Here is a 144179-nt window from a genome sequence, read left to right as displayed (position 1 = left end):
AATGGGAGGATCTGTCTGAACTTGTTGGCGCCACCCTGTCGCTCTCCAGAGAAGGATCGAGCATGTTGAGGAGTGAGGACTTTCCTGCTGATATGTCCGCGCCTGATTTATTAAACATGAATGTGACTGGTGTTGAGCAAAAGGACGCTCCACCGGCCTACTCTCCGGGACCGGAGAGACCCGCCTGCCCGCCACCGAGGACGCAACCGGAGACCTATTATGGCTCCTGGAGAGACTTCTTCCAGCCCTCGTTCAAGTGGTCAGCTCTAATGGCAGAGATCCGGGAGGCCGCAATAAAGAAAACGACTAAAACCAAAATTTACTACGAGGAACTGGCAAAGACCGTTCACGAGTGCCACACCGACACACAACCCCGCCTGGAAAGGAGAACGGGGTTGGTTGTGGCCTTTGACAAGGACCGAGGCTTCGGTTTTATAAAAGACTACCTGACTGGACGAGACTTATATGTCAACAGGAGGTCCGTCAAGCGGAGCTACCTCCCAGAACGTCTACATAACCTCCGCGAGGGAGAGGAGGTTGAATTTACCCCTGCTGAGGGCCTGCGAGGCCCCTACGCCACTGCCGTGTCCCGTCCTAAGAAGAAGACAGAGGACTGGGACCTTGATGAGGACCACCCTGGCTGCGAGCAAGAACCTATGTGCTCTCCAGAACCGGCCCATCATGCTTTCCAAGAAAGGGGCTCCTTCATTGGCCCGAACGTATTTTGGCAGCCGACAGTGGTAGAGAAGAGGGTTAGCCCATGGCCCTCACCTGAGTTGCCTCGCAGGGAGAAAACCGTACGTGAGCTTCAGGATGCAGAGAGATTCAGAGCTGCCCTGGAGAATATCCGCAGAGGGAGGAAAGCGGACGCCTCACCTGAGCCTGCAGCGGATGCGCAGGACGAACCACCCACCTTCCAAGTGCCGACGGCGACAGCGGAGACCAGCGATCCCGACTCCGAAAGCCTGGACGACCAGATCGTGCGGCTGGAGCTAAAGCTACGGGAGCTACGCCAGACTGCCTCCGCCAGGATCCGGACTCCACCTGGCCTACAAGAAAGAAGACGTAAGGACTCGGACGTCTCCGGGTCTAAGGTGAGAGTACCTGTCCCTGCCAGTCGTCCCTCCTTAGTACCGGCACCTGTGGTGGGATCCTCATACGCTGTGCACCGGCGCACAGAGCCAGTCGTTCCAGAACCCACCGGACCGCTTGCAGCAGCGGTACCCAGGCCAGTGCAGCAGCCTACGATTGTTATGCCTGCTCCGGTGAGGTCAGCGACTTTGATTACCCCTAGGCCTATGGGGCCTATACCTATTAGGGGTCCGTTTATGCTACAGTTGCCCCCCAATACTGTGTTGTGGGCACATCCATCTGTTGAATCTCAATACAGGCCCAATATACAAATGGAGCCAGGGAGCACCACTGAAATGCAAAGTGGATATGATATGCCCCTGTGAATTGGCCTGCTAGGCCCTTGATGTTTGCTTTATTTGCCAAGGGATCCTAAAGAAGAGTTAACCCTTCCAGGACAGGAGTCCTTCGTTGTTTTGGCCCTCTGTTGCTGCTGCCAGTTACCCACGGCTCAGTGGAGGCGGCAAGCCACTGAAGTACCACGTGCAGCAAGGCCATCTTGTTTACAGGACCTCCTGCCTGCTTTCTCAGAGTGAAAACCCAGTTGTGCCTGTTTTCATGTTGCACCTTTTAACCCTTTCACCCCCTTTTCAGGTTGATTAAGGGTATTGCAGCACTTATTTCTATATGTATGCCATTTGATTAATGTGGACTATTTTATGTGCTGCTATTTTATTATGCAACTGGAATTTAAAGGAATTGGGCCCAGGGATAGACTCAAATGCACATGAGCCTCTGAGATTTTGCTACTATTTTAAAGTATTGTGCCCAGAGATGGACTCCACCTCGTGCGAGCCTCTGTGATTCTTGCTATACTTTCTAAGGTCCTATATCTTTACTTAGCTGTGGATTAAACAAAAAGAAAAGAACCTGGGTACGGACTCATTTTATATGCTTTGAGCCTCCAAGAATTGTTATTTAATGTTTTGCATTTTCCATGGACTACAACTGTTCTATCATGGACAATTTGCACTTAAGAGTATTATTATGGACTATCCTGGTATTTATTGTTACGCTGTGCCAGGTCAACGCCCCTGTTCCTATTGTTTTATCCTGAGAGAAGAGAACGACGCCCCTTGTCACCATTACTTGCTCCTGATCCAGTGGAACTGCCTGAAGTATGCATATAATGTATATTTAGCAAATGTAGATGTGTTTTCCTGCTTTGCTTTATCTTCCCTATTACAGGTGCAGTATCCAGCTGTGCAGGGACCCTCCATGTTGCGCCAAGGACGGGCAACGTTATAGCGTGGGGGTATGTAGTGTCCCACTAGGTATGGGTGGGCACTACACAAGGGTCAATTGGTGTGCGCGTTACTCCTACTCACAAGGAACAGGAATGTCATATTTAATTCTGCATTTAATGTATGTTTTAATGTGTTGTTATATGCAATGTACCCCTGTATGATGCAACAGCAGGCCTAGTTGGGTGTAGTTAGACATCCCAGACACTAGAGGGAGATAGGGAGCCCCTAGTATAAATGTCCAGGCCCACACAGGGAGAGTTAGTGCAGAGTCAGGAGTCTGAGAAGACAGAGGTTAAGAAGCCTGCTCCTGACATGCAGCTGGATAGCCCTGGCTGCTAGTGATGTCCAGGAGGCTGTTGAGAAGCTCCAGCCTGCCTGAGAACAAGAGAGCCTAAGTTAGCTCTGAAGAGATACCCCAGTTGCAGGATTCAACCTCCTGGGAGAAACCTACAGTTATCCACCTGATAGGAGGAGGCGACCCAGGGTAAGCAAAGTGACCCTGATGGGCAGAGGATCTTTAGAAAGCATAGCAAGGACTCTAATACCTGAGGAAGAAAGTAACCAAGGATTTAAGCCACCCTTTTAGGCATCCGGGCCTTGGGAGATATAAAGCCAGAGCAGGCGTTCTATAAAGGACAGTGTACATTGATTCTGGGAAAAGTACAACCTGCTGCTGAGTGCTTGTGGAATTTACCCTCAGCGTATCTTGCATGACTATTGCCTGCCATATTGTGAATAAGCCCCTTTTGTGGAACTGTAATATAAAGACTGTACTACACCTGCTGTACAAAGTTGGATTGTCCAGTAAAGTTTACGTTTGGTTCACTATATACTTGTGTACCTTCATCATTCCAACCACCAACCGGCGTGCCACCGTCCAAAGGCACTGGCGTCACGAATACCACAGGGACCTTGCCCCAGGCACACAAAATACCTGTAACATCCAGGGCACCTCAACTACCATCAGGCCTGGTCCCTCTCTACAGAGCGTGCCCCAGAGGAACTGTGTCTACCTCTCCTTCACTGCCACGCGCCTGCCCAGGGTTCTTCAAATATAGTGAGTACCCTCGATTGCCCATAACTGTGACCTCACTTCGTCATACCCTGCAGGTCTGGCGTGTTGCATACTCACCACGCTGAACCTTCTTATTCCAGTGCAGGCGCTCCTATCCCCCCAGTCGCTGCAGCCATGAGGGTCTGTATACTGTGCGTGACTGCAGCAACCAGTCACTGGCCTCAGCAGCATACAGCACAGCAGCTGGCTGCAGTGTTCACATGCGGTATGCAGACACCTGGGGAGGTGGATCCGCAAAGTCACTTGTCTGGAAGAGCAGATCTAGAGCAGCGCAGGTAAGTGGCACTGGCGCAGCAGAGTAGGACAGGTGGAACAGTGTTGGTGAGCCAGTGTTGCAGAATTGGAAAGCCAATGCAGCAGAGATGAATACCCAGTGTAGTAGAACGGCAAAGTGGTGTTGCAGAGCTGTAGGCCTGATGAGTTGAAGAAGTAAAGTATGGCAATGCTGATGTAGCCGAGTTCAGAAGACTGGTCTAGGAGAGTTGATGCAAAGGAGCCAAGGAGACTAGTATCACAGAGCTGATGTAGCAGAGTTCTGGAGACAGGTTTAGCAGAGCTGATAGAGCAGAGTTATGGAGACCAGTATAGCAGAGCTGATGTCATGGTGTTCTAGAGGCTTGAGTAGCAGAACTGATATACCAAAGTTCTGGAGGCCAGTATAGTAGGGTATGATGCAGCAAAATACTGGAGACCATTATACTGGGACACCGATAACCAAACTGAATAATTAGGTTGGGTCCCACAACCTGAGCTGGTTTCAAATAAATCGGCTATTATTAATGCTGTCCTGGGTGTACATAATCGCTTCTTCAATCCGATGTGGTCCAGGTTCTGATTTCAGAAGAAAATGCTAATGGTGGGGCAACAGGCACAATCTGTGGGGGCACAGGCCAGTGGAATACATGTGAGCACAGCACAAGGCGCACAATACAAGGAGGTACAGCACTATGACCCTGAACCCACCAGAGGATACTCTGGTGGTCTTAGCACTGACACAGTAGGCCCCAAAAGTCCAGCAGAAGACAGCCTCAGGAATTACGGATCACCTGTTCAAGTCAGACAAAGCAGGGAAAGAAAGAAGCAACAATATGGAGGCGAGTTGTAGTAGGATGAAGACTTGACCCGGTGGGGCACCATGATGTTATAGTGAATTGGTCCATATATTATTTTTTTGTTAAATAGTTCACAATAAAAAATACATATTTGATATTGCTGCAATCATAATGATTCATAGAATAAATTTAAAGGGGTATTCGGATATAGGACATCTATGGCACAGTGGCGTACATAGAGAAGTAAAGGCCCCATAGCAAGGATCAAACCAGGCCCCCCACACAGGACAGAAGGGTTTCTGCCTAAACCCCTTTCAATGACCCGTGGGCCAATTTTTCCCTGCCTCATTTGCTAAAAGTTGTTCCTTTAGACGGTAGAGTCCTGACCAAGTTTTCACCTCCAGTAGAAAAGGAGATAATCCAAACTAAGACACTGGGTCTGCCTCACCACCCCTGTGTGGAAACTTTGGGGGGCAGAGGAGGACATGGGGCAGTGTGAGGGCAAATGACTTCAGGGGGGCAGATTATTACATGGGGCAAATTACTTTACGGGGGGCCAGAAGGGTGCAAATTACTTCATGGGGGCAGTGTGGGGGCAAATTATTTCATGGGGCAGTGTGGGGGAAATGACTATATGGGGCAGTGTGGGGGAAATTACTATATGGGGCAGTGTGGGGGAAATGACTATATGGGGCAGTGTGGGGGAAATGACTATATGGGGCAGTGTGGGGGAAATTACTATATGGGGCAGTGTGGGGGAAATTACTATATGGGGCAGTGTGGGGGAAAAAAAACGAATTACTATGGGGCAGTGTGGGGGAAATTACTATGGGAGCAGTGTGGGGAAAATAACCGTATGGGGCAGTGTGGGGAAATGACATATGGGGCAGTGTGGGGGAAATGACTATATGGGGCAGTGTGGGGAAATACTATGGGGCAGTGTGGGGAAATTACTATATGGGGGCAGTGTGGGGTAAATTACTATATGGGGCAGTGTGGGGGAAATTACTATATGGGGCAGTGTGGGGGAAAATTACCTATATGGGGCAGTGTGGGGGAAATTACTATGGGAGCAGTGTGGGGAAAATAACCGTATGGGGCAGTGTGGGGGAAATTACTATATGGGGCAGTGTGGGGGAAATTACTATATGGGGCAGTGTGGGGGAAATTACTATATGGGGCAGGTTGTGGAGGGAAATTACTATATGGGGCAGTGTGGGGGGAAATGACTATATGGGGCAGTGTGGGGAAAATAACCGTATGGGGCAGTGTGGGGGAAATTACTATATGGGGCAGTGTGGGGGAAATTACTATATGGGGCAGTGTGGGGGAAATGACTATATGGGGCAGTGTGGGGGAAATAACCGTAGGGGTGCAGTGTGGGGGAAATTACTTATATGGGGCAGTGTGGGGGAAATTACTATATGGGCAGTGTGGGGAAATTACTATATGGGGCAGTGTGTGGGAAATTACTATATGGGGCAGTGTGGGGGAAATTACTATATGGGGCAGTGTGGGGGAAATTACTATATGGGGCAGTGTGGGGGAAATTACTATATGGGGCAGTGTGGGGGAAATTACTATATGGGGCAGTGTGGGGGAAATTACTATGGGGCAGTGTGGGGGAAATTACTATATGGGGCAGTGTGGGGGAAATTACTATATGGGGCAGTGTGGGGGAAAATTACTATATGGGGCAGTGTGGGGGAAATTACTATATGGGGCAGTGTGGGGGAAATTACTATATGGGGCAGTGTGGGGGAAATTACTATATGGGGCAGTGTGGGGGAAATTACTATATGGGGCAGTGTGGGGGAAAATTACTATATGGGGCAGTGTGGGGGAAATTACTATATGGGGCAGTGTGGGGAAATTACTATATGGGGCAGTGTGGGGGAAATTACTAGTATGGGGCAGTGTGGGGGAAATTACTATATGGGGGCAGTGTGGGGGAAATTACTATATGGGGCAGTGTGGGGGAAATTACTATATGGGGCAGTGTGGGGAAATTACTATATGGGGCAGTGTGGGGGAAATTACTATATGGGGCAGTGTGGGGGAAATTACTATATGGGGCAGTGTGGGGGAAATTACTATATGGGGCAGTGTGGGGAAATTACTATATGGGGCAGTGTGGGGAAATTACTATATGGGGCAGTGTGGGGGAAATTACTATATGGGGCAGTGTGGGGGAAATTACTATATGGGGCAGTGTGGGGGAAATTACTATATGGGGCAGTGTGGGGGAAATTACTATATGGGGCAGTGTGGGGGAAATTACTATATGGGGCAGTGTGGGGGAAATTACTATATGGGGCAGTGTGGGGGAAATTACTATATGGGGCAGTGTGGGGGAAATTACTATATGGGGCAGTGTGGGGGAAATTACTATATGGGGCAGTGTGGGGGAAATTACTATATGGGGCAGTGTGGGGGAAATTACTATATGGGGCAGTGTGGGGGAAATTACTATATGGCGCAGTGTGGGGGAAATTACTATATGGGGCAGTGTGGGGGAAATTACTATATGGGGCAGTTTGGGGGAAATTACTGTATGGGCAGTTGTGGGGAAATTACTGTATGGGGCAGTGTGGGGGAAATTATTATATGGGGGCAGTGTGGGGGAAATTACTATATGGGACCAGTGTGGGGGAAATTACTATATGGGGGCAGTGTGGAGGAAATTACTGTATGGGGCAGTGTGGGGGAAATTACTGTATGGGGCAGTGTGGGGGAAATTACTGTATGGGGCAGTGTGGGGGAAATTACTGTATGGGGCAGTGTGGGGGAAATTACTGTATGGGGCAGTGTGGGGGAAATTACTGTATGGGGCAGTGTGGGGGAAATTACTATATGGGGCAGTGTGGGGGAAATTACTGTATGGGGCAGTGTGGGGGAAATTATTATATGGGGGCAGTGTGGGGGAAATTATATGGGGCAGTGTGGGGGAAATTACTATATAGGGCAGTGTGGGGGAAATTACTGTATAGGGGCAGTGTGGGGGAAATTACTATATGGGGCAGTGTAGGAGAAACTACTATATGGGAGCAGTGTGGGGGGCGTAGCTATTAGAGGACATTTTTGGGGGGACACTATACAGGCATTATTACCTGGAGCACAATATTTCCTGGAGCACAATATAAGATGTTATTATTACTGGGGACACTCTAGGGGACATTATAATTGCTGTAGATACTATAGGGACCTTTGGGATAATTGATTAAACTGGTGTTAAGTAGAACTGGCTTAGTTACCCATAGAAACAGATTCCACCTTTCATTTTTGACAGCTCCTTTGGAAAATAAAAGGTGGAACCTCATTGGTTGCTATAGACAAATAAGCCAGTTCTACTTTACACCAGTTTGATAAATGAACCCAATTATGAGAAATCTAACGTGTCTGTGTAACAAACTCTGTAGAGACGAGATGTGGCTGAAAAAATTTGTCATGGTGTTCTGGGTCAAACGGAGGAGAAGAGGAAAGATAAGATCTACATGACAGGAGATGTCACTGGATGTGAGAGGTATGAGGTGCTGTATTCTCCTATATGTAGAGCGGGCTCACTACTGTGACCTGCGTCTCATCTTCTCCTCCAAGTCTTTTTTATTATCATAATCATATGTATTTTAAATTTGGCAACTAAAATTGTATTTGTTGATGTCACCTGCTGTCCTATGTAACAGCCCAGATAACAGTGACAACTTTCTGTGTGCAGATAATGTAGTAGATGTTCCCTGCAGTCCTATGTAACAACCGACATAACACAATTCACTGTTATGTGGGGTGTTACATAGGACTGCAGGTAACATCTATGACATCTGTACTCAGAGAGTTATGAGATGGTGGGGGTCCGACTCCTGGCACCCCCGCCAATCAGCCTCTTTGCTCAGCGCTGTCCATTTGACAGCACTGTGCTTGGTATTGCAGCTCAGCCCGAATCACGTGGCCACGTGAACGATGAATGTGATGTCATATGGCCTAGGAAGAGACTGTGGAGCTCACAAAGCACAGCAGCCTCTTCAAACAGAAAAAAAAATTAAACTAAAATGGAGGGAAGGGCCCGAGTTGGGTAGGGAGCCCCAAGCCTATCATGCACTTAATCCGCCCCTGGCTCTGAAGCAATAAATAGGGGGAATAATTGAGGGATTTGAAAGAAAGATTGAGCCCAGACCTTGTATGTAGTTGAACAGCAGCTTTACTTTGCATAAACGTTCTCCAAAACAGATTTCAGGCTTTGTCTTGGTCCCAGCAGGCTTTAGCATTAAAACTGGCAGGCAAACTCGACTTTGCTACATCTGTTTCTCTCTAGCTCTGCTATACTGACAGTCCTGTATGACTTTGCTTCTTCTTGTATGCTGCACTTCTCTTTGTATGGTCTGTCTCTACCTGTAGATTAGGCCAGGGTACTTTCCTCCTGGCTCTAATGCTGAGGGTGCTCTGGCTGGCTTGGGCACGTCCAGCAGGGGATAAGCTAGACTAACTTGAACTTCTGCCCCACCCTTTCTGCAGGAATTAGGACTCGCCCGCTTCTCCACAGGGGGGGGGGGGGGGGGGGGGGTTTAGAATGGAATGGTAAGTTCCATTTTATCTAATGACATGTGAACATAACAGTTGCAAACAAAATAACAAAATAGGAATGCACATTGTGGAGGACCTAGAAAGACATACATAAGATGACATTATATTAGCCCATTAGAGATAGTAGCAGGGTGCAGTAGTGGTAACACCACTCTAGGATGTTACACAACCATCTCCACCTCGTTCCTTTCATCATCACCTTTTTCACTACATCAAACCCAAGGGAGTGATGGCCTGAGGTAGGACACTGTGACACTTCAACATCTCATCAGGGCCACTACCACTCCCATCATCTGCACCGGCTTCCACAGGGAGCTTGCTGCAGAAGTGGCCGTGCATGTAGTTCTCTTGCAGCGACTTTTTTTTTTTTTTTACTGAAAACAGGTTTTTACTGACCAAAAGTTCTTTCTTCTCTTGAGATTCAGTTCGCAGACAGATGTCCTGATATCTCCTTTAGAATTTTCTGATATTTTAATGTTCCATCAATGATGGCAGGCCGTACATGCCCAAATGGAGCAAAACAGGACCAAACCATCATACCTCCAACGCGTTTCATAGATGGGATGTGTTTTTTATGCTGGAATGCAGTGTTTTCCTTTCTATAAATCCAAAAGTTCTATTTTGGTCTTATCTCACCGGCAAGGCTGGTATTTTAGTGGCCCTGCCGGGAATTTCTTTCTATTGCCGGTATTTTCCTACAATGACTGCTGCTAATGAGCGCGTCCATTGGTGCAGGCTTTACCTCCCCTTCCTTGTGTTAATAAAAAATAAATAAATACCTGCTCCATTTGCTCAGGACAGGACCTGTGAGACACCATCACGCTGGAGCGCAGGTCCTGTCCTGAGCTACCAGTCAGCAGTGAGCGCTCACCACAGCGCGAGCAAATGGAGGAGGTGAGTGTTTTTTTTTTTTTTTTTTGCAGAAGCAGAGAAGGGGCACTAGCACTAATGGGGTATTATTCTTCCTGGGGGACACCAATGGGGGCATTATTCTTTCTGGGGTGCACTAATGGGGTATTATTCTTCCTGGGGTGCACTAATGGGGGCATTATTCTTCCTGGGGTGCACTAATGGGGGCATTATTCTTCCTGGGTGGCATAAATGGGGGCATTATTCTTCCTGGGGGGCATAAATGGGGGCATTATTCTTTCTGGGGGGCATAAATGGGGGCATTATTCTTCCTGGGGGCACTAATGGGGGCATTATTCTTCCTGGGGGGCATAAATTGGGGCATTATTCTTCATGGGGAGCACTAATGGGGGCATTATTCTTCCTGGGGGGCATAAATTGGGGCATTCTTCCTGGTGGGCACATATAGGGGGGCATTATTCTTCATGAGGAGCACTAATGGGGGCATTATTCTTCATGGGGAGCACTAACGGGGGCATTATTCTTCCTGGGGGGGGCACTAATGGGGGCATTATTCTTCCTGGGGGGCCACTAATGGGGGCATTATTAAGTGTGAAGTTACCGCAATGTATTCCTTAAAGGGGAATGGGAGTATCTTACTCACCTCTGGGACCTGCACCTAAACCAAGAATGGAGCGGGGAAGGTGGCGGAGGGCGCACTGCGCATGCGCAGCTACCCTCCATTAATTTCTATGGGGTGTTCCCATTCACTTGTATGGCAAGAGCACTTGGTTTTGGCCGGACAGTGGGAAACCCGGGGTCCTCCAGCCACTACTCTCCCCGCTCTGTTCTCGGCATAGGGGCGGGTCCCAGAGGTGGGACCTGCACCTATCAGACAATGGGGGCATATCCTAGCGATATGCCCCCATTGTCTGTGATGGGAATACCCCTTTAAGCTGTAGCAGCAGACAATGGAATACAACTAGAACTCTGGATCTGATGTTGCTATGAACTGGAATTTTTCCTGTAACTCAATTCATCTCGCTATGGAGAGGTTCCACCTTAAACAGGTTCCAGGAACTCTGGGTGAGGGAATCAGGGCTACCAGCATGGTTCTGTGATCACTTGCAGGCCCACATCTCTTACACTGCCTGACTTCCCCGCTGTGGTGCTTTCATCCACAGCTCAACTCTGGGGCTTTCGTTGGGTCGCTGCACAGCAACTAGCTTTTTTGGTGGAGAATCTTACTTTGGGCACCCACCGGACGCCTCCCACTTGTGTCACGTCATTTGATCCCTGTTGTGCCCAACTGGTGAGCCGGAGCAGTACCCTTTCCCCACACTCTGCATGGGTTGACCAAACCACGCACCCTTATAACACATACATGTGAGGGTCCATTCACACGTCCGTACTTTGGGTCCGCATTCGTTCCGCAATTTACGGACCCATTCACTTTCAATAGGGCTGGAACGGATGCGAATCCGCATTTCCGGGATCCGCATCCGCATTTTCGGGATCTGCATCCATTTTTTCGAGATCCGTTTTTTCGAGATCCGCAATTCCGTTCCTGAAAAAATAGAACATGTCCTATTCTTGTCCGCAATTGCGGATCAGAAGAGGCATTTTCTATTATAATAGTGTCTGTGATGTGCGGTCCGCAAATTGCGGATCGCACATTGCAGGTGTCCGTGTTTTGCGGAAAACGCTTACGGACGTGTGAATGGACCCTAAGAATTACCTATGTAGATATACATATGCAGCACAACACTGCAATAAGAGAAATCATTGGCCTTGAGTCCTTGAGTCAGCTTGCTTTTCCCGGCGGTGGGAGTAGGAGGTTAGTTGCAGATCTGTGTTACTGTAAAGCTCTGTTATTTCTACGTACGCCCCCGACAGGCAGACTGTAAAAAATATCTCACTGCATAAAGTTCCAAGGTAACTTACATAGATGTCTTACTATGTCCAACCGTGGAAGTTTAATGGCATTCCTACAACTTTTGCACCAAAACAATCCCAACTACGTTACCGAATAAGGCCTCTTGCACACTACTGTATGTAATTTGCTGCATTTTGCGGTCCGCAAAAAAACAAATCCGCAAAAAAAATACATCCGTGTGCATTCAATTTTTTGCGGAAACTGAATATCTGGCCCCTAATAGAACAGTACTATCCTTGTCCGTTATGCGGACAATAATAGGACATGTACAATTTTTGTGGGGAACGAAACTACGGAAACGGAATGCACACGGAGTATATTCCTTCTTTTTTTTTTTCCGGAACGATTGAAATGATGGGTTCCGCATATGGACCGCAAACGGAAACCGCAAAAACGGAACGGAAACAAAATACGTTTGTGTGGCCTCATGCACACGACCGTTTTTTTTTTAAGGTCCGCAAAAACGTGGTCCGTAGGTCCGTGATCGTTTTTTCGTCCGTGGGTCTTCCTTGATTTTTGGAGGATCCACGGACATGAAAAATGAAAAAAAAAATCTAAGTCAAGTTTGCCATTGAAATGATAGGAAAAAAACGGACGCGGATGACAATCTTGTGTGCATCCGTGTTTTTTCACGGACCCATTGACTTGAATGGGTCCGTGAACCGTTGGCTGTGGAAAAAATAGGACAAGTCCTATTTTTTTCACGGCCAGGAAAAACGAATCACGGATGCGGCTGCCAAACGGTGCATTTTCCGATTTTTCCATGGACCCATTGAAAGTCAATGGGTCTGTGAAATAAAAACGGAAAACGGTACAACGGCCACGGATGCACACAACGGTCGTGTGCATGAGGCCTTATAAAGAGAGCAATTAAGGAGAGTTCATCATCTTGCCTATAGACTTCCCTGCATAAACATGGGGCGAGTGCAGCTATACACAAGCTGACATAGACCAGAGCCGTCATCTCGGTGTTTTAGACATATCTCAGGGGGAGACACGTTATTTAGGACATTAGCACAAACATCACAGGGCTTATGTTAGGACATTGCTAGGAGCCGGGGCGCTGCTTGCAACGCAGCACAGAATGTTACTGCAGAGGTTTTATGTCAAGTACAAGGGTCTTACGTTTCAGCCGTCATCTATCTACTTAGGCTAGTTTCACACTAGCGGCAAAGAACTCCGGTGGGTGAACAGCCTGTCGGATCCATGCTGCCGCTAGTGCACGTGTGCCCCCAGACTACCGCTCCGGCCCCATTGACTATAATGGGGACGGGACGGGCCCGGCCGGAGTCCTGGCGGCAGCGCGGCAACGCACGGCGAGAGGCGGCCGGACTAAAAGTACTACATATAGTACTTTTATTCTCGGCATGCGCTGCCGTGCTGCTGCCGGAACTCCGGCCCGCCCCTATTATAGTCAATGGGGCCAGGGCGGTAGTCCGGGGGCACACGTGCACTAGCGGCAGCATGGATCTGACAGGCTGTTCACCCACCGGAGTTCCTTGCTGCTAGTGTGAAAGGGGCCTAACCTGCAAGAACTGCACTGTACATAGCTGTCGGCTGACACCCATCTCTCCTGACTCCCTTACGCTGCATTCACAAAACCGTATTTTTGTTCCGCATCCGATCCAAGGACCCATTCCTCGTGTGCTGTTCACATCCACAAATAGAATATATCCTATTCTTTTCCGTTTTGCGGACAAGAATTGGCATTTCTTTAAAGGGTCCTGCAAAAAGTGCCAGTATCCGTATTTTGGGAATCCATGAAAAGGGTTGTAATAGGGGCAGACCTTCTAGAAATCTGGCCCGTGAATAGTATGCATAGCTGCCCACTCAAAGGGGTCTCATCTTAGCAAATTATATTTATTATGCAGAGAAAGTTAATACAAGGCAGTTACTAATATATTCTGATTGTCCATATTGCCTTTTTTGCTGGCTTGATTCATTTCCACTGCTCATTTCCAGGGGTTACGACTACCCAGCAATCCAGCAGTGGTGGCCGTGCTGTTACACTATAGGAAAAAGCACCGGCCTATGTGCCCTTCCAAGGTCCCCGGCCACCAGAGAGGCCGGCACTTTTTCCTATAGTGTGCAACAGGGGCGTTGCTAGGTTAAAATAATCGGGGCCTGGGCCCCTGATGTTTTGTCCCAGGCCCCGAATGTCCTGCCTGCCTGCTCGAGACAACTGTATTGCCATACACAGGACGGCAATACAATTGAATCTAATGCAGTGGAAGAGCTGAAGGACCTGTGGTGACATCACAGGTCATGTGACCAGTAAAACAGTCAGTGGTTGAGAAGGACCTGCGATGATGTCATCATGTAACTAGTGCAGGAGAGAACAGCAGTCAAGAAGGGAAGAAGCTGAGGCGATGTCTGCTACATCAGGGGAGGTAAGTGAAGGGAGAGGTAGAGCAATGCTGGTAGTTGTGGTTATTTAACTGGGACTGTATGTTAGGGCTGAAGGGAGGGAAGTTATTTACATGGAACTGCGTGTTGGAGGTGGCTGGGGAGGGGGTGATGTTATTTACATGGGACTGTATGTTGATGGTTGTTGTAGAAAAGAGTGATGTTATTTATATGGGACTGTATTTTGGAGGGGGCTGGGGAAGGGAGTGACGTTATTTACATGGGACTGAATGTTGTTGGGGCTGGGGCAGGCTGATGTTATTTACATGAGACTGTATGCTGAAGGCGGCAGTGGGAGGGAGTGATGTTATTTACATGGGGCTGTATGTCGGAGGGGCAGTGGGAGGGGGCTGCAGCAGGCTGATGTTATTTACATGGGACTGTATTTTGGAGGGGCTTGGGAAGGGGGTGATGTTATTTACATGGGACTGTATGTCAGAGGGGGCTGGCAGAGGCAGTGATGTTATTTATATGGGACTGTATGTTGGTGGTGGATGTGGGAGGGAGGGAGGGATGTTAATTACATGGGACTGAATGTTACAGGGGTCTGAGGGAGGGAGTGATGTTATTTACATGGGATTGAATGTTGATGGGGCGATGTTATTTACATTGGACTGTATATTGAAGGTGGCTGGTGGGGGGGAATTATGTTATTTACATGGGACTGAATGTTTAGGGGGTGAAGTTTATATGGGATTGCATGTTGGAGGCGGCTGGAGAGGTGATATTATTTACTTGGGACTGTATGTTGAAGGCGGCTGGGGAGGAGATGAAGGTATTTACATGGGACTGTATTTTGGAGGGGGCTGTAGATAGAGAGAGATGTTATTTACATGGGACTGTATGGTGGATGGAGAAATATAACTACAGGGGGCATTATAAATACTGGGGGCACTGTAGGGGTATTATAAATCCAGGGGACATAAGGCATTCTTATTACTACTGAGGGCTCTATAACAGGGACTTAAAGATCCGCCTTATTTCTACTAAGAGCACTATAAGGGGCCTTATTACTACTGAGGGGTCTGTAGAGAGCTTTATCACCACTGGAGGAACAATAGGGGGGCTTATTTCTACTGGGGGCTCTGTGAGGATATTAATACTGGAGGGGTCTTCTACTAATGGGGGCACTCTTGCGGAGAGTTATCACGGTTGAGGGCACTGTAGGGGCAGTATTACTAATGGGGGCATTCTAGAGGGAATTACTATTGGTAGGACTATGAGGAGCACTATTACTATGGGGGGCACTCATTTTTCTTCAGGATAATATTTGGGGGTATTGGGGAGCACAGCAAGCAGCAAGATAACACTGTTGGGGCTCCAGGTTAGGGAGATGATGATAGAAAAGTGAGGAAGCTAAGATGTCTGTGTGTCACACTCTGCAGAGACGACATGTATGGCGCTGGAGCGATGTGCGAACATGGCGCCCGCTCGCACGTGCAGCGGGCACCATGGCCGGCAAATCTCTGCTGTTTCAAACAGAGACCTGCGGCTAATTACCATGACTGTCAATAATGCCGATCGTGGTAATTAAATCACGGCAGATCACGGCAGATCTAAATGCGCAAAAACCCATGCCCTGTGTGGCCAATTGGTGCATCGGTAGTTGCGCTGAACACTTTCATACTGCAATTCTTATTTTGGCCACCAGATGGCAGGCCAGGATAGGAAATGAGCAATATTGAGCTTAAATGGCATTTAAAAAATCCCTGATAGAACAAAATACCAATTATAAAACATAATTTATAGGCTTATATATGAGCCATAAAATTATTACAAAAAAAGTTTAAAAATATATAAAAAATAAAAATATATAACAATTTTAATCACCCCTCTTTCTGTATAATTAAAAAATAAATACCTAAATAACAATAAATATAAACATCATGGGTATCACTGCGACCGTAAACACCCATACTATTAAAAATAATAATCCAACACGGCGATTGGCGTAACGGAAAAAAGGGTCAAAATGGCCGATTTGCCATTTTTTCATTATTTTTCTTACCCCAAAAAAGTAATAAAATATTATAAAAAAGTCACACACACTCCAAAATGGTATCAATAAAAACGACAGATTGTTCCTCAAAAAATAAGCCCATAAAAAGCTCAGTAGACATAAGTATAAAAAAGTTATGGGGGTCAGAATATGGTGATTTAAAAATAAAAAATGATCAAAGTTTAAATTTAATTTTACACTATTTAGACATAAAAAAGCTACACATATGGGGTATCGTTGTAATCGAACTGACCCAGAGAATGAAGGGCATGGGTCAGTTTTGCTGTAAACAAAACGCTGTTGGAACAAAACCTATAAAACGGTGGAGGAATTGCGTCTTTTTTCCAATTCCACCCCATTTGGAATTTTTTAACGCTTCCCACTACATTTTATGCCATAATTAATGGTGGCATTAGAAAGTACAACTTGTCCCGCAAAAAATAAGCCCTCATACAGCTATGTGACCGGAAATGTAAAAAAGTTATGGCTCAAGGAAAATAGGGAATAAAAATGAAAAGGCAAAAACAAGAAAACCTCTGGTAGCCTAAGGGTTAAGGGCTCATGCACACGACCGTATCTGTTTTGCCATCCACATACTGCGGTTCCCGTCCGTGAGCGTTCCATTTTTCTACTAGAACTGCTTATTCTTGTCTGCAAAACGGGCAAGAACAGGACATGTTCTATATTTTGAGGAACGGCCACGCTGATGCAGACAGCATAAATGGCCAACCTACGGTAGGGAGCATGAGGCCGACTGGACCATGTTTAATATAAACACCTCCCATCCCCAACACTTACTTTTGAAAGTCCTGCTGTTCCAGCACCACAGTTGGCGGGCTTCCCACCGGTTGCCGCTAGATCAGAAGATATGACGTTTTGTATCAGCTCACATGACCACTGCCGGCCAATCAATCACCTCTGCAGTGACGGCTGAGCCTGGCAGCGGTCACGGGAGCTGATACAGAACATCATCACTTTGGGTCCAGTGAGGTCAGGAGCCATGATGCTGGACTGGCGGGGCTGTGAAAAGAGGAGTGCGGTTTTTTAAACACTGTCCAGCCGCCTGTTGCAGATCACTTATACAGCAAGTTCCTGTGCTGTGACGAGCACTGATGGAAAAGGGGCTGTTCAGCAGCTGCAGTGTGTATCAGACAGTACTGTGCAGGTGCAGAACATCACATTTACCTCCGCAGCCCAAAAAAAAGATTTTGAAGGAAAGCACATGGGTCTGTAGCACTCCGATTCCACATGTTGCTAGGAGGACATTTGTGTCTGATGCAAGGTTACAGCAACATCTGGGAGCGGTAGTTATGGGGTCACCTTACTGGCCCATAGACTATAATGGGCGTGACGGATCCATGAACATTGACAAAATAGAGCATGCATCTGTGCTAAACAACCTGACCCACGGACCATGGTAAAAACACTGATGTGTGAGTACACACACTAAAATGAATGGGTACGTGTGCTATCCGTGTAACACCCCAGACTTGTGTTACTACACGCCTCTACCCCGCTACTATCTTCTAAGAGCTTTTATACTGTCATCTGATTTGATTTTGCTTCTGTTCCCCAGAAATGTGCATAAAAACTATGTTTAATGTAAGTGTTCATGTAATTTTCCTGGTATACCAGCAGGTGGCAGCATCATTGGTTGAGATAGTTTTAATGTTATGGCAGTTCAGAGTGTAACAATTTGGTTCTATTCTGCCCCCCTGCTGAAGAGAGGTGGGCTATTCCCTCTTCCTGCAGCAAAGGAGGGAAAAAACTGTTAGATCCAGATTTAGTTACCCCCTGCATAGGGAAGACAGCAAGGACCAAGTCTCGGCTGAGACTTGGTCATATTCCCAGTCTGAGCACCTTCAGCCTCAGCTGGATGAAGAAGCAGAAACTGGAGACAACCTCCAGAGTTCCAGCAAGAAAGCATCCCCTGAGAATCCATCTGTGAGTTAAGTCCAGAGACCTAGGAAAAATTAAAAAATTTCTATTTCTCTGCTTTTTAAAACAGAAAGTGATACCTCAAAAAATATTTATTACTTAACATCCCCCATATGTCTACTTTATGTTGGCATCATATTGTAAATGTCATTTTATTTTTTTAGGACGTTAGAAGGCTTAGAATTTTAGAAGCAATTCTTGAAATTTTTAAGAATTTCCAAAACCCCTTTTTTAAGGACCAGTTCAGGTCGGAAGTCACTTTGTGGGGCTTACATAGTGGAGACCCCCCATAAATGACCCCATTGTAGAAACTACACCCCTCAAGCTACTTAAAACAGATTTTACAAACTTTGTTAACCCTTTAGGTGTTCCACAAGAATTAAAGGAAAATGAAGATGAAGTTTCAAAATTTCACTTTTTTGGCAGATTTTCCACTTAAATCCATTTTATTCTTTAATACATCGAGGGTTAACAGCCAAACAAAACTCAATTATTACCCTGATTCTGCAGTTTACAGAAACACCCCACATGTGGTCGTAAACTGATGGAAAGGCACACGACAGGGCGCAGAAGAAAAGGAGCGCCATATGGTTTTTGGAAGACAGATTTTACTGGACTGGTTTTTAGATGCCATGTCTGATTTTAAGCCCCCCTGATGCACCCCGACAGTAGAAACTCCCAAAAAGTGACATCATTTTGGAAACTACAGGATATGTTGCCAGTTTTATTGGTACTATTTTGGAGTACATATGATTTTTAATTGCTCTATATTACGTTTTTTTGTGAGGCAAGGTAACAAAAAAAGGCTGTTTTGGCACCGTTTTTATTTTTTACTTTTTACAACATTCATCTGACAGGGTAGATCATGTGCTATTTTTATAGAGCAGGTTGTTAATGATATCAACTATGTCTACTTTCTTTGTTTATTTGTTTCAGTTTACATAATAAAGCATTTTTGTAAAAAAAATTATGTTTTTGTGTCTCCATTTTCTGAACGCCTTATTTATTTATTTTTTCTGCCTTGTGCAGGGGCTCAATTTTTGCAGGAAGTATTGACGTTTTTATTGGTACCATTTTTGGGTACATATGATTTTTTGATCATTCATTATTACACTTTATGGGGCAAGGTGACCAAAGAAATTGTAATTTTGGCACAGTTTTTATTTATTTATTTTTACAGCGTTCACCTGAGGGGTTAGGTCATGTGACATTTTTATAGAGCAGGTTTTTACGGACGCGGTGATACCTAATATGTCTAATATTTTTTTCCTTATTTCACTTTAGCACAATTATAGCAGTTTTGAAGCAAAATTTTTTTTATTTTAGTGTCTCCATTGTCTATGAGTGATAGCTTTTTTATTTTTTGAACGATTTTCTTAGTTAGGGTCTCATCTTTTGTGGGATGAGGTGACGTTTTGATTGGTACTATCTTAGGGGGCATACACCTTTTTGATCGCTTGGTGTTGCAATTTTTGTGATGTAAGGTGACAAAAATGGCTTTTTTTTTGCAGTTTTTATTTTTTACGGTGTTCACCTGAAAGGTTAGGTCATGTGATATTTTTGTAGAGCTGGTTGGTACGGATGCAACGATAGCTAATATGTATATTTTTTTTATTTATTTCGCTTTAACACAATCATAGCTTATTTGAAACAAAAAAAATTAATGATGTTTTAGTGTCTCCATGTTCTGAGAGCTATAGTTTTTTTTATTTTTTAATAAATTTTCTTATATAGGGGCTCATTTTTTGTTGGATGAGGTGACGGTTTTATTGGTACCATTTTGTGGGACATACGCCTTTTTGATCGCTTGGTGTTGTACTTTTTGTGATGTGAGGTGACAAAAATGGCTTTTTTTTACACAGTTTTAATTAAAAAAAAATGTTATGGTGTTTATCGGACGGGGTGGATCATGTGATATATATATATAGAGCCGGTCGTTCCAAACGTGGCGATACCTAATATGTGTATTTTTTTCTTTTTGTTTTCAAATTTTTATTATAAAATCTGTGGAAATGGATGTTTTTTTCTTTTTTTACTTGAAACTTAATATATTTTTATTAAAAACACATTTTTTTTATTTTTATTTTTTATTTCTGACTTTAACTTTTGGGGGTCTGATCCCCTCTGCAATGCATTGCAATACATCTGTATTGTAATGCATTGCCTGTTAGTGTAGGACACTGAGTAATACACTAACAGGTTGCCTAGGAGACGGGCCTGAGGCTGGATCTCCTGGGCACCCGTAGAAGGCAGGTCCTGATGCCGTGCAAGGCATTGGGCAGCCTCTGCACGGCATCCGGCTGCCTTCTTACCCATCGGGTCCCCACCACAGCAGCTCCCTCACCTGCAGCAAAGAAGGGGTTAATGCGCCGGTATCAGTGTTTTCACCGACGCATACAGCAGAGGTCCGGCTAATGGAAACAGCCGTTCCCCTGCAGCTGATCGGGCGGGTGAAGCTCCGGCACCCGCCCGATCAGCGGGCTGTAATAGTACGGCGCTGGGCGGCAAGTCACGTCCCGCTGCGCTGTACTATTACGGTGCTGGTTGGGAAGGGGTTAAAGGGGTTCTCCAGGCTTTTAATATAGATGACCTATCAGATCGGTGGGGGTCCGGCACCCTGCCGATCAACTGTATGCTTGCCATAGACATTGCAGCAGAGAGCAGGAAGAGAGAAGGCACACGAGTACCCTTCGTACAATTGATCGGCCGAGTGTCGGACCCCGCCGATCTGATACAGTTGCAAGAAAAAGTATGTGAACCCTTTGGAATGATATGTATTTCTGCACAAATTGGTCATAAAATGTGATCTGATCTTCATCTAATTCACAACAATAGACAATCACAGTCTGCTTAAACTAATAACACACAAATAATTAAATGTTACCATGTTTTTATTGAACACACAATGTAAACATTCACAGTGCAGGTGGAAAAAGTATGTGAACCTCTAGACTAATGACATCTCCAAGAGCTAATTGGAGTGAGGTGTCAGCCAACTGGAGTCCAATCAATGAGATGAGATTGGAGGTGTTGGTTACAGCTGCCCTGCCCTATAAAAAACACACACCAGTTCTGGGTTTGCTTTTCACAAGAAGCATTGCCTGATGTGAATGATGCCTTGCACAAAAGAGCTCTCAGAAGACCTACGATTAAGAATTGTTGACTTGCATAAAGCTGGAAAGGGTTATAAAAGTATCTCCAAAAGCCTTGCTGTTCATCAGTCCACGGTAAGACAAATTGTCTATAAATGGAGAAAGTTCAGCACTGCTGCTACTCTCCCTAGGAGTGGCCGTCCTGTAACGATGACTGCAAGAGCACAGTGCAGACTGCTCAATGAGGTGAAGAAGAATCCTAGAGTGTCAGCTAAAGACTTACAAAAGTCTCTGGCATATGCTAACATCCCTGTTAGTGAATCTACAATACGTAAAACACTAAACAAGAATGGATTTCATGGGAGGATACCACAGAGGAAGCCACCGCTGTCCCAAAAAAAACATTACTGCACGTTTACAGTTTGCACAAGAGCACCTGGATGTTCCACAGCAGTACTGGCAAAATATTCTGTGGACTGATGAAACCAAAAGTTGAGTTTGGAAGAAACACACAACACTATGTGTGGAGAAAAAGAGGCACAGCACACCAACATCAAAACCTCATCCCAACTGTGAAGTATGGTGGTGGGGGCATCATGGTTTGGGGCTGCTTTGCTGCGTCAGGGCCTGGACGGATTGCTATCCTCAAAGGAAAAATGAATTCCCAAGTTTATCAAGACATTTTGCAGTAGAACTTAAGGCCATCTGTCCACCAGCTGAAGCTCAACAGAAGATGGTTGCTGCGACAGGACAACAACCCTAAAGCATAGAAGTAAGGCTAGTTTCACACTAGCGTTCGTCGGTCCGCTCGTGAGCTCCGTTTGAAGGGGCTCACGAGCGGACCCGAACGCCGCCGTCCAGCCCTGATGCAGTCTGAATGGAGCGGATCCGCTCAGACTGCATCAGTCTGGCGGCGTTCAGCCTCCACTCCGCTCGCCTCCGCACGGACAGGCAGACAGCTGAACGCTGCTTGCAGCGTTCAGCTGTCCGCCTGGCCGTGCAGAGGCGTGCGGATCCGTCCAGACTTACAATGTAAGTCAATGGGAACGGATCCGCTTGAAGAGGTCACCATATGGCTCAATCTTCAAGCGGATCCGTCCCCCATTGACTTTACATTGAAAGTCTGAACGGATCCGCTCAGGCTACTTGCGCACTTAGAAAATTTTCTAAGTTATTAATGCAGACGGATCGGTACTGAACGGAGCCTCCGTCTGCATTAATATGATCGGATCCGTTCAGAACGGATCCGATCAAGCGCTAGTGTGAAAGTAGCCTAAATCAACAACAGAATGGCTTAAACAGAAGAAAATACACCTTCTGGAGTGGCCCAGTCAGAGTCCTGACCTCAACCCGATTGAGATGCTGTGGCAGGACCTCAAGAAAGCGATTCACACCAGACATCCCAAGAATATTGCTGCACTGAAACAGTTCTATAAAGAGGAATGGTCAAGAATTACTCCTGACCGTTGTGCACGTCTGATCTGCAACTACAGGAAACGTTTGGTTGAAGTTATTGCTGCCAAAGGAGGTTCAACCAGTTATTAAATCCAAGGGTTCACATACTTTTTCCACCTGCACTGTGAATGTTTACATTGTGTGTTCAATAAAAACATGGTCACATTTAATTCTTTGTGTGTTATTAGTTTAAGCAGACTGTGATTGTCTATTGTTGTGACTAAGGGTACTTTCACACTTGCGTTTTTCTTTTCCGGCATAGAGTTCCGTCCCAGGGGCTCTATACCGGAAAATAACTGATCAGGCATATCCCCATGCATTCTGAATAGAGTAATCCGTTCAGGATGCATCAGGATGTCTTCAGTTCAGTCGTTTTGACTGATCAGGCAAAAGATAAAACTGCAGCATGCTACGGTTTTATCTCCGGCGAAAAATACTGAAGACATGCCTGAATGCCGGATCCGGCATTTTTTCCCATAGGGATGTATTAGTGCCGGATCTGGCATTCAAAATACCAGAATGCCGGATCCGTCCTTCCGGCCTGCGCATGAGAAGCGGAGAGACGGATCCGTCCTTCCGGCCTGCGCATGAGAAGCGGAGAGACGGATCCGTCCTTGCAATGCATTTGTGAGACGGATCCGTATCTGGATCCGTCTCACAAATGCTTTCAGTCAGTGGCAGATCGGCGCATCCGGCGGGCAGTTCCGACGACGGAACTGCCCGCCGGATAACACTGCTGCAAGTCTGAAAGTAGCCTTATTAGATGAAGATCAGATCACATTTTATGACCAATTTGTGCAGAAATCCATATCATTCCAGAGGGTTCACATACTTTTTCTTGCAACTGTATATCCTGAGAATAGGTCATCAATATTAAAAGCCCGGAGAATCCCTTTAAAGGGGTTGTCTAAACTGAGACATTGGTGGCATATTCTAGCACCTCTGGGACCCCCGAACCGAGCAGAAAGCAGCCACACATGCACAGCCGCCCTCCATTCATTTCTATGGTACTGCCGACAATAGCCGAGCAAACACTAACTATATGAAGGAGGCCTTAGAGGGGTTGTCCAGATTTTTGTACTTTCTTTTTTTACTTTCACTAGCAACCTTTTGAACCTCTTGAAAAAAACATTTACCTGCTCCCACCACTCTGTACAGTGGTCTTCCAATCTCCAATTCGTAAGCGTCTGGATAGATGGGGTAGATTGCGCTGCTGCAGCCAACAACTGGCCTCAGCAGTTACGTGTCCCCAACTGGCAGACATCACTGATGAGACCAGTCATTGGCTGCAGTGGCGTACGTGAGCCGGTCCGTACAGAAGTTTACAGATCAGGGATCCGAAGACCACTGAATGGAGTGGCGGGCGACAGGTGAGGATCATTTTTTCAACAAGTACAAAAAGCTGGACGAGCCCTTTAACCCCTCAAGGACCGGGACCTATTTTCAATTTTGCTCTTTTATTTTTCCTCCCCACATTCTAAGAGACATAACTTTTTTATTTTTCACTTCACATAGCCATATGGGGGCTTATTTTTTGCAGGACAAGTTGTATGTTTTAATGACACCATATAATTTACCATGTCTCGTATTGGAAAACAAGAAAAAAATATTTTGCGCTGTGAAATGAAATTGAATTCCGCTAAGGTTTTTTTAGCTTTTGATATCACAGCATTTACTAAAAATGACATGAAGTCCTTGTTCTGTGGGAAATCTGTCTGGGAAACATTCCCAGTTTAACTCCCATTTAAAAGGGTTGTCCAGGTGTTTAATATTGATGCTCTGTCCTCAGGACTGATGGGGGTCTAACTCTCGGCACCCCCCGCTGATCAGCTGTTTGAGGAGGCCGCGGCGCTCCAGTGCGCACCAAGCACAGCGCCGTCCATTTTATATTGGCTGTGCTTGGTTTGCAGCCCAGGCCCATTCACTTGAATGAACTTTGGCTAAGTGACCGATGAACATGGCGTCACAGGAGCGCCATGGTATCTTCAAACAGTTGCTAGTCAGGGGGTCCTGGGATCAGACTTCCAGCGACCTGAGGACGGATTGCGTCCTGGCGGCGGCCCTGTTATTCCTCTTGGACGCGCCGGCGTGTCATCTCGCGAGAGGCGAGATTTCCTGTGAACGCGCGCACACAGGAGCGCACGTTCACAGGATCCGGAGGTAAACGAATGCATCTACAGCCTGCCAGCGGCGATCATGTAGATGCGATCAGCAATTGCGGACATGTTCTATAGGCTCTACAAAAAACGCAGTGTTCGCCCGATCAGGACTGATCTTGTGCGCACACTTGCGTTCAGTCCGCCCCACCGCAGTGGCAGAATTTTTTTTTTCTGATCACTGCAAAAACACCGTAAAATCGCAGCGGCGCTATAAAGATCACTTTTGAGGGGCATGGTGAGTTCATAGAAGATTTTTTTTTTTTCGGCACAAGTTAGCGGAATTATATTTTTATTTTTTTCTTACAAAGTCTCATATTCCACTTACTTGTGACAAAAAATAAAATCTCACATGAACTCACCATACCCCTCACGGAATCCAAATGCGTAAAATTTTTTAGACATTTATATTCCAGACTTCTTCTCACGCTTTAGGGCCCTAAAATGCCAGGGCAGTATAAATACCCCACATGTGACCCCATTTTGGAAAGAAGACACCCCAAGGTATTCCGTGAGGGGCATGGCGAGTTCCTAGAATATATTTTTTTTTTGGCACAAGTTAGCGGAAAATGTTTTTTTTTTTCTCTTATTTTCCGCTAACTTGTGCCAAAAAATAAATAAAAAAAATTCGAGGAACTCGCCATGCCCCATTACGGAATACCTTGGGGTGTCTTCTTTCCAAAATAGGGTCACTTGTGGGGTATTTATACTGCCCTGGCATTTTAGGGGCCCTAAAGCGTGACAAAAAGTCTGGAATCCAAATGCCTAAAAATGCCCTCCTAAAAGGTCCTCATTGGAATTTGGGCCCCTTTGTCTCAAGTTAGCGGAAAGGGAGATTTTGTGAGAAAAAACAAAAAATAATCAATTTCCGCTAACTTGTGCCAAAATTTATTTTTTTCTATGAACTCGGCATGCCTTTCATTGAATCCATTGGGGTGTCTTCTTTCCAAAATGGGGTCACATGTGGGGTATTTATACTGCCCTGGCTTTTTAGGGGCCCTAAAGCATTAGAAGAAGTCTGGGATCCAAATGTTTAAAAATGCCCTCCTAAAAGGAATTTGGGCACCTTTGCACATCTAGGCTGCAAAAAAGTGTCACACATGTGGTATCGCCGTACTCAGGAGAAGTTGGGGAATGTGTTTTGGGGTTTCATTTTACATATACCCATGCTGGGTGAGAAAAATATCTTGGTCAAATGCCAACTTTGTATAAAAAAAAAAGGGAAAAGTTGACTTTTGCTGAGATATTTATCTCACCCAGCCTGGGTATATGTAAAATGACACCCCAAAACACATTCCCCAACTTCTCCTGAGTACGGCGATACCAGATGTGTGACACTTTATTGCAGCCTAGGTGAGCAAAGGGGCCCACATTCCAAAGAGCACCTTTTGGATTTCACAGGTCATTTTTTACAGATTTTGATTTCAAACTACTTCTCACGCATCTGGGCCCCTAAAATGCCAGGGCAGTATAACTACCCCAGAAGTGACCCCATTTTGGAAAGAAGACACCCCAAGGTATTCCGTGAGGGGCATGGCGAGTTCCTAGAATATATAATTTTTTTTGGCACAAGTTAGCAGAAAAAGGTTTTTTTTTTTTTCTCTTACTTATTTTCCGCTAACTTGTGCCAAAAAAATAAATAAAAAAAATTCGACGAACTCGCCATGCCCCTCACGGAATACCTTGGGGTGTCTTCTTTCCAAAATAGCGTCACTTGTGGGGTATTTATACTGCCCTGGCATTTTAGGGGCCCTAAAGCGTGACAAAGAGTCTGGAATCCAAATGCCTAAAAGGTCTTCATTGGAATTTGGGCACCTTTGCCCACCTAGGCTGCAAAAAAGTGTCACACATGTGGCATTGCCGTACTCAGGAGAAGTAGGGCAATGTGTTTTGGGGTGTCTTTTAACATATACCCATGCTGGGTGAGAGAAATATCTCTCTAAAAGACAACTTTTACAATTTTTTAATACAAAGTTGTTATTTGACAGAGATATTTCTCTCACCCAGCATGGGTATATGTAAAAAGACACCCCAAAACACATTGCCCTACTTCTCCTGAGTACGGCGATACCACATGTGTGACACTTTTTTGCAGCCAAGATGCGCAAAGGGGCCCAAATTCCAATGAGTACTTTCAGGATTTCACAGGTCATTTTTACGCATTTGGATTCCAAACTACTTCTCACGCTTTAGGGCCTCTAAAATGCCAGGGCAGTATAAATACCCCACAAGTGACCCATTTTGAAAAGAAGACACCCCAAGGTATTCTGTGAGAGGCATGGCGAGTTCATATAAAATTTTATTTTTTGTCACAAGTTAGTGGAATATAAGACTTTGTAAGAAAAAAATAAAATAAAATCATTTTCCGCTAACTTGTGACAAAAACTAAAAACTTCCATGAACTCACTATGCCCATCAGCGAATACCTTAGGGTGTCTACTTTCCGAAATGGGGTGATTTGTGGGGTGTTTCTACTGTTTGGGCATTGTAGAACCTCAGGAAACATGACAGGTGCTCAGAAAGTCAAAGTGCGTAAATTCACTTTTTTGTACCATAGTTTGTAAACGCTATAACTTTTACCCAAACCAATAAATATACACTTATTGCATTTTTTTTTATCAAAGACATGTAGAACAATAAATGTAGAGAAAAATTTATATAGAAATGTAGTTTTAATTGAAAAATTTTACAACCGAAAGTGAAACATTTTGTTAAGTTTTGATTAATAACAAAAAAAGTAAAAATGTCAGCAGCAATGAAATACCACCAAATGAAAGCTCTATTAGTGAGAAGAAAAGGAGGTAAAATTCATTTGGGTGGTAAGTTATATGACCGAGCAATAAACGGTGAAAGTAGTGCAGTGCAGAAGTGTAAAAAGTGGCCTGGTCATTAAGGGGGTTTAAGCTAGCGGGGCTGAAGTGGTTAAACACCCGCAAAACCCCTTCAATTGTTATACAGTAAACAAAATCGCCATGCTAATTCTTGCAGCGGTTACGGCGCGGAGGTTGCCCTATGTGGGCGCTTACGGATTAGCCCCATTGAATTGGGCTAAAACTGGGGGCTGATATGGCGTGCACGTGTATCTGCAAGAAAAATTTGAGGGTCCTCCAAGGATTCCAGGAATTTTTTCCGCTGTGTGAACACACCCCTATCTAGCACAGGGTAACTATTGAGGCCACAACTTATTTGGGGTCCAGGAGGTAGAAGCCTGAGCACCGAGAACTTCCCGCTCTGCACTTGTGGAGAAGCCGGTCACTTTCCCTGTATCGTGGGCGAGGAGCGCCCTCTGGTGGCCGCCTGACGCAGCACCCCCGGAACCTTGTACACCCAGCCGATGTTTTCGGGAGGGAGGTTTTAGCCTACGCACCGGTGCACATGTGTGCTTGTTACTGTCACTGAATGGTTGTGACTAAATACTATACTCCGTAAGGACCTGGTCCTTACCAGTGATAGTAAATAGCCGACTCAGTGTGAGCTGGCTATTTCCTATCACCGGGAAGGACCTTTTTGCCCCCTAGTGGTCAGGTCCTGAACTGAAATAGTATTTAGCCAGTTCATAGTGAGATGGCTAAATACTATACTCCATAAGGACCTGGTCCTCACCAGTGATAGGAAATAGCCAGCTCCCACTGAGTCGGCTATTTACTATCACTGGTAAGGACCAGGTTTTCCCCCTAGTGGTCAGGTCCTGAACTGAAATAGTATTTAGCCAGTTCACAGTGAGTTGGCTAAATACTATACTTCGTAAGGACCTGGTCCCTGATCTGGTTATTGAACTGTGTTAGGATTTCGTTGATTTTTTTATGACTTGGTGAAATCCCCTTGTCTATTATGACCTGGCCATTAACTATGTCCAGTAACACATCTTCTACATGGATACAGTGTTATAGTATACAATGAAGTTATATAGGTGACTATAGTAGAATGAGCCTCTTTTATGTTTATTTTTATATTTGAAAAATCTTTAAAATAACCAATGTGACTTTGGAGTACTTGAATTGGTAGAAATGTCCGGTCTTATGATATTCATGGTAAAGCGCTTTCCAGAAACATCTGCCCATGCGATCTCTGTTGGCTATTTCCTATCACAGTTAAGGACTAGGCCCTTAAGGAGTATAGTATTTAGCCAACTCTCTGTGAACCAGCTATATACTACTCTGTAAGGACCTGGTCCTCACCAGTGATAGTAAATAGCCGACTCAGTGTGAGCTGGCTATTTCCTATCATGGGTAAGGACCTTTTTGCCCCCTAGTGTTCAGGTCCTGAACTGAAATAGTATATAGCCAGTTCACAGTGAGTTGGCTAAATACTATACTCCATAAGGACCTGGTCCTCCCCAGTGATAGGAAATAGCCGACTGTAGAGGAGCTGTCTGTTTCCCATCATTTGTAGGGACCTCTTCTTCTGCTTTGTTAATCTGGTTATTGAACTCTGTGGATTTAGTTGTTTCTCAATGACTTGGCTAAATCCCCTTGTCTATTAGGACTTGGTCATTAACTATGACCAGTAACACATCTACATGGATACAGTGTTATAGTATACAAAAAAATTATATAGGTGACTATTGTAGAATAAGCCTCTTTTATGTTTATTTCTTATGTTTATTTCTATTTCTGAAAAATCTTTACAATAAAAAAACCCTCTCATGTGACTTCTGAGCACTTGTATCTTCAGAAATGTCGTTCCTGTGATATTCATGGTAAAACGCTTTGCAGAAACATCTGGTCATGTGATCTCTGTACTTTCCTTGTATGAATTATACTTACCTGCTCAGTGGCACCCGCGTCGCTGCGGATTTCTGTATGGCCACTGCTACATCTCCATGTCGTTCGGATCAAAAGATCCAGTGACGGGGGAGCAGCCAATAGCAGGCCGCAACGGTGACCAGACCCAAGGGGGCTCGTTCCAGTCGTGGCCTGCTATTGCCTGCTCTCCCCGTTGCCAGATATTTTGATTCGAGTGACGGGGAGATGCAGAGGCAGCCATGCAGGGATCGGGAGCGACGCGGGTGCCCTGAGCACGTATAATCCATACAAGGGGCCCGAGATATTTTCGATATCAGATAACCCCTTTAACATTATTTGTTTAAAAAACAAATTAGAAATGTCCTATATTCTCAAAAGGACCTTTTCCATCTATGTTGTACTAGGGTGGAATCATACTGCTGAGGTCCTTTTCAAGGATAGGATTTAGCCGACTCGCATTGAAGTGACTATTTCCCGTACCCCAAAAGGACCTTTTCCATCTATGTTGTACTAGGGAGGAATCATACTGCTGAGGTCCTTTTCAAGGATAGGATTTAGGCTGAGTTCACACGAGCGTGACAGATTAGGTCCGGATGCGTTCAGGGTGCGTTCAGTTAAACTCGCACCATTTTGCAAGCAAGTTCAGTCAGTTTTGGCTGCAATTGCGTTTAGTTGTTCAGTTTTTTCCGCGCGGGTGCAATGCGTTTTGATGCGTTTTTCACGCGCGATAAAAAACTGAAGGTTTACAAACAACATCTCCTAGCAACCATCAGTGAAAAACGCATCGCACCCGCACTTGCTTGCAGATGCAATGCGTTATTAACGCAGCCCCATTCACTTCTATGGAGCCAGGGCTGCGTGAAAAACGCAGAATATAGAACAAGCTGCGATTTTAAAGCATTGCAGAAGTGATGCATGAAAAAAAACGCTCATGTGCACAGCCCCATTGAAATGAATTGGTCAGGATTCAGTGCAGGTGCAATGCGTTCACCTACTGCATTGCACCCGCGCGGAAATCTCGCCCATGTGAACGCAGCCTTAGCCGACTCGCATTGAAGTGACTATTTCCCGTACCCCAAAAGGACCTTTTCCCCTCTATTATGGAGGAATCATACTGCCGAGGTCCTTTTCAGGGATGGGATCCATCAAAGCAAAATGGGCGCGCCGAACGGTAAGGAGACGGAGCCTCTAGGTGCTGCAGCAACGCCCCAATAGCACCTAGAGGCTCATTTGCATATTTTTAAAGTTAGTTTTTTGGGCAAACGGCAGAATGTAGGCAGATAAAAGTTACACAGTTATGTACTGCCGACATTAGCATATCGCTGATGTCAGCCAGCTACATAACAAATTTTGTGATGATGGAAACCCTTTAACAAGGCTTCATCTTCCTCACTAAAGGGAAATCTACGCCGTATTGTTTGGGAATAAATAATTTCCTATCTGGCGTCTTCCATTCCCTTTTTATCATATCATGCATATTTTTAAGGACTGGGAAGACTCGTTTTTTCTTATGTTCAAGCCCACTAAACATTTTGTCCTGGACGGACCTATGGACTTTCTCGTCTGAGAGGTCAATGGTCACCCTAATGGCTTTAATCAATTCTCTCAATTAAAATCTGTATCAGATCCAGAGGAATCAACAGAGTCCAAACTTCCTTGGTCTGAATCTGAGGAGCTAGAATACCACATTTTTTGTTCCCTACGTTTAGAGGTAGACGGACCCGGGCTGTTTGGATAAAGCTGAGCGAATCTCCTCTCTAATTACGTCCCTTAATTCTTCCCTGATATATGGAACCAAATCTTTGGCCATATTTGCAGTACATGTTTCTGGTAATTTTACCAAACACACTACACATTTCCTAATTTTAGGGGTGGATTTTGTTTTCTGCACACCATCCTTATCACTCTGCACGCATATAGGAGAAGGTTGACAGAAACACAAGAGGTTAGCATAAGTATACAGCCTCCCCCAAGTGAAAGTAACCCACCGCAGCAGGACTCATGGCGGACTCCATCTGGCCTGATCCCAATTCCAACAAACTGTCAGACCTCTGCCATGTTTGCCCCCCTTTTTATTTCTCCTCACCTGCAGACCTCAGATCAGAGGGCGACTTCCGCCTTGATCTACGTTAGTCACAGAACCAGAAGTACCGCTGGAACGCATGCGACTTCCTGTGACGTCATAGTCATGCACCGAAGATTCGGGATGCCATGAGGAGCGCTGAAAAGACAGGAGGAACTAAGTGTCTGGTTGGCACATGGACCTCCACCCCGGCGCGCAGAGGAGGTAAGGTGCAGGATCCCTTACGTACAGACTTCCAGCACCCCAAAGCCCAACTAGGGAACAGGTGCTGCCTGCATCCCTCATGTGCCTAGGCATAATGACAGTAAAATCGCCACCTCTACCTTCCGGCACAAAAGTGGACCCACAGCAAGTGCCGTGAGGAATAACCCGTCTAGCACCTGGAGGGACAGGAAGACCGTGAGGAGCCGGAGGAGGGTCATTTATTCTTCCTGTCCCTACCTGGTTGGAGGCGGGTCATCTCTCATGGTATGCCGTCATGAAGGATGAAAGGGGAAATAGAACATGTCCTATTCTTGTCTGCAATTGCAGACAAGATTAGTCATTTTCTATTATAGTATGGGCGATGTACAGTCCGCAGATTGCGGAACGCACATTGCTGTGTCCTGCGGATCCGTAAACCACTTACGAACATGTGAATGGACCCTTAGCCGACTCACACTGAAGTGACTATTTCCCATAGCCCAAAAGGACCTTTTCCCTTTATTATGGAGGATTCATACTGCTGAGGTCCTTTTCAGGGATAGGATTTAGCGACCCTGCCTGGCATACTGTGCAGGAGCGACAGTGTAAACGTCTCCTGTGTCTCTCCCAGTATTGATTTTGGTGGAATTTGGTTATTGATTTGTGTCTGCTGTTTCCATGTGTTTTTGTCTGTCCTGGCTCATTTGGTTTCCACTTTGTTTTGGCTGATCTGTCACTAGTCCGTTATTTTGACCCCACTGTACCTTCCCCATATAGGGGAATTAAGGAGTGACTGTGGACTAGGAGAGATCGTGCAAACAGTTAGGAACATTGTTAGGGTAGGTGAGCATCAGAATTGTCCTTTCTGTGACACATGATTGAAGCGTTGTACAATGCAGTGAGTCCCCATTCTAGCAGTAGATGGTGCTCCCTAGTAGCAAAGGTCACCAAGGCTGTGTAATGTGTGTGTCTGCTACATCATACATAGGCCCTGATTTATCAGAACTTCACTCCAGAATTCTGGCATCAAAAAGTGCAAAATATGGCTTTTGTAACTTTTTTTTTGCTATTAATTGCGCCAAATTTAGCATTTTTACACAACTCATGCCAGTTTTGCAATATGGATGGAAAAGTGGGTGTGGTTAGCTATGTTAATGATTATTACTCCAGATTTATCATTGAGATTTTTTAAAAGTCGCACTCTCAATCCAGGAGGGAAAAATAGGAAAAACGGGAGGAGCTTCTCTAGAAGAAGTGTTGGGTGTAAGAACGAGCCACGTTTATCAGACCGCCTGTGACGTGTGATGAATGCGGAATAAAGTTCTCCAACCCAGACTCAAGCAAAACGGACTTCAAATACTCTCCTCATGATCAAATCCCCCAGAGTGTGCCATCGGAGACACATGCAAACAGTTTACCAAAGTATATAGTTATTTAAAAAAAAGACAATTATTTGAAATGTTTACATATTTTATTCATCTAAAAACATTATTTAACCACAAATTATGGTTATCCCTATAAAAAAAAATATGCAGGATTAAAAATGGTAAACTAAACAGCATTGTAGGGCACGTGACACTCTTTCAAACAGGCCTTTTTTTTTTTATCTGGTGAGATGCTCCCATATTGAGACACATGTCGCCCGTTCCATGCACTGGGGACCGGAATAACCAATGTAATCTCGCCCATGTCAGCGATTTGTAATCTTCTACAGAGGAGTTGCAATATTCTAACACTTCTGGTCCCCCATGTACCCCCAGACTACACCCACACTGTTACCAGCACCCCACTGGTCCCCCAAGACTACATCCACACTGTTACCAGCACCCCACTGGTCCCCCATGTACCCCCAGACTACACCCACACTGTTACCAGCACCCCACTGGTCCCCCATGTACCCCCAGACTACACCCACACTGTTACCAGCACCCCACTGGTCCCCCATGTACCCCCAGACTACACCCACACTGTTACCAGCAGCCCACTGGTCCCCCATGTACCCCCACACTGTTACAAGCACCCCACAAGCTTTACATATACCTTTTGTAAGGGACAAAAAAATAAATAAATAAAAAATCTCAAGCATGCCACCATCCTCTGTGTCCCTCCAGCACACCGTGCCAGTGCTAAACCATGTTACCCCAGTGCACCCACAGAATCCTAACCAGTAGTACACCATTATAAACATGCCTAAACTGTACTCCCCAAATCCTGACCTAGCCCACCTCTAACCCAGTTAAAGGGGTCCTCTCACTTCTGCACATAGCAATCATCATGTAGATCAGGCCTGCTCAACCTGAGGCCTACATCCTACAGCTTTCAGCCTACAGAAGGGCATGGTGGGAGTTGTAGTTTTACAACAGCTAAAGGGCCGCAGATTGAGCATCCCTGATGTAGATAAAGTTAATACAAGCCACCTTCTAATGTGCTATGATTCTCCACATTGCCTCCATTGCTGGCTAGATTCATTTTTCAGCGGAACAGAAATAAATAGCGGTGGTGTGTACAAGGGCCTAAGAGGTGAGCGTGCAGGAAACCGCTACTGGTCTAAATAACATGAGGTAATGATAGCTGTGGCGAAACCAACCTCGCCACTGGATTTTGGAGAGGACTGTTTAAAAGCCTCTTGCCTCAGGATTATGGCCCATAGTAACTGTAAAGGAGAAGACAGACCGGCCGCACAGCTTAAATCTGTCTGTAGAATTGTATTTTATGTTATTATGCGTTCGGTTAAATTGTATGTTATGTGAGGGCACCCAGATAGCTAATATCATTGTATTTGTGTATTCTGAGTGCCATTCACCTAATGATATGCACTCAGACTTGAGCTATCTGGGGATATGTTAAATGTCTGTGTTTGCTGTGGGGGTGTGCCATTGTGTGTTTGGGTGGTGATTCCTGTCCTGTTGTCTCCACATGTGTATTGGTGATCTCCCCTTTGTCCTGAGAGATAATTGGATTGTGTTCGGTCGTCTCCGGGACAGAGGGGAGGAAACCATGATGCATTGTGGGGATATGTTGTATCTGTCCTGTATCTGCAAAAACTGTAATAAAAACCAGGCTGGGTGTGCCAGCACTTCAGAGCACTGCTTGACCCTGATCACGGAGCCTTGTCTCGTTATTGGGGGGATTCCCTGTATGCTGTTGGAGACTGATTGCCAGGAGTGTAAGCCGACTGAATGCTTTTCCTGTTCATCTTTCGGCAGCTATTTGCGAGGTTCCAGTTTGGAGTGCTATTTTGTATCCAGTTCGGGAGGTTGGTGTTCTGCAGTAGCTGTGCCTGTCTCTCGGAAAGGGGCATATCGCCTAAACGGATTTTAACCCCTTGTCTGCTGAAACTGTGCCGTTACATTGGTGGCAAGCAGCGGGATCGTTCCTACAGCCAGAAGGACAGCTACAGGAGACACCATTTCTGTGGATTCTACAATTTAAGGGCAACGCATGTCTCAGTACAGTGACCCTAAAAGCACCAGGATGGAACCAGCAGTGGAGTACAGATACTCTGTGGAGGAATTTGACCGTATGATGTGGTTGCGGCTGAACTTCTTCGGACCCAATCCAGGTGAGAAATACGTGAAGTTCGTGAGGAATCTAGTGTCTACGACCCTACTATACCGGGCAGAAGGTGACGGTCAGCTGCCACGTTGGGTGGACCTCCATCGGAAGTTACGGTTGCGGGACAGTGGGAGCCCAGTCTCCATTCCCCAGCGGCAGTGTGAAGTGCAGGGAGGGGAGAGCAGCGGCCTCCCTCCCCAGCGGCAGGCTGAGTTACAGGGGGCAGAGGTAGTTGTTCCTGCCCCCCAGCAGCAGAGTGATATGCCGGGAAGGCAGTGTGAAGTGCAGGGAGAGGAGAGCAGCGGCCTCCCTCCCCAGCGGCAGGCTGAGTTACAGGGGGCAGAGGTAGTTGTTCCTGCCCCCCAGCAGCAGAGTGATATGCCGGGAAGGCAGTGTGAAGTGCAGGGAGGGGAGAGCAGCGGCCTCCCTCCCCAGCGGCAGGCTGAGTTACAGGGGGCAGAGGTAGTTGTTCCTGCCCCCCAGCAGCAGAGTGATATGCCGGGAAGGCAGTGTGAAATGCAGGGAGAGGAGAGCAGCGGCCTCCCTCCCCAGCGGCAGGCTGAGTTACAGGGGGCAGAGGTAGTTGTTCCTGCCCCCCAGCAGCAGAGTGATATGCCGGGAAGGCAGTGTGAAGTGCAGGGAGGGGAGAGCAGCGGCCTCCCTCCCCAGCGGCAGGCTGAGTTACAGGGGGCAGAGGTAGTTGTTCCTGCCCCCCAGCAGCAGAGTGATATGCCGGGAAGGCAGTGTGAAGTGCAGGGAGGGGAGAGCAGCGGCCTCCCTCCCCAGCGGCAGGCTGAGTTACAGGGGGCAGAGGTAGTTGTTCCTGCCCCCCAGCAGCAGAGTGATGTGCCGGGAAGGCAGTGTGAAATGCAGGGAGAGGAGAGCAACGGCCTCCCTCCCCAGCGGCAGGCTGAGTTACAGGGGGCAGAGGTAGTTGTTCCTGCCCCCCAGCAGCAGCATGATTTTTTGGGAATTGGGAGCCGAGTCTCCATTCCCCAGCGGCAGGCGGAGTTACAGGGGGCAGAGACAGTCGGTCCTGTCCCCCAGCGGCAGAGTGTCCTACAGGGAATAGAGAGCCCAGTCTCCTTTCCCCAGCAGCAGGACACTGTATTGGGAGCGGAGGCGGTCGGTCACTCTCCCCAGCGGCTGGAAGTATGTATGGGAGAGGAGCTCGCTACCCCCTCTCCCCAGCGGCAGCTTAACGCACCAGGGGGAGACAGTAAGCCCCACAACAGTGCAGATGGGACCGTGGTCTCTGCACTTACAGCACAGGGGGTAGAGACAGTCGGTCTCCCCCTCCAACAACCAGGCTTCTTCCGTGGTAGCGCTGGCACCAGGGCTGAGTACCGATGATCCCTGCCCACAAAGCAACCTCCACTCCAAACCAGGGAGCAACACAGAGACCGGGAGTACCAGCTTCCAACATAACTTTGGTAGATTCACTGGACAGAGACATGCTACGAAATTCAGCAGGTCCAGTATTTTGTTGTGGGTGGCCTGCCAGACTAACTCAGGTACCGACCGGCGTGAGGTCAGGTATCTGGTTAGTCTTCCCTGGGGGGGGGGGAGATGTGTGGCGAAACCAACCTCGCCACTGGGTTTTGGAGAGGACTGTTTAAAAGCCTCTTGCCTCAGGATTATGGCCCATAGTAACTGTAAAGGAGAAGACAGACCGGCCGCACAGCTTAAATCTGTCTGTAGAATTGTATTTTATGTTATTATGCAGTTCGGTTAAATTGTATGTTATGTGAGGGCACCCAGATAGCTAATATCATTGTATTTGTGTATTCTGAGTGCCATTCACCTAATGATATGCACTCAGACTTGAGCTATCTGGGGATATGTTAAATGTCTGTGTTTGCTGTGGGGGTGTGCCATTGTGTGTTTGGGTGGTGATTCCTGTCCTGTTGTCTCCACATGTGTATTGGTGATCTCCCCTTTGTCCTGAGAGATAATTGGATTGTGTTCGGTCGTCTCCGGGACAGAGGGGAGGAAACCATGATGCATTGTGGGGATATGTTGTATCTGTCCTGTATCTGCAAAAACTGTAATAAAAACCAGGCTGGGTGTGCCAGCACTTCAGATCACTGCTTGACCCTCAACACGGAGCCTTGTCTCGTTATTGGGGGATTCCCTGTATGCTGTTGGAGACTGATTGCCAGGAGTGTAAGCTGACGGATACGCTTTTCCTGTTCGTCTGACTGACAGCTACTTGTGAGGTTCCAGTTTGGAGTGCTATTTTGTATCCAGTTCGGGAGGTTGGTGTTCTGCAGTAGCTGTGCCTGTCTCTCGGAAAGGGGCATATCGCCTGAACGGATCTTAACCCCTTGTCCGCTGAAACGGTGCCGTTACAATAGCGAAGTGAGAAAGTCCGGTCCAATATGGCGGATGCTCCCTGTACTTTACCACTTGGCTTTAATAGCCTGCATTCGCTACATGCATCTCACACACACACATCAGCGTGTGTGTGGTGCGTGTGGTATTAGAAGCGTAGGGGGCAGTGTGAGCTGCGTGTGGTATTAGAAGCGTAGGGGGCAGTGTGAGCTGCGTGTGGTATTAGAAGCGTGTGGGGCAGTGTGAGGTGTGTGGTATTAGAAGCGTGTGGGGCAGTGTGAGCTGCATGTGGTATTAGAAGCGTGTGGGGCAGTGTGAGGTGTGTGGTATTAGAAGCGTGTGGGGCAGTGTGAGGTGCGTGTGGTAATAGAAGCGTGTGGGGCAGTGTGAGCTGCGTGTGGTAATAGAAGCGTGTGGGGCAGTGTGAGCTGCGTGTGGTATTAGAAGCGTGTGGGGCAGTGTGAGGTGTGTGGTATTAGAAGCGTGTGGGGCAGTGTGAGGTGCGTGTGGTAATAGAAGCGTGTGGGGCAGTGTGAGGTGCGTGTGGTATTAGAAGCGTGTGGGGCAGTGTGAGCTGCGTGTGGTATTAGAAGCATGTGGGGCAGTGTGAGCTGCGTGTGGGGCAGTGTGAGCTGCGTGTGGGGCAGTGTGAGCTGCGTGTGGGGCAGTGTGAGCTGCGTGTGGGGCAGTGTGAGCTGCGTGTGGTAATAGAAGCGTAGGGGGCAGTGTGAGCTGCGTGTGGGGCAGTGTGAGCTGCGTGTGGGGCAGTGTGAGCTGCGTGTGGTAATAGAAGCGTGTGGGGCAGTGTGAGCTGCGTGTGGGGCAGTGTGAGCTGCGTGTGGGGCAGTGTGAGCTGCGTGTGGGGCAGTGTGAGCTGCGTGTGGGGCAGTGTGAGCTGCGTGTGGGGCAGTGTGAGCTGCGTGTGGGGCAGTGTGAGCTGCGTGTGGTAATAGAAGCGTAGGGGGCAGTGTGAGCTGCGTGTGGTATTAGAAGCGTGTGGGGCAGTGTGAGGTGCGTGTGGTAATAGAAGCGTGTGGGGCAGTGTGAGCTGCGTGTGGTAATAGAAGCGTGTGGTAGGTGGGGGGGGGGGGGTCTGCCCCCTACTGCCTGGCAGCATCTGATCTCTTACATGGGGCTATGATATGCACAATTAACCCCTCAGGTGTGGCACCTGAGGGGTTAATTGTGCTGATCACAGCCCCCTGTAAGAGGTCGGGTGCTGCCAGGCAGCAGGGGGCAGTCATGTACACAGTCCTTAGTATATTCTAACTTGAAGCATCCCCATCACCATGGGAACACCTCTGTGTTAGAATATACTGTCGGATCTGAGTTATCAAGATCTAACTCAAATCCGATGTTATATTCTAACATAGAGGCGTTCCCATGGTGACGGGGACGCTTCAAGTTAAAATATACCTTGTCTTTACAGTGAAAGTCAATGGGGGACGGATCCGTTTGCAAATGCACCATATTGTGTCAACGTCAAACGGATCTGTCCCCATTGACTTGCATCGCAAGTCAGGACAGATCCGTTTGGGTCCGCACGGCCAGGCGGACACAAAAAACGACTTTTTCCTTCATGTCCGTGGATCCTCCAAAAATCAAGGAAGACCCACGGAAGAAAAAATGGACACGAATCACGGACCAACGGAACCCGTTTTTGCGGACCACAAAAAAAAAAACGGTCGTGTGCATGAGGCCTAATACCGCCGGTAATTACCCGATGAGCAAGCAAAAGGCAGATTGTGCTAATTACAGTCTGCCGCTGGCAAATAACTGTACAGCATGGAGACAAGCGATGGTATAACGATGGCTGCATGTAATAGCGGCGTCCTCCTCAGCAGCCGAGTCCTTCCTTAGCGCCTGGAAAATCTGCCTCTGTAATACAGACTTTACACACACTACCAACAACATACAATCCCACACACTGCTGTCCCCCTTCACATACAACCAGATACCCCCTCCCTCAGCATCCACGCAGCTGCCCCCCCATACAGATATACCCCCCCTCAGCATCAACGCAGCTGCCCCCCCATACAGATATACCCCCCCCTCAGCATCAACGCAGCTGCCCCCCCCATACAAGATACCCCCTCCCTCAGCATCCACGCAGCTGCCCCCCCATACAAGATACCCCCTCCCTCAGCATCCACGCAGCTGCCCCCCCATACAAGATACCCTCTCCCTCAGCATCCACGCAGCTGCCCCCCATACAAGATACCCCCTCCCTCAGCATCAACGCAGCTGCCCCCCATACAGATATACCCCCCCTCAGCATCAACGCAGCTGCCCCCCCATACAGATATACCCCCCTCAGCATCAACGCAGCTGCCCCCCATACAGATATACCCCCCCCTCAACGCAGCTGCCCCCCCATACAAGATATACCCCCCCTCAACGCAGCTGCCCCCCAATACAAGATATACCCCCCCTCAACGCAGTTGTCCCCCCATACAGATATACCCCCCCTCAGCATCAACGCAGCTGCCCCCCCCCCATACAGATATACCCCCCCCCAGCATCAACGCAGCTGCCCCCCCATACAAGATATACCCCCCTCAACGCAGCTGCCCCCCAATACAAGATATACCCCCCCTCAACGCAGTTGTCCCCCATACAGATATACCCCCCCTCAGCATCAACGCAGCTGCCCCCCCCATACAGATATACCCCCCCCCCCAGCATCAACGCAGCTGTCCCCCCATACAAGATATACCCCCCTCCATACAATCCCTCACTGCACATCACCAACAGTTTCAATACAAAATCAGTTACTCCATCAGTAGGCTCCGCGGACTTCTACATCGCTGCAGGCGTTTTTTAGTTCACTTTCACTCCCCGCACTGCTGACCCGAGCGAGCTCCATGATGCATGTAAAAAAGAGCGCGGCTCTCCTATTTCCGATCCACGTGATCTAGGAGAGCCACGTGATGTTATGACGTCAGAAGGTCCTTCCCGAATATAGTATTTAGCCATTACCGTCACTGAATGTCACAGAAACAGTAGAAGCCGGTGCGGGATGTGGTGCGGAGCGGTGATGGCGGGCAGCTGGGCTCTGCGGGGCAGGAGTAAGTGACGGGCGGCCGGGGGTGCTAGGAAATGGCAGCTGTAACTAGCGGCGCTCCTATTGTGAGACTACAAGTCCCAGCATGCCCTGCTACTTCTTCATACTCTTCCATTAACCTTGGTGGTGTATAGAGTAGCATACGTCAGTGTGTGATTAGGGGGCTCTGACTCCTGGAGGTGGTGGCACCATTCAGCCCCTGATCGCAGACAGACGTGGACTTGGACAGTTCCCTTTAACGACCCCACACGAGACTGTTCCCCTGATGTCCCCCATAGATGCCGTAATAGTAGTGATCATGGCGTCTACGCTGTATGATAAGGAAAGGAGGCGCCCCCGTCTGCCCATCGGAGACCATGGTGGGGTGCCAACATAGCTGAGACCCCCAGGAATGCCAGGGAGGAGATGTCCCCGCTCCTGACATGTCAGTTTTAGGGTACTTTCACACTTGCGGCAGAGGATTCCGGCAGTCCTGACGCAAACGGATGGCATTTGTCAGACGCATCCAGATGCGGATCCGTCTGACAAATGCATTGAAATACCGGATCCGTCTCTCCGGTGTCATCTGGAAAAACTGATCCGGTATTTATTTATTTATTTTTTGCATTTTTAAAGTTCTGCGCATGTGCAGACCGCAAAACCGGATCCGTTTTTCCGGGAACACTTGGGGCCGGATCCGGCATTAAGGCATTTCAATGGAAAATAATGCCGGATCCGGCATTCCGACAAGTGTTCCGGAATTTTGGATGGAGAAAATACTGCAGCATGCTGCGGTATTTTCTTCGTCCAAAAACCGTACAGTAACTGAACTGAAGACATTCTGAACGGATTGCTCTCTATTCAGAATGCATTAGGATATTTTCTGATATTGAGCCTCTAGGACGAATCTCGATACCAGAAAAGAATCACGATAGTGTGAAAGTACCCTTAGTAACGACTTGCATTCCCCATGTAATGGTACAGAAGGGTGTTACCAGTTGGGGGTGTCCCTGCACAGTCTGCCACTGACAGCACTGATTGGGCAGAATCAGACACCGCCTACTGGTAACACCCAGCAGTACCTTTACTGCAGACTGCTGGCAATTTCTTTGTAAACTTCTAACAGGAATAATAGAGGAACGGCACAACATAGGGACATAAGAAGAGATGCTCCCGAATTGTCATTACATGGGGGATGCATGTGGTTACTAAAACAGACATGTCAGGAGAGGGGGCGGGTATTCTCTATCTGGAAGATAGGGGCAGTTATTAGATTGGTGGGGGTCCTACTGCTGGACCCCCGCCAATCATGAGAATGGGGATTCCTTACCTCTAGAACAGTACGGAGTGGCAGGTCCGGCGTTTGCACTGCTGCTCCATTCGTCTCCGGAAATCCCACAGTAATGAATGGCGCAGCAGTGCGAATACCGGACCTGGCTGAAATCTGTATTGAACGTCTCTAGTTGGACCAGAGAGACATTGCTCTGGTAGTCAGTGGCCGGGGGAGGGGTTGTGGGTATGAGGACCCTCTAGTACCCGCTCTGTAATGAGTGGACTCTAGAGGTGTCCAATACTGATTTTGGCGCAGTGGCTGGCTCAGTCCACTTTAGTGCCCGCGGCGTCTGTGTCTCCAGTCTATACCACCCGCAGACAGGAGGACATCAGAAAACCAGTGATAGGTTCTCTAGCATTAGGACACGGGGCCACGTGACTTTATTATCCGTGATATCGACATGCTTCCACTGCGACGCAAAAGTCACAAAAAAATACGACTTGCATAGATTTCTTGTGGCTGTCGCGTCGCATTGTGATGTCATTGACTATCACCCCTTTTCTCCAACAAGAAGTCGCATATCGCCACGTAGCTGTAGCCTTTTATGACTTATGTCGCCATGTAGCTGGACCCTTACAGTATCAGGCAAGTGGATGACACGTGATGTGCCCATGGAAAGAGCTGCGGTGCGGAATTATCTATCCCTCCGTGTCAGTTTGGCCACTGAATTTTTGTGGATTTGTTGCAGATTTTCCCCATTGACTTCAGTGGAGAATGAAAAGCCGCAATAAAAGCTGCCAGTCCCTGCGGCTGCGGATCTGGATGATGTGGTTTTCAAAGCCATTGATTTTCAGCACCATCACTTTGGTTGTGTCTTATGAATTTTCTTTAAAATTGTTTGAAGATCCAACCAGACTGAACTTACCTTAAAGGGTTTGTCTCACTTCAGCAAATGGCATTTATCATGTAGAGAAAGTTAATACAAGGCACTTACTAATGTATTGTGATTGTCCATATTGCTTCCTTTGCTGGCTGGGTTAATTTTTCCATTACATTATACACTGCTCGTTTCCATGGTTATGACCACCCTTCAATCCAGGGTGCAGGGCATTGCGATGGTGAGGTCACGGTTATGGGCAATCGAGGGTTACTCACTTTTTGGAGGAGAACCCTGGGCAGGCATGCGGCAGTGAAGGAGAGACTGACACAAGTTCCTCTGGGGCACACTCTGTATGTAGGGACCAGACCTGATGGTGGATGAGGTGCCCTGGATGTTGCAGGTGTTTTGAGTGCCTGAGGCAAGGTCCCTTTAAGGATCATGACGCCAGTGCCTGTAACGGTGGCACACCGGTTTATAGCAGTAGTAATAGAGTACACAGATGGTATGGTGAACCAAACGTTGCTTTCACTTGGAAAACAGTCCAAGCTTTGTACAGACAGTTGATTATGCAGTCCCTTGAACCATATAATTCACAAGCAGGTTTATCTCAATACTGGCAGGTAATAATCATGCAAGATACTTGGAGGGTAAACAGTTAATGCTTCGCAGTACTATGCTGCACTATCCCCACAGCTATGCTGGCTGGCTGGATCCCAAGGCCCGGATGCCTAAATCCTGGCTTTAATCCTTGGTAATAAATCTTCCTCCCGTATTGACCCTTGCTTTATATTAAAGTACCTCTGCCCATCATCTGAGCTGGTAGTATTGTTCCTGTTGTGAGGGAAGCTGCAGGTTTCTCCCAGGAGGTTCATTCCTACTACTGGGGTTACTTCTTCTGCGGTTGATGGATGAATGGTCTCCAGGCAGGCTGTACTCCTTCACTAGCCTCCTGGTGGCAACTAGAAGCCCGGACTATCCAGCTGCATGTCAGGAGGAGGCCCTCAGCATATCTCTGGCTGGTGCCTTCTCACCTCTGTCTCCACAGACTCCTGACTAAGACCTAACCCCTCCCTGTCTGGGCCTGGACATTTATACTAGGGGCTCCCTATCTCCCTCTAGTGTCTGGGATGTCTAACTACACCCTGCTGAGCATATAACAGGGGAAACAACACATGTGAAAACACATTAAATGCATATAGGAATATAACATCACTGTCCCTTGCGAGCAGGAGTAACACGTGACCCAATTGACCCTTGTGTAGTGCCCAGCCCTACCTAGTGGGACACTACAGCTGTGCTCGCCCACTGTAGGAAAAAGTGCTTGTTTCCAAGAGATACGGCCACCGCTGCAGCACAGATACGAGGTGGCCAGGACGGGAGATGCTGAGCATGCACGGCTATATGCAGTCTCGGTCACCAGAGGGGCCAGCACTTCTTCCTATAGTGTGCATGCACGACCACTGATGCTGGATTGCAGGGTGGTCATAACCATGGAAACAAGCAGTGTATAATGTGATGGAAAAATGAACCCAGACAGCAAAGGAGACAACATGGACAATCACAATACATTAGTAAGTGCCTTGTATTAACTTTCTCTACACGATAAATGCCATTTGCTGAAGAGAGACAAACCCTTTAAGGTAAGTTCGCTGTGGTTGGATCTTCAAACAATTTTAAAGAAAATTCATAAGACACAACCACTACCAAAGCGATGGTGCTGAAAATCAATGGCTTTGAAAACCACATCCAGATCCGTAGCCGCAGGGACTGGCAGCTTTTATTGTGGCTTTTCATTCCCCACTGAAGTCATTGGGGAAAATCTACACAGTGGATGAGCCTTCGTCTTCCGCCTCCCTCCGTCCGCAGCCTTCGTCTTCCGCCTCCCTCCGTCCGCAGCCTTCGTCTTCCGCCTCCCTCCGTCCGCAGCCTTCGTCTTCCGCCTCCCTCCGTCCGCAGCCTTCGGCTTCCGCCTCCCTCCGTCCCCAGCCTTCGGCTTCCGCCTCCCTCCGTCCCCAGCCTTCGGCTTCCGCCTCCCTCCGTCCCCAGCCTTCGGCTTCCGCCTCCCTTCGTCCCCAGCCTTCGGCTTCCGCCTCCCTTCGTCCCCAGCCTTCGGCTTCCGCCTCCCTTCGTCCCCAGCCTTCGGCTTCCGCCTCCCTCCGTCCCCAGCCTTCGGCTTCCGCCTCCCTCCGTCCCCAGCCTTCTTCTTCCGCCTCCCTCCGTCCCCAGCCTTCTTCTTCCGCCTCCCTCCGTCCCCAGGCTTCTGGCTCCCTCCGTCCGCAGCCTTCTTCTTCCGCCTCCCTCCGTCCCCAGCCTTCTTCTTCCGCCTCCCTCCGTCCCCAGCCTTCTTCTTCCGCCTCCCTCCGTCCCCAGCCTTCTTCTTCCGCCTCCCTCCGTCCGCAGCCTTCTTCTTCCGCCTCCCTCCGTCCCCAGCCTTCTTCTTCCGCCTCCCTCCGTCCGCAGCCTTCGTCTTCCGCCTCCCTCCGTCCGCAGCCTTCGTCTTCCGCCTCCCTCCGTCCGCAGCCTTCGTCTTCCGCCTCCCTCCGTCCGCAGCCTTCGTCTTCCGCCTCCCTCCGTCCCCAGCCTTCGTCTTCGGGCTCCCTCCGTCCCCAGCCTTCGTCTTCGGGCTCCCTCCGTCCCCAGCCTTCGTCTTTGGGCTCCCTCCGTCCCCAGCCTTCGTCTTCGGGCTCCCTCCGTCCCCAGCCTTCGTCTTCGGGCTCCCTCCGTCCCCAGCCTTCGTCTTCGGGCTCCCTCCGTCCCCAGCCTTCGTCTTCGGGCTCCCTCCGTCCCCAGCCTTCGTCTTCGGGCTCCCTCCGTCCCCAGCCTTCGTCTTCGGGCTCCCTCCGTCCCCAGCCTTCGTCTTCGGGCTCCCTCCGTCCCCAGCCTTCGTCTTCGGGCTCCCTCCGTCCCCAGCCTTCGTCTTCGGGCTCCCTCCGTCCCCAGCCTTCGTCTTCGGGCTCCCTCCGTCCCCAGCCTTCGTCTTCGGGCTCCCTCCGTCCCCAGCCTTCGTCTTCGGGCTCCCTCCGTCCCCAGCCTTCGTCTTCGGGCTCCCTCCGTCCCCAGCCTTCGTCTTCGGGCTCCCTCCGTCCCCAGCCTTCGTCTTCGGGCTCCCTCCGTCCCCAGCCTTCGTCTTCGGGCTCCCTCCGTCCCCAGCCTTTGTCTTCGGGCTCCCTCCGTCCCCAGCCTTCGGCCCCCGCCTTCTTCTTCGGGCTGCCTCCGTCCCCAGCCTTCGGCCCCAGCCTTCTTCTTCGGGCTCCCTCCGTCCCCAGCCTTCGGCCCCAGCCTTCTTCTTCGGGCTCCCTCCGTCCCCAGCCTTCGGCCCCAGCCTTCTTCTTCGGGCTCCCTCCGTCCCCAGCCTTCGGCCCCAGCCTTCTTCTTCGGGCTCCCTCCGTCCCCAGCCTTCTTCTTCGGGCTTCCGGCTCCCTCAATAAAATTTGATAGAATAAAAAGCCACCCTCCAAAATAAATGAATAAATCAAATTAAAAAAGTATAAAAAATATTTTAGAAAATGGTACCACTGTAATCGTAACAACCTGTTGAAAAAATACCACATCATAAAAAAAGAGCAGACATATTGGGCCAGTTACATATTTCTGCTGGGGTTGTTGCTTAGCAGTGTGCTGGTGACTACTCTGTCCTGGGCTTCCCGTCCGTCACACTGACGTGCTGGTGGCTCCCCTTCTGGTTTGTTTTTTTGCATTTTAATGTGTGTCCGTGTCTCCTTTCTCTTTCCTCTAGGATTTTACTCTGTGGCCACAGCCAGTAAACTGTCTGCAGCTGAAGTCTCTCGGCGGCGGTCGGAGCTGTATGACAAGGAGAAGGAGAGGCAGTTATCGCTGTTCCTGCGCACCGAGAAGATCGAGGTGAAACACGTGGGGAAGACGGATCCGGGCGCCGTGTTTGTGATGAACAAAGGGCTGTCCACACCGTTCAACTGCGCCATGCGTAAGTCCCCCCGTCTGTTCTCTTACTGTCAGGTTCCCCCACGTTATTTTACAGAAGAAGGCAAAAAAAACTTATGAGGAGGTCACCAGTTGCTTCATTTTAGGTGGAACCTTTCTTCCTGTCTCCAGACATGGCATCGGAATAGATCTCTGGGTCGGAGACCTATCTCCATCCTAAAAAAATCTAGTCCATCTTTCAAGAAATACATCCAGGCCCCTCTTGAATTCCTTTATTGTACTCACCATCACCACCTCCTCAGGCAGAGAGTTCCGTAGTCTCACTGCTCTTACCGTAAAGAATCCTCTTCTATGTTTGTGTACAAACCTTTTTCCTCCAGACGCAGAGAAAGTCCCCTCGTCACAGTCCTGGGGATAAATAGATGATGGGAGAGATCTCTGTACTGACCCCTGATATATTTATACATAGTTATTAGGTATCACCTTTTGTACTACAGTCTACACTTGTCCTAAGAAATACTGGAGGGCATGAGCGGAGAGTCAGAGGCCCACAGCAGTGCAAACTTCTCCATGACTAGCAGAGCTGCTGCCCCCTCATTCTTAGGATAGGAGGGGGTTCCAGCAGCCGTATCACCCATTAGAAGAACGAGGGCATCTCTTAGCCCTCACTCAGATGCAGGAAAACCTTTTGGATTACTGTGGGGTCTGGTTTGTGTAGAGGTAAAATGATATTCTCCTCCTGTCCAAGCATCTAGTCCACTTTGATGCACCTTCCATTTTTATTTCCCTCGGCAGCAGCTGCCTGGCATTGATTGTCCCAAGTTCCTAACTTTGCGGTTTTACTTTAAAGGGACGATTTCATGCTTCAGTTTTCCGCCATGGGTTTCGCTCTTTGCAATGCGAATAGTTGATTCATACATTGCCAGGAGCGATAACTGAGGAATGGCACAACAGCGGTCAAAAGAGCCGCCAGGTTCTTGCTAATGTCAGCCTTGCTGCTGAGTTTTGTGTAAATGCTTTATGGGAGATTTATTGTCCCTTTCAAAGATCTGATCTGGAGGGGTCCGACCACTGGGACCCCTGCTGATCATGAGAATGGCTCATGTTCGTCCGTTTGAATGGATTGGGGGACACGCATGTGCTCGGCTACTTTATTTAACCCTATGGTGCTGTCAGAAATAGCCGAGCACGTGTACCTGGCTATGTCTGACAGTCCTATAGAGCTGAATCCAGCAGCGGACACCCATGAGTGAGACCACCAACGGCTTTGCACACCTTGACAGACAGCAAGTCTATAGGCGGAGGGTGCGGGCTCTGTAACCCGGGGGACATATTCCTGCAGTGGCCGGGATTGAAGATAACTCTGTTCATGGCGGTTTAACCCCTCGGATGCCATGATGCTCAGTAGTGACCGCTGCATCTGTACGGTTAGACAGAAGCAGGGAACACCCCCTCTCCCCCTCTTGCAGTGTGTAATTGAATGGCAGTAAAATGACACTGCACGGCAATACAGAACTATGGCGGTATGCTGTGCAAGCAATCACAGGTTCACCCTTTAGGCTACTTTCCCTTTCCGCGATTGAGATCCGTCATATGATCTCGATAGCTGGGGAAAACGCTTCCGTTTTGTCCCCATTCATTATCAATGGGGACAGAACTGAATTAAACGAAACGTAGTGCACCAGAATGCGTTCCGTTTTGTTTGGTTGTGTCCCATAGCAAGCAGCGTTTTTCTGTCCGTGATGTGGTGCGGAGCAAGGCGGGTCCGTCATGACTCACAGTGTAAGTCGATTCGGACGGATCCGTTTTCTCTGACACAATCTAATAATAATACAAACGGATCCGTTCATAACGGATGCAGACGGTTGTATTATCATGATGGAAGCGTTTTTGCGGATCCAGCAAAAACACCGGAAAGTAGCCTAAGTCCATAAGAGGGCAAATATAGAAAAAACTCAAAGTTAAATTTTTTATGTTTTTAAATATAAACAAACATCAAAATGTAAGGGTCACTGACTTTTCAAAAAAACTTGTGATATTAGTCACTTAGAATAAAATAGAAATATCAGTGACTCATATGCCCCCTATGGTTTATAACTTTGGTATCTCCATAACTGTACTGACCTGCAGAATGAGGTTATTATGTAATATCATATACCGAATGCTGTAAAAATGACACCAAAAAACAGTGGCGGACTTTCATTTTTTTTTTTTCCAACCCCCAAATCATTTTTATTTTTATTTTTTTACAGTTCTGTAGTACATGATCGAGAACATTTGATTGTGGTGCCAAAATACATGAAAATGTCATTGACAACGTTTGCTTGCTTCTGAAGGGGTTCATGAAAAAAATCTATGGTTTTGTATCTACACATTTTTCTATAATAGGCAGTAAGAGTAATAGTACCCAAGGCTGCCACTAGAGGGAGCCCTCCTACCACGGTTCGTGCATGTGCGCACATCTGCAGCAGGTTCTAGGAAATTAACTTGTTCCTTCCCCAACCTCGGGTTATTCATGGTTTCCAGATTTCATGCACAACGCACACACGTTCTGCATGCAGGGTTTATGGGGGTCGTCCTGTCAAAGTAATGAGGAGAGAACTTCTAGACTGGACCGGGGTGAGTCAATGGATGTCATACATACTACGAGAGGAACCGAGATAAAAATGTCTCCTGTTAGCTGAGTGGGGTACGGGGAGAGTGGTCTCCAAATCAATCAAAGGGGTCTCCTCCTTCTACATACAAGGTAAAAATTATCAAAGCATTTGATACTGTACCACCTAAAAGGTTAGTATATAAACTGAGAATGTGGGTAAAGGGCTAGTTCACACGATGTTCCGTGCCCGTGCTGTGAACTGCAAATTGCGGTCCGCAATGCACGGGCATCTTCCGTGGGGCAGGTGCATGGAGATCGCAGACCCATTCACTTGAATGGGTCCGCTATCCCTCCGTTCCGCAAAAAGAGCATGTTCTATCTTTTTGCGGTGTGGAGGCACGGAACGGAACCCCAGAAAGCACTCTGTAGTGTTCCGTTCCATGCGTCCGTTCCGCATCTCTGGATTTGCGGACCCATTGAAAAGAATGGGTCCGCATCCGTAATGCGGAATGACAATAGAGCGGTGCCCGTGTATTGTGGATCCGCAAAACGGGAACGGGACACCAACAGTCGTGTCGAGCCCTAAGTAACTGGCTCAGTGATAGAAAACAGAGGGTGGTTATTAACGGTACACACTCAGATTGGGTCACTGTCACTAGTGGGGTACCTCAGGGGTCAGTATTGGGCCCTATTCTCTTCAATATATTAATGATCTTGTAGAAGGCTTGCATAGTATAATATAAATTTTTGCAGATGACACTAAACTGTGTAAAGTAATTAACACGGAAGAGGACAGTAAACTGTGTGTGTATATATACAGTACAGACCAAAAGTTTGGACACACCTTCTCATTCAAAGAGTTTTCTTTATTTTCATGACTATGAAAATTGTAGATTCACACTGAAGGCATCAAAACTATGAATTAACACGTGGAATTATATACATAACAAAAAAGTGTGAAACAACTGAAAATATGTCATATTCTAGGTTTTTCAAAGTGGCCACCTTTTGCTTTGATTACTGCTTTGCACACTCTTGGCATTCTCTTAATGAGCTTCAAGAGGTAGTCACCTGAAATGGTCTTCCAACAGTCTTGAAGGAGTTCCCAGAGATGCTTAGCACTTGTTGGCCCTTTTGCCTTCACTCTGCGGTCCAGCTCACCCCAAACCATCTCGATTAGGTTCAGGTCCGGTGACTGTGGAGGCCAGGTCATCTGGCACAGCACCCCATCACTCTCCTTCATGGTCAAATAGCCCTTACACAGCCTGGAGGTGTTTTTGGGGTCATTGTCCTGTTGAAAAATAAAAGATGGTCCAACTAAACGCAAACCGGATGGAATAGCATGCCGCTGCAAGATGCTGTGGTAGCCATGCTGGTTCAGTATGCCTTCAATTTTGAATAAATCCCCAACAGTGTCACCAGCAAAGCACCCCCACACCATCACACCTCCTCTCCATGCTTCACGGTGGGAACCAGGCATGTAGAGTCCATCCGTTCACCTTTTCTGCGTCGCACAAAGACACGGTGGTTGGAACCAAAGATCTCAAATTTGGACTCATCAGACCAAAGCACAGATTTCCACTGGTCTAATGTCCATTCCTTGTGTTCTTTAGCCCAAACAAGTCTCTTCCGCTTGTTGCCTGTCCTTAGCAGTGGTTTCCTAGCAGATATTCTACCATGAAGGCCTGATTCACACAGTCTCCTCTTAACAGTTGTTCTAGAGATGTGTCTGCTGCTAGAACTCTGTGTGACATTGACCTGGTCTCTAATCTGAGCTGCTGTTAACCTGCGATTTCTGAGGCTGGTGACTCGGATGAACTTATCCTCCGCAGCAGAGGTGACTCTTGGTCTTCCTTTCCTGGGGCGGTCCGCATGTGAGCCAGTTTCTTTGTAGCGCTTGATGGTTTTTGTGACTGCACTTGGGGACACTTTCAAAGTTTTCCCAATTTTTCGGACTGACTGACCTTCATTTCTTAAAGTAATGATGGCCACTCGTTTTTCTTTACTTAGCTGCTTTTTTCTTGCCATAATACAAATTCTAACAGTCTATTCAGTAGGACTATCAGCTGTGTATCCACCTGACTTCTCCACAACGCAACTGATGGTCCCAACTCCAATTATAAGGCAAGAAATCCCACTTATTAAACCTGACAGGGCACACCTGCGAAGTGAAAACCATTTCAGGTGACTACCTCTTGAAGCTCATCAAGAGAATGCCAAGAGTGTGCAAAGCAGTAATCAAAGCAAAAGGTGGCTACTTTGAAGAACCTAGAATATGACATATTTTCAGTTGTTTCACACTTTTTTGTTATGTATATAATTCCACATGTGTTAATTCAGAGTTTTGATGCCTTCAGTGTGAATCTACAAATTTCATAGTCCTGAAAATAAGGAAAACTCTTTGAATGAGAAGGTGTGTCAAACTTTTGGTCTGTACTGTATATATTTATATACTACAGAGGACAGTATACTGTGTGTGTGTGTGTATATATATATATATATATATATATATATATATACTACAGAGGACAGTATTAGAGATGAGCAAATTTCATATTTTGAAATTCGTTCAAGCTTGGTTTGGTGGTAAAAGCTGAATTGCGTTATGGATTCCGCTGCCACGGACCATAACGCAATTCTATGACGGAATGCTTAACGGAATGTCTTTAGAGGCATTCCGTTATTCATTAGGTCATAATAGAAGTCTATGGGCTGCAAAACGGATCCGTCCCGTTTCTGTTATGCAGGGGAGTCCTCTCCTGCATAACGGAGAGGGACACTGCAATACATTGTATACATCATAAATAGTGAAGCATATTTGATCCAGTGAAATATGACATTTACTTGCGTAGTATGGCTCCACCTGGTGGTCACAGTGTATAGCTATGTGTGCATTGACCTAAAGGCCCATTCAGATGGCCATAGTGTTTTGCGGTCCACAAAACAGGGATAGCAGCCTCTTGCGGACCACACATGGCCGGCTCTATGATAGAAATGACTATTCTTGTCCGTGATTGTGGACAAGAAAAGGACCATGCTCTATGTTTCTTGCAGGGCAGCGGAACGGAACTACGGATGCGGACAGCACACTTTTTTGCAGCCCCATTGAAATGAATGGGTCCGCACCCTTTCTGCAGAACGGATGTGGACCCACTCATCTGGTCGTCTGAATGAGCCCTAAGGCTGGGGTTACACCGCCATCTTGGGTGAAACCTATTGCAAGCGTTCTGTGTAGCTGTGTCACCATTGAACTGAATGGGGTCGCAGTACAATTTGCAAGTTACTACAACCCCAGAATTGCCCAAATTTTTTTTTTTTTTTAACACTACTGGATTTTTTATTTTTTTTGCAATTCTGGGCTAGTGGCAACTGGTTAGTTGTGCTGCGGGCCCATTCATTTCACTGGCTGCACAGCAATCTTTGGTGTGGCGTGGCCAAGATCCCACTATAGCGCCTGCTGAATGCTGCTGGTCAGCCATATTCTGCGACTCTCCCAACAGTCAGGTATTTCACAGCGATCCTCTGTTCACTGCAGCCAATAGAAACAGGAAGGAGAGACATTTTGGGACAGATACTTGTATTGTCTTCTCTGCAATGAGGCGAGGATCACTATGAGAGACCTGGCTGTGGGGAGAGACACTGAGCATGTCTGACCAGCAGCACATAGCTCCGCAATCGGGCCTGCACACTGCTATCCGCTCTGACCACCAGGTGGCGTCGTAATATTAAATCCTTTAGTGACCACCAATACCCCTTTTTACAGAGGTCACTAAGGGGCCTTAGGCTGGGCCAGTCTAAGCGCTGGACGGGTCTCCCGTGCAGAGGAGAATGGGCGCTCAGCTCTCACATTAGTCACGCCCCTGCTCTAATGCCCTGGACTGGCAGAAACGCCCATCTTTGCTGTTTAACCCTTTAGATGCCATGCTTAATAGCGACTGCAACATCGAAGTGGTATACAGAAGGAGCAGACTTCCTCTGTCCCCCATCGGCACAAATGACCTTGCGGGGTGTCGATGCCTATGCACGGCAGTCTGAAGCCTAATCAAGGCCTGCCATGTATCCTAGCAGGCTGCGCCTCTCTGACGACTGTCGGTAAAGCACAGACAGTGTAATTCCCTTGTACCCTTAGGCCCCTTTCACACGGGCGAGATTTCCGCGCGGGTGCAATGCGTGAGGTGAACGCATTGCACCCGCACTGAATCCGGACCCATTCATTTCTATAGGGCTGTGCACATGAGCGGTGATTTTCGCGCATCACTTGTGCTTTGCGTGAAAATCGCAGCATGCTCCTCTTTATGCATTTTTCACGTAACGCAGGCCCCATAGAAATGAATGGGGTTGCGTGAAAATCACAAGCATCCGCAAGCAAGTGCGGGTGCGGTGCGATTTTCACGCACAGTTGCTAGGAGACGATCGGGATGGGGACCCGATCATTATTATTTTCCCTTATAACATGTTTATAAGGGAAAATAATAGCATTCTGAATACAGAATGTATAGTACAATAGGGCTGGAGGGGTTAAAAAATAAATAAAAGATATTTTAACTCGCCTTAATCCACTTGTTCGTGCAGTCGGCATCTCTTCTGTCTTCTTTCTTCAGGACCTGGGTAAAGGACCTGTGGTGACGTCACTGCGCTCATCACATGGTCTACCACGGTGATGGATCATGTGAATGACCATGTGATGAGCGTAGTGACGTCATCAAAGGTCCTATTCCTCACAGATGAAGACAGAAGGAGATGCCGGCTGCGCGAACAATGGATTAAGGTGAGTTACATTTTTTTTTTATAGATTTTTTTTTATAGATTTTTTTTTTTACCTCTCCAGCGCTATTGTACTGTGCATTCTGTATTAAGAATGATATTTATTTTACATGGTTATAAGGGAAAATAATACAATCTACAAAACCTTGAACCCAAACCTGAACTTCTGTGTAGAAGTTCGGGTCTGGGTACCACATTCAGTTTTTTATCACATTGCATCTGCGCGATAAAAACTGAACAACGGAACGCAATCACAGTCAAAACTGACTGCAATTGGGTACCTACTCGTGCGGGACGCATCCGGACACGCTCGTGTGAAAGAGGCCTTAGGATACCGGAGGTTTTTCTTTTTGCGTTTTCATTTTTCTTTCTTATCTTCCTTGAGCCATAACTTTTTATTTTTCCGTTCACATAGCTGTATGAGGGCTTATTTTTTGCTGGAAAAGTGTTACTTTCCAATGCCACCATTTAATATGGCACATAATGTAGTGGGGATATAATTCCAAATGTGGTGGAATTGGAAAAAAAAATGCAATTCCTTCACTGTTTCATGATTTTTGTTTTCACGGCGTTCCGTATTGTGGCAAAACTGAGCTGTGCCTTTCATTCTCTGGGTCAGTACGATTACAAAGATACCACACATGTACAGGTTTTATATGTCTAAATAGTGTAAAAATAAATGTAAACTTTGAAAAAAAAAAATTTTTTTTTTTCATCACCATACTCTGACCCCCCCATAACTTTTCTTTATAGTTCTATCTATTGAGCTGTGGGGGCTCATTTTTTCCGTGACAATCCGTAGTTTTTATTGATATCATTTTGCAGTGTATGTGACCTTTTGATCACATTTTTTTTTTTTTGATAAGAGAAGCAATGAGAAATTGGCCATTTTGACCCTCTTTTTCCGTTACGCCTTTCGCTGTATTGGAAAAATATTTGTATATTTTATTATAAACCTAAAATCCAATGGCGCTAAGCTGCAGCCTAATTACCGCTGCGGCACCGCAACAGCGCCGCTACTGATGTAAGGTCCCGTGTGACACACTACCCCTAATAATGTACCGTTTTACAGAGGTTCCTGTGCAGTCACACAGCCTAGTGGATGACCCTGCTATACTCCGCTGTGGCTCCGGTGCCCATATCTGTCCTCTCCTTGGTGCCGGTACTTGTTTTCAGGGTAAGATGGGAGACGCTGTATGATTGTACAGAGGAGCGTGCCCCGGCCGGTGGCTCTGCTCCTTTCTTTACTCAAAAAACTCGCGCTCACATGGAGCGGTTGGTGACGTCACTTTCTGAGTTACGAGTGCCTAGGAATGTTAAAAAAATAAATAAAATAAAAATGAACTCGGAAAGTGACGTCACGAACCGCTCCATGTAAGCGGAGCCCCACCATGATTGCCCATTGCTCCAGCGCCGTACATGTAGAGGGGTTGTGCAGCCAGTAATATTGATGACCTATCCTCCGCCGATCAGTGCTACTTTCTCTTCAAGATTACGCTGCGTGTCGACTCGGAAGTCTCGGCAGCGCAGTGTAACTACAAGTGCTTGTTCCATTGACTTGAATGGAGTGAGTACTTGTAAGGGTACTTTCACACTAGTGTTTTTATTTTCTGGTATAGAGTTCCGTCCTAGGGGCTCAATACTGGAAAAGAACTGGTTAGTTTTACCCTAATGCATTCTGAATGGAGAGTATTCCGTTCAGGATGCATCAGTTCAGTCCCTCTTACGTTTGTTGACCAGAGAAAATACCGCAGCACGCTGCAGTTTTCTCTCCGGCAAAAAATCCTCAACACTTGCCGGAATGCCGGATCTGGCATTAATTTCCACATTGACGGATCCGTTCTTCCGGTTCGCGATGCGCAGACCTTTAAATCTGTGGAAAAAATAAATACCGGATCCGTTTTTCCGGATGACAACCAGAAAGACGGATCCAGTATTGCAATGTATTTGTCTGACGGATCCGTCTGACAAATGCGTCCGAATTGCTGGATCCGGAATTGCCGGAATCCTCTGCCGCAAGTGTGAAAGTACCCTAATTACACTTCACCGCTGCTGCAAGCTCGAGGAAATGCAGTACAATCTTGAAGAGGAGGTAGAGCTGTGCAGGCGCCTCCTCCTCTTCAAACAGCTGATTGGCCGGGGTACCGGGTGTCAAAAGATCGCCTATTGAAGTCCCCTTGTGGGAGTGTTAAATGATTTAAAACAAAAACAAAAAAACTCCAAAGTTTAAAAAAATTCACCATTAAAAAATTGCAAGAATAAAATCTTCTCTACATATTTGGTATCGCCTCATCCATAGAAACTTACACTGCGCAATTTTCATTACGGTAATTTATCCAATACGTTGAACGGCTTAAAAAAACTGAGTAACGTTATCATGTTATTTATGCTGGAAAATTAATGCCACAAAATTTATGACTTAAAAACTCAATGCCAGAATTTGCTGTTTTTTTTGTCATCCGCCCCCCCCCCTCCCCCCGAAATAATTAATAAAAGTTAACAAGTAAGTTAGGAGTACCTCATAAGGGGGCCATTTAAAAACGGCTACATCGACAGAAAAATAAAAACTTCTATGAACTCACTATGCCTATCAGCGAATACCTTAGGGTGTCTACTTTCCGAAATGGGGTCATTTGTGGGGTTTTTCTACTGTTTGGGCATTGTAGAACCTCAGGAAACATGACAGGTGCTCAGAAAGTCAGAGCTGCTTCAAAAAGCGGAAATTCACATTTTTGTACCATAGTGTGTAAATGCTATAACTTTTACCCAAACATTTTTTTTTTATCAAAGACATGTAGAACAATAAATTTAGCGAAAAATTTATATATGGATTTCGTTTTTTTTGCAAAATTTTACAACTGAAAGTGAAAAATTTCATTTTTTTGCAAAAAAATCGTTAAATTTCGATTAATAACAAAAAAAGTAAAAATGTCAGCAGCAATGAAATACCACCAAATAAAGCTCTATTAGTGAGAAGAAAAGGAGGTAAAATTCATTTGGGTGGTAAGTTGCATGAGCAATAAACGGTGAAAGTAGTGTAGTGCAGAAGTGTAAAAAGTGGCCTGGTCATTAAGGGGGTTTTAGCTAGGGGGGCTGAGGTGGTTAAGGCCCAATATAGATTGGATTGTTTGTAACGGCATGTAAATGACAAAAACGCTTCATTTTTATGACCTATAGGAATCCTGGTGACGGGTTCCCTTTAAAGGCGTTGTCCTGTAAACATTTTTTTTTTAATTAAATTGTCAGAATAGCTTAAAGGGAACCTGTCACCCAAAAATCGCCTATTAAGCTGTTTACAGTACCTTATAGTGCTGTATAGTCGTTTCCTGATGCACTTTTTGTTAGTTTTGCAGCATGTATGCTCAGTCAGAAATCGATGTTATATTCAGCTGCTGCCCCGTGCTTCAAGTCAGGCTTGAAGTCACGGGGGCAGCGGCCTCGGCGTCTTACATGGCCCTCTCCCCGCCCCCTGCCTCTGTGACTGACAGCCGAAATCCGATTCCGGGACCGCGCTCAACGGCCGCATGCGCAGTAAAGGGCGGCAGGAGCGCGGTCCCGGCTGCCGCGCGTACTACGCGCCGTCTTACTTTCGCCGCACTGCGCATGCGCCCGACATCCAGTATCAAACGCGCCCGCGCCCGGCATCTGGGCGCGGGCGCGTTTGATACAGGATGTCGGGCGCATGCGCAGTGCGGCGAAAGTAAGACGGCGCGTAGTACGCGCGGCAGCCGGGACCGCGCTCCTGCCGCCCTTTACTGCGCATGCGGCCGTTGAGCGCGGTCCCGGAATCGGATTTCGGCTGTCAGTCACAGAGGCAGGGGGCGGGGAGAGGGCCATGTAAGACGCCGAGGCCGCTGCCCCCGTGACTTCAAGCCTGACTTGAAGCACGGGGCAGCAGCTGAATATAACATCGATTTCTGACTGAGCATACATGCTGCAAAACTAACAAAAAGTGCATCAGGAAACGACTATACAGCACTATAAGGTACTGTAAACAGCTTAATAGGCGATTTTTGGGTGACAGGTTCCCTTTAAAAAAAAAAAAATCACAAAGGTAGTTTACTCACTGTGCTGATCTCCCGGCCCGGGATCACTGCAGGGCGCCACCTTCTCCTGCCTTTCGACATGAAGCAGGAAGTGACCGTTGAGCTAAGCGCTGGGGGCAGGTAGTGACTGGATGAGCGGTTGTTTCCTTTGTGTCGGCAGTGACCAGATTTTTATTTATTTTTCTAGAGCTAATCTGACCCTTTAAAAAAACAAAAAAAACTTACTGTCCAGACAACCCCTTTAATTCTGAGTTTGACAGGAGCAGTATACGGTGTACATCTGACTTCAGTGGGCTTGTCCTAGGGGCAGGCGCAGGCTGACAGTATTTTATGATTTAGGTCTTACTGTATATCGCTTGTCCTCATCTCACTTTATCATTTTTTTTGTTTCTGTTGCAACTTTTCATATTTTGGATTTTAAAGGGGTTGTCCATGTTTGCTAACCACCTCTCCCCCTCTGGGCAAACCTGCGAAGGGAAGCATACTTTCTGCCCTATGCTGGCTCCTGCCCTGCCGCTGCTCCACCTGGGTCCCTGGATGTAAACTCCCAGTAGTTTGACGCTGCTGCAGCCAATCGCTGGCCGCTGCAGCAACCTGCTCTCCTTGAATCTTTTTTAGATGAGAACGATCAGCTGGTTTACCTACAGTGTCCGCATCCTTACAGCCCTGATTTGGGAGTATGGGGGCGCCTTACAGCAACCCTTTGCTTTTATTCCCTCTGTGCCCAATACTGGTGGGCTCACACTATGAGACCGTCTTGTGGCAGAGAGATCCCTAATATTCTGCACTACAGGCTGCTCCTTCTACCAGCACTGAGCACATTAGCAGGACATTTTAGGAGAAAATAAAAAAAACACTGGTGGCACCGTAACAAAAAGTGGTGATATCTAGACACAAGAGCGTGTTATAAATATGAATCCATTTGCAAAAAAAAGTTTTTGTTTGACCCAACAGAGAAACGTTATGTCATTGAGACTCAATTGCCGTATTTTACCATATTATTCACTTTATAAAACACACATTTTCCCCCAGTGCGTCGTAAAGTGAACACATTATGGAAGCATTCACTAGTATGCAGTAGGTGTGTGGAGTGGTGAGCGAAGCGCTGCTAGTGCAGGCCTTACTGCTGCCTGGTCTTCTCCGGGCCCCCACTGCACTGTCCGGACTGCGTACACCGTCAGGATGTAGTGTGTGCACCATTACCTGACGCTGTGTGATGCCAGTACACGGTGCAGCGCAGGCCTTACTACTCCCTGGTCTTCTCCGGGCCCCCACTGCACTGTCCTGACTGTGTACACCGTCGGGATGTAGTGTGTGCACCATTACCTGACGCTGTGGGATGTCAGTACACGGTGCAGCGCAGGCCTTACTGCTCCCTGGTCTTCTCCGGGCCCCCACTGCACTGTCCGGACTGCGTACACCGTCAGGATGTAGTGTGTGCACCATTACCTGACGCTGTGTGATGTCAGTACACGGTGCAGCGCAGGCCTCACTGCTCCCTGGTCTTCTCGAAGGCCCACACTGCACTGTCCGGACTGCGTACACCGTCAGGATGTAGTGTGTGCACCATTACCTGACGCTGTGTGATGTCAGTACACGGCGCAGCGCAGGCCTTACTGCTCCCTGGTCTTCTCCGGGCCCACACTGCACTGTCCTGACTGCGTACACCGTCGGGATGTAGTGTGTGCACCATTACCTGACGCTGTGTGATGTCAGTACACGGTGCAGCGCAGGCCTTACTGCTCCCTGGTCTTCTCCGGGCCCCCACTGCACTGTCCTGACTGTGTACACCGTCGGGATGTAGTGTGTGCACCATTACCTGACGCTGTGGGATGTCAGTACACGGTGCAGCGCAGGCCTTACTGCTCCCTGGTCTTCTCCGGGCCCCCACTGCACTGTCCGGACTGCGTACACCGTCAGGATGTAGTGTGTGCACCATTACCTGACGCTGTGTGATGTCAGTACACGGTGCAGCGCAGGCCTTACTGCTCCCTGGTCTTCTCCGGGCCCCCACTGCACTGTCCTGACTGTGTACACCGTCGGGATGTAGTGTGTGCACCATTACCTGACGCTGTGGGATGTCAGTACACGGTGCAGCGCAGGCCTTACTGCTCCCTGGTCTTCTCCGGGCCCCCACTGCACTGTCCTGACTGTGTACACCGTCGGGATGTAGTGTGTGCACCATTACCTGACGCTGTGTGATGTCAGTACACGGTGCAGCGCAGGCCTTACTGCTCCCTGGTCTTCTCCGGGCCCCCACTGCACTGTCCTGACTGCGTACACCGTCGGGATGTAGTGTGTGCACCATTACTTGACGCTGTGTGATGTCAGTACACGGTGCAGCGCAGGCCTTACTGCTCCCTGGTCTTCTCCGGGCCCCCACTGCACTGTCCTGACTGCGTACACCGTCAGGATGTAGTGTGTGCACCATTACCTGACGCTGTGTGATGTCAGTACACGGTGCAGCGCAGGCCTTACTGCTCCCTGGTCTTCTCCGGGCCCCCACTGCACTGTCCTGACTGTGTACACCGTCGGGATGTAGTGTGTGCACCATTACCTGACGCTGTGGGATGTCAGTACACGGTGCAGCGCAGGCCTTACTGCTCCCTGGTCTTCTCCGGGCCCCCACTGCACTGTCCTGACTGTGTACACCGTCGGGATGTAGTGTGTGCACCATTACCTGACGCTGTGTGATGTCAGTACACGGTGCAGCGCAGGCCTTACTGCTCCCTGGTCTTCTCTGGGCCCCCACTGCACTGTCCTGACTGTGTACACCGTCGGGATGTAGTGTGTGCACCATTACCTGACGCTGTGGGATGTCAGTACACGGTGCAGCGCAGGCCTTACTGCTCCCTGGTCTTCTCCGGGCCCCCACTGCACTGTCCGGACTGCGTACACCGTCAGGATGTAGTGTGTGCACCATTACCTGACGCTGTGTGATGTCAGTACACGGTGCAGCGCAGGCCTTACTGCTCCCTGGTCTTCTCCGGGCCCCCACTGCACTGTCCTGACTGTGTACACCGTCAGGATGTAGTGTGTGCACCATTACCTGACGCTGTGTGATGTCAGTACACGGCGCAGCGCAAGCCTTACTGCTCCCTGGTCTTCTCCGGGCCCACACTGCACTGTCCTGACTGCGTACACCGTCTGGATGTAGTGTGTGCACCATTACCTGACGCTGTGTGATGTCAGTACACGGTGCAGCGCAGGCCTTACTGCTCCCTGGTCTTCTCCGGGCCCCCACTGCACTGTCCTGACTGTGTACACCGTCGGGATGTAGTGTGTGCACATTACCTGACGCTGTGGGATGTCAGTACACGGTGCAGCGCAGGCCTTACTGCTCCCTGGTCTTCGGGCCCACACTGCACTGTCCGGACTGCGTACACCGTCAGGATGTAGTGTGTGCACCATTACCTGACGCTGTGTGATGTCAGTACACGGTGCAGCGCAGGCCTTACTGCTCCCTGGTCTTCTCCGGGCCCCCACTGCACTGTCCTGACTGTGTACACCGTCAGGATGTAGTGTGTGCACCATTACCTGACGCTGTGTGATGTCAGTACACGGCGCAGCGCAAGCCTTACTGCTCCCTGGTCTTCTCCGGGCCCACACTGCACTGTCCTGACTGCGTACACCGTCTGGATGTAGTGTGTGCACCATTACCTGACGCTGTGTGATGTCAGTACACGGTGCAGCGCAGGCCTTACTGCTCCCTGGTCTTCTCCGGGCCCCCACTGCACTGTCCTGACTGTGTACACCGTCGGGATGTAGTGTGTGCACATTACCTGACGCTGTGGGATGTCAGTACACGGTGCAGCGCAGGCCTTACTGCTCCCTGGTCTTCGGGCCCACACTGCACTGTCCGGACTGCGTACACCGTCAGGCTGTAGTGTGTGCACCATTACCTGACGCTGTGTGATGTCAGTACACGGCGCAGCGCAGGCCTTACTGCTCCCTGGTCTTCTCCGGGCCCCCACTGCACTGTCCTGACTGCGTACACCGTCAGGATGTAGTGTGTGCACCATTACCTGACGCTGTATGATGTCGGTACACGGTGCAGCGCAGGCCTAACTGCTCCCTGGTCTTCTCCGGGCCCCCACTGCACTGTCCTGACTGCGTACACCGTCAGGATGTAGTGTGTGCACCATTACCTGACGCTGTGGGATGTCAGTACACGGCGCAGCGCAAGCCTTACTGCTCCCTGGTCTTCTCCGGGCCCCCACTGCACTGTCCTGACTGCGTACACCGTCAGGATGTAGTGTGTGCACCATTACCTGACGCTATGTAATGTCAGTACACGGTGCAGCGCAGGCCTTACTGCTCCCTGGTCTTCTCCGGGCCCCCACTGCACTGTCCTGACTGTGTACACCGTCGGGATGTAGTGTGTGCACATTACCTGACGCTGTGGGATGTCAGTACACGGTGCAGCGCAGGCCTTACTGCTCCCTGGTCTTCTCCGGGCCCCCACTGCACTGTCCTGACTGCGTACACCGTCAGGATGTAGTGTGTGCACCATTACCTGACGCTGTGTGATGTCAGTACACGGTGCAAGCGCAGGCCTTACTGCTCCCTGGTCTTCTCCGGGCCCCCACTGCACTGTCCTGACTGCGTACACCGTCAGGATGTAGTGTGTGCACCATTACCTGACGCTGTGTGATGTCAGTACACGGTGCAGCGCAGGCCTTACTGCTCCCTGGTCTTCTCCGGGCCCCCACTGCACTGTCCTGACTGCGTACACCGTCAGGATGTAGTGTGTGCACCATTACCTGACGCTGTGTGATGTCAGTACACTGTGCAGCGCAGGCCTTACTGCTCCCTGGTCTTCTCCGGGCCCCCACTGCACTGTCCTGACTGCGTACACCGTCGGGATGTAGTGTGTGCACCATTACCTGACGCTGTGTGATGTCAGTACACGGTGCAGCGCAGGCCTTACTGCTCCCTGGTCTTCTCCGGGCCCCCACTGCACTGTCCTGACTGCGTACACCGTCAGGATGTAGTGTGTGCACCATTACCTGACGCTGTGTGATGTCAGTACACGGTGCAGCGCAGGCCTTACTGCTCCCTGGTCTTCTCCGGGCCCCCACTGCACTGTCCTGACTGCGTACACCGTCGGGATGTAGTGTGTGCACCATTACCTGACGCTGTGTGATGTCAGTACACGGTGCAGCGCAGGCCTTACTGCTCCCTGGTCTTCTCCGGGCCCCCACTGCACTGTCCTGACTGCGTACACCGTCAGGATGTAGTGTGTGCACCATTACCTGACGCTGTGTGATGTCAGTACACGGTGCAGCGCAGGCCTTACTGCTCCCTGGTCTTCTCCGGGCCCCCACTGCACTGTCCTGACTGCGTACACCGTCAGGATGTAGTGTGTGCACCATTACCTGACGCTGTGTGATGTCAGTACACTGTGCAGCGCAGGCCTTACTGCTCCCTGGTCTTCTCCGGGCCCCCACTGCACTGTCCTGACTGCGTACACCGTCGGGATGTAGTGTGTGCACCATTACCTGACGCTGTGTGATGTCAGTACACTGTGCAGCGCAGGCCCGGAGAAGACCAGGGAGCGGTGAGTGCAGCGAGCTGCCCAGAGAGGTACGTTTTTATTTAGTTCTTTTTCGTCTGATGTGGGGGTCTGATCTGAGGTCTGATAAAAATTGGGGGTCTAATTTGAGGTCTAGGTGTGTCTTAAAGTGAAAAATACAGTAATAAGTTTTGTTTGTCATCCCGAGCTTTCTCCTTTCCAGCACGTCTCCTCTCCCCCTCTTCTGCAGCAGTGACCTAATGTTTCGACTGCAGCGGCAACGTGCTCGTATTCCTCACGTGACCACTGCTGCCAGTCACTGGCCTCAGCGGTATTTGAAATGAGACCACTAAGGCCAGTGACTGAATACAGCAGTCAAGTGTGCCATATGGGGACGTCACCGCAGCAGCCAGAACAACCACGGGGAGAACAGAGCGGTGGCGCTTTAACAGAGGGAGTTCGGGAGAGTAATTATAACTTTTTAAAAAAAAAATATTAATTTGGTGGTTGTCCTGTCATTTGTTTAAAAAAATCAATGAATGTAGTTTTTTATCAATATTTATATATTTGATATATCTGTATGGTCTTGCGCCTAATGGACCACGGTCACGTCTCTTTAGAAAGGTTGTTCTGTCCCCATGTGGGTCGGCCCTTCCATCAGTAGATTCAGCCTTTCATACATTGACCGTCCTTGAGTTCCTGTCAGTGATTGAGGAGATTTACGTGCGTTCTATAGTGTGGGTCAGCAGGGTTCACACAGACCTTCCATGATAGACCTCCAGCACAGGCTCCTGTCTATAGCACAATGGAGTTCACATCAGTCAGCGCAGAACCAAACTACGAAGTGACAGGCTCAGAAATGGTAAGGATGGAGAAGAAGACAAAAGCACGTTGCATTCTATGCTCCATTGTCATTGTAAATCCATTGTCCTAAAAGTATTGGAGTCAGACGCCTTCACGTTACCACTGTGTCTCCAAAGTGGCCGGAAGCAATTTGTGCAGAATTTTCCTGCCGCACTTCGTTCCCTGCCGCACTTCGTTCCCTGCCTGCTGCTCCAGAGACTAGGGGGGAATTTATCATTCCTCTTTTTGGTGTAGAAAAGTCACTAATCCGCCTTTTCTACTTGGCGAGTGCCAGCGGTGCCAAGGTCCCCGGTCATTCCATCATTATTTACAACAGACTGGCTAATGACTGTAATCTACGGCAGCTCCAAACTGCACTCACCCCAGAGGAGGCCTCCTCCGGCAATGCAGGCCCTATCAAGCCTGACATAGCACACGCCGGCCTTAGGCCCCTTTCACACGAGCGAGAATTCCGCACAGGTGCAATGCGTGAGTTGAACGCATTGCACCCGCACTGAATCCGGACCCGTTAATTTCTATGGGGCTGTGCACATGAGCGGTGATTTTCATGCATCACTTGTGCGTTGCGTGCATGCAGCATGTTCTATATTGTGTGTTTTTCATGCAACGCAGGCCCCATAGAAGTGAATGGGGCTGCGTGAAAATCGAAAGCAAGTGCGGATGCGGTGCGATTTTTCACGCATGGTTGCTAGGAGACGATCGGGATAGGGACCCGATCGTCATTATTTTCCCTTATAACATGGTTAAGTAAATTAGGGATGGAGGGGTAAAAAAAATAAAAAAAAAATTAAAAACTCACCTCATCCACTTGTTTGCGCTGCCCGGCTCGTCGTCTTTCTTCTTCTTTGAGAACCTGGGAGAAAAGGACCTTTGGTGACATCACTGCGCTCATTGCATGGTCCATCACCATGGTGATGGACCATGTGATGAGCGCAGTGACTTCACCAAAGGCCTTTTTCCTCCCAGGTTCTCAAAGAAGAAGAAAGACGACAAACCGGGCAGCGCAAACAAGTGGATGAGGTGAGTTTTAAATTTTTTTTTTTTTTTTTTACCCCTCCATCCCTAATTTACTTAGCATTCTGTATTAAGAATTCTATTATTTTCCCTTATAACCATGTTGAAAGGGAAAATATTACAATCTACAGAATACCTAACCCAAACCCGAACTTCAGTGAAGACGTCCAGGTTTGGGTCTGGGTACCACATTCAGTTTTTTCTCACGCACGGAAAAAACTGAAGAACGCATACAATACTCACCCCACTCGCAGGCAAAATTGCACGATTTTTCCACGACGCACCCGCATCCTATCCAGCCCTCACACGCGACGCCCATGTGAAAGAGGCCTTAATAAATCAGGGCCGTTGTGTGTTTTTAATTTTTTACATGGACTTGAACGATTCCCTAAACAGAAATACCTTTAATTTTGCAGTTAAAGGGGACCTCTCGCCTCTCCTTACATGTCTGTTTCAGTACATACCTGTATTCCTCACACTATAACAAGTCTGGGGCAATAGAATTGTACTTTGTGCCATTCCTCTGCTATTCCTCCAGAAATTTGAGTAAATTGACAGCTATGTTACCAGTTCGGGGTGTGTCCCTACACAGTCTGATGCCGTCCATTCAGTGATGCCAGTGGCAGACTGTGCAGGGACACACCCCTTGGACAAGGGGAATGGTAACGCCCAGTTGTCAGTTTATCCCTTTTTTGGAGGAATAATTCAGAAATGGTACAAGGACGCTGCAGAATCATTATTACATGGGGAATACAGGTATTTACTAAATCAGATCATGTCACGGCTCTTCTTAAAAGTGGTTGTTGACACGACATGTGACCACTGCAGCCAATCATAATCACTGCCCACAGTGATGACCCCAGTGGTATTGACACGTTGTCGTTAAAGCCAGTGACTGGATGCAGTGGTGACCTGTCGCTGGGGCAGGAAGAAAATAGATCATGGAGGAATGTCAGCATGGGCAATCACTTCCGCAGACAACCTGGGTTACGACCACCGTGCAGTGGTGGTCGTGCTTGCACACTATAGGAAAAAAGCGCCAGCCTCTCTGGTGGCCGGGTCTGCGGGAACGAATAGGCCGGCTCTTTTTTCTATAGTGTGCACGCACGACCACTACTGATGGATTGCAGGGGGGTCGTAACCATGGAAATGTGCAGTGCATAATGCGATGGAGAAATGAATCCAGCCAGAAAAGGAGGCAATATGGACAATCACAATACATTAGTAACTTTTTCTCTTTTTCGTGGAAAAAAACTGAACGCAATCGCAGACAAAGCAGACCGATCTTGCTTGCGAAATGGTGTGCGTTTCACTGAACGAATCCTGAGCCAATCCGTATCATTCGTGTGAGCGAGGCCGAAAAGGAAAATCTAGTAAGAAAAAAAAAAAACTAAAATCGTTCTTGACTAAATACGGAAGTGTAACCGCGTACAGCGATCTTGTCGAGCTGCGTACCGTGTTTAAAATTTTTTATTTTATTAAATTTTTTTCTTTATGCTCATTGCAAACGCCTACGCTATGGACATCACGCTGTACCTACCCGGGATTTCTAATTACCCTCTGCTATAATAACAACCCAGAGATTATATACTTTTTTTGGCCGATGTCTTTGACTGACTTTGGAGTAATAATTAAAAAAAGCTTTGAAAATCCCCTTTTATTGCGATACAATTGAATAATGCGGCCGCTCGGTCTGGGCTCCTCAGACGTAGAGGGAAAATGTAATATTGTTAGCCTGTTAATACCGCATCCAGTGACCTGTACTTACGCGGGAGCAGCCAAATCTATCAGAAATGGCTATCACCTCCTGTTAAATTTTCATAGTTCAGTTAACTGGCCTTTTGTTAATAATTCCAAATTAATTAGGTAGCAACAGTTAATTAAATGAACATTACCAGAAAAATGCAATTAAATTTCTAATTTAATTTTTCTTAGCGGTTATACCGGACCGGCCTTGCAGTTGAGTTTTCTTTCCCGCTAATTTTTATTTAATTTTTTTGTATTTTTTTTTGTATTTTATTTTTTTAATTGCAATCACTTCAGTCACTCGTGTTGGCTGAAATCATCTCGCCCTTGGGGAAATTCTGCGGAGAGGATTTTATGGAAAGGCGTTAATAAATGCTTTCACTTTGTAGGAAAGACTGTTACACACCAGCATTTACGACTCCTCTGTACAACCGTGATGGAGAAAACATTAAATCTCGGTAAATCAGAATATTGAACGTCCTTAGCGGAGTCTCCAGCACTAAATTATTAGGCGGTCGGCCTGCAAATCGCGGCGGTATTATTTTTGAGAAGTAACCAGTGTTTATGGGAGTGCACCCTTTCCATTCCCTTGGAAGCAATGATATCTCTGTGCCATTCAATACGTCTCCGGCCGTAAAGAGCATTTATCTCTATATTAGAAGAAAAACTGCGCACCGGGACGCATAAATCATTGCATTACTCTCCGCTGTTTCCTAATGGGGCTTTTCTGGCTTCATGTAAATAGAGATTAAAGGGAATTTCTAGTTTTTAACGCCATGTTATTTTTAGGTCTGACATTCAGGGCTGATTTATTTCTTAAAATACCTTTATAGCAGTCAGAGCTCCATTTTCTTATATAGAGATAAACATAGTATAAAATGAAGTAGTATTACAATATACATGAAATTAAAATATTGCTATGGCTTTTGGGTACATTATTTTCCTCTCTGGTAGCCCCCCCTGCTGTTAATTCTTCTGGTCCATCTTCTCCTGCTTTTTAGAGGTGGTCCCACATGCTCAGTAGCTTCTCTGCTCCCTCCATCCTCTCAGAGCTGAAGTAGTGATCAGAAGTGGCCCAAGAAGTATATGGCTCTGTCTCTCTCTAGACCAGTGGTCCTCAACCTTTTCACGACAGGTACCCCCTAGTGACAAAAAGTTTGCACAGAGTACCCCCAAGGAAGCGAACATTGGGAAATGTGAACAAAATATGGCTATTCTCATGCCGCTGTCATAGGCTCTGTTCTAAGCCGCCGAAAGTTCCTTCAGATTTGACAGAGAGAAGAGTTCAGCACGCGGCACTACATGACAGAAACCACATTAGGACCCATAAGGAATGACTATAACTTTTTAAATTATATTCTGCACGACCTAACATACAGGAGAATACAGCACTACATTCCTCTTACATCCAGTGACTTTTGCTCTGATATACATGTTCTTTTTCCTCATCTTCTCCATGCGGACCAGACCACCATGATGACTTCTTTCAGTCAGGTCTTCACTCTACAGAGTCAGACACACAGACATCTTAGGTTCCTCCTTTTCCATCATCCTCCAACCTTCTGAACACTCAATCCTACCACCCACTCTGTGCTCCCCAATACTGTACTGCAGAAACAGATAGTCCCCTGAAAATACTAGTACCACACAGATGGTTCCCCCTTCGACACACGGTGCCTCAGAAATAATTGCACCCTGCGAATAGTTTCCCTAACAGTAATAGTGCTGCAAACATGGTGTCCCCGAAAAATAATTGTGCTAAGCTGATACTGTGCCTGGGTGCCCCTACAGTAATAGTGCTCCTAAAAATCCCACCAATGGTAATAATTCTCTTCCAGAATGTCTAATCGTGCACCTAGTAATAATAATGTCCCATATTGTGCCCCAGAAGTAATAATGTTGCTCATAGTGTCTTATAGTCCCCCAGTAGTAATAAAGCCCACCATACTGACCCCAGTAGTAGCAGAGTCCATCAAAATGCCCCTAGTAGTAATAACTGGACTGGAGAGCAGCATTTTTTGCACTTGTATAGGTAAAATAATGGTGTCTATTACATCAGATGTTTTCAACTCTTGGGATAACCCCTTTAATAAAATTATAATTGAAGCCTCCACTAGGGGGAGCTCACTGCATACAGTTTTGTTTTTCAGTTCAATTATATAACCAGTATGTAGTTGGCTACATTTTTTTTGCCCTAGTCTGGAGTCCCGGATACAGCTGTATACCTAGGGACATCCTACAAGGGTTCTCTTACCTATGGACTGGCCATCAGTGTTACCTTCTAGAAAACCCCTAGCGTTCAGAAGCAAAATCCAACATGGTTTCTGCCTCGGTTTTTCACTCAGAATTCTGAGGGCCCGCTCGCAGTTGTTTGAGCCCCATTGACTACATCTAAACCACAGACAGACACCTGAAGTGGTGTCCGCCTGGACACAATTCCAAGAACTGACATTGACTTTCTTGGTGTAGTCACGGAAATCTTAGAGTTCGTACTGCACCGCCATGTGGCTCTGCTTTCACAGAGAAGCACGCAGAGGAAGTCTAATGAAGGCACTGCATGGCGGTATGTGGAATGCTCACTGGTCCGTATGATATGTCTTACTCCGTGCGCATGAGGCCTTAATCACATTATCGAGGAGAGTAGATAAAAAATAAAAATAAATACAGATTGCAAGAAGAAAGCAGCAAAATCTTTATATTTGGCACCTGCTTTTTTTGTTTTCGCCCCTTCTCACATAGAGCCAATCGTGCTGAAACCCTGAATTCCCCTGGGCTCAGGCTACTTTCACACTTGCGTTGTTTGATTCCGGCAGGCAGTTCCGTTGCCTGAACTTTACCTGCCTGATCAGGCAAACTGTATGCAAACACATGTCATTTTTTCTGATCCTGATCAGTCAGAAAAATACCTGATCAGTCAGAAAAATGCATTGCAATACTGCATCCGTTTTTCCGGTGTCATCAGGCAAAACGGATCCAGTATTTTTTCTTCTTCTCATTTTTAAAGGTCTGCACATGCGCAGACCGGAAGGACGGGTACGGCATTCCAGTATTTTGAATGCCGGATCCGGCACTAATACGTTCCTATGGAAAAAAAATGGCATTCAGGCAAGTCTTCTTCAGTTGTCAACGAATCCTGTTATCGAATAATCGGCCGGTTCGTTGCTATGCGGGCAGGAGCGGGTGGTCAGGTGCTATGCCTACGTATCCTTGAACTTTAGATCACCACATCTTTATTACCGTACAATGAAGCTCCAGTAACAGGCAGAGCGGGCGGCGGCGTAACGTTACTTACTCACGTGACGCGAATGCTCCGCCCCATTTTATGACTGAAGCCAGCGGAGCAGGCGTGCCACGTGGGTAAGTGACGTTACGCCGCGCCCGCTCTGCCTGTTACTGGAGCTTCATTGTAAGGTAAAAGAAGATGCGGTGATTTAAAGTAAAAGTTACTGCCGGTTAAGGAATACTGCTGTGAGCAGTGGGGCCGGGGCTGTTATGGGGGGGGATCTGTGGATGGCACTGTTATGGGGAGGGGGATCTGTGGATGACACTGCTATGGGGGAGATCTGTGGATGACACATATAGCATAAGATGCTTTATAGTGCCATCCACAGATCCCCTCCATAACAGTGCCATCCACAGATCCCCTCCATAACAGTGCCATCCACAGATCCCCTCCATAACAGTGCCATCCACAGATCCCCTCCATAACTGTGCCATCCACAGATCCCCTCCATAACTGTGCCATCCACAGATCCCCTCCATAACTGTGCCATCCACAGATCCCCTCCATAACTGTGCCATCCACAGATCCCCTCCATAACTGTGCCATCCACAGATCCCCTCCATAACTGTGCCATCCACAGATCCCCTCCATAACTGTGCCATCCACAGATCCCCTCCATAACTGTGCCATCCACAGATCCCCTCCATAACTGTGCCATCCACAGATCCCCTCCATAACTGTGCCATCCACAGATCCCCTCCATAACTGTGCCATCCACAGATCCCCTCCATAACTGTGCCATCCACAGATCCCCTCCATAACTGTGCCATCCACAGATCCCCTCCATAACTGTGCCATCCACAGATCCCCTCCATAACTGTGCCATCCACAGATCCCCTCCATAACTGTGCCATCCACAGATCCCCTCCATAACTGTGCCATCCACAGATCCCCTCCATAACTGTGCCATCCACAGATCCCCTCCATAACTGTGCCATCCACAGATCCCCTCCATAACTGTGCCATCCACAGATCCCCTCCATAACTGTGCCATCCACAGATCCCCTCCATAACTGTGCCATCCACAGATCCCCTCCATAACTGTGCCATCCACAGATCCCCTCCATAACTGTGCCATCCACAGATCCCCTCCATAACTGTGCCATCCACAGATCCCCTCCATAACTGTGCCATCCACAGATCCCCTCCATAACTGTGCCATCCACAGATCCCCTCCATAACTGTGCCATCCACAGATCCCCTCCATAACTGTGCCATCCACAGATCCCCTCCATAACTGTGCCATCCACAGATCCCCTCCATAACTGTGCCATCCACAGATCCCCTCCATAACTGTGCCATCCACAGATCCCCTCCATAACTGTGCCATCCACAGATCCCCTCCATAACTGTGCCATCCACAGATCCCCTCCATAACTGTGCCATCCACAGATCCCCTCCATAACTGTGCCATCCACAGATCCCCTCCATAACTGTGCCATCCACAGATCCCCTCCATAACTGTGCCATCCACAGATCCCCTCCATAACTGTGCCATCCACAGATCCCCTCCATAACTGTGCCATCCACAGATCCCCTCCATAACTGTGCCATCCACAGATCCCCTCCATAACTGTGCCATCCACAGATCCCCTCCATAACTGTGCCATCCACAGATCCCCTCCATAACTGTGCCATCCACAGATCCCCTCCATAACTGTGCCATCCACAGATCCCCTCCATAACTGTGCCATCCACAGATCCCCTCCATAACTGTGCCATCCACAGATCCCCTCCATAACTGTGCCATCCACAGATCCCCTCCATAACTGTGCCATCCACAGATCCCCTCCATAACTGTGCCATCCACAGATCCCCTCCATAACTGTGCCATCCACAGATCCCCTCCATAACTGTGCCATCCACAGACCCCCTCCATAACTGTGCCATCCACAGACCCCCTCCATAACTGTGCCATCCACAGACCCCCTCCATAACTGTGCCATCCACAGACCCCCTCCATAACTGTGCCATCCACAGACCCCCTCCATAACTGTGCCATCCACAGACCCCCTCCATAACTGTGCCATCCACAGACCCCCTCCATAACTGTGCCATCCACAGACCCCCTCCATAACTGTGCCATCCACAGACCCCCTCCATAACTGTGCCATCCACAGACCCCCTCCATAACTGTGCCATCCACAGACCCCCTCCATAACTGTGCCATCCACAGACCCCCTCCATAACTGTGCCATCCACAGACCCCCTCCATAACTGTGCCATCCACAGACCCCCTCCATAACTGTGCCATCCACAGAATCCCCTCCATAACTGTGCCATCCACAGAATCCCCTCCATGGGTGCCATCCACAGAATCCCCTCCATGGGTGCCATCCACAGAATCCCCTCCATGGGTGCCATCCACAGATCCCCTCCATAACGGTGCCATCCACAATACCCCTCCATAACGGTGCCATCCACAATACCCCTCCATAACGGTGCCCTCCACAATTTGTTTTAATATGGCCTTTGAACATAATTTTTCAAGTAACATCATATAAACCCCTTTTTTTTTTGTCGTTTTGGTGTTTTTTCCCCGATTTAATCGATGAAATAATCGAAAACTAATCGATTATTCAAATAATCGTTAGCTGCAGCCCTAGTTTATATTGCCAGTCAAAGCTACTGCCGACTGAACATGTCCCTTGCAGTCATCCACATGACCGTGCTACCATGTAATAGATGCCCTCGCCTTGGCTGCGAGGGTGAGAACTGCTTTTTTCTGCCCATTGAATGGTGGGGAGGAAATCTTTGGAAACGAGCAAAACTCCGGTATGATGACCTGGGCCCAGAACATTTTTGTAATAATTTATTTTTGTGACTAATGTAAAAATTATTAATGGGGGTCTTTTCATTCCGACCACAAGTTTGCTTCCGTCTCCACCTCTGACTGATGGGTTAATGATCTCTGTACAGGTTCGTCTACAGTAACTAAGCTTCTACATGTGCGTCCTCTGCGGCCCATTGAGGGATACAATTAATCTTGTTTAGCCAGGTTTTCCGCCATAATTAAAATTGATTTGTTTTGTTACTGTTCAGATTTCCCAATATTCGATAGCTGTGAACTCCTTTGTTTATTGGTGGCGTCTTTCCGCCGAAGTGCGGTTTATATTTACTTCAGACGGGCTGGAAATATACAGAACATGGAAAAAGTCTGCGCTATAATCTGAATTAAAAGCATAAATTAGGTAGAGAGTGGAGTATGGAGCATTCATAATACATACCTGCAGTGTACTACACGAGAGCGGAGACGGAACGATTATATACGTGAGACGTATCTGTATCAGTGGCTTGTGGAAAGCTGGGTGAGCTGAAAATGGACCAGCGGGCAGACGGGTTGTGGGTGCTTGTATGTCGTTATATGTGTTCACTTTGCAATGCATCACAAGCCTAAACAGGGCTCTTCATCAGGCACAAAACGCAGTTATGAGTTATGCAGTCAGCATCTGCTAGTCCCCACCTCTGTGAGCCCCCCCAGGCGGTAGCGGTCCGTCGCTCTGTGAGCCCCCCTGGGCGGCAGCGGTCCGTCGCTCTGTGAGCCCCCCCGGGCGGCTGCGGTCCGTCGCTCTGCGAGCCCCCCCTGGGCGGCTGCGGTCCGTCGCTCTGCGAGACCCCCCCGGGCGGCAGCGGTCCGTCGCTCTCTGAGACCCCCCGGGCGGCAGCCGTCCGTCGCTCTGTGAGACCCCCAGGCAGTGCAGAGTGCCAGTCAAGAGTCCCTGGGTTTTTGGTGTACCTTGACTTGGTGGTTTAGTTTCTGTTATTTACCTGGAAGCTGTGGTGTGGGTTTGATATGAGCTGTGCCTTTGTGGTGTGTAATATGCTATAATTTGTCTTGATTACAGATCTAAGCGAGTGGTACTGTGCAAAATCCATACTGGCCCTGGTGGATGGGGAGCTGTGGGACATGTACAAGCCTCTAACTAAATCGTGCACCATACAGTTTCTTACCTTCAAGGATGAAGATCCAGTGGAAGTTAATAAGGTCAGTATAGGGTTGTCCAGTCTAAGAACGCCATGTCTGTTTTTTCCAGAAACAGCGCCACCCCTGTACACAGGTTTTGTTTATTATTGCAAATCCGCTCGATGAAAGTGAATGGGGCTGAGCTGTAATCCCACACACAGCCTTGTCATTAGGTGTGGCACCATTTGTAGAAGAAGAAAGCCATATTTTTCTAATTTTGTGCAACACCATAAAACCATACTTTGTAATAGGAGAAACTCAAATTCCCTGCAGTTTTATGCCTGTCCTTGTCCACAAAACATGGTTACCTGCAGCCACCACTAGAGGGAGCTTGCTGCATACTGATAAACATGGAACTCAACACAGTTGGGACCTCTGGGCACTTGTCAGCTCATTTCCTTAATCAGTCAAGTTCTATATCTTGGAAATTTCATCCAGAAATTAATGTTTGCATGTTCCCTTCCCTGCAATATTATTGATTTAGTGTCCATAAAACAGCAGACAGGCTCCCTTTATAATGAGCATTTTATGAGTCCAGATAGAGTAAAAGAGCTGCTGATTCTGGTGTTTAAACATTCTAAACTCAGTCTCCTATCACCAAAGTAAGTACACCAGCCTCATCAGGTCTCACCAACTAAATCACATAAATAAAGCCAGTGTCCCTGCTTCAGGAGGAAACTAGGTATGGCAGTAACTAACAAGCTACTGGTTTGGCTAACGACACTGGGACCTCATTAGATCCAGGTCCTATTGACCCCTTTTGGACCACACCACATAAATTAATGGGCTACTGGCATGGTCCTGCAGCCCATTAATTATCATGGTGCTACAGTACTTGGTGCTAAGCATGCAAAGATTAGGTTTGTTCTGATCAAGAAGGCCCAAAACACCCCTTGTCATGAAGGGGTTAAAGGGGTTTTCCAAAAGTTGTCCAAAACCAGGAATTGAGATAAAATATGAAAAGCAAGATGTATTGATTGGCTGAGAGGGCATGCTCAGCCATTTCCTGTGTGTACAGCTGCCATCAGGAAGTGGAGAGCAGCGGGGACAGAGGGGCAGGAGCTACATCCTGCATCTCCACAGGTGCTGAATTCTGTCAGACTAGAAGCACCCGCACCCCGACAGTAGCACACTGCGCTGTTCTTACAGGAGCCGAAGAACTCAGCCATGGAAGAGAGCGGCTGGTCGGTGGTAGCTTCACATAATAAGAAAACCTGGCTAATCTGTTGAAAGACATCTATTATTACGTTTAAAGTAGCACTCCCACAAAAAAGTTGTATTCTCTGATCTGTTACAAAGGTACATGATGTAATCAGTGTCTGTACTTGTGAGTTATAACCTCCCTTCTGATCCTCAGCTGAGTCATGTGACCAACTCTCTCATCTCCATCTGACACAGGAGAGGAAGTCAGTTACTTCTCTATTCATTCCTATGAGACTGACATTGAGGCTCCCATAGGAATACATAGAGCAACTGGCTTCCTGTCCCCACATAAGAAGCTGGTGTATTTGGAAAGTCAGAACGCTGGTCACATGATACAGCTGAGGATCAGAAGGGAGGGGATAACTCACAAATACAGTCACTTGGAAGAAGATTGCCTTCTCTACAGTTTACATCATGCACCTTTTTAACAGGTCAGAGATAAAAAAAAAATTGTGGGAGTGCTTTCTTTAATATTTCCCTGCATCCTACACAGAAGTAATAAGTATACACGCACAGGCTAACCCCTTTAATGGCAGGGCAACCCCGTTAAGAAATTTTGCTCCATAAGCTTAAGCTTATTAGAAACGTGCTTCCAGTCGTTCCTGCTTCGTGTTTTTCGATAGCTCATGGTCTTGTATGCGGTATATTTGCTTTTGGCATAATCCCTTTGTGTCTATATGAGGCTTAGGAATCACGTGCTATACAATTACAAGGCTGAACAGTCACGTTCCGGCTCGTGAAGAGCCTTTTATCAGCGCCTAATCTGGAAACACAAAGGCGTCCAGCAGCATCAATAGGGCTAAGTGGTATCTGATCCGTGCAGGACGCATGACCTTTTCACTCCTCGCTTTGATCAAAGCAACAGGAAAATTGACAACGATCAGTTTTAAGACTTCTGTGCAAATCTCCCCGGCCAAGAAGGCCCCCCCTTGTGGCATTCATTCTATAGGAGCTCCTGTAGCCTTTGTGTGATCACACGCGGCGTCTTACGTGCTTACAGGGATTGGGTGTAGTCCTGTTTACTAACGGGAACTCTGCGCGTCCACGGAAATACAGGATCGTTCTTGTTTACCCATCATCAATAATCCCACTGTGTCCGAATGTTAGTGCGCGGCTTAACTCCTCAACAGGCACGTTAAAATTGGAAAAACCCTCCGGAAATTGTCAATTTTTCTTTGATTATAGATTTTGAATTTTGTCTGAAGAAAATCTAACTGGAGGGACACAAGGGCATTTTTTTAACCCCTTAGTGACAATGTAAAAAATGAAAATCATATATAATCTAATACACAACAACTTCTTTGTAAGGCCTCATTCACATGACCGTATGTATTTTGCAGTCCGCAAAGCATGGATCCGCAAAAAAAAAAAAAGTATGACATCCGTGTGATGTCCATTTGCATCCATTTTTTTGCGGATCCATTGTAACAATGCCTGTCCTTGTCCACAAAACGGACAAGAATAGGATATGTTCTATCTTTTTGCGGAACGGACATGTGGACATACGGACATTGAATGCACACAGAGTAATTTCTGTTTTTTTCAACCCCCACTGAAGTGAATGGTTCCGAATACGGACCTGTAAAAAGACGGAACGGAAAAAAATATGTTCGTGTGCATGAGCCCTAAGAAATCTAGAACCAGCCTTGTACATCATATGGGTCTCGCAGGGCTGCCATCAGAAATTTTGGGGCCCCTTACACAGCTCAAGGCCTGGGCCCCCCCTCCTACCCCGCCCCTTTAGAATCCATCCTGACTCCACCTCCCCTCCACCCCCAAGGACCTACCCCCAATTTCATAATTTTTTTACAACTACAAAGACAGTAAAAAGTGATAATCAGTGATTTCAGTAAGGAATTCATTTTTGACCAAATAATATGAAGCCGCTACCACGACGAGGTAGACTCTTTTAAGCAGGACCCTCCACTAACACTAACTACACTACCTGTTCTTATCTGCCCTAGCAATCTTCCCCTGGCACATTAAAAAAAAAAAATACTAAAAAAGCACAAGGTTTACTGTTAGTGTTATGGGGGGATCTGTGGATGACGTACTGTTATGGGGGGAATCTGTGGATGACACTGTTATGGGGGAATCTGTGGATGACACACTGTTATGGGGGAATCTGTGGATGACACTGTTATGGGGGAATCTGTGGATGACACAGTTATGGGGATCTGTGGATGACACACTGTTATGGGGGAATCTGTGGATGACACACTGTTATGGGGGAATCTGTGGATGACACACTGTTATGGGGGATCTGTGAATGACACACTGTTATGGGGGGATCTGTGGATGACACAATGTTATGGGGGATTTGTGGATGACACACTGTTATGGGGGGATTTGTGGATGACACACTGTTATGGGGGGATCTGTGGATGACACACTGTTATGGGGGAATCTGTGGATGACACACTGTTATGGGGGATCTGTGGATGACACACTGTTATGGGGGATCTGTGGATGACACACTGTTATGGGGGATCTGTGGATGACACACTGTTATGGGGGAATCTGTGGATGACACTGTTATGGGGGCATCTGTGGATGACATTGTTATGGGGGATCTGTGGATGACACACTGTTATGGGGGAATCTGTGGATGACACACTGTTATGGGGGAATCTGTGGATGACACTGTTATGAGGAATCTCTGGATGACGCACTGTTATGAGGAATCTGTGGATGACACTGTCATGGGGATCTGTGGATGACACTGTTATGGGGGATCTGTGGGTGACACACTGTTATGGGGGATCTGTGGGTGACACACTGTTATGGGGAATCTGTGGATGACACTGTTATGAGGAATCTCTGGATGACGCACTGTTATGAGGAATCTGTGGATGACACTGTCATGGGGATCTGTGGATGACACTGTTATGGGGGATCTGTGGATGACAGACTGTTATGGGGGATCTGTGGATGACACTGTTATGGGGGATCTGTGGATGACACACTGTTATGGGGGATCTGTGGATGACACACTGTTATGGGGGATCTGTGGATGACACACTGTTATGGGGGATCTGTGGATGACACACTGTTATGGGGGATCTGTGGATGACACACTGTTATGGGGGATCTGTGGATGACACACTGTTATGGGGGATCTGTGGATGACACACTGTTATGGGGGATCTGTGGATGACACACTGTTATGGGGGATCTGTGGATGACACACTGTTATGGGGGATCTGTGGATGACACACTGTTATGGGGGATCTGTGGATGACACACTGTTATGGGGGATCTGTGGATGACACACTGTTATGGGGGATCTGTGGGTGACGCACTGTTATGGGGGGGTCTGTGGGTGACGCACTGTTATGAGGGATCTGTGGGTGACACACTGTTATGGGGGGTCTGTGGGTGACACACTGTTATGGGGGGGTCTGTGGGTGACGCACTGTTGTGAGGGATCTGTGGATGACACTCAACCACTCTCAAACCCAACTGGTCAAACTTGTTAAATGGATCCCAAACACAATATGCACAATAACACCCCCCACCCCCTCCAACACTTAATTAACCCCTTCATGGCCTAAACATCTTTTTCAAAGCTGAACACAAAGCTAAATAGGGCTGGGTGGGCTGGCAAGGGAGGGGTTAATAACAATGATGGAGGATCATGGCCCTGTGGGATAATCCAGAAAACAGCTTTGCATTTTACCCCCGAGCAAAGACCACACAACAAGTTGGACATGCAGTACTTTTAGTCCGGCGGCCTTTCGCCATGCACTGCCGTGCTGGGCCGGAGCTCCACCCCCGTCCCCATTATAGTCAATGGGGACGGAGCGGTGGTCCGGCGAAATAACGGCAGGACGGATCCGACAGGGTGAACAGCCTGTCGGATCCGACCTGCCGCTAGTGTGAAAGTAGCCTTACAATCTCATGGCTTCTGAGCAACAGATCGCGTGGTCTTCACAGTCATCTGTCCCTTCTCTTATCTCTCTGCTCCTGTCCCTTAATCTTATCACTGCTGCAACAAAAGCCTCAGCCTCAGTGTAAACTGCTCTAGTGACTCACGGCTCTTTTAACTCAAAGAATCGAATGAGTCTCTAACTAAGTCGGATCTTTAGATTCTTTTAACCTGAGACTCATTCGATTCTTTCTCAGACTCCCTGCACTTGTGTCAGTGACTCAGACTCAGAGCTACTAGTGCTTGCCTTGCCTCAGCTCTGATTGGTTGGTGGGCGGGGAGGGGAGGGGCTGGCAGAAGCAGCTTCCACTCTAGGATCAGATTACACTCCCGAGTCCCTCCCCTCCCCTCCCTGCTGCCAGCGGCTCTGCTATTGTGTGCTGTGTGACTCACTGACTCAGCTCTGATTGGTTGGTGGGCGGGGAGGGGAGGGGCTGGCAGAAGCAGCTTCCTCTCTAGGATCAGATTACACTCCTCCCGAGTCCCTCCCTGCTGCCAGCGGCTCTGCTATTGTGTGCTGTGTGACTCACTGACTCAGACTGAGCGGCTTCACACGGATCGGCTCAGTCAGGGGAATCGACTCCTCTGGTTCAGTGAACTGAATCGATTCAAATGAATTTATTCGTTCATGAACTGGACATCACTAGCAAGGAATGATCAATTGCCCCCCTCTAGTGATGCAATAAAGTTCAACTCAAGTCACTGACAAATAAGAGGGGGTAAAAAAAAATATTTTTTTTTTTTTTTTTTTTTTTTTTTTACATTGGAACTGCCCGGGCCCCCCCCAGGGTCTGGGCCCCTTACTGGAGTATCGGCTGTACCCCCCTGATGGCGGCCCCGGTCTCGAGATCTACCCATTCATTGCTCCAATTTTCTGCTAGTTTTAGTTCAAGCTGTCTGCTTAGAGGGCGTGTCCTGTCTGCTGCAGCTGGTGGCACGAGAAGGATGAGACTGAGGCTCCAGTCACACGTCCGTATAAATGGGTCCACATCTGTTCCGCAAATTGCAGAACGAGTGCGGACCCATTTATTCTCTATGGGGATGGAATGGATGTGGAGAGCACACTATGTGCGAGTGCACCCCCGATGCTCCGACAAAAAAAAATTGAACATGTCCTACTCTTGTCCGCAATTGCAGACAAGAATTGGCAGTTCTATGGGGGTGCCGGCAGGGTGTATTGCGGATCCGGAATGCACTACGGACGTCTGAATGGACCCTAAGCATGTGCTTCCGTCTCAGTGAGCAGGACAGAGAAATTAGAAAAAGAGCGAACAGCAGGTGGCGCTATACAGATAGATTTCAGTCAATAACTCTGTAGCTAAAATACATTGGATTTATATAGTGTATTAAGTTACTTGTATTATTTAATTTCTAGGGGTAAGATAAAAAAAACCAGCAATTTTAAATGGAACCTGTCACCTAGAAAATGCATATTAACCCGCCAGCAGTACCTTATTGCAGCCTGTAGTATGATTATAAAGGTGTCTGTGTCTTTTCTGTGCAATGCAGCAAAAGTCTGTAAAAAGACTTTTATTCAACGGGCCACGCTATGTAAACGATAGTCTTGAAGTCAAGGGGGCAGCGGCTTTCTCGCCTGAAGCGCATATTGCCCCCTTTACCTCCCCATAGCGTTTGATTGATAGGATGCCCGATTCCTTCACTGCCGATTGCTTGAATGTAGTCTCGCGCATGCGTGGGCTCTCATGTGCGAGTGCCTGAGCATTGAGCTTTTGAACAATACCTCATAGTGGAATGGAACAGTGCGCAGGTGCCGGTATTGCAGGGACACGGCGCACGCGCAAGACTACATTCAAGCGTCCAGTAGTGAAAGAAATCCTATCAATTAAACGCTATGGGGAGGTAAAGGGGGCGGGGCGTGGCGAGAAAGCCGCTGCCCCCTTGACTTCAAGGCTATCGTTTACATAGCGTGGCCCATTAAATAAAAGTCTTTTTACAGACTTTTGCTGCATTACACAGAAAAGACACAGACACCTTTACAATCATACTACAGGCTGCAATAAGGTACTGCTGGCGGGTTAATATGCATTTTCTAGACGACAGGTTCCCTTTAACATTATTTTGTGGGATTTATTTTTATGGCGTTCACTTTCTGGTATAAATAAGATGATAACTTTATTTTGTGGGTTAGTAAAAATATATGATGTGGCCAAATTTATATTCTTTTTAATATTTTTTATATATATTTTTCTTTTCTACCTGCAACCTGTCAGCTACCCCACTGCCCCCATGTCCTTCTTCAGGCAAAAGAGATCACAGCCAGCTGAAGTGGGGAGGGCTGCTTTAATGCTTCGGCTTGGTAACAGATATATAACTGGCCTTGTTTGAATGCTGACAGTCTAGGCTTTAGAACAAGACCAGAATGGCAGCATTATCTCCTCTACATCGGGAGATACAGATGTTATAATTTGGGTTGGCGGTCAAAGCTGCTGAAACCTGCTTACACTTTCAGCTTCTATCACTCCATCAGATTTCAAAAAGACCAGTCCCATATCTCTGCATGTCAGCTTTTGTCCTGCCGAATCCCAGCACTAATGGCGGTAACAGGCCGGATTCCAACCGGGTCCCAATGTAGTCAATGGGCTCCGGAGGGAAAAGGCTGTATCCAGCTATGCCTGATACAATGAACTCCGGCAGAATGTTCCTCTTTTGGAAGATTTTAACTCTAATATGCAACTAGCTTAACTTCTGTCAACTGATGTTGGAGAAAAGAGGCATCAACATGTTGGATTTGGAATATGTTGAACTTAAAGGGTATGTCCACTTTTTTAACATTTTTTTTCATTGCTCAAATGTGTCTGAAATAAAATAAAAAAAGTGTAAGAACTTTGCAGGTAGCCTTCAGTAAAATTCTCCTGCCTTTTTCAGCTCTGATGCAGACCTACTGTATGTGCTTTCATGGTACCAGACTACAAATAAACCCTGTATAGTCCAATCCTATTCATGTTCTCTTCCATCTGTGCCACGCTTCTTACTAATTCACATTCAGTAGATACACCAACCATAGGAGACAGGAAGAACAGCTACAGGATCAGACTACAGAGGGTTTGTTTGTAGTCTGTATCCATGGAGACGCATAGGAGCTGTAGACAAAAGGCTGTTTTTTTTAACAAGACAATTTGCAAATTCTCTCTTGATCTTTCATTTTGGAGAAACTGAAGCCATAAAAACATAAATTTCTAAGATTTAACATCCAATTAAATTAATCCCAGGTCATTTCTGCCTGTTGCATTATAAAAAAGATGTGATTTGAAGTTATGACCCAAGAGAAACCATTGTGTCCCAAGGGACCAGTTAGTGTTTCACTTCTTTCCAGTTAACAGCAGTGTGTAACTATGCTTTACAGTACATAGGTCTCCTCTTTATCCCCAACTTATCGCTAACCATTGGTTTCTTCCCGCCCATGCAACCATCACAACCTTACTGAAGAAGCCCTCCCTGGACCCATCCTCTTTATCCAGCTGTCGCCTCATCTCACTGCTCCCATTCGCATCAAAACTCCTAGAACAACATGTCCATCTTGAACTGTCCTCCCACCTCTCATCCCATTCACTTTTTGATCAGCTGCAATCCGGCTTTAGACCCAATCATTTCACTGAAACTGTCCTAACCAAAGTCTCCAATGATCAGCTAGCTGCCAAAGCTAAACGTCACTACTCTGTGCTCCTCCTCCCTGAGCTGTCCTCTGCCTTTGATGCTGTTGACCCTTTCTTCCCCTGGCATCAAAGACCTAGCCCTGTCCTGGATCTCCTCATACCTCACCAACAGAACCTTCAGTGTTTCCCATACCACCTCCTCATCACGCCCCCTCTTTGTTGGTGTCCCTCAAGGCTCTGTCCTGGGTCCCCTATTTTTCTCCTTTTATACATTTAGTCTGGGACAGCTCTTAGAGCCTCTATGCTGACGACACTCAAATCTACCTGGCCCCGATGTCACCTGTCCAAAATCCCAGTGTGTCTGTAGGCTATATCTTCATTCTTCTCCTTCCACTTCCTAAAACTCAAGATGAAGAAAACTGAATTCATTGTCTTTCCCCTATGTCACTCAGCCCTCCTACCTGACCAATCCATTACTGTTAATAGCACAATGCTTTCTCCAGTCTCACAGTCCCGCTGCCTGGGAATAACATTTGATTCTTCCCTGTCCTTCAAGCCACACATCCAAACCCTCACCTCCAACTGCCATTTTCACCTCAAGAACATCTATCGTATTCGCTCCTTCACCCCTGAGTCAACTAAAATGCTAGTGCATGCCCTCGTCATCTCCCGCCTGGACTACTGCAACATTCTCCTCTGTGGCCTTCCATCCAGCACTATCACTCCCCTCCAATCTATTCTCTGCTCCTTGTTAATCCACCTCTCTCCTCATTTCTCCTCTGCCCCCCCCCCCCCTCTGCCAATCCCTTCACTGACTCCTCATTGTCCAGGGAATTCAGTTTAAAATACTAACTACGTATAAAGCCATCCATAACCTGACCTCCTAGTCTGTTCTCTTCTCATCTGTTCTTCACACATTCGACTACAAGATTTCTAACTTGCATCTCCACTACTCTGGAACTCACCAGCCCAACATCCAAACCTTCAAGAGAAACCTTAAAACCAACCTCTTCAGGAAAGCCTACCATCTGCAATGTGCATGCAGCCACCACACAGCCACATGAGCAGCCTATACCCTCACCTACTGTGTTCTCCCCTTCCCTTGTAGACTGTAAGCTCTTGTGGGCAGGGTCCTCTCCTCCTCTGTACCAGTCTGTTATGTATATTATGTATTTGTAAGCCCCTCTTGATGTACAGAGCCATGGAATTAATGGCACTTTGTTCTGGGTTTTAGGCTTACTGGAGATCCTGTGCCGCCATACTTGGACATGTGTTGGAACAAGCTTTTAAAGATGACTACACCGTGACCCTCATCAGGGCTCCGGAAATACCAGGTCAGGTTCAGTTTCTATAAATGAGGCTCGTTTTGTATTTCATGTTATGCTCACACTTCATAGCTGAAGCCAGGACAATTTTTGGAATCTGTCATAGTGATGGATACCACCAGCGTCTAACGTACTTCATTGACGTACAGTGGTGTAGGTTGGCTTCTTTCGTGGTGTCCGTCATGTTGGATAGGTCATCGGTGTATGATTTGTCTACCTGCACCCATGCCGATCAGCTTCTAGAAGGGGCAGGATGGACGAGCACTGTGGCCTTTTCATAGTATAGCAAGCACAGCACCGTACATTATATAGTGGCCGTGCTTGGTATTGCAGGTCAATGTCATTAAAGGGGTTTTCCGAGATATTTTTATTGATGACCTATCCTCTGGATAGATCCATCTGTATCTGATCGGTGGGGTTTCAACACCCAGGACCCCCACTGATTAGCTCGAAGGCATCAGAGCTCGCAGTAGCACCGCGTCCTTCTCCAGCTTAGCCTAGCCAATGTGATGTCACGTTCATCGGTCACATGGCCTAGGAGCAGCTCCGCACCATAGAACGGAATGCTAATAGTATGTACAGAGCTGTGCTTGGTGAGCTGAGAGAATGCAGGAGCGCTTCTGCCGTCTCAAACATCTGAACGGCGGGGGTCCCGGGTGTCGGACCCTCAGCGGTCAGAGGATCTCATCAGTATAAGAATCTCGGAAAACCCTTTTAACTTAAATAGGACTTAGTTGCACAGAGGCCACGTGACATCAAGCTGTGGAAGAGGCTGCAGTGTTCCCCTCACGGCCCTTTTACAGCAGGCGCTAAGCGGTGGTGCTGGGAGTCAGACCCCCACCAATCCTGAGGATGTGTCATCCATATGTCATTCAGTAGGAACCATTGTCACATACTTTAGGCATATAAAAAAGAAAGCTCTGCTCGTGCACCTGTGTGGTCATCCAATGACCCTGACAGATTTTCATCTCATTCAAAGGCTGCAATCAGAGATTGTGAAAACAGTGATGAATTGAGATGGGGAGTATATTTGAAAATCATATAGCACCATCCAGTTTGCTGGATAATAATATCCCTTTAAGGGTACTTCACATTTGCGTTGGATTCCGGCAGGCAGTTCCGTCACAGGATCCGACAATCTGTATGCAAACGGATACCATTTGAAGACTGATCCGGATGCGGATCCATCTCACAAATGCATTGCAATACCAGATCCGTCTCTCTGGTTGTCATCCGGAAAAACGGATCCGGTATTTCTCTTTCACATTTTTAAAGGTCTGCTCATGCGCAGACCTCAAAACCGGATCCGTTTTTCCGGAACTCTTGGGGCCGGATCCGGCATTAATGCATTTCAATGGAAATTAATGCCAGGTGTTCCGGAATGCTGCGGTATTTTCTCCGCCCAAAAACCGTACAGTGACTGAACTGAAGACATCCTAAACGGAATTCTTTCCATTCAGAATGCATTAGGATAAAACTTTTTTCCGGTATTGAGACCCTAGGACGGAACTCAACACCGTAAAAGTTTAACGCAAGTGTGAAAGTACCCTAAAGAGGAGGTGCCAGCAAATTCTGGAGCATCTTTCCTTAGACCTCAGCTATGTGCTCTTCCTCTGTTATTCCTCCTAGAAATGTATGAATAAACTGGCAACTTGATGTTACCAGTTTGGGGTGTGTCCCTACAGACACTCCTCAGTCAGTGCCACTCCTGTGTGATCAGGGCTATGGTAAAACCCAGTTGACAGTTTTCAGGAGGAATAACGAAAGAACGGCCTACTGGTCTAAGGAAAGAGTAGTTATTTTATTGGCAATGCCATTCTAGAGCAAACCCTGCCTCATGGCACACAATTTTTTTCAAAGTTTTTGCTTTTGCGTTTTAAGCATCGGGCAGAAATCTGCAAATAGGAAGAATAAAGAAAGCAGACAATGATGGGAAACAATCTAATGCGGAGCGTGCGCGGTGTTAATTAGTGTGGTTATTACTGCGCGCTAATGAAAACATGGACTCTAATGACTGGGTAATTAGTGGGGTACTAGGAGGTGGGCAATGCCAGGGATGGGAAATTGCACATTGTGATTTCTCATTACACAGCCCGTACCCAGCGCCTGTCATAACCAGACCTTCGCCCGGCTCCTTTATAATTAAACTTCCAGGATGTTTGTGTATTTGGCGTCTTGTGATATTTCCCTCAGTAATTGTCACTTTTCATACTGTTGACATGATTGGGGTCAGGGACTTGTTCCTTTGTGTTTTGTTATTTTTTTTTTCCTATTTCTCCCACGTGTTCTTCCTGACTCCATCGCTGGTGTACAGTACTGACGGGGCACATTTAGGGCTTCGTTATGGTAATTGCCTGGGACTGCCTGAATGTGTGGCTTTATCATCCTTAGGCCGAGTTCACACGAACGTGTGTGACCCGTGCTCGTGCTGCGGCCCGCAAATAGCGGGCCGCAATGCACGATCACCGGCTGTAGGTCAGCCGCATCGGATCGCGGACCCATTCACTTTAATGGGTCCACGATCCGCCCGTTCCACTAAAAGATAGGACATGTTCTATCTTTTTGTTGAACGGAGGTACGGGACGTAACCCCACGGAAGCACTCCGTAGTGCTTCCGAGGGGTCCCGTCCCGTGCGGCCGTTCCGCGATTCCGGATTTGCGGACCCATTGAAGTGAATGGGTCCGCATCCGTGATGCGGAATGCACACGGAACTGTGGCCGTGTATTGCGGCCCGTGATTTGCGGGCCGCAATACGGCCACAGATCACACACGTTCGTGTGAACTAAGCCTTATGGATGTGACAAAGTAGTCTTTACATTTAATTTTTTTGTTTCTTGTAGAAGCACCTAGTTTTACAGTAATCGATTGCATCTAGTCTACCAGGGGGAGTGGCTTGGTGGGGAAAAGGGAGTAAGTGGCTTGGTGGGAAAAGGAAAGGGAGTGGCTTGGTGGGAAAAAGGGGGATGGCTTGGTGGGGAAAAAGGGGTGAGTGAGGAGTGACAGTGGGAAAGGGGAGCGGGGGAAGGGGAGTGGCTTAATATGCAAAAGTTTGGTGCAAAACTCTGTTGCCAAGTAAGCTGCCCAATCAATAAAGTCAGACAAAATGCATCTAACCACGCACCAAACTTTTCATCCAGCCTCAGACACTGTGATAAACTTCTGTGAAGTTCGGGTCTGGGTATTACATTCAGTTTTTTATCACGCGCGTGCAAAACACATTACACCCGCGCAATAAAAACGGAACGCAATCACAATCAAAACTGACTGCAATTGGGTACCTACTCGCGCGGGTTTGCCGCAATGCACCGAGACGCATCCGGACCTAATCCGGACACGCTCGTGTGAAAGAGGCCTTACAGTTCTGGAATGTATTGGATAACACTGGCATAATGCTGCCAGTGTTATCCAATACATTCCAGAACTGTAAGGGTTACATATCGCCATAAATCAATATAATGCTATGTGAATCCCGGCAGTGGTGGGAGGTCAGGCCGAGTGCTGCGATGCGGAGTCGCTGCAGGAGGAATGCTCGTCTGCAAGGGGCCTATACTCTGTTATGCCGGTCCTCTATTATTCCTGCTAGACGTTTGTGAATAATGGGACAACTGGGGGTGGGTCCCTGCACACGGACGCTCAGTTGTACCTTTATTCACAAACTTCTAGGAGGAATGGCACAACATAGAGTTCTAAGACCCCCTGAGAGCCCATTCAGCGCTCCAGTCAGGCCCATAGGCGCATAGCCGCTAGTTGGGCTTCCCGTAAAGATAGTTTTGTCTAAACAGGAAAACTTTTAATCCTTGAAGCCTCACGCAGCGACGTCTGCTTTGTATCCGTGTAATGAAAACAATAAACAGCGTGTTATGAAGAATTGATGAGATCTCCGACGCCAGCGCAGAATTATGGAGAGAAGCGCGATACATTATTAATTAACGGAGGATTTACAGGCATGAGATGGATCTTGCGACAGTCCCACCCTCGTCTGCCGTCCTCACACTTTTTTCTTTTCTTCGTCGGGAGGCGTAGTAGTGCTGTATGAGCGAGAGGATCAAGGTGTCTCAAATCATGAAACGCGTGCAGCCCTGTTCCCTCCATACAAGCTGTGCCCTCTGTAAATACTCTTCAGACTTCACACGAGCGGCGGAGATTAAAGCAGAAGTCCTCCGTAATTTCGGGTTGTGTGTTGAGATATTATGTTTGATATCTGCCGTCTTATGGCTCCGTTATTAGACAAGAAAGCCTTTCTCCTGCAGATCTTACTCTTCACGAAGGGTGGGGGCGTCACACGCTCGTGTCTTCATCCTTTTTTTTTTTTTTTCCTTTCCTTTCCTTTTTTTGCTGACAAAATGACCAGGTTTGGTTGAAGAATGTCAGAGACCAGAAATACTACCAGCCGCAACTTAGATCGGATGATCGCTGAAGTCTGAAAGTTTAGTCTCCAAAACTGCCGGTCATTGAATTGTCACCAGCGCATTAAAGGGCGTCTGTCAGCAGATTTGTACCTGTGGCTGACCTGTCTCATGTGCGCTTTTAATACATTCAAATAAGCCTCTAGGAGCAACGGGGCGTTAACTATACACGTAGCTCTGCTCTGTTTGTAACTGCTGTGCCCTCTGCACTTTAATTGACGGGGCCAGGCAGTGAAAACATCATGATGCCTGACCTTGTAAATCTAAGTGGAGAAGGCAAGGCTGTTGCAGAGAGAGCAGAGCCTCTAGGTGTAAGGGCAACGCCCCCGTTGCTCCTAGAGGCTCATTAGCTTATACTAAAACTCAGCTGCCGAGTGCACGTGTAAGGCTACTTTCACAGTAGCGTTTTCAATTCCGCAATTGAGATCCGTCATAGGATCTCAATAGCGGGAAAAAAAAACGCTTCAGTTTTGTCCCCATCATTGTCATTGACAAAACTGAACTGAACGAAGCGGAGTGCACCAAAATGCGTTCCGTTTGGTTGCATCCCCATCGCGGACAAAATAACGCTGCAAGCAGCATTTTTCTGTCCGCGATGTGGTGCGGAGCAAGACGGATCCGTCCTGACACACAATGTAAGTCAATGGGGACGAATCCGTTTTCTCTAACACAATAGAAAACTGATCCGTCCCCCATTGACTTTCAGTGGTGTTCATGACGGATCCGTCATGGCTATATAAGACATAATACAACCGGATCCGTTAATGACGGATGCATGCGGTTGTATTATTATAACGGAAGCGTTTTTGCAGATCCATGACAGATCCACAAAAAAACGCTGTTGGGAAAGTAGCCTAACAGGGCCTGACAGTTTTTGTGATACAGGGGTTAAATGTCAGTCTGTCAGAGGATGGCTCATGTAGAGCTTTTATTAAGTTTTCAAACTGATAAGAATATGGCTTAAATGAGTGTTTATGAGGTCAGAAGATGAGATCTGTACATGAGCCATCATCTGAGTAAACAGAAAGTGGCAGTCTGTGAATAGACTGACATTTAACCCCTGTATCACAAAAACTGTTAATTTATTCTTATTTTTTTGATAAAGACCAATTGAAAAAAATGTTGTTGTTTTTTGCCTAAAATAAGAGAATTGCAATAATAAAAAAAATTGAGGGGTCATTAAAGGTGTTGGATAACCCTTTGAAGAGTAGCCGTCTCCACTCCTGACATGCCTGTTTTAATAGCTCCATGCATTCCCCATGTAATAACAATTCTGCGGCATCTTTTCTTATGTCTGTATGTTGTACCGTTCTTTTATTATTTCTGCTAGAAGTTATGAATGAATTGCTAGCAGTCTGCAGTCAGGGTACAGAGGGGTGTTACCAGTTGGGGGGTGTCCCTGCGCAGTCTGACTCTATCCTGTCAGTAATGAATGGAGAGCGCACCGTGCAAACGTGGTTACCTCTCCATTTACTTCTATGGGACTGCTCGGCTGTTCCATAGAAATGAATATAGGATGGCTGCACTTGCTGATCTCTGCTCGCTTCAGGGGCCCTATTCTGGACATGGATGTGGGCCCCAGATATGCCTCCAGTGTGTCAGATGAAACCATCCTTTTTAAGGGTTTTCTGAATTGAAAAAAAATCTGTAGCAGTAAAAGAATAGCTTTCTATCAAGGTGACAGAAGTTAGTGATTTTTAGTGCACAGTTGGTGCAGGGAGGGAGCCGCCCCACCCCGATGCATCACTAGGGGCAGCGACTCATTCATGTGCTGGACCCCTGTAAAAATAAAGCATCCAAAACGGATTCTTCCTTTCCCTGAAAATCTGAGAATTGCTCTGTGGAACTGTCCGTGCATCACAGCAAATATTACTACATGAAAGATCAATATGTTCCAATTTACCTAAAACCCAGCGCTTGGCCCTGCTATTCCACAAGTATAATATTGACAGGCTTAGCTTGGCCGGCTCTGCATGGTCTACATGTATTTAGTACATTGCACTTTCCTGCCAGTGCCCGGGTTAATCCGGATTTACTGGCAGCGAATATGGAAAAGTTATCCATCTAACCACATGCCTCTGTCCTCTGCGCAGTGATCTCCGGAGCGTTCTGCTATGACGTGGTGCTGGACAACCGGCTGGACGACTGGAACCCGACAAAGGTGAGCTTGCTAGGGTTTTCCTCCAGCCTTCACGGCTGGTGAGACAGACTATCTGTGATCACAGCTGCCGTAATGGGCACTGCTGCTGCCATCGCCACAACTTCATCTCCACGGGCGTCTTCTATCGCCTTGACTCTGTTCCAGTGCAGAGCTTGGCAGATATATGTTTATTCCGACTTCTAAGAACAGCTTAAAGGCAAAAAAAAAAAAGCTGAAATATTCATTATGTTTACAGAGGGAAGATGTGTCGTATACATCAGGACCCTCATAAATTACATGTCCTCTGTGGCTAAGTGGAGGTAACGAGGCAATAAAGTAAAAAAACAAAAAACTTCATTCCAAAAGCAAAATAATAGTTATTTATCTGTCTCAGGAGGTGTCTGTTTTATGTTCCCCCCCAGTGCTAGGGCATTAGAAGTACCATGTTTTTCAGACAATAGGACTCACAGGACCTTAAGACGAACCAGGGATTTAGTGGAGGAAAATACGATTATTATTTTTTTCATCAGACTTAAGATCAGACCCCCAATCCCCATCAGATCTCAGATCAGACCCCCTATTCCTCATTAGATCTTAGATCAGACCCCCAATCCGGATCAGACCTCTGATCAAACCACCATTCCCCATCAGACCTCAGATCAGACCCCCAAATCAGACCTCTATTCCTCATCAGATAAATCACAGAAAAAAATGCACCAAACGGACATGCCACTGACTATACTAGCTAGTCTTACAAGCAGATATTAAAAGCTGAGACTTTTGCCAATATATTCCCGTCAGGAACACATCGGAGCTCATCATGCACCATCATGATTTTGTTTTATATGTATTGAATGTGCCTTTACCTGGCATTTAAACATTCTTTTGCACCTGGAGACCTCCATCACATGGTCTGATATGGGTGTGGCTTACAGTCTTGCTGTATTCACATTGCATTAGTTGTCCTGCTATGCGGTTGTGTGGAAGCTTGGCTGTGAGCCGGATTACATCACCTTCAGACCATGTTCACACCATAGGTAGCGTAGTGGTAGGACCCTTGCCATGCTGAGAGACCGTGACGTGGTGCAGGATGGGCTCCGATGTGTTCCTGACAGGAATATATTGGCAAAAGTCTCAGCTCTTAATATCTGCTTGTATGACTAGCTAGTATAGTCAGTGGCATGTCCGTTTGGTGCATTTTTTTCTGTGATTTATATAATTATATTTTCATCTGCACAATGCTCAGTTTTGTGTAGGATGCCTTTGTGGTGCATGTGGACCGCGCCGGCATCCTCCATTGTACGCATTTTTTGCTGGGGATGGTCGTTTGCTGCGGTCCACATGCGGTGGGCCTGCTCCCCCAATGAGAAACACGCTACAGTGTTTGGGGTTTGAGCAGTTCCCCCATATTTGCCACTTTATTTCTGTGATTTTGTTCCATCCTCATCAGACCTCAGATCAGACCCCCATCCTCATTAGACCTCAGATCAGACCCCCATCCTCATTAGACCTCAGATCAGACCCCCAATCCTCATTAGGCCTCAGATCAGACCCCCAATCCTCATTAGGCCTCAGATCAGACCCCCGATCCTCATTAGGCCTCAGATCAGACCCCCAATCCTCATTAGGCCTCAGATCAGACCCCCAATCCTCATTAGACCTCAGATCAGACCCCCAATCCTCATTAGACCTCAGATCAGACCCCCAATCCTCATTAGACCTCAGATCAGACCCCCAATCCTCATTAGACCTCAGATCAGACCCCCAATCCTCATCAGGCCTCAGATCAAACCCCCAATCCTCATCAGACCTCAGATCAGACCCCCAATCCTCATTAGACCTCAGATCAGACCCCCAATCCTCATTAGACCTCAGATCAGACCCCCAATTCTCATTAGACCTCAGATCAGACCCCCAATCCTCATCAGACCTCAGATCAGACCCCCAAATTAAATTACCATTCCTCACCAGACCTCAGTTCGACATAAAATAAATAAATGTACCTCTCCTGATCTGAATTGCTCCATCACTCGGGAGATCCTGTAACTCTTCCTGCACTCGCCGCTCCCTGGTTTCTGCCGACACCGCACTGTGACCTGACGTCACCAGGGAGCAGTGAGGACAGCCAGCACAACGAGGGCTATACTCAACGGTCTCTGGTCCTATTGTGTACTAATGGGCACCTCCATAATGGACGCAGTCATCAGTATTTGCTTCATTAGCCATACTGCCATTCCCCCCGCCTCCCCCCCCCCCCCCCCACCAACACACACACACTTTGGGGGGGAAAAGTGCATCTTGTGGAGTGAACAATATGGTAATATATGGGTTCTGTCTGGCTTTGAGGCAGCTTGCGTGATCAGAAAACGTCCCCCCTAATTCTCAGCACCTACTGTTCCCAGAGGAATCCTGGCGGAGACGGACCTCTTCCTTATCAGTTTTCTACAAGACAGGAACTTGTGGAGTCTTTGTACCGTAAAAAGAAATTTGATTCCCTTTCTTTTCCATCCCTCGATTAATGCCAAGGTTTAGGACCTGTCAGCCATCCTCACATTTGTTTTAGTAAGCTCCACAAAGTAGCAATCCCGAACTCGGCAATGTGCTGTTCCTCTGTTAATACACCTGGAAATGTCTGAATAAATTCACAACTCTGAGTTAACATAAGAAATCTAGCAGTGCTGAAAGGGACACAACCTACTGAGAAGGGGAGTGCTACCATCCTATTGTGAATTGTAGTAGGAAGTACAGATTGATGGAGCAATGTAAAGTTTCAAAATTAGTGTGGGGACAGAAATATTATTTCAAGGGAATATAAGTATTTACTTACACAGACGTACAAAAATGCTGATGGACTCTATTTGGGGGGATCTGTCTGCAGACCAACCTCTGAGTATTAGCCTGGAAGGCTATGTTCACATTTGGTTTGGGAAAGCACCTGGTGTGCACACTGTGCACATAGGGTAACGTTGGCCAGACTAAACCCAAAAGTGTGTCTTTTTGGCCTCAGTCTAGCTGGTGTATTTCAGTGTACATAGTAGGGTGTGATAAAGATATGCAGTAAAAAAACAAAAAAGCATATGTTTTTATGGGACCCTATGGAGGACGGATGCAGCGGAGCATTAAATCTTGTACAGAAAATACAAGCCACTTACTAATGTATTGTGATTGTCCATATTGCCTCCTTTGCTGGCTGGATTCATTTTTCCATTTCATTATACTCTGCTCGTTTCCATGGTTACGACCACCCTGCAATCCAGCACCAGTGGTCGTGCTTCTACACTATAGAAAAAAGCACTAGCCTATGTGAGTATGTGAGCTCTCACCGTCCTAGCCACCAGAGAGGCCATCCCTTTTTACTACAGCACGCAAGCATGGCCACCGATGATGGATTGCAACGTGGTGTAAGGGATAGTCTCTTTTCAGGGGGTCACACTCACAGATATCTCACCAGACAACGGATTTTCATGTCCAAACTGTGCATTTATTTTGACAGTCTTCTTATAAAGGATAGTTATACATCACTGGGTGGGGTGAGGTTCCCGCACCGCCAACACTTAAAACACAAATAAACTCCTGCCCGTCTAGGCGCTACCTAAACACAATACGTCCCTACCTCACTCATAGAGCACAGTTCACACATGGACAACATATGCGGCTTTCCTCAGCCAACATCAATACTGCAGCCGCAAGGCTGTGGAAACTCCACACCTTTTGGTGGAGTGTGTCCCAGTAGTCCTCCAGACGCTGGGCGTGCAACCCTCGTTCTCTAGGTGTCGCTAGGTCCTCCAAACCTCAGGCTATTCAAAGCCTTGTGGCCCCTCAGTCCTCCTGACTGAGACCACACATAGAGCCTCTGCTTCACAAAACAGTCTTGCTCTCCCTCCTCAGACTGACCTACTCTGAGGCGCTTTATGCCAGCCTGATTACAGCAGGCCTCACCTGCGATCACCTCAGGTAGAAAGAAAAACCCATACTGGAAGGGTGTGGACTGGGAACTCCCTCTACCAAGCCTAGCCACCAGTCCAAGTAAAATCCAGCCCAGAAAATGTATACAAAAATGTCTCAGCAAACTATGCTTTGCTGAGACTACTGCCACTCTCTGGATTTTATCTTTCTCACCCATCTGAGGTACCTGAAATGGGGCAACACACCTTCCAGCACTGTTCACATTACCACAGTGGTCATAACCATGGAAACGAGCAGACTATAATGTGATGAAAAAATTAATTCAGCCAGCAAAGGAGACAACATGGACAATCACAATACATTAGTAAGTGCCTTGCATTGACTTTCTCTACATGATAAATGCAATTTACTGAAGTGAGACATCCCCTTTAAACCTTTGAATCCCCGGGGCTTTGCTGTTCCTTTCATTTGTGTAGGATGAAGGATTGGGGTCTATGTCAGTCCCATAGAAGTGTATGGACTATATTCACACTACTGCTCTGTTCAGAGAGGGCACTCGGGGACCCCTGTTCTCGGGGCGTCAGCCCCCAGCAATCTGACATTTATCACTTATTCTGTAAATAGGTGATACATGTTGTTCATGTTACAGCTCCTTAAACGGGTTCTCCGGGAATTAAGAAAATGAAAATACTTAAATATTACTTTATTATAAATATATTCTCAAATACCTTTCATTATTTATAAGGGCTCGTTTTGTCTGGGGAGCAATCATCAGGGGAAACAAAATGGCCGCTGTCCCATTAGTTCAGACAAAACCTGTCCTGATCACACATGAGGACAAGTTACTTTACGACACTGAGGTAAAGAGCTGCCTCCTCCTCCTCCTCCTCCTCTCTACTTGTCAGGGATTATTATCCTGAATACAGATGATAAGAACTTTAGCTAAATCTCTGAGGAAATTAGTTGATGAGGAGACATGAAGTACAGAGAGGAGGGACAGGACAGACTGTGGTAATGGAGACTGCATACAAGAGCTGCTGCTCATTAGCCACCCCTCACCTCCTCTCATGTCTCCTCATCATCTACATTCCCACAGAGATTCACCTGTATTCAGGATCATGATTTCTGACAGGCAGAGCAGAGAGGAGGATGAGGCAGCTCTATGTCTCATTGTGGTGAAGTAACTTGTCCTCCTGTGTGATTAGGACAGGTTTTGTGTGTACTGATAGGACGCCGGCCATTTTATTTCTCCCAATGATTGCTCCCTAGACAAAACAAGCCATTCTAAGTAATGAACGGTATTTGTGAATATATTTATTATAAAATAAGTATTTTCATTTCTTTAATTCTTGGAGAACCCCTTCAATATACCTAATCTTTTGTGGGCTGAAAATTGAGACTTCAAAGTCCTTCAGCTGGCAATATTTTTGGCTGGTACAAATTAATAAAGATGTTGAATGCCTGTAGCTACCACTAGGGGGAGCTTAAAAGCTTACTGCATAGTGTTTTGCTGTTAGAAGAGTTCAATGTGTGAGCAGTATCCTGTATGCTCCCAAGCTCCCTCTAGTGGTGGCTTTAGGCAGAATGTTATATTTTACATCTATGCAGAAGATTTGGTGCTTTGTATCAGACAAACGAGACTCAACCCCTATTGCAATAAATGTAGAAGTTGATCAGTGTAGAAAAAGGGACCTAAAAAAAAAAAAATAGGGTGTGAATAAGAGCGTATTCATTTTAAGGGAAAGGGCACATTGTCTTTCGAATGACTTAAGATAGAAGACGTCCTGAGGACCACATCTCATTCACATATTGCTATTACGTGCTTCTGTCATTTTAAAAGAAGTGTGGTCTTCTACATTTTGTGTCTCCAGTGGGTGTCCCCATTGCTCTTTCAGTCTGAACACCCATGAAATGTGCTCCAGAAATAGCAGTGTTGCTGTAGGGACGCTCTCTGCATACCGAATACTAAGGAAAATCTCAGTTTTTATGAAATCTTTAGCTTAATCCATTTAATATTATACAACAATTCAGCCTCTTCAATAGCAGATCTCTATGGGGGGGGGTTAATGCTCCTTCATTGTGGCTGTAGTGGCCTTGGTGGTAAATTCATATTTTAATATTTAAAGGGTATATCCTGCCTTTCCAAATGAATGCATTTTTATAATAAACCCTATTTTTTATCATTCTGCTGCTTCATATTGATGCCAAATGGAATCTGTGCTCCATAGTCAGCAAAATGTAGGATCGAAGTGTAAATGCAGTGTACAGTAAGAGGCCTGTCCCTGAACTCAAGAGGTTGTGCCGCCCGATTGTTAGTAATAATTCTGTTGCTCTTTGGTTAGATCCAGTGTCAAATGCAGAATTGTTGGAAAGATGCCCCTGAGATGGCAAAATGCCTCCCCGTCCAGCACTGCTTGCTCCAGCAGACTTTAATGGAGAGGACCATGCACAAGCGCGGAGCAGCCGGGAGTTGTTGTAGGGGGTAAGAAGGGACACCATATCCCAGGGACGGACAACCTGCGGCACTCCAGCTGTTGTGAAACTAAAACTCCCAGCATGCATCAGAACTCTCATAGAAATATGGGAATTGTAGTTTCACAAGAGCTGGCCGCTGCCCTAGCCTATTAGATATTGTGACATATCCTGTGGTCCATCCAAGACGGTCCCTTTCAAAACGAGCAACATGGAGGTCCTGGCTTTGAGTTGAAACAAGGGCAATAGGTGCATGGATGATAGGGGATAATGTAGTACTACATGGCGTTCAATGTCTGGCTCAAGTCTTTTAGAGGGGAATTTCAAGTGGGGGTCCCGCTCTCTGACATCTATATAGGTTCAGGAGACAACCCCTCTAAGTGCCTAAATCTGGCCGTACGCATTGGATAGGCCGATCCGCCTCACCCCTCTTTGCAAATAGGGAGGAGGAATAAGCACCTGGCAGACACCTCAGGCAGTTACCTCAGGTAACAAAAAGATTGGGCATGTTGTAATCCAACAGCCTGATTCTTTTCCCCTCGCCATCTGTTGTTGGGGGACAGCACCGCACACATGAGGTTGATGCTGATATGGGGGGTTATTCTAGGGAATCTGTCACCAGCGACCTCCCTCTCAAACGGTTTCCATAGACCCCATAGCTGTGCTTCAACTGATTAAAATGCTGGCTTTCTTTTGTTGACCCGGGGTTCTGTTCCCGATTTACAATACTTTTTCTTAATATGCAAATGATGCCTTTGATGCATTGAGGGCGTCACCATTGCTCTTGTTGCACCCAAGCTCCGCCCCTTTCTGTGGCCAGCTGCCTTGATTGACAAGGCCAGGCAGTGGCAGAGCACCTGGGAAGGGGCTGGCCACAGAGATGAGCAGAGCTTGGGTTCCACAAGAGCAACGGTCACGCCCTCATGGCACCAAAGGCCTAGTTTGCATATTAAGAAAGAAAGTGTCACAACTCAGGAACGTTTTATTTCTGTGCAAACAGTTGGATAGGAAGGTGGCTGGTGACAGGTCCCTTTAAGGACTGTATGACCCAGATATGTTTTTCTTCTCTTCTGCAGGAGAACCTCCATTCGTTCACGAAGGATGCGCTGAAGCTCATAAGCAAAGATTTGCCGTTTGAGTGTTTGGAAGTGGAGGAAAAGGTCGCCAGAGACGTCTTCCAGTACAATCCGTGAGTTAACCAATTATTTTCTCTCTATGACACCGACACGCGTCTGGTATAGAATAATGCCGCTTTCTTCTCATCACTTAGCCTCGGCGGGCGCAGAAGAACATCACAATGGCCGTCTGGTCAGAGGCCGGATTTTTACTTTCTGGACGGTTTGTACCGAGAGCAGAGCGTTCTGTGCGGATATAAATGTTCGGCTTTTACTATAATCCTCTCTGGTCTTAATGATCAAACCGGGTGTACCGACGCATTTCTCCGCTCAGGTGCGACGGCCAGATTGACCTTTCAGGATGTGTAATATTATAATTCTGTACTTTTTCTTTGTCTCTTCATGTGCAGAGGCAATAATGAGGCAGAATGGAAAAGTGAACTTGCCCTTCCTTGCCTTTCATGTGGAGGCACATAGCGTCCCTGAAGCTGTATCCACCATATGGTGCCCTGCGCGGCGCTACCTTAAAAAATAGTCTCCTTTTTTCAAGCCAGCACCTGGATCTGAATGTTTTTGTAATTGGAATGAATTAAAAATTGAGTACAGCCACGAGTTATTCACTGCATAGCGCCACCTGCTGTTTGCTCTTTTTTGAAAAAATTTGTCCAGCTCACTGAGTTGGACGCACACGCTCAGTTCCATCCTTGAACCGCCACCAGCTGCAGCAGAAAGGACATGGCCACTGAGCTTCCAGCTTGAAATAAATCTAGCTGAGCCATTGGACAATGAATGGGGAAATCTCTGGATCCATGTGAGGTACAGGGCTGGTTCTTAGCTTGTTAGAAAGAGATTGGGTCTGGGACAGGGGGGAGCCTCCCTAGCGTCTTCCAGGAGACTCGTTCCCGTCGCGGCCTGCTATTGGCTGCTCCCCTGTCGCCAGATGATTTCATCCACGCATACAAGATGTGTGAGGGGCCCGGGCATTTGGGGAGGCATTTTAGGGGTTGGATAACCCCTTTAAAGAGATGCTGCTTGTAGGAGAAACGTCCTCAGTAATGCCGCCTGGTGAGCGGAGCAAGCTGCTGCCAGATTCGTCTGGTGATTGCGTGTCTTGCCAAGAGCAAAATGATGAGACATGTTGAAATCCATAAGCCTGATCCTTAGGACCCCCCCCACATGCACGCACACACATCCTGCAGGGAGAGTCGTGGCGCCCCCTTCACGTTGGATGGTGGCCCAGTCCTGCAGAAATTGGTGGGTTCGGCTGATATACAGTACGTCTCATGTATGGCCGGCTCGGGGTAAAGGGAAGGTGGCGCATGCACATTTCATTTTATCTAATGCAGTTCTTTTGGTGACTTGTTTTTGCATCTACTACTATGTGCCTAAGTAATGGTCATCTCCTGTATCTGTGTAATACGTGGTACTGCTTAGTCCTCCGGGGCTAGAACCGCCTTTTCCAGGGGTTTACTGCATCAAATAACAGAGCGGGGAGGGGGTCTTTGATCCAGAAACCCCCCTCTGTAAGGCTGCCCTCACTATGAGTTTTTTGCAGGGTCAGTTTACCATATCTCAATGTGTGAAGCATATCCATAGTGTCCTTGCGGCCTCGGTTGGGCCAGTATACGCTGCGATTCCGTTTTTCTGCTGTATGGATAGCTGTTCTTTACAGAGGCATGCAGTAAGAAAAAGTATACCTCGCATTTATTTTCTTTCTAACAGGGAGCCTATGAGAGACGGACGCCGTTCTATAGGTGCAGAGGGGCAATCATTGGAGGAATACGTCAGGAGGTCACCTGAAAGTGCATAGCCCAATGTTCATGTGTCCCACCAGGTCAGGTGGTTGGGGGCTGTGCCTTCGTGACGTAGGGGTCTTATATTTCAGCAGTTGGGGGACCTTTTCCTGAGGTCTGAGCATAAGTAAAGTAAAGCTCTACTTTTACAGTATAGATGCTGGACTTAAAGTCCCAAGTTTTCATCTGCATTGATGGGGAAGCTTTCTAGTACTTGTACACGAGGTTGGGTGAGCTGTAGTAGAAGACTTCCCGAGATGTCCTCATCTGCTCCTACATCAAGCCCTTCAACCCCCACAGGGAAGCGCTGGGTGTATTCAATAGCTTGGATCCCTCTGGAATGGGATAGGAATTCTCTTTAAAGGCCAAGAACACCTTCAGGGCAATTTCTTTAGGATTATATTTTACTCATTTTCGGCTGGAAAAAAAAGAATCATTCTTTGGTTAACTTTGTTAAAAAATGTCATCAGTTTATGTGATACATGAGGTTAAAAATCAGTCTATTTACAGACTGTCCCTCCTGAATCCCATCAGCTGACAGCTTATGTGAAGCCTTATCTCTGATCTCCTGACCTCATAAACACTCATTTAAAGAGGACCTTTCATGTTTTTTTTAAGCTTCATACAATGGAGGATGCCGGCAGCGGACCACATGCAGCACAAAAACAATAGATGAAATAATGTGTGGTTGAAAATATAAAAATACATAAATCACTGAAAAAACGTGCACCACAATAATGTGCGACTGTGAGTCGGTCCTTAGCACCTATCAGACTGTGTTCACACACGATAGGTAGTTTAGCAGTAGGACCCACCTTGACGGGGTGCACGGGGCTCTGATATGTTCCTGACTGGAAGATTTTGGCTAAAGTCTCAACTTTTAACATCAGCGTGAGGGTCTAGCCAGTATGGCCAGTCACATATTATTGTGGTGCACCTTTTTTCAGTGATTTATGTATTTATTAATTTTTTTAAAACTTACCTTAAGTATTCTGGCTGCTGCAGATGCACAACCTTTTTTTTTCTGATAAACCCCTCTATTGCGCCACTAAGCCCCTCTTTGTTTTCTGGCGCCACATATGCTAATTCAGGCCATCACTACAGGGATGAAGAGACCTCTGCTCTCCTCGGTGGGCGTCTCCTACCTGGCTGTGACGCTGTCCACTCGCAGCGGACCACTTAAAGGGGTTGTCTGAGTTATATAAATATATTTAATATATATCTTGTTGCTGAGGCGGTTCACGTGACCTGCGACGTCCTCCACCAGGCTCCCTGTGCTGATGTTTCGTGCACAGGTTTTATCCCTGCCTGAGGGAGTGGCCCGGCTCTGTACACGAAACGTCAGCGCCTTCGTGCCCGCCCCTCTCTCTGTGATCTGGCTGCCGGCCAGCTCCTGTGAGGGATGGCGCATGCGCGATCCTTACCAGTGCCAGCAGCCGTATTAAAATACAATGTCCGGTAACGAAAGCTCGGGCCTGTGAATTGCTATTACCCCACGGGCCAGTGAAGACTCCGGTGTTTATGCCAATGGAAACTCAGGGCACAATGAAGGGGGTGACTGCGGATCAGCTGTGGGACCTGGGCTGCGAGATCTGCCTAGGAAACACCACCCGGGGATGAGGCAGGTAAGAAACGCATGGAGAGCGCAGGAGTCTGAACTGCGGCATATGTTAGTGTCTGCTGTTCCAGTCAGTTTTTTTTTTTTTCATTTTTCATTTTTTTACTGCTTATCTGTCAATGAACTACAACTCCCCTTGGCCAGTTTTCGTCCTTCTGCCCAGGCCATTTTTTGCTAATCTGCCATGTGTCACTTTATGTGGTAATAGCTTTGAAGCGCTTTTACTTATACAAGCCATTCTGAGATTATGTCGTGACCCATTGTACTTCATGATGGTCATAAATTTGAGTCAATATATTTCACCTTTATTTATGGAAAAATCCCAAATTTACCAAAAATTTACCAAAAATTCACCATTTTCACAATTTTGATTTCTCTGCTTTTAAAACAGAAAGTGATACCTCATAAAATATTTATTACTTAAAGGTTAACTGTCTTTATTTATTTTCTAGTTTATTAGAGCTAGGCATGTATACCTGAACTAGTCTGTCAATGATTGCCAGAAGAGCTGTAATTACCTTATAATAACAGCTTTCATTAATGTCCTCTGTCCCTTTCCAGTTGCTAGGGCTTCTCTGGCTAAGAAGACAGACAGAGGGGCGGTCCTTCACACTGCATGCCTGCATTAGGTTTCAGAGTGCGGAGGCGTGTCTTTCAGTAATCCAATCTGATTGGCTGGCAGGGAGCTGCTGGCTACAGCAAGTGTACGGCATACATATTAGGACATCGTCAGACATCATCCACAACTCCATCCTCCGTCAGGCAAAACTCCATCAGCCCTCAGACATCAGACAAAACTCCGTCCTCCGTCAGGCAAAACTCCATCAGACACAACTCCGTCCTCCGTCACCCAAAACTCCATCAGACCTCAGACATCAGACAAAACTCCATCCTCCGTCACCCAAAACTCTATCAGACCTCAGACATCAGACACAACTCCGTCCTCCGTCACCCAAAACTCCATCAGACCTCAGACATCAGACAAAACTCCGTCCTCTGTCAGGCAAAACTCCATCAGACCTCAGACATCAGACACAACTCCGTCCTCCGTCACCCAAAACTCCATCAGACCTCAGACATCAGACAAAACTCCGTCCTCCGTCACCCAAAACTCCATCAGACCTCAGACATCAGACAAAACTCCGTCCTCCGTCAGGCAAAACTCCATCAGACCTCAGACATCAGACAAAACTCTGTCCTCCCTCAGACATCAGCCAAAACTCCGTCCTCCCTAACTCAAAATACGCCCTACTACACACACTCTTCACCTGACGGAGCTGCTAGCTGCTGGAGAGGCAAAGGACCTGTGATGACGTCATGACCATGTGACGAGTCACGTGTGTGGGAGGGGTCAGATGTGCACAGCAGCTGGTAGAGTGTACAGAACAGTAGCCATCAAATAGAGCTCTGTACTAGAGATGTGTGTGTAACCTGCATGTAGCAGAGCTGTGTACTGTGTTACAGAGATGTAGTGTGTAACCTGCATGTAGCAGAGCTGTGTACTGTGTTACAGAGATGTATGTGTAACCTGCAGGTAGCAGATCTGTATGTGTAACCTGCAGGTAGCAGAGCTGTGTACTGTGTTACAGAGATGTATGTGTAACCTGCAGGTAGCAGAGCTGTGTACTGTGTAGCAGATCTGTATGTGTAACCTGCAGGTAGCAGAGCTGTGTACTGTGTAGCAGATCTGTATGTGTAACCTGCAGGTAGCAGAGCTGTGTACTGTGTTACAGAGATGTACGTGTAACCTGCAGGTAGCAGAGCTGTGTACTGTGTAGCAGATCTGTATGTGTAACCTGCATGTAGCAGAGCTGTGTACTGTGTAGCAGAGCTGTATGTGTAACCTGCATGTAGCAGAGCTGTGAACTGTGTAGCAGAGCTGTATGTGTAACCTGTATGTAGCAGAGCTGCGTACTGTGTTACAGGGATGTATGTGCAACCTGCAGGTAGCAGTGCTGTGTACTGTGTAGCAGAGATGTGTACTGTGTTACAAAGATGTGTGTGTAACCTGCATGTAGCAGAGCTGTGTACTGTGTATATAGAGCAGTGTGTGTAACAGCATGTAGCAGAGCTGTGTACTGTGTTACAGAGATGTGTGTGTAACCTGCATGTAGAAGTGCTGTGTACTGTGTAGCAGAGCTGTATGTGTAACCTGCATGTAGCAGAGCTGTGTACTGTGTTACAGGGATGTATGTGCAACCTGCAGGTAGCAGAGCTGTGTACTGTGTATATAGAGCAGTTTGTCTAACCGCATGTAGCAGAGCTGTGTACTGTGTTACAGAGATGTGTGTGTAACCTGGGAACTATAAAAAAGTGTAAAAAAACCCCATAAATATTCAGATCACCCCCCTTTTCCCAAAATTAAAATAAAAGACACATCATGGGTTTCGCAATGTGTAAAAACGCCCATTGTATAAAAATATATTCCCCATACGGCAAACAGCAAAACAGAAAAAAAAAAAGAGTCCAAATGTCCGATTCGCCGTTTTTGGTCACTTCATTTGCTACAAAAATGTAAATAAAAAGTGATCAAAAAGTCTTAAACACCCCAGAATGGTATCAGTAAAACGTTTAGATTGCCCCGCAAAAAATGAGCCCCCATCCAGCTCTGTACACATAATTACAAAAAAGTTATGGGGCTCAAAATATGGCGACAAAAAAAATCGGATATTTTAATTTTTTTATCACTATTAAAACGCAAGAAAAACTATACATATAAGGTATTGCCGGATTCGATCTGACCTGTAGAATAAAAGTAACCAGTCAGTTTTATCGCACATCGAATGTTGTAAATAAAAATCACGTAAAACTGTGGTGGAATTGCTTTTTTTTTTTCAACAGGAAGAATGGGCAGTTTTACCATCTGAGAAAATAAAGAGCCTCATCCATAACTACCACAAAAGACTTCAAGCTGTCATTGATGTTAAAGGGGGCAATACATGGTATTAATAACTGGGGTGTGTAAGCTTCTGATCAGGGTCATTTGGGGAGTTTGTGTTGTGATTATGATTTATAAAGAGTAAACACCGTTGTTTGACATAAATGGCTTCAGCCGACCACTAACCGTGAGCGAGAGAAAAGTGTCTGTGGTATCATTCATATTCTCTGCACAATGGTTAAAGGGGTATTCTCATCTTAATGATCACTGTTAAATCTGTTAATGATTTGACAGTGATAATTTTTCTAAATACATTTTATTACCCAATTCCCATCCTTTTTTAGAAAATAAGTCCCCTCTTACCTGATGTTGTCTTTGGTCTCCCCTGGTCACGGCCACCTCTCCTGTCGAATCCAGCCGGGCCACGCTTGCGCAGAAGACGGAAAATTCTCTCGCGGCTGGGCCGCGCAATGTCCTGAACGCGCATGCCGCCGCGCATGCGCCATGATGACTTCTTCCTGGCCAGTATAGTACAGAGCCGCGAATGCGCACGCCGACTCTGTACTATACAGGCCAGGAATAAGTCACCATGGCACATGCGCGGCGCTGTGCGCGTTCAGGACATTGCGCGGCCCGGCCGGGAGAGAATCTTCAGTCTTCTGCGCAAGAGCGGCCCGGCCGGGAGAAGAATACAGGAAGTGAACGTCACGCTTAACCACCTCCCGACCGCCTAACGCGCCGATGCGTCCGGGAGGTGGTTGATTTGTTCTTCCTGGACGCATCGGCGCGTCATTTCGCGATACCTGAGATTTCCTGTGAACGCACGCAGGCGCGCGCGCTCACAGGAACAGAAGGGAAGCGAGTGGATCTCCAGCCTGCCAGCGGCGATCGCTCGCTGGCAGGCTGGAGATGTGTTTTTTTTTTAACCCCTAAAGGTATATTAGACGCTGTTTTGATAACAGCGTCTAATATACCTACTACCTGGTCCTCTGGTGGTCCCTTTTGTTAGGATCGACCACCAGAGGACACAGGTAGGTCAGTGAAGTCGCACCAAACACTACACTACACCCCCCCCGGTCACTTATTAACCCCTTATAAACCCCTGATCACCCCATATAAACTCCCTGATCACCCCCCCTGTCATTGATCACCCCCCTGTCATTGATCACCCCCCTGTCAGGCTCCGTTCAGACGTCCGTATGATTTTTACGGATCCACAGATACATGGATCGGATCCGCAAAACACATACGGACGTCTGAATGGAGCCTTACAGGGGGGTGATCAATGACAGGCGGGTGATCACCCATATAGATTCTCTGATCACCTCCTGTCATTGATCACCCCCCTGTCATTGATCACCCCCCTGCAAGGCTCCATTCAGACGTCCGTATGATTTTTACGGATCCACTGATACATGGATCGGATCCGCAAAACACATACGGACGTCTGAATGGAGCCTTACAGGGGGGTGATCAATGACAGGCGGGTGATCACCCATATAGATTCTCTGATCACCTCCTGTCATTGATCACCCCCCTGTCATTGATCACCCCCCTGCAAGGCTCCATTCAGACGTCCGTATGATTTTTACGGATCCATGGATACACGGATCGGATCCGCAAAACACATGCAGACGTCTGAATGGAGCCTTACAGGGGGGTGATCAATGACAGGCGGGTGATCACCCATATAGATTCCCTGATCACCCCCTGTCATTGATCACCCCCCTGCAAGGCTCCATTCAGACGTCCGTATGATTTTTACGGATCCATGGATACATGGATCGGATCCGCAAAACACATGCGGACGTCTGAATGGAGCCTTACAGGGGGGTGATCAATGACAGGCGGGTGATCACCCATATAGATTCCCTGATCACCCCCAGTCATTGATCACCCCCCTGTCATTGATCACCCCCCTGCAAGGATCCATTCAGACGTCCGTATGATTTTTACGGATCCATGGATACATGGATCGGATCCGCAAAACACATGCGGACGTCTGAATGGAGCCTTACAGGGGGGTGATCATCCCATATACACTCCCTGATCACCCCCTGTCATTGATCACCCCCCTGTAAGGCTCCATTCAGACGTCCGCATGTGTTTTGCGGATCCGATCCATGTATCCATGGATCCGTAAAAATCATGCGGACGTCTGAATGGAGCCTTACAGGGGGTGATCAATGACAGGGGGTGATCACCCATATACACTCCCTGATCACCCCCTGTCATTGATCACCCCCCTGTAAGGCTCCATTCAGACGTCCGCATGTGTTTTGCGGATCCGATCCATGTATCCATGGATCCGTAAAAATCATGCGAACGTCTGAATGGAGCCTTACCAGGGGGGTGATCAATGACAGGGGGTGATCACCCATATACACTCCCTGATCACCCCCTGTCATTGATCACCCCCTGTCATTGATCACCCCCCTGTAAGGCTCCATTCAGACGTCCGCATGATTTTTACGGATCCATGGATACATGGATCGGATCCGAAAAACACATGCGGACGTCTGAATGGAGCCTTACAGGGGGGTGATCAATGACAGGGGGTGATCAGGGAGTGTATATGGGTGATCACCCGCCTGTCATTGATCACCCCCCTGTAAGGCTCCATTCAGACGTCCGCATGTGTTTTGCGGATCCGATCCATGTATCCATGGATCCGTAAAAATCATACGGACGTCTGAATGGAGCCTTACCAGGGGGGGTGATCAATGATGGAGGTGATCAGGGAGTCTATATGGGTGATCACCCCCCTGTCATTGATCACCCCCCTGTCATTGATCATCCCCTGTAAGGCTCCATTCAGACTTTTTTTGGCCCAAGTTAGCGGAAATATATATTTTTTTTGTTTGTTTTTTCTTACAAAGTCTCATATTCCACTAACTTTTGTCAAAAAATAAAATCTCACATGAACTCACCATACCCCTCACGGAATCCAAATGCGTAAACATTTTTAGACATTTATATTCCAGACTTCTTCTCACGCTTTAGGGCCCCTAAAAAGCCAGGGCAGTATAAATACCCCACATGTGACCCCATTTCGGAAAGAAGACACCCCAAGGTATTCGCTGAGTGGCATATTGAGTCCATGAAAGATTGAAATTTTTGTCCTAAGTTAGCGGAAAGTGAGACTTTGTGAGAAAAAAACTAAAAAAAATCAATTTCCGCTAACTTATGCAAAAAAATATAAATTCTATGAACTCGCCAGGCCCCTCATTGAATACCTTGGGGTGTCTTCTTTCCAAAGTGGGGTCACATGTGGGGTATTTATACTGCCCTGGCTTTTTAGGGGCCCTAAAGCGTGAGAAGAAGTCTGGGATCCAAATGTCTAAAAATGCCCTCCTAAAAGGAATTTGGGCCGCTTTGCGCATCTAGGCTGCAAAAAAGTGTCACACATCTGGTATCGCCGTACTCAGGAGAAGTTGGGGAATGTGTTTTGGGGTGTCATTTTACATATACCCATACTGGGTGAGAGAAATATCTTGGTCAAATGCCAACTTTGTATAAAAAAATGGGAAAAGTTGTCTTTTGCCAAGATATTTCTCTCACCCAGCATGGGTATATGTAAAATGACACCCCAAAACACATTCCCCAACTTCTCCTGAGTACGGCGATACCAGATGTGTGACACTTTTTTGATGCCAAGGTGGGCAAAGGGGCACATATTCCAAAGTGCACCTTTCGGGTTTCGCCGGTCATTTTTTACACATTTTGATTGCAAGGTACTTCTCACACATTTGGGCCCCTAAATTGCCAGGGCAGTATACCTACGCCACAAGTGACCCCATTTTGGAAAGAAGACACCCCAAGGTATTCCGTGAGGGGCATGGCGAGTTCCTAGAATTTTTTATTTTTTGTCACAAGTTAGCGGAAAATGATGATTTTTCTTTTTTTTCCTTTTTTCCTTACAAAGTCTCATATTCCACTAACTTGCGACAAAAAATAAAACATTCTAGGAACTCGCCATGCCCCTCACGGAATACCTTGGGGTGTCTTCTTTCCAAAATGGGGTCACTTGTGGCGTAGTTATACTGCCCTGGCAATTTAGGGGCCCAAATGTGTGAGAAGTACCTTGCAATCAAAATGTGTAAAAAATGACCGGCGAAACCCGAAAGGTGCACTTTGGAATATGTGCCCCTTTGCCCACCTTGGCAGCAAAAAAGTGTGACACATCTGGTATCGCCGTACTCAGGAGAAGTTGGGGAATGTGTTTTGGGGTGTCATTTTACATATACCCATGCTGGGTGAGAGAAATATCTTGGCAAAAGACAACTTTTCCCATTTTGTTATACAAAGTTGGCATTTGACCAAGATATTTTTCTCACCCAGCATGGGTATATGTAAAATGACATCCCAAAACACATTCCCCAACTTCTCCTGAGTACGGCGATACCAGATGTGTGACACTTTTTTGATGCCAAGGTGGGCAAAGGGGCACATATTCCAAAGTGCACCTTTCGGATTTCACAGGTCATTTTTTACAGATTTTGATTGCAAAGTATTTCTCACACATATGGGCCCCTAAATTGCCAGGGCAGTATAACTACCCCACAAGTGACCCCATTTTGGAAAGAAGACACCCAAAGGTATTCTGTGAGGGGCATGGTGAGTTCCTAGAATTTTTTATTTTTTGTCGCAAGTTAGTGGAATATGAGACTTTGTAAGAAAAAAATAAAAAATAAAAATCATCATCATTTTCCGCTAACCTGTGACAAAAAATAAAAAGTTCTATGAACTCACTATGCCCATCAGCGAATACCTTAGGGTGTCTACTTTCCGAAATGGGGTCATTTGTGGGGTTTTTCTACTGTTTGGGCATTGTAGAACCTCAGGAATCATGACAGGTGCTCAGAAAATCAGAGCTGTTTCAAAAAGCGGAAATTCACATTTTTGTACCATAGTTTGTAAACGCTATAACTTTTACCCAAACCATTTTTTTTTTGCCCAAACATTTTTTTTCATCAAAGACATGTAGAACAATAAATTTGGCAAAAAATTTATATATGGATGTCGTTTTTTTGCAAAATTTTACAGCTGAAAGTGAAAAATTTCATTTTTTTGCAAAAAAATCGTTACATTTTGATTAATAACAAAAAAAGTAAAAATGTCAGCAGCAATAAAATACCACCAAATGAAAGCTCTATTAGTGAGAAGAAAAGGAGGTAAAATTCATTTGGGTGGTAAGTTGCATGACCGAGCGATAAACGGTGAAAGTAGTGTAGTGCTGAAGTGTAAAAAGTGCTCTGGTCATGAAGGGGGTTTCAGCTAGCGGGGCTGAAGTGGTTAAGGAAGGTAAGTATGAAAAAGGGAAGATGAGAATACCCCTTTAAGAAATCATAAATTCTGCAAGGGTATGTAAACTTATCAGCACAACTGTAAGTAGCTGTGTGATATAAATCTGTGGAATATGGGAAGCACAAGAGGATGTGCACCATAAATCCCATCTTTGTAAGGCCTCTTGCACATGGTCGCTGTGTGCCTGTGGTCGTATTGTGGACCACATACGGCGGTTCCGCAATACACAGGGCACCAGCCGTGTGCATCCCGCATCCGTGATGTCGACCCATTCACTTGAACGGAACAGAAACACGGATCGGATCCCCACAGAAGCACTACAGAGTGCTTCCGTGGTGTTTCTGGCCATGCCTCCGCACAGCAAAAAAGTAGAACATATTCACGGACCCATTCAAGTTGAATGGGTCTGGATCTGTCCCGGCCGCTGCACGCACGTTGCCCGTGCATTCGGGACTGCAAATTGCTGTCCCCAATGCACGGAATGGACCAACAACATTCATGTGCAAGAGGCCTAACACTTGTGATCTGTGTGAAGCGGCATATATGCATTCATGTTGCATGTATTTATTAATTAGGGTTACCAATTCTGAGTAACTCAGAGTGACAGGAGATTTACAGAATCAGATTTATTTTTTTTGTCGTCATATTTTGAGCTCTATAACTTTTTTGTAATTATGTGTACAGAGCTGGATGGGGGCTCATTTTTTGCAGGACAATCTGAACTTTTCACTGATACCATTCTGGGGTGTTTAAGACTTTTTGATCACTTTTTATTTACATTTTTGTAGCAAATGAAGCGACCAAAAACGGCGAATCGGACATTTGGACTCTTTTTTTTCTTCTGTTTTGCCGTTTGCCGTATGGGGAATATATTTTTATACAATGGGTGTTTTTACACATTGCGACACCCATGATGTGTATTTTTTAAGTTCTTTTATTTTCATTTTGGGAAAAGGGGGGTGATCTGAATTTTTATGTTTTATTTTACACTTTTTTATAGTTCCCAGGTTACACACACATCTCTGTTACACAGTAAAAAGCTCTGCTACATGCGGTTACACACACATCTCTGTAACACAGTACACAGCACTGCTACATGCAGGTTGCACATACATCCCTGTAACACAGTACACAGCCTGCTACATGCAGGTTACACATACAGCTCCGCTACACAGCACACAGCTCTGATACATGCAGATTACACATACAGCTCTGCTACACAGTACACAGCTCTGCTACATTCAGGTTACAAATACAGCTCTGCTACACAGTACACAGCACTGCTACATGCAGGTTACACATACAGCTCTGCTACACAGTACACAGCTCTGCTACATGCAGGTTACACATACAGCTCTGCTACACAGTACACAGCTCTGCTACATGCAGGTTACACATACAGCACTGCTACACAGTACACAGCTCTGCTACATGCAGGTTACACATACAGCTCTGCTACACAGTACACAGCTCTGCTACATGCAGGTTACACATACAGATCTGCTACACAGTACACAGCTCTGCTACCTGCAGGTTACACATACATCTCTGTAACACAGTACACAGCTCTGCTACATGCAGGTTACACATACAGCTCTGCTACACAGTACACAGCACTGCTACATGCAGGTTACACATACAGCTCTGCTACACAGTACACAGCTCTGCTACATGCAGGTTACACATACAGCTCTGCTACACAGTACACAGCACTGCTACATGCAGGTTACACATACAGCACTGCTACACAGTACACAGCTCTGCTACATGCAGGTTACACATACAGCACTGCTACACAGTACACAGCTCTGCTACATGCAGGTTACACATACAGATCTGCTACACAGTACACAGCTCTGCTACCTGCAGGTTACACATACAGATCTGCTACACAGTACACAGCTCTGCTACCTGCAGGTTACACATACAGATCTGCTACCTGCAGGTTACACATACATCTCTGTAACACAGTACACAGCTCTGCTACATGCAGGTTACACATACATCTCTGTAACACAGTACACAGCTCTGCTACATGCAGGTTACACACACATCTCTAGTACAGAGCTCTATTTGATGGCTACTGTTCTGTACACTCTACCAGCTGCTGTGCACATCTGACCCCTCCCACACACGTGACTCGTCACATGGTCATGACGTCATCACAGGTCCTTTGCCTCTCCAGCAGCTAGCAGCTCCGTCAGGTGAAGAGTGTGTGTAGTAGGGCGTATTTTGAGTTAGGGAGGACGGAGTTTTGGCTGATGTCTGAGGGAGGACGGAGTTTTGTCTGATGTCTGAGGTCTGATGGAGTTTTGGGTGACGGAGGACGGAGTTTTGTCTGATGTTTGAGGTCTGATGGAGTTTTGGGTGACGGAGGATGGAGTTTTGTCTGATGTCTGATGGAGTTTTGCCTGACGGAGGACGGAGTTTTGTCTGATGTCAGAGGGCTGATGGAGTTTTGCCTGACGGAGGATGGAGTTGTGGATGATGTCTGACGATGTCCTAATATGTATGCCGTACAAGTGGGTATGGGAAGTGAGGGAAAGCAGTTTTGGCCTCAGAGAACTGGCAGAGGAGCCATCTTGAGAAGGTTCTCATATTGTAAATGTTTAAACAGCCGTAACTAAGGGAAAAACTCGAGGAAAACAGTGGTAAGTGAAGAAACTAATGATGCTTTATGCATAATGCTGCTGCAGCAGTAACATATGCTAAAATAGATTTTTTGATAAAAACATGACAGTTCACCTTTGACATACCCCATATGTCTACTTTATGTTGGCATCATTTTGTAAATGTCATTTTCCTTTTTTAGGATGTTAGAAGGCTTAGAATTTTAGAAGCAATTCTTAAAATTTTTAAGAAAATTTCCAAAACGCACTTTTTAAGGACCAGTTGTGGTCTGAAGTCACTTTGTGGGGCTTACATAGGGGAACCCCCCCCCCCCCCCAATAAATGACCGCGGTCATCGCGAACTGCGGCATGGAAGGGGTTAATCCGCCTGCATCGGCTTTTACAGTGATGGCAGCGGATACAGCAGGGGCCCGGCGGATTACTATGACGTACTATTACGTATGACGTGATAGTACGTCATATGTCGGGAAGGTGTTAAGCAGCAGGGGATGCCGGGTGTTGGGCCCACACCGATCTGATATTGATGACCTATCCAGAGGATCAATATAACCCCTTAGTGACCACTAATACGCCTTTTTACTGATGTAAGCAACACTTAAACAGATGTCTTTAATCAGTCATTACATGTTCCCAAAATGGAGCATTAAAAACTATACATTAAGACTTCACACAAGGACATTGATGGAAAAAAAAAAAAAGTTATAGCTCTTGGAATGAGATTTTTTTTTTAAATGTGGATGGTCACTAAGGGGTTAAAATCCTGGCAACCCCCATTAATAAGGACAGACGGAGAATGGAGGGACTTCCTACGGTGCGGCTGAACCCCATGACCTTCCTGCTCAGATCTGATCATACCCTACATCTCCAGGGTGAATTACACCGCTCCGTGTCCGGACTGTCTGTGCTCGTCTTCTGAATACATTTTCTGACATTCCCCAATAGGTTTCCTATTTATAGAATCGAATCATTTTCAATAATTGTCCAAATCAAACATTAGGTTCATTTTAAATTCATATTCTCCGGCGAGATCTGGCAGCGTTTGCCGTAATATCACACGGGTTAAAGGGACGAGTCGTTTTCTGGCTGTGTTCGTATCAAACTGGTGAAGTGCTGTGTGAAGTGTCAGGTCTGTTACCAGCTAGTTAGAAGTCGCTTCTAGCGCGGATATTTATTGGCTTCCCTGCTGTCCGTTTTATGGCAGCAAATCCCAGACCAAACTCCCCGGCATCATAAGGATCTAGTCCGGGTCATTAGACGCACAGGCTCAGAATTGCGACTCTAAATTGAAGGCGCGTTCCAGCTGTCTGAATACAGTCCCCAGGAAGATGTGGAGTACTTCCCCTCCCGCAGAGACTGTAAAGCGGCAAGAGCCGTATACAGAGCTATGTCTGTGTCCACAGGGGGAGCGTCCTTTTTTCACAGATAGCAGATGACGCCAATTATCAGGAACAAACGTTTGTAATGTAAAGGTGCCGGGTGATCACATTTGTCATGCGACAGCAAAAGCCTTACTAACCAGGAATGTGAAGCCAACAGGCTATTGAACCACATGGGGAACGATCGATCGTAGAAACGACTGATCACAGAGGGGATGATTGCTGCATGTAACTGCCTCAGACCAGTGATCGGCAATTAATTTCCTCATTCCCAATCGGTGCCCATTCTTTTCGCCCTGTGTAAAAGGGCCCTTATTGTTCTACCTAATCTAATAGGACAATCAAGCGGATATCTGTGATGGAAGGGGGTTTTCCAAGACTTTATAACTGATGACCTATCCACAGGATAGGTCATCAATATCTAATCGCTTTGGGTCTGACATCCGGGACCCCCGCCGATTAGCAGTTTTAGGCTACTTTCACACTTGCGTTCGGGGCTCTGCTTGTGAGTTCCGTTTGAAGGCTCTCACAAGTGGCCCCGAACGGATCCGTACAGCCCTAATGCATTCTGAGTGGATGCGGATCCGCTCAGAATGCATCAGTCTGGCAGCGTTCAGCCTCCGCTCCGCTCAGCAGGCGAGCAGCGTTCGGGTGTCCGCCTGGCCGTGCGGAGGCAAACGGATCCGTCCAGAGTTACAATGTAAGTCAATGGGGACGGATCCGTTTGAAGGTGACACAATATGGTGCAATTTCAAACTGATCCATCCCCCATTGACTTTCAATGTAAAGTCTGGACGGATCCGTCTGACTAACTTTCAGACTTTTTTCTGAAATATAATGCAGACGGATCCGTTCTGAACTGATCCCATTGTTTGCATTATAGGAGCGGATCCGTCTGTGCAGATACCAGACGGATCCGCTCCGAACACAAGTGTGAAAGTAGCCTGAGAAGGCGCCAGGGCCTTCTCGCAGCTTATCAAGCACAGCGCCGTACATTCACTTCTATAGGGCTGATTTACGCCTAGGCCACGTGACCGATGAAGCGTGGTGTCACTGGCTGAGAGAAGGCCACAGTGATACTGTGAGTGCCGATGCTTTCTCAAACAGCTGATCGGTGGGGGTCCTGGGTGTCGAACGCCCACCGATCAGATACTGATGACCTATCCAGTCATCAGTTATAAAGTCTTGCAAAACCTCTTTAAGGCCCCTTTATACTGCATGATGTTTGGGCAGATTATCGCTAACCAGCTTTCACACAACGGCTTTGGCGAGCATACAGTTCCTTCCTAAAAATTGTATAAAGGGGTCTTTAAGTATCCCGCAAACCCACCTTCATTACATATGACACGCCTGTGACGTGATGCTTCTCCTCTGAAAATCCAACTTCCGAGGATGTCACGTCCTTTTCCAGATTTCCAGCCTGGGCTATGGACAGAACATCACTTGGTTGTGGACGGGGCTAGTACAATACCTAGCGCATGCGCAGACTCTTGAATCCACCTCCGCTGTGCATGCACCAGGGAGAGGAATAGTTCTGCCCCCATTTACAGTGGAAGTGACGTCCCGTCCATAGCTCTGGCAGAAGACGTGATATCTACGGAAGCTGGATCTTCAGAAGAGGAGCGTTGTGTGACCAGGTTCCTGGGAGGCCGTTTCATGAAAATTCATAACAGTAAGTATATTACAGACGTTTGATGTATAATTAAGGCGTATTTGCGGAGAAAACCCCTTGAACTTCCCCGCCCTCTAATTATAATGAAAATAGTAAAGTTTTGGCCCCCAGGATGTGGCTATGCCACAATGAAGAAACCGTCTCTTCAGGGCCCTTTTGATGATAAGCAATGAACATTCGTAAGAACGCTCTGTGAGGAATATGGATTAATATTTACTGTCAGCCATGTCCTCACACCCCCCATTTGCTGACAGACAGCAGAGGTAGGGATTTCCCTGCTTCAAAGCCCCCCAGCCCTGATTGTAATTTGATGCACCTCTTGGCATGATTCTGTGTACATGCCAAATAAGTTTCCACTCCCCCCCCCCCCCCCCCCCCAGCCAACTGAGTGTCAGTTGGCCAGGAAGACACCCCTCAGGGGGTCCAAGCTTCAAGGAGAAGTTCACACCTCTGTGCAGCAGTTGGGAGCCACCTGAATCTGCAGGAAAAACCCCCTGCTGTGGGTATCTGCTTTTGCCTGGATCAATGAGATTTCCTAGACATATTGGCACCTACCTCTCATAAGGAATTATGAATCACCTGGCCATCGCAGGCGCAAACCAGATACATATTTGTGTCACGGTGGCCACGAGGTACGGTCCCATGGTCTTTGTTTACTCGTACCCAGTCGGGGTAGGGAGATACCCATATCTCCCCATAGAAGCCACCTACCGGTACCAGGTTTGGGCTCTACTTGTAGCTGGAACCCAGGCAGGTCCATTAGTCCCAGAACCATCTCCCTGTGACCCTCTGGTCTGGAGCTATGACCCCTAAAGGGTTTTGTGGGTCATTCACCGTCAGCCCAGAAGAGGGGGAGTTGACCCCTCCCTGAGGCAGGGAGGGGATGGACCAGCTACAGGTTAAAAGCCTGGTGCCAGCAAGTAGGCGGCGTCTTTTCTCTGAAGAGGGGTCACATCCTACACATGTGTTTAGAGGGACCCAGGAAATAGCAGGAGATCACAGCCCCTCGTGTGGCCTCCGGTTCAGGACATCCCAAGGAACTTTCATCATACTTGGTAACTGACTTTTACACTGCTTAACCCCGTCGTAACCATATACCCTGTAATCTGTAACCTCAGACCACTGTATATATATTGTCTGTGTATAGTGTGTTATATCTAGTGTGCTCTTATAGCGATTAAATCTATAATTTAATCTTGTGCTATCTTGTATCTCGATCACGAATCCCCACGTCCGTGTTTTGGCCTAGTTATAAGCTACCGCGGGTTGGTTTCTCACCCTATATAATCCTGTTAGCGGACCGGGCCTATATCAAACGAGAAACTGGTGGCAGTTACCCAGGCTGAGTGTGGGCTGTTTTCACTGTGGCAGTGAAAAGGCTCTCTCAGCTTGTTGCCTCTCTGTGTCCGCGTGGACAGGAGGTGTGTGTGTAAACTATACCAGCCTGACCTTACGTGCTCCTCTGGAGGGCGTAACTTCACGTTTTTGGTAAACCCCGTGATCATACCAGGTCTCGTGAGCTCGACGTGGTTGACGTCAGCGGACACGAGGGGTGGTATTCATCACACGCTCGCTCAGCCGATCATTGGCCCTTCGGAAAAGCACCGATCATCTAACAAATGAGCAAATGCTCGTTTGTCTGGGGATTTGATCTTTTTGTTGCAGGAGGAAAGCATTGCTCGACGGCTGTTAACAGGGGATGTGGGGTTAGACTGAGAAACTGTATGCAAACTGTCTGGGGACAAATGATCATACGAACCATCATTCATCCCCCTTGCAGTTTGCATAAGCACGTGCAAATTCCCTTTTAAATGAGCATCTATCGGTACTTGTGTCCCTGCATCTGGACGTGTAAAGGGACCTTAAAGGCCTAAAATTGTGTTAAAGTGGGGAAGGCGTTTTTGAAATGTAGCTGAATCCAGCCTGGAAATTTGCTTGTATTTGAGTCTTATTTCTTCATGATCTAGTCTTGCATGTCTTGTTTTTTTAATCAACAGTGCCACCAGCTTGCCTCCCAGTGCCACCAGATTCCCCCTCAGTGCCACCAGCTTGCTTCCCAGTGCCACCAGCAGTGCCACCAGATTCCCCCTCAGTGCCACCAGATTCCCCCTCAGTGCCACCAGATTCCCCCCTCAGTGCCACCAGATTCCCCCTCAGTGCCACCAGATTCCCCCTCAGTGCCACCAGATTCCCCCTCAGTGCCACCAGATTCCCCCATAGTGCCATCCGCTGCCCCCACCAGTGCCATCCGCTGCCCCCACCAGTGCCATCCGCTGCCCCCACCAGTGCCATCCGCTGCCCCCACCAGTGCCACCATCTCCCTCTCCTAGTCATGTCCCCAGCGCCAGGGAGATAAAATCCGTACCTCTCCTGTAGGGGCGCCGCTTCACAGCTTCTCCGTTTTGTTCTCCGGGCGCTGCACTGTCGTCCTGACGTCACACAGCGTCGGGTCATAGGCGGGTGACCACGGAGCGGTGAGTAACAGCAAGCACTTTGCTCCTGCTCCGTGGTCACATGACACAAACGAATCCTCGATGCTAAAAATTTGCATCAAGGATTATTTTTGTGTCGAATTACTCGAGTAATCGTCTCAGCCCTACTTTACATGTTGACCCAAACATCATTTCTTCACTTCCAGCCTCGGGAACGTCTTTGCCCGTGTTCTGTGCTGCGCTCTGTGACACTTTCACTTACTAATGCACTGACATTGCACACAGCTGCTGTGGGATGCAGCGATTTATAACGGCTATGGATGATCTATGCGCTACAGCAAGAAAGAAATCGGCTGCACCCACTGCTGGGTACTTACAGGGAAATGATCACTTTTGACAGTGTTTTTAACTCCCCCTTCCCCTTTAATTTAATTTTATTTTTTTAAACAAAACCCAAAACACAGATTTAAAGAGGTTTTCCCATCTCAGACATTGATGGCATATTTCTAGGATGTTAGATAGGTGCAGGTCCTGCCATCTCCAGAATAGGACCCCATAAGTAAACAGAGAGCACGGCACACGCGAGGCCAACCTTCATTCCTTGCTATGGGAGTTCAAAAGCACTGGCTCTATTTCTGTCAGTGGACATTTCACCCCATCAGGAATTTTTATCCTGTTTTCCAGTACAAGACGCAGCTAATTAAATAGTGGCATCAAAAAAATACAACTTGTCCTGCAAAAAAGATTAAGCCCCCAATTTTCTTGGAATGTGAGGAGGAAAAAAAAAAATGAAAATGGGCCCAGTCATTAAGGGGTTAAGCTTTATCTTGGGCATCGCACTCATCCAACCAGAATCCTGCTCTGTACTGATGAGGGGCAAGCACCCTGAAAGAACTATCTATGGATTGTCTGTTCTCCCTTGTCATCTACCAAGCCTTGTTAAAACGTTTTTGAGCCACTTCCAGATGAAGGCGCTAGCGAGATGGTTCTCTTTCACTGAGGGATACCTTTTTGCACAGTGATGGGTGGGAAAGGGCCATTTCTTCTACTTGCATAGAAGTCAGGGGTCCAAAATGTAGTAAAAGCCAAATGCAATAGTAAAGAATAAGGCTGGAGATTTCTACAAGTAACCGTCCCTGGTGTCTTTGCAGGCGTTGTCTCATCACATTAGTTTCTTTTAGGTTTGCCGTAAATGTTTTATTCCAAACTATAATAGAGACTATTGTTTCCTCAGGTACAAGTTGCTAATGCTGGAAGAAAAGGCAGCACAACACCCCCAGGGAATGGTAACCTTACACAGGTTTGTATTCATCTAAATCTACATAAATATATTAGGGAAAGGGCAAACTTCGCACATGTGAGTACAGAGAGCATACATTTTGCTGAGCTGCTGGGTAGGAACTAGTTTCTCATTATATCTCCCCCATAGAAGACACATGGAGACAGCAGAGCCTGCTTCCTGTCTCTCGCCCATTCATAATTACTCAGAAGCACCATATGGGACATTATAGAGAAGTACTGAACGGTATAGATGTGAATAAAGCACTTGTAGTGAGATATAACTCTTACCATTAGCTGCTCAATTTTCTGAATCATGTCTGCCTGTTTGTTTCTCTTGGAACTTCCTCCCTTCTCCGTAAATTTCTATAATATGATGTAATCTGATCCTTCAGAGAGCAGGCAGTCTGTCCTGATTTTAACCTTAACTTAGATTTCTCATACGTTTTAGAGAAAGTTAGTGTAGAAAAAGTGGGGGGAGCACACTGCTGATAACTAGAGAGCAAGGCATTTTTCTCTGATAAGATATATTGCAAAGTTTCTTATATTCATCTGTACTATTGATCTATGCAAAGTTGTGTGAAATGACAGTGGCCATATCAGTACTGTGTAGTCACATCCCCTAAGTATCCCCCTCTAGTTGTCAGGCAGCTCTTCTTTACCATCCAGTTCCTATTAGAGTATTTTAGACAATGCAGCAATGACTTGAAGGTGATGGCAAGTAAGGAAACTTGTTAGTAAGGAAATCGCACTTTCCTTTTTTGCCGTAATGAATCCAGATGCGCTATTCCTACAGCTGGGGGCCTCCGTTGATTATTAGGATAGGGGCCGTTTTCTCTGTTTGAAAGTAGCAGCAGACAGTGAGAGTAGTAGTCATTGTAGAGTTAATTCTATTTACTCAGATGTAGTACCAGGCACAGCCATTCCTAAATGTACACTGCAGGGAACATGGCACTCTCTGGAGCACTGTGGCCCTATTGGTCAGATGATCGATTAATAACCTGGCGGTTTTCTGGTGTCCCTGGTATGATGACCACCTTCTGCTGACTCTTCACATTACCATTCTGCTGCTGCTGCATCTCATCTACACCATATTTTTTTGGGACAGAATCTCATCAGGCTTGCAGACTAATGGCGTATCCATCATCTAATTTTTCAGATTTGGTGAGTTTGTGGATCTCAGTGAAGGTCCCCATATTCCCAGGACCAGCTTTTGTTTGCAGTATGAGGTGACTGCACAGCACCCCCTGTCCACCATTTCCTCAGAGTATGTAAGACGCTTCCAGGGTCTCTCCTTGCCCAGACACTTAAAGGTAAGATTATTTGCGTAGGTCACAGGTTATCGCATGATTCACATGGAGTTGTTCATGTAAACTGAGAGACAGCAGAGTATAGCGCATGGCCATCTTCGTCTATCCCATGAGCTTTGAATGTACGACCATGCACTTGCTCGACCACTCATTTAAACTAGAGGCAAGAGACCTTGTTTTGCTGAATGGTGGGGATCACAGCATTTGGAACCCACTTCAATTTTGGTCCTAACTGTGGTAAGAACAGCAGCTCTGGAGCACAAAATTCTGTTCTAACAAGTAAAATCCTCTACATACAGTGCCTTGTAATCACCCCCCTTGACTTTTTCCGTATTTTGTTAAATGACAGCCTTAAGTTCAATGTTTTGTTAATCTAAATCTTATGTGATGGATCAGAACACAATAGTCTAAGTTGGTGAAGTGAAATAAGAAATATATATAAGTAAAACTATTGTTTAGAAATAGAAAACAGAAAATTGGCATATGCATATGTATTCACCCCCTTAGTTAGGAAGGCCATTAAAAGCTCTGGTGCAATCAATTGCCTTCCATAGTCACATAATTAGTGAAATGATGTCACCTGTGTGCAATCTAAGTGTCACATGATCTGTCATTACATATACACACCTTTTTTGAAAGGCCCCAGAAGCTGCAACACCTAAGTAAGAGGCATCACTAACCAAACACTGCCATGAAGACCAAGGAACTCTCCAAACAAGTAAGGGACAATGATGTTGAGAAGTACAAGTCAGGGTTAGGTTATAATAAAATATCCAAATCTTTGATGATCCCCAGGAGCACCATCAAATCTATCATAACCAAATGGTTCTTTCCATTTGCAAACCTGCCAAGAGACGGCCGCCCACCAGAACTCATGGACCGGGCAAGGAGGGCAGTAATCAGAGAGGCAGCACAGAGACCTAAGGTAACCCTGGAGGAGCTGCAGAGTTCCACAGCAGAGACTGGAGTATCTCTACATAGGACGACAATAATCCGTATGCTCCATAGAGTTGGGCTTTATGGCAGAGTGGCCAGAAGAAAGCCATTACTTTCAGCTAAAAATAAAAAGGCACAGGGCTTTTTTTCTCAGAGAAAAGGGGGTGGAACTCCCCCCTGGCCACGCCCCTACCCACCCCTAGGAACGCCCCCTAAAACCGCCCCTTTAGAGAACCCCCGCTCCTCTTGTGTAAACCCCACTCCTCAGGGGTATGGAGATTTCACGGTCTTTGTACTTGTGAAATCTCCATCTCGCCATGTGCAGGGAGGATAATAACTTAAAGTAGAAAGACCGTGAAATCTCCATACCCCTGAGGGCGCATGCGCGGTTGGGTGAACGTGCTGTGTTCCTGCGCGTAGGGGCGTGCGAACTGGAAGTCACGTGGCGGGGGTAGGAAAATTTTATAGTTCGGTTATAGCTTGGCCCCATATTTCCCTCAAGTAGTGTGCCTGCCTTGCCTGCCAGTGACACTAGTTGCCAGTTGCCACACATGGCCGGCACAGCCGGGCCCCATCCTAAGTTCCCCCCGGCTGTGCCGGCCATGTGTGGACTAGGGCACTGGCAGGCAGTGGCACACTACTTGGGGGAAGGATGGGGCCCGGCTACTCCGGCCATGTCTGAACTAGGGCAGTGGCACAAGGGGGGCCCGCCACCCCAAGTAGTGTGCCAGTGCCACTGCCTGCCTTGCCTAGTGCCACCATGCCAGTGACGGTCGTGACAGCCAGGCTGCCAGTGCCCGCGGCGGCCGCCGCCCTAGTCCACACATGGGCAGCGCAGCCTGGCCTGGCCCCTTCCTTCCATGTTCCTGTTCCCCTAATTGGCCAATTCAATCTTTTTTTAATTTAAAAATGAAATAAATGAAAAATTATTTTTCCTTTTCTTGCCTGGTGCCACTCTGCCTCCTGCTTGTGCAGACACCCCACGACACTAAACTGCCGGGTCCCGGGTCTGGGGCCGCAGACAGGCTGCAATGGAGTCGGGCGGGGTTTGCGGCCACTGTAGAATCGGCGTCTCCTCGGCTCTCTCACTCTCTCCGCCGCTGTCAGTGGTGGGCGGGAGCCGGAGGTGCCAGAGGCTGCAGGGACTGAGAGGTGAGCAATCATGATAAACTGTCTAAGTAAGCAGCGGGCCGGCTGGGCCCAGTAACTAATGGGTGGCGGAACGCCGTTCCGCCAGAAAAAAAGCCCTGAAAGGGCACGTTGTGAGTTTACGAAAAGGCATGTGGGAGACTCCCAAAATGTATGGAGGAAGGTGCTCCGGTCTGATGAGACTAAAATTTAACTTTTCGGCCAAAATGACCCCAAACACACTGCTAAAGCAACACTTGACTGGTTTAAGGGGAAAAATGTAAATGTGTTGGAATGGCCGAGTCACAGCCCAGATCTCAATCCAATAGAAAATCTGTGGTCAGACTTAAAGGGAACCTGTCACCGGTATTTTGTGTATAGAGCTGAGGACATGGGTTGCTAGATGGCCGCTAGCACATCTGCAATACTCAGTCCCCATAGCTCTGTGTGCTTTTATTGTTTAAAAAAACGATTTGATGCATATGCAAATTAACCTGAGATGAGTCCTGTCCCTGACTCATCTCACGTACAGGACTCATCTCAGGTTAATTTGCATATGTATCAAATCAGTTTTTTTTTACACAATAAAAGCACACAGAGCTATGGGGACTGGGTATTGCAGATGTGCTAGCGGTGATCTAGCAACCCATGTCCTCAGCTCTATACACAAATCCCGGTGACAGGTTCCCTTTAAAGTTCCCAAGCACAAACCATCCAACTTGAAGGAGCTGGAGCAGTTTTGCAAGAAGGAATGGGCAAAAATCCCAGTGTAAGATGTGGCAAGCTCATAGAGACTTATCCAAAGCGACTTGGAGCTGTGATTACCGCAAAAGGCGGCTCTACAAAATATTGACGTTAGGGGGGGTGAATAATTATGCACATTGACCTTTTCTGGTATTTTGTCCTAATTGTTGTTTGCTTCACAATAAAAAAACATCTTCAAAGTTGTGGGCATGTTCTGTAAATTAAATGATGCAAATCCTCAAACAATCCATGTTAATTCCAGGTTGTGAGGCACCAAAATGCAAAAAAAAGTTAAGGGGGGTGAATACTTTTGCAGGACACTGTACATTTAAGTTGTTTGCGTGGGAAGATATTTTAATTGCAAACCTTGACTTCATCTTCTAGACTGTGAGTATTTGGCTTGTACTATGTAATATACTTTTTATGTTTTCATTTTTGGTTTGCGCTCTTGCTGTTCAGTACTATTCCAATCAGCCTTGTATTGTGTGGACCGCGGCGCCTGCCGACCTTCCTTTATATTAGCATAACTACACAGGACATTTGTTTACGAGCTGTTCACGTATCCCCGAGTGCTGCGGATTTACTTCTGAGTGTTAAATAAAAATTGCTGTTGTCCACGAGTCAATAATTGCGCAGTTGGTTTTCTTGCTTTTTTTCTTTTTAACTTTTTTTTTAAATTGTAAATAATGTACAAGAGGCTGTGACTTGTTAAACTGTGTCCAGAAGGTGAGAGGCGATTCTGCTCCCCAGCCTTTGTGGGAACCCGCTGAGCAGGCGGCTGGTTGTGGAGGAAAGGAGGGAATGTTCGGTGTTGAGCGCGGTGGAGAAGCGTATGGGGGCAATAAAAGCTGCGGGAGGATAACTGTAATATATTTATGGGAACCAGACGAAAGGCGTGTGGACATCTCACAGGCAATAGTTATAAGGGTGGGGTCTGTAGACCAACAGAAAGGTAGCATATTGGAGAATATGCCATATATATGTATATATAATATATACACACACACAACATCTCATAAGACGAACTGTATTATAAGACGCACCTATATATATATATATATATATATATATATATATATTTTTTTAGAACACCTCCTTTCAGGCCACTAATCTTCATCAGATCCCCAGTCTTCATCAGACCCCATATCAGACTTCAGATCAGACCCCCATATTGGACCTCAGATCAGTCCCCTATATTGGATCCCCTATATGACACCCTCATAAGACCCCCATCAGGGCTCAGATTAGAGCCACAGATCAGACCCCCATCAGAGATGAAATAAATAAACTGACCTTTCCTGCTGCGCTGCCACTCTGCAGATCCTGCACTCGCCACTCCCTGGTCGTCTTCCCGGCCTGGGCTGCGAGTACAGTGTCGGGTCATAGTGTTCGTACCATTTCCTTAGGCTGCACGCACAGGCCGGAGGAGACCAGGGAGCGGTAAATGCCGACAGCGCTATCAGCACTACATTCACTGCCCTCCGAGCCTCCTGCAGACTAGTGAGAGATTTCATAATGGAAGAGCTCAATAGTATTCACTTTATAAGATGCACTGACATTTTTCACCCATTTTCATTGGAAAAAAGTGTCTTATAAAGCGAAAAATATGATCTATAAAAAAAAAATCTATATATATTTATATGTAATATCTTTAGGGGCTAGCTACAATATAGGGAATGCATCGCCACATCTATAAGAGTACACTTGCAGTAGCACAGCAGACTACTTTCACAGCATGCAAAGCTATACTGACACATACTGGCCACGCTGAGGTCAACATGGCTCATTGCTGTGTGTATCAGCAGCTTTCGTGGTACATACGGCAAGCAATGTGAATGTATCAGAGTGCCTTGTAAGACATACTGTACCTAGGGCTTGTTTTACTTTTGAGGTTTTTCTCACGGCTCCCTTAAAGGGGTTGTGTCACAAAACGGATTCTACATATTTCAAACCAGCAGCTGGATCTGAATACTTTTGTAATCGCATGTAATTAAAACTTTATTATAGTCAGTGAGTTATTTAATAAAAGGTTTCTGTATAGCGCCACCTGCTGTTTGTTCTTTTCCTTATTTTTTATTTTTTTTTGTCCATCTCACCGAGCTGGTCGCACATGCTCAGTTTAAATCTTCTGCCACCAGCCATACGTTCTGTTAGGAGCTGTGGCAGTTACAGTGAGAGAGCTGCAGCAGAAAGGACACACTCCCTGCCAGGCTGAAAATAATCTAGCCGAGGATCAATAGGTCAGTGGTCCGCATTTTTCAGCCAATTATAGGACATACGGATGCAGAAAGTCCATTCTGCAAAAAAATCTAATGTGTCTGTATACTGCGGACCACGGACCCATTGAAGTCTGTCTGTTCCCCAAAAAGAAATATGCAGACAGTAGAGATGAGCGAACTTCTGTTTTAAGTTCGGCGTCTAAAGTTCGGGGGCGGGTTACCGGAGAATCCCGATCTGGAACCGGATATGGATTCCGACTTCCGTTGTGGTCCGTGGTAGCGGAATCAATAATGGCCGATTATTGATTCCGCTACCACGGACCACAACGGAAGTCGGAATCCATATCCGGTTCCAGATTGGGATTCTCCGCTAACCCGCCCCCGAACTTTAGACGCCGAACTTAAAACAGAAGTTCGCTCATCTCTAGCAGACAGCACATGGACCACATCCGTATTTTACGTGTCCTTGAATTGTGGACTGGAAAACGGATATTGTTGTTGTGCGCATGAGGCCTTATATAAGGGTCTGAGAAAGCACATCTGTGTAAGGGGCCCATTCAGACAGCCGTAGTGCTTTGCGGATCCGCAAAACAGAGATACCGGCCATGTGCGTTCTGCAATTTGCGGACTGCACATGGCAGCAACCATAATAGAAAATGCCTATTCTTGTCTGCAGACAAGAATAGGACATGTTCTATCTTTTCCGTGGAGTCGCGGAACGGAACCACGGATGCAGACCGCACGCAGTTTGCTGTCCGCATGTTTTGCGGCCCCATTGAAATGAATTTGTCCGCACGCGAGCCGCAAAACTGCGAAACCGATGCAGACTTATTCACAGAGCCGTCTGAATGAGCCCTTATAGTGCATTGTGCTCTGGCTCGAATTGATGATGTCAGGACTAATTGTCGCATTCTCGCTGCAGGCTCATCACACCGTGTGGAACAAATTACGGACGAGAGCACAGAAACCGGTAAGATGACGCAACTGGCAATGAAATCCTTCTAAAATACAACCGAAGCTGTGACATGTTTGTTGTGCCAGGATTAATGAAACCCTCTAATGAAATAAACTACCGTAGAGAGAAATTAGATTGGGGGGAAAAAAAAGGGCGCCGTAAAACGGCCTGCCGGATTGCACGGCTTTTTAGTGCGGTTTGTTATAGGCAGCGCAGACTGCAGCAGAATAATTCCTCCCGTTTATCGCCCATGGCATGTAAAATGAGACAGTTTGTAGTAAAGCAACATATAAAATCGCTTCTGCTACCAAAAATAACAGGAGCCGAAATGCAGGAGATGTTTATTCCCGGCAACAAAATTCTGCTTTCATTTCCTTCCCTTTTTAATATTGGAGACATTTGTATTGTACCCGTGACCTATAAGTGGCATCGCTCGGCATTACTCACATATATGGATTGGATCCGCACTCCTGTGTATCGGTGGCGCTAAAAAGTGTCTGGTGAGGAGTTCGCTTTAAATCGAAGCTCGTGATTTGGAGTCAATTTAAAGATGACCTGTCCTCCTCCTGACATGTGTGCTGTAGTAAATACTTGGGTTCCCCACCGAGTAACAATCCTGGAACAGCAGTTTGTACAATTCTGCATTGTGCCTTTCCTCCGTTATTCCTTCTGGAAAATGACAAGTGAGCATTACGCTTCGTTTGAAGTTGGGCTGTCCCTAAAAACCCCGATGAGGTCCGTACTGATAGTGTCAGTGTCTAGGTGTACTCCCCACTGACGAGAGGAATGATGGTGCCCAGTTGTCTATTTATTCATTCATGTCCAGTAGGTATAACAGAGGAACAGAGTTCTAAGAAATAGGGACCCAGCATTGATCTTCTGTGGGGGATAACTCCTACATGTTAGAAGAGTTAACAAGTCCACTTTAAACAATTACCTAATGCAACAATTACCTAATGCTCCGGGCCTCTATGAACTGTAGCTGCGATCTGCGGTAGTTAACCCCTCAGGTGCCTGGGGGGGCTTGGGTATTAAGCATTGGTGGCGCAGTGCGCCCCCCCTCCCCCCCAGTATTAAGCATTGGTGGCGCAGTGTGCCCCCCCCCCCAGTATTAAGCATTGGTGGCGCAGTGCGCCTCCCCCCCAAGCCCCCCCAGTATTAAGCATTGGTGGCGCAGTGCGCCTCCCCCCCAAGCCCCCCCCAGTATTAAGCATTGGTGGCGCAGTGCGCCCCCTCCCCCCCAGTATTAAGCATTGGTGGCGCAGTGCGCCCCCTCCCCCCCAGTATTAAGCATTGGTGGCGCAGTGCGCCCCCCCTCCCTCCCAGTATTAAGCATTGGTGGCGCAGTGCGCCTCCCCCCCAAGCCCCCTCAGTATTAAGCATTGGTGGCGCAGTGCGCCCCCCCCCCCACCCCAGTATTAAAAACATTGGTGGCGCAGTGCAGTGTAATGCTCGGGCTCCGATCGGTTACCATGGCAGCCAGGACGCTATTGAAGCCCTGGCTGCCATGGTAAGCTCCATGCTGCTGTGTGCACAAAGCACACAGCAGCAGGGACAGTGTGAGCTCCTATTCACCCTGATAGAGATCTATCAGGGTGAATAGGACAAGGGTTCCCTAAGGGGGCTAAAAGTTAGTAAAAAAAATAAAAAGTTACAAAAATAAAAATAAAACACCAAAATATTAAGTATAAATGAAAAAGAAAGAGATTTACCCAAAAAAATACACATTAACAATAAACATTAATTTTCAGCAGATTTGTGGGAATTTTTTATTTTTTTTCAAAAATGAAAATTCCCAGAATATCGGTATAAATTATCGGCTATCGGCCTGAAAGTTCTCAAATTATCGGTATCGGCCCTAAAAAATCAATATCGGTTGGCAGATTGACTGGGTCAATTAAAGAAAGTGACCCAGCTTTTTGCTAAGAGAATCAGTCACTTATTTATGTTGCCCTTAGTTAGGACACCATAAAACTGGTGACAGGTTCCCTTTTAAGTATATTGGGGGTGGGGTGGGTGCTCAACTGCCACTATGATTAGATCTGCCTTTAAACATGTACTTGGTGGGAGCTTTGCTGCCAGGACACCGCCCAACCATGAACAGGCGGTGTCGTCTTGTCCTCATGCGCGGCAGAGCGGAGGCTGCTGGGTCTCACTCACTGGCATAAGAGAGTGCAGCAGGATTAACCCTTTAACGGCAGGCTGTCAACCCCCACCCCTTTATTTAATGCCACTGAATATGATTCATGACAATAAATAACACCCAGAGCTTTTCTTTACATGTTCCTTATATTTTTAGGTCCCTTGACATTTATATATGTTTTATGTGCATCATTTTTCTCATGGTGACTATTAAGGACCTTTATTATTCCTGCTAGAAGTTATAGTAAATTACTAGCATATTGCAATGCAGGTCTGGATGGGTATTGTCAGTTGGGGATGTGTCCTTGCACATTCTGACACTATCCAATCAGCGTGGTCAGCGCTAGACTATGCAGGGACACGCCCCACAATTAATAACACCCACCTGGACCTTCACTGCAAACTGCTAGTAATTCACTCATAAAATTTAGCAGGAATATTAAAGGAACGGCACAACATAGAGCCATAAGAACAGATGCTCCAGAATTGTTATTACATGGGGGAAGCAAGAAGTTACTAAACCTGACATGTCAGGAGGGGGGACAGCTCCTCTTTAACCGTATGTTGTCACACTTGACAAGCTGTCGTGGAGGAACATTCTTCTCTATGATCCGTGTAGGTAAATACTGAAGACCTCATCGTTGGGGAACGTGGGTCATACCGCATGTTTTTTGATACTGGCCTTAGAGGTGCTGGACTTTGATGTAACTCGTTGTGTAGCTGGGTACTTAGCTGAAGAACGGTAAGGTTAGATGAGTGGAGATTATAGACACTTCCAACTTCAGGTTTTGGGCAAGTTTTTCTAGTTCTTTCCATCAGAAGTTAGTCTCTGTTCCATATTACAAAGCTCCAGAGAACCGTGGACATAGTGTTCCCTCTGTGGCCACAGGAGAAGTTCTTGGCGAGTTTGTAAGAGATATTACTTATCTGCAACAAAACGGTGCAATAAAAAAAAAAAAAAAAAATCTGAGTGACGAGAAGAGATCTCAGTAAGGTGATAGAACAGGACGTTCTCTGTTATTACAATGGCCCCTTGTTGGTTCTGGAGTGCCCCCATAACATGCTGGGGTTTGGGGAGGTTCACATCCGTCGCCCTTGCCTTGCAGACTTGTCAGCAGATTAGAAGCTGCACTTTTTGGTGGCCTGTAGTCTGTCAGTAGGCTTTCCAACACAGGCTGCCCTAAAATAAGGCGCTGTTTGCTGACCGGTCTGGAAGGCAGCCACTAGACATTTAAACCCCCATGTAGCCACAAGCAGCAAAGGGCCCATGTGCGAGAGCAGTACATTTACTACTTGAATTCTAGCCACTGATTTGACGACATTGAGGTGGTAGCCATATCTCACCTCATTGATGGTTCTCCAGACAGTACCGCACTGTTGTGTCAATCCACCAGTAATAGGGAGACATTGATGGATGTGAGCGTCGTCCCTTTTGTGGTGAATTTTGTGACAACTTAACTGACAGTAACCCACACTTTAAAGGGTTGTCCCGTCTGGACATGTCCGATAGGGCAGGGTCCCAAAGGTAGACCTGCACCTATCTCAGGGCCCTGTTTTGTGCTGATGGGAATGGAGAGGCGGCAGTGCATGTGCGTCTCTTGCCATTCATTCCTATAGCACTTCCAAAAAATAGCAGAGCAAGTTCCCCATTCTTGAGATAGGTCCCACCTCTGGTACCCACTCCTGTCGGACATTTATGGTATGTCCTGTGGATACACAATATATTTGTCCAGACAACTCCTTTAACTTGTGTGTGATGTAATCATAATATGTTACCTGGCTGAATCCCTTCCTTGTAATGTCACCGCAGCTTACCTGGCTGAATCTCCCCTTTGTGATGTCATAGCAGCTCACATGACTGAATTCCCCCTTGTGATGTCACAAGAGTTCACATGAATGAATCCAACCTTATGATGTCACCGCAGCTCACATGACTGAAGCCCTTCTTTGTAATGTTACGGCAGCTTGCATGACTAAATCCCCCCTTGTGATGTCACCGCAGCTCACATGACTGAATCCCCCCTTGTGATGTCACAGTATCATGACTGGCAGAAACACAGACAAAAGAGGCCCCATTTGATTTCCACCTACTAATCTGATTATGGTGGGTGCTGTAGACCAACTCATTCATGGGTCTCCAGAAAGACCGTCACTGCCTTCCCAATATACCAGTAACTGTGAGACATAGGTGGAAATGAGCACAGACCCTTTTATGTGGTAACGCTGGGCCCCCTTGTCTGTAGGCCCCTGTGCTGCTGCACAGATTGCACATATGGCACATCTGCCCCGGGACAGCAGTTAATTCTAGTGCACACAAATCACTTTCACATGAACATAAAGATGGCGTTTGGTTGCTGTGGATTCAACCTCCTCTTCCTGTCCCCACCCATTGTAATACAGTAAGCGGACTGTTTCTGGACTCCGCATCAGTAGTGGTAGATTCATTCTTGCACAACCTCATTCGAGAACACCCTCTAGATATAGGATCTAATACTGGACGGTTCCAGAAGTGTATGATCAGATCTAGTCCATTTCTGGGATATTTTTGATGCTGATATTCTCCAAGACTGGGTACACCTTTTAATATGGCCAGGCAAGGTGTAGGGATATTAAAAAAAAAAAAAAAAGCCCCCTTGTGACAGATCTCGCACCTCGCAGCCCCGTGTGAAGTCAACTATGTCGAGCCCACGAGTTACGGTTTCGTCACTGGTTTGTCCACGGTCCCTCCAAACACATTACTTGATTTGACCCCCTTCAGACGCTGGCCTGTGGCCTGCATTGTCCTTTTCACCTGTAGTCGGTCACTCCCCTCCCTTCCTTGTCCTGGTAGCCAAAGACCCACAAAACCCATTATGGCCCATAGCTCCAGACAGGAAGGTCACAGGCAGATGGTTCTGGGACAAACGGATCCACCTGGGTTCCGGCTACAGGTGAAGACCAAACATGGCGCTATTATTAGTTTCTGCTGGGAGATCTGTCTCTTCCCTTCCTGGCACCCGACCCCCAAACTACGATCAGGGGCTTGTCCGTCTTGGCCCAGAGTTGCAGATAAGTAACTGGTTTATTCCTGTGATTGACGGGCAATTCATAATTCCTTATGAACCCCCGGTTCTATGATGTCTGATGGATTCTTTTGTTCTGATGACCAACTCGGCCCCCCACCAGCATTCATCCTGCCAGAGAAGTTGAGTTGCTAGTGTGGTGTGAGTGAGGTGTGAACTGTAAACATGTGGCCGCCCTATGAAGCAGGGCCCTCCCCTGTGGAGCTTGATTTCCTCTGCGCACTCCTGGAGCAAAAGACAGAAATGAAATCATAACTCCACATTCCTCACACTCCGTTGCCACCAGCACTCCAGTTCCATTGCTGAGCTTCCTGCTCCTCCACTTCCCCGTTCCCAGCTGGATCGGGAGTGTGACAGGCCGCTGCCAATCAGTGGCCTCAGCAGTTAGGAGTGCAGTCACATATCCGCTGATACCATTGAATGGTCGGCAGTGGATGCCAGAACTGTAAGAGAAGGGAACTTGTCGCTGGAACTGGAGCGCCGGTGACAGGTGAGTTTTTTTTCATCCCATCGGCAATGGTAAAAGAGGTTTCCGCTCTCTGGGAACTCCTGTAAAGGGACCATACTGAAAAATATCAAACTTCTTCCAAGAATTAATTCCTTCTCTTTAATTTTAAATTGTTTAAAGGGGTTGTCCCACAAAAAATATTCTACAGTTTCAAAACCAGCACCTAGATCTGAATACTTTTGTAATTGCAATAACTAAAATCTTAGCATAGCCACTAGTTATTCATTAAAATGTATCTGTATAGTGCCATTTGTTGGGCTGGTTCTAGCTTTGTTAGAAAGAGATTGTCATGGACTGTATGATTTATTTATTTTTTACATTAGTCATGGTATTAACCCCGTTAATGTTTCGGGTTTTTGAATCCTGCAACTTTATTAACCTCTCCTCGACAGCCAGCGTGCTCCACAGCTTTACTGTCCACCGTTCTAGTAATGTGATGCATCGATATTGAGTGACACTTAATATAATGGATTGCTGTGACCCGGGTAAGCACTCAGCAGCTAAATGTCCCTTCACAGCCATGCAGCCGGGCTCTTTATAATCTGTGCATGACACATATCAATGAAGGACAATGAGGATTTTCAGTTTCTGCTTACTCGAGCCATCTCAATGATCCGCTCCGATATTTTCTCAGGTTTGTTGACGTTGCGCTTAAGACTGAAGAGTCTGGGAACAATAGCTGGAGGCAGAAATCCTATTGACAAGGAAGAGCCTGTCTGAATTTTACTGTGTCTGTAAACAAGACTTGATTGAGGCGAGCGCGACCGGCCAGGGACCATCAGATGTACATTCACTGAGTCTACAAAACCATTTCTTATTCCTAGTCACCCGACATTAGATTTCACAATTTCTATATGTATTTGCATTATTATCATGTTACCTTGGATCATTGTATCATCACATAGATTCTACTTTCTATTCCTAAACCATCTGTAATATAATTAATAATGTGCAAAATGACACGTGTGCCAGTGCCCACATAAATCCTTAGTAATACTCTTTATTTATATAGTGCCAACATATTCCACAGCGCTTTACAATCAGAGGGCTCTTGTACAGACAGAATCATACATTACACAGCCAAAAACAAGACCACAATTAAAGTAAGAGGACTAAGGGCCCTGTTCACGAGAGCTTAAAGGGATTCTGTCACCAAGTTTTGGGCTATAGAGATGCAGACATGCACGGCTAGATCGCCGCTAGCATGTCTGCAATATTCCTGTCCTATAGGGCTGTGTGCTTTTATTTTCTTTAAAAAAGTATTTTAGAGATATGTAAATTAGTCTTGTAGGTGCCCAAGGGGCTATACGAACCTTCCTGGTGCCCAGCACCGCCTATGTCCTCCGAATATCCTCCTTTCATCACCGACAGATTGCCGTAATCTTGCGATGCGCAAGCTCGCACATGTGCAGTGCCGGTATAGTGTTCCTTTCCTGTGCTGGCATCAGCCTCGGAAAGAACTGCGCATGTGCGAGCTCGCGGCAATCTATCGTGTATGAATCCTCTGGTGTATGAATAGACGTTCAGCACTCCTGTAGCATCACTGGAGAAAGCGAGTTTGAGGTGTGTGGCAGGGTTGCTTTCTTTTCTGTTGGGAGGTTATGAGTGTAGGGGGTGCTACTTCATCGTGGGTGCTTTTAAGGCTGTCATGGTAGTGTTTTGCAGAACAATGAGGATTGTGGAATGTCTGTAAGCTTCTGAGGGTTAATGACATTTAGATTTCAGTGTGCTGAGATGGATGAGAATTTGTGTTAGTGAAGTAGAGAAGGTTATGAACGGAGAGCCGGAGAGAAGAGCTAGTAAAGTCAGAAACCAAGCAGATGCAGAAGAGGACCAAGTCAAGTGTATTACTGTCTTTATTCATCTGAGAATTAGAAAGGTATGAAAGTCCAAAAGAGGAGGTTAGAGTTAGAAGCTGGGAGGCAGATGAGGAGATAGGGCTGTCTATGAGGATGTTAAAGTTGCCCAAAATACCAGTTGGTAATTCTGAGGACAGCCAATGTGAAAGCCAGGCAGAGAGGTTATCCAGGAACTGAGTGGGTGAGCCTGATGATCAGTGTGCAACCACTACTCTAAGGGAGAGAGAGGATGGAATAACCTGAGCGTGTGGACCTCAAAAGATGGGAATGAGAATGATGGTACTGGGGGAATGACCTGGAATGTGCATTGTGGGGAAAGAGGTATGCCATCTCCACCACTACATCTGTTCTAAGGTCTGGGAGTATGAGAAAAGTAGCAGGGAATGCGGTGTCCGATTGCTGAATCCAAGTTTTGGTGAGAGCCAGCAGAATAAGAGATTTGGAAAGAAAAATGTCATGAATGTAGGGGAGGTTGTTGCACATTGACCTTGGATCCCAGAGCGCAAAGCCAAAAAAGACGTATAACACATGAAGAGATTTGCAGGGTTTCTTCGTGAGATGGGGAACAAGGTAAAATTAGCAGAAGCAGGTGGACCAGGGTTAGGCGAAGGATTCCCTGAAGTTAAAAGCAAAGGTATAGCTAGAAACAGCAAATAGTTCAGTGATTTGTAAGAGGTTTTTTTGTGCTGCACACTGGGACAAGATTGGTTAGGCTCATTCAGGAAGGTGAATAGTGCATGTTAGCTGTACTTGGGTGAGAGAAGGAGAGAGATTGATGTGGAGATAAGGCAATGGAGGGGTAACAGTGTGGTGAGTGTGGAGGAAAGGAGCACATAATAAAATGGATATGGATACAATAAACAGGATCAGTGAAGTCTAAGCAGATGCATTTGAGTATCTCTTATGGCTTACTTGTCTCCTGCCCTGTCTAACTGTAAGACACTTTGAAAAAACTTCACCTAAGTTGACTGCTGCCCTTGTGCCAGCCCCAGCACTCATTTTGCCCCTACATTTATAGGGAAGTATGTGTTTGTATCTCTGGCTAATTAAGCTTGTTTACTCTATTAACAAGCTGACTTTAACACCTGAGAGGGAAATGCTATGTCGAGATAAACCTATTGGCCTAGTTGGATCATGAAAGTCACTAATGATCAAACAATTTGAGCAAAGTTGCAGAGATGAGATCTGCTCAGAGTCAGACAGTCAAATGTACCGTGAATGAGTGTTTTAATATGCAACAGTAGCAGCAGATGTACAGCAAGCAGTGGGTTAATAGAATTGAAGATGAATATGTACCTGTACGAAGAGAAGATAAATGGCTGTTAGAGCCATGCTATGTTTAACTGTTTGCCGCTACGACACTTTGCAGCAAACAGGGCTCATTCACATGTCCGTATCAATTTTTGCGGCCCACGAATTGCAGATCCGCAAAACATGAATACCGGCCATGTGTGTGCCACATTTTGCGGATTGGATCTTCTTTCTAATGTGTAGAAATGCATATTCTTGTCTGCAATTACAGATAAGAATAGGATATTTTCTATCTTTTTTGCTGCGCCACGGACTGGAAGTATGGATGTGGACAGTACAGGGTATACTGTCCGCATCTTTTGCTGCCCCATTGAATGAGTTTGCATCCATTCTGCAGATGTGGACAGTAATATATGGTCGTGTGAATGGGACCTAAGATGACTACTGCCCTCGTGCCAGTAGGCCAGCCAGGAAGAGAAAGAAGGAACAAAGAGGCATATGATACTACCTAACATTGCAGACTTACCCTTTACTGTCTGTAGGAAACTGACTGACAACCCATATGCTCACCTGCTTCCCAGCAAAATATAGTTCCAGTGTTGACCAGCAGATGGTGCTGTTGGATCTTTTTTATTTTTTTCTCCAGAACCCACTATAGCCATCTATGGGCTGTATTTGGTATTACAGTAATGTTGAAATGTTGCTTCATTGGTCCTAGGGGTATTTCTTCGGAGGGTTATATAATGGACAATTGGTTGCAAAGGAAAAAGTTTACAACCTGTAGAAGCCACTGATGGTGATCACAAAATGCTATGTTGGGCATGTTTACAGCAACCATAGGCTACATGTAAAGGTGCTTAAAGGGGTTCTCTGGGAATTAAAAATAAGAAAATACTTAAATATTAGTTTATTATAAATATATTCCCAAATACCTTTTATTAGTTATAATGGCTCGCTTTGTCTAGGGAGCAATTATTAGTGGAAATAAAATGGCTGCCGTCCTATTCACTCCTGTTCACTTCTACTAGTCAGGGATTATGATTCTGAATACAGTCTAATAAGATCTTCACCTGAATCTCTGTAGTAATGGGGTTCACGAGGAGACATGAAGTACAGAGAAGAAGTGGTGGTGTAGATAATGAGCAGCAGCTCTTGTATGCAGTCTCCATTACCACAGTCTGTCCTGTCCATCCTCTCTGTACTTCATATCTCCTCATGAACTCCATTCCTACAGAGATACAGCTGAATATCTTATCATCTGTTTAGGATCATAACCCCTGACATGTAGGAGAGGAGGCCGAGGCAGCTCTTTAGCTCAGTGTTGTGAAGTAACTTGTCCTACTTTGTGATTAGGTCAGGTTTTGCGTGTAGCAATAGGACGGCAGCCATCTTATTTCGCCTAATGATTGCTCCCCAAATAAAAGGAGCCATTATAACTAATGAAAGATATTTGGGATTATATTTATAATTAATTTTTAAGTATTTAAATTTTGTTAATTCCTGGAGAACCCCTTTAACAGACCAGAAATCACAGTATTGACAGGTTATATATGCAGAATACAGTCTTAGAGATCCTTAGACCGATTTAAGATACCATATTTTTTGGACTAAGATGCACCTAGAATTTAGAGGTGGAAAATAAGTAAAATGTTTTTCATCAGACCTCAGATCAGACCCCCAAATCAGTCCCCCTTTCTTCATTAGACCTTAGATCAGACCCCCATTCTTAATCAGACCTCAGAACAGACCCCAAAATCAGACCTCCCAGCTCAATCAGCCTCAGATCAGACCCTCCAACCCCCATCAGCCTCAGATCGGATCCCCATCACATCAGACATTTTAAATAAATAAACTTGCCTCGCTTGCCCTGGACGGTGCTGCCACTCACTCACTGCTCTCTGGACGACCACGCTGCGCTGTGACCTGATGTCGCACAGCATGAGGTCATAGTGCGGGCCTACATGCACTACGTCCTGACGCTGTACATGGTAAAGACACAGGGCAGAGTTGGTCCCGGAAGAAGACCAGGGAGGGTGAGTACTGCACAGCACTTCCCTCACGACTCCCCGTGGCTCCCACATGCTGATGATCGCTTCCATAATGGAAGGAGTCATTAGCATTCGGACTATAAGACGCACTGACACTTTCCCCTCACTTTTGGGGAAAAGAGTGTGTCTTCTAGTCCAAGAATATGGTAAATACGCCAGTGGGATGAGAGGAAAATCGGTCTGAACTCCAGGTGGCGTCTCTAGGCAAGCCTTTGGCTCTGCAAATTTTGCTTTACGTCACGGTCTATAATCTTATGCCAGAGGCTGCCATGTACTGGAAGTTGAGTTTGTATCTGCTGAGATGCATGACACGCAGGCCTGACAAGCACATCATTTACCATCTAAAGAGGAAACATTCAGAGCAAGCAGTATTGTAATTGCGCTGGCGACCGGGGTGTTAAGAAGAACATCGCCATGTGTGCCAATTTTCGTCACATTTAACTGAATGTCAGTCTCTTGTGTCCCCCTCCGCTACCATACAAATTCCTTGGCAGGAAGCTTGATCATATAGTTCATGGGGTGAATATATAATTACAACTTTATCATTGCACTTGCTGATGTATGCTTACAATTATATTTCCTTCCCACAGGTCTCCGAGAAGCAGAATCAAGAGCCGGAGCCAGAAGCTGCTGTATAATTCAGATAACACATTGTTCTGTTTTTTTCCCCTTTTTTTTTATTTTTGTTAACCCTCAAATAAACCGCTTCCCTCTTAAGATTCTTGTTTGATTATGTTAAATAGTATTAGTGGTGGGCTGTGGCTTCCCTGCCATGGAGATAAGCCATGCAGCTGCCATGGGGCACTTTGGGGAGGGGGCCTGCACTGAACTGCTTTCCAACACATAGTTGTACCATTACACCAGGGGTGGCCAACCTTAGACATAAAGAGCCAGAAAAAAAAAACGTATGACTGCCAGGAGCCACAAGCTTTACATTTACACAAATATGCGTGGACACGACAGTATTACTGCAGTTGAGTTTTCAAACATTTTATGGAACATTTGGCCCATACACCGCGCAACAATGATTTTGATGCTGAGAGAAAAACATGTGATTTGTACTAAAATGAGTGCACTGATTCCAAATATGAACTCGGAATTTGGCTGATCGCATACATGTGCCGCGGGTCTCTGCTATTTAAAATAGCAGAGACCCGGCGGCTATGGCGCCCGCTGCACGTGCGAGCGGGCGCCTTGTTTGGGGACCGGAGGCCCTTAAAAGGTTGTTATACATGCAAAGCCTATTCAGTTATAATATTAATGCACTACATTGGAGATTTTCCAATGGACATGTCCAGACCTGTCCGTAAGTATATAAGGCAAGCTGGACAGATTTTGATAAAGTGATCTGTTATAGTGCTATCCGTTTTGAAACTTAAGATGGATAAACGCAAATGTTTTAACGATCCAGACAATTTCTGCTACATATGTGGCAAATACACTACTTATGATCAGCGCAAGAATCTGACAAAGCGAGTGCGTCTTGCTTACAAATATTACTAAAATTGGAGATCAAGATGAAAGCTGGGCATGGCTTTTGCAGTGCCTATGGTTTGGTTTGCAGTGCCTATTCCAGTATTTGAAGGAGAAGTTTAGAACACCAGAAGGCCGGAATTTTTATTGGCTCCGAAATCAACAAACTAATGCATGATGACACATTCAGAACAAAACTCAACCCTCTGGAACTTGCAGCTTGGGATGCATTTGTTCTAGTAGTGGCGAACTTCCTTGGAAACAGACGAGCTGCAAACTATGCTGAATTAGTAGACAACATGCTTACAGCATATGAACAACTTGGCTGCCGAATGTCATTGAAAGTGCATTTCTTACATTCCCATCTTGACTTTTTTTTCACCCAATTTGGGATACGTAAGTGACGAACATGGAGAGCGGTTCCATAAAGATATTTCTACAATGAAGAACAGGTATCAAGGCCGCTGGAATCCCAACATGATGGGGACTACTGCTGGTTTTTGCAAAGAGAAAATATGACCGTTCACAAACGCAAAAGCAGATGCCTGAAGAACTTTTAACAGTACTGGGCCTTGCTCAAGTAAGACTTTTAAACTGAAAAACAAGACTTTTTGAAATTTTGTTATTCCATTACATTTTCATACACTGTTTGATGTAGATCAGGTAATTGTTGGAGTGAAACTCGTTCTGTTCAAAATTATTCAATGCTTTCCAAGTGCTTAAAGGGAACCTGTCACCTGGATTTTGCCTATAGAGCTGCGGACATGTGCTGCTAGATCGCCGCTAGCGCGTCCGCAATATCCAGTCCCCATAGATGTGAGTGCTTTTATTTAGGCAAAAACACGATTTTATATATATGTAAATACGGCAAGTAAAGAGCCCAAGGGGCTGTTACTAACGTTTCCGGAGCCAAGCCACACCCACTGTGAAGGAGCCCAGCACCGCCCCCGCATCCTCCGAACCTCCTCCTTGCTCCCCAAGGTCACCAAATTAGAGCGCCGTAATCACGCGCATGTGCGAGTACGTGGCATGTCAGTGCCGGAATAGTGTTTTTTCCCTGTGCTGGCATCAGCCTCAGGGAACGAACTGCGCATGCGCTAGCTGCGAGATTACGGCGCTCTAACTTTGTGACGTCCGGGAGCAAGGAGGAGATTCGGAGGTGCTGGGCTCCAGAAACCTTAGTAACAGCCCCTTGGGCTCCTTACTTGCCTCATTTACACACATATATATATATATATATATATATATATATATATATAATTTTTTTTTTTTTGCCTAAATAAAAGCACACAGAGCTATGGAGAATGGATATTGTGGATGTGCTAGCGGCCATCTAGCAGCGCATGTACGCAGCTCTATACACAAAATCCAGGTGACAGAATCCCTTTAATTCATTTAGACATACTTATGCATAGCTAAATTTCGTAACGTGTTACACCAATTCTGACTTCGGATTTGTAATCCGCACACTCGATTTAGTATAGAACAAATGGTTTTTGCCCAGTAGCAGACACATTTTTTATTTATTTTTTTTGCGTGGTGAGAACAGTCCTATCCTATTTATTGGGGGGGGGACAAGGTGACTAAAGAATCTTGAATTGCTCGGTTTTTATTTTTTTTTCTGTTACGGCGTTCACCGCATAGGAGATATTTTTTAATATTTTTTACTTTTTTGGGGGTGGTGATACCTAATATGTTTTATATACCGTATTTTATATGTAAAATTGGGAAAGGGGGTGATTTAAGCTTTTTAATATTTTGATGTTTTTGTTTTACCGTAATTTTATTTTTTATTTTTTTACTTTTTATTTAATAACCATTCCCCCCCCCCCCCTTAGCGGCTAGAACCTGGGATCTTTTCATCCCTTGTCCTATTCACCCCCAATAGAGCTCTATCAGGGTGAATAGGACTTCACACACTCACTGCTGCCCTGTGCATAGTGCACACAGCAGCAGCTTCAGCAGCGTCCTGGCTGCCATGGCTCAGATCGGAAGCTGCCAAAGTGATACATGATGGGGTTAATGTAAGGCACAGGTCAAACTGATAACCCCCATGTGCCTCATAATAACCCAATCAAGTATCCATATCCTTGCATTATGGGCAACATGGGGTTAATGCATGAGCTACATACATGAACAGTCACTCATTAATAAGTGGCCTGTATTTTGTAACTCGCATTAACCCCGTGTTGCCCATTATGTGTGAAAGTACTTTGGGGGTCACTTACTATTAATGTGAGGCACATGGGGTCCAGTCCAAAAGCATGTGCCCAGCCTGACATTAAAAATAAATAACCCCCATCTGGCAGTGGCAAGATTAGGGTTAATGAGTCACATTAACTCCAATCTTACTGGCTGCCTGATACATATGTTTTTTACCTGCCTTTATTTTGAGACAGGCTAATACTCTTGCACTATGTGGTACCTGCTATGCTGGCTGCTCCGGGGCCCGGGCTGACGCTGGGGAGGACACAAGACATCTCAGGAGGAGGAGGAGGAAGCTGCCGCTGCTGCTGTTCACAGAGCTCACTAGCTCAGACGGTGCAGCAGTTTATTCCCTCCCCTGTCCCTCCTCCTGCTAACCGCACATTCATTGGTGGCAGTGGTGCGGGCAGCTTCAGAGCCCGCTCATTTCACTGCTTTCAGTGGCATCCGCGTCATAGGAGGGAGGGACTCTTTCCCTCTGTCCCTTCCTCCTTCTCCACTGTCTGGCCGGAGAGAACATATCGCGCGCCGAGCGCGGCACACGCCATGTTCTCTTGTAAGAGGAGATACTAGGCAGGGCCGGTGCTACCATAACGCAGACCAAGCGGCCGCCTTAGGGCGCACCCTGGGGGAGGGCGGAAAAATGTGACATGGAGGGGGAGAAATATGACATGGGGGTCTGATGGCTGACATTGGGGGCTGATGGCTGGGGGATGATGTCTGACATGGGGCTGTGAGCTGAGGTCTGATTAACATTGGGGGTCTGATTGCTGGTCTGACCTATTATCGCAATAACGCGAATCCAGACCGGACTGCTCCCCTGCGAGCCACAAATGAAGTTGCAAGGAGCCACATGAGGCCCGCGTGCCGCGGATTGGCCACCCCTGCATTACACTGTAGCTGCCACTTAGAGGAACCTACTGCAGAAGGATTAAATGGGTTCTACAAACCCCCACCACAAATGTAGATATAGTCCGGGATCTGCCCTGACGAAAGAAACAAAGCCTAAATCTTCTTGTCCCTAAGTGGTATGTGACCACTGGCGACCGGAGACCACAGGGAAGGGACTGTCTGAGCTGGAATAGTACGCCAGGGGCTAGTGAAGTCGCTTTGTTTCTTTAGGCAGAGTAGATTCCAGGCAATATCTACAATTATGGTGGGGGTTGCACAGGCCCTTTAATACAGCTTACATTTAAGTTCAATACTAGATGTATGAAGGGTTAAAGAGGTTCACCTGTTCAAAGGGTAGGTGATAAATATATCATTTCTGGTGGTTTATCACCTACCTTGTGAATAGGTGCCAAAGTTTGTTTGTGGGCCAAACCCTCCTGAAGGGAACCTGTCACCGGGATTTTGCGTATAGAGCTGAGGACATGGGTTGCTAGATGGCCGCTAAGACATCCCCAATACCCAGTCCCCATAGCTCTGTGATTTTATTGTGGGGAAAAAACAATTTGATTCATATGAAAATTAACGTGAGATGAGGCCTGTACGTGAGATTAGTCCAGCGTGAAAGAGGCCAGCACCGCCCCGCATCCTCAGAATCTCCTCCTTGCTCCTCGACGTGAGAAAGCCAGAGCGCCGTAATGCGCTGCGCAGTGTCATAGTGTTCCTTCCCTGTGCTGGCATCAGCCTCCGGTGAAGGAACTGCGCATGTACTTGCTCTTGCATCGCGAGATTACGGCGCTCTGGCTTTCTGATGTCAGGGAGCAAGGAGAAATAAGTTCAGGGCATCTTACTTCAACAGACTTGTCTATACCCGGTGTATGAAATGCGACTGTGTAAAAAGCAGCAGGGGTTTGAGCCCCACCCCTATAAGTGATATATTGAGCACAGAACGGTGGACCTTATCTGTAATAATTGAATAGTCCACTGAAGTCTTTGCTACTCCTGGGGATAAAAAAAAAAAAATCTGCTCTGGTCCTATGATGGACACTGGTGCATGGGGCATTCCAGTTCAAAGCTGTGTCTTGGAATGATGCTTTGCTGCGATTGGAATATCCCTTTAAGGCCAGAGACACACGAGCATGTTGAATGCGATAAACTTGCAGCGTGTCAGGTCCCGTTCTGAGCTCTGCTCTTCTGACCGGACCGCACATGGCCGGCACTATGATAGAAATGCCTATTCTTGTACGCAAATTGCGGGGATGCGGACAGCCCACGGAAATGAATGGGTCAGCAGCCGTTCCACAAAATGGCACAATGGATGCGGACCCATTTATACAGTCGTCTGAATGAGCCCTTATTTATACTGATTTATAATGCTGGGTAACCTTGAGAGTCCTGGAATGTATTGTATTACACTGACGTAATGCTGTCGGTGTAATACAATAGATTTCAGGACTCTCAAGGTTACCCAGCATTATAAATCAGTATAAGGCCTCATGCACACGACCGTTGTTCGGGTCCGCATCCGAGCCGCAGTGGGCCGCTCGTTCCGTTCCGCAAATTGCAGAAGGCACAGGGGCGGCTCCTGTTTTTTGCGGATCCGCGGTTTGCGGAAGGCAAAAAAAGGACCGGTCGTGTGCATGAGGCCTAAGGC

The 144179-nt window shown here is 46.9% G+C and overlaps 1 protein-coding gene across 2 annotated transcripts; it reads left to right on the top strand.

Annotated features, from left to right (window-relative positions):
• Positions 1-28253: 28253 nt before the first annotated feature.
• MRPL39 (mitochondrial ribosomal protein L39) lies at positions 28254-138676 on the top strand. 2 transcript variants are annotated; one of them, XM_044284332.1, is made up of 11 exons: positions 28254-28316; positions 40806-40882; positions 46747-46953; positions 74584-74723; positions 84682-84781; positions 91273-91340; positions 98774-98886; positions 119754-119819; positions 120957-121110; positions 127057-127104; positions 138550-138676. In XM_044284332.1, exons 2-11 carry the CDS (start codon positions 40834-40836, stop codon positions 138595-138597), a joined length of 993 nt encoding a protein of 330 aa, XP_044140267.1. In that variant the 5' UTR covers positions 28254-28316; positions 40806-40833; the 3' UTR covers positions 138598-138676. The 2 variants fall into 2 exon arrangements, with proteins under 2 accessions (XP_044140267.1, XP_044140266.1); XM_044284331.1 differs by lacking the exon at positions 28254-28316 and having other exon boundaries at positions 40734-40882.
• Positions 138677-144179: the final 5503 nt, after the last annotated feature.

This window comes from Bufo gargarizans, chromosome 3, assembly GCF_014858855.1.
Source record: "Bufo gargarizans isolate SCDJY-AF-19 chromosome 3, ASM1485885v1, whole genome shotgun sequence".
Classification (NCBI taxonomy): Eukaryota; Metazoa; Chordata; class Amphibia; order Anura; family Bufonidae; genus Bufo; species Bufo gargarizans.
The sequence above is the reverse complement of the archived record's forward strand: the minus strand, read 5'-3'. Positions and strand labels throughout refer to the sequence as shown.

Excerpts from the sequence above, each read along its gene's own strand:
- MRPL39 (XM_044284332.1), top strand. The coding sequence starts at position 40,834 with ATGTGGTGCGGAGCGGTGATGGCGGGCAGCTGGGCTCTGCGGGGCAGG. Across the intron at positions 46,954-74,583 it reads ACCGTTCAACTGCGCCATGC|ATCTAAGCGAGTGGTACTGT; the intron begins GTAAGTCCCCCC and ends TCTTGATTACAG. Across the intron at positions 121,111-127,056 it reads CCTTGCCCAGACACTTAAAG|GCTCATCACACCGTGTGGAA; the intron begins GTAAGATTATTT and ends TTCTCGCTGCAG.